The sequence below is a fragment of the Pipistrellus kuhlii genome, unplaced genomic scaffold (genome assembly GCF_014108245.1).
Source record: "Pipistrellus kuhlii isolate mPipKuh1 unplaced genomic scaffold, mPipKuh1.p scaffold_m20_p_19, whole genome shotgun sequence".
Classification (NCBI taxonomy): domain Eukaryota; kingdom Metazoa; phylum Chordata; class Mammalia; order Chiroptera; family Vespertilionidae; genus Pipistrellus; species Pipistrellus kuhlii.
Genome location: NW_023425504.1, coordinates 20,957,895 through 21,102,073, shown reverse-complemented (window position 1 = coordinate 21,102,073; position 144,179 = coordinate 20,957,895). Strand labels below are relative to the sequence as shown.

General features: G+C 41.7%; 3 protein-coding genes across 10 annotated transcripts; 1 reads left to right on the top strand and 2 right to left on the bottom strand.

Annotated features, from left to right (window-relative positions):
* Positions 1 to 17,230: 17,230 nt before the first annotated feature.
* Positions 17,231 to 19,319, bottom strand: LOC118721966 (dystrophia myotonica WD repeat-containing protein-like). Its single transcript, XM_036443222.2, is given in 4 exon segments — positions 17,231 to 17,847; positions 17,850 to 17,899; positions 17,901 to 19,170; positions 19,214 to 19,319. Coding segments are annotated over 4 exon segments (1,548 nt in total). The 3' UTR covers positions 17,231 to 17,725.
* A 44,974-nt stretch (positions 19,320 to 64,293) lies between these two features.
* ZBTB33 (zinc finger and BTB domain containing 33) lies at positions 64,294 to 72,860 on the top strand. 2 transcript variants are annotated; one of them, XM_036443548.2, is made up of 2 exons: positions 64,294 to 64,433; positions 68,003 to 72,860. In XM_036443548.2, the coding sequence occupies exon 2, from the start codon at positions 68,005 to 68,007 to the stop codon at positions 70,018 to 70,020; it is 2,016 nt and encodes a 671-aa protein (XP_036299441.1). In that variant the 5' UTR covers positions 64,294 to 64,433; positions 68,003 to 68,004; the 3' UTR covers positions 70,021 to 72,860. The 2 variants fall into 2 exon arrangements, with proteins under 2 accessions (XP_036299441.1, XP_036299442.1); XM_036443549.2 differs by lacking the exon at positions 64,294 to 64,433 and adding an exon at positions 66,481 to 66,505.
* Positions 70,749 to 129,399, bottom strand: TMEM255A (transmembrane protein 255A). 7 transcript variants are annotated; one of them, XM_036443557.2, is made up of 10 exons: positions 129,111 to 129,342; positions 122,575 to 122,717; positions 111,182 to 111,244; positions 108,967 to 109,056; positions 103,895 to 103,963; positions 102,404 to 102,475; positions 101,916 to 102,004; positions 92,284 to 92,446; positions 83,821 to 83,964; positions 70,749 to 74,631 (listed from the first exon to the last, which is right to left on the bottom strand). In XM_036443557.2, exons 1-10 carry the CDS (start codon positions 129,166 to 129,168, stop codon positions 74,500 to 74,502), a joined length of 1,023 nt encoding a protein of 340 aa, XP_036299450.1. In that variant the 5' UTR covers positions 129,169 to 129,342; the 3' UTR covers positions 70,749 to 74,499. The 7 variants fall into 7 exon arrangements, with proteins under 7 accessions (XP_036299450.1, XP_036299449.1, XP_036299448.1 ...); XM_036443556.2 differs by having other exon boundaries at positions 70,749 to 75,713; positions 92,284 to 92,443; positions 129,111 to 129,340; XM_036443555.2 differs by having other exon boundaries at positions 70,749 to 75,713; positions 129,111 to 129,339.
* Between the last annotated feature and the right edge of the window lie 14,780 nt (positions 129,400 to 144,179).

Sequence of the window (144,179 nt, the reverse complement as noted above, 5' to 3'; positions counted from 1 at the left end):
TACAGAGAGGAAGAGAGAGGGATAGACAGAAACATCGATGAGAGAATCATCGATCAGCTGCCTCCTGCACACCCTCTACTGGGGATGTGCCCGCAACCCAGGTACATGCCCCTGATCAGAATCGAACCCAGGACCTTCCAGTCCGCAGGCCGACGCTCTATCCACTGAGCCAAATCAGCTTCGGCTCACAGCACATCTTGAAGGGAGAAGCATAAAACACTCAGTCTGGCCTCAATTTACTTTTCTTGACAATAAATATAATTTATCTTTTCCTCAGCAAGCAGTCACGATATATTTCTAGATAAAGTGAGGAAAGTGGTAAGAACGAGGCAGCAGGGGGAACAGTTGGAAACACTTGTGGCTTCACAGCCAGAGCCCAGCCCAGGGAGCCCTGAACTGGCTTGGGGGACCTGCAACCAGAGACTTTGGAGCGGCAGGAAGAAGAGGGCTCCGACTCCACTGTGGTGTCCAGAGCCCCTGAAGTGACAGTGCTCTTGGATGCACTAAGCAATGGGCTGGGGGCTAGGCTTGCACTCGGCAAGGACTGGTGACTACAACCCTGGAGTCCTTGGACTTCCTCAAGGGAGAATCGGGTGTCCTGCAGAGGCCATCTGGCCCGGAATACCTTGCACACTCAGCCCCAGATCCACCTCCTGGTGTCCCAGCGACATAGCCTGCTCTGCCTTCAGGGTCCTCGCAGAAACCCAGGGCAGTAAGCCCCCTTGTTTGAACATTTCAGCTTAATGACTAGCTCGAGATCTGCAGGGGCCCAATGTCGGTTCCTGAGATATTCTCCCATCTTTTCTATAAGGGTCCAGTGAGGTCACACGTGGCATTATCCATCTCTCCGTGCCCCACACCCCACATCAGCTTGCACAACAAAGCACAGCCCCTTCCTCAGGGCAGACATTCTGTTGAAGCCCGGAGAAGTATGTGGGGTATACATTCCAATCCCGATTCCACACCCCCATGCCCACTACCAGCACCTTCTTTCCCATAGGGCCCCTGTGTTTGGCCACGCCCATGAGGCTTTCCCGCCTAAGCAAGTCCCACCCACTGAGACTGGCTTGGGAAGCAGACAGGGGACGCAGGGGACGGAAGAGCCAATAGGAATCATCTAAAACGGAAGGCAAGGCATTGAACTCGCTACAAACTGGTTTGAATCAGTACCAGGCGCCAAAAAGAGAAACATTGTCAGCCCCGGGAGAGCACAGTTCCAGGGTGCGTTCTACCTCGGCTGCATTGCAGCCATGGAGGCTCCGCCCGGGGACTACTATGACCTCGGTTTGTGGAGCCTCGACGAACTTTTCCCCGACGAGCAAATGAGATCTGATTCTGTGCAGAATGAGGGGCCAGAAGCCAATGGAGAAGCCCAGGCTGAGGAATCAGAGCTGTGCCTCTTGAATAATGTCCACCAAGAAGGCGACATCAGCTGCAAGGCCGACCAGGAAGATATCGGGTACGAAGGTGCCTTTGGGTACGAAGGAGCCCTTGGCAATGAAAGCGCCATCGGCCACGAAGGTGCCTTCGGGTACGAAGGAGCCCTTGGCTACGAAGGTGCCTTCGGGTACGAAGGAGCCCTTGGCAATGAAGGCGCCATCGGCCACGAAGGTGCCTTTGGGTACGAAGGAGCCCTTGGCAATGAAGGCGCCATCGGCCACGAAGGTGCCTTCGGGTACGAAGGAGAGCTTGGCTACGAAGGTGCCTTCGGGTACGAAGGAGCCCTTGGCAATGAAGGCGCCATCAGCCACGAAGGCGCCATCAGCCACGAAGGCGCCATCGGCCACGAAGGTGCCTTCGGGTACGAAGGAGCCCTTGGCTACGAAGGTGCCTTTGGGTACGAAGGAGCCCTTGGCAATGAAGGCGCCATCGGCCCCGAAGGTGCCTTCGGGTACGAAGGAGCCCTTGGCTACGAAGGTGCCTTTGGGTACGAAGGAGCCCTTGGCAATGAAGGCGCCATCGGCCCTGAAAGTGCCTTCGGGTACGAAGGAGCTGTTGGCTACAAAGGTGCCATTGGCCACGAAAGTGACCTTGGCAATGAAAGCGCCATCGGCCACGAAGACCACATCTGCCACGAAGGTGCCATTGGAAACGAAGGTTCCATCAGCCACGAAGCTGCCATCGGCCAGGAAGCTGCCATCGGCCAGGAAGCTGCCATCGGCGACGAAGCTGCCATCGGCGATGAAGCTGCCATCGGCGATGAAGCTGCCATGGGCGATGAAGCTGCCATCGGCGATGAAGCTGCCATCGGCCAGGAAGGCGGCGGAGGCGAGCAGGAGCCCGGGCAGCAGCTCGCGGCTGTGGCCCAGCGGGCGCCTGCTGCGCGTCTTCAGCACCAAAACCCCAAGCCACGAATCCACCGCCGTAAATTCACGCCGGGCCAAGTGGAGCAGCTGGAAAACATGTACAAGCAGACTCCATACCCGGACAGGATCGCACGGTAAGTGGCGCCATTTTCTCGGCACATTGGCCTCTGCCCCGCTCCCTCTCCTCCCTTTTTGAGCGCAAACAGCCACCTGTGCGCCAGGGCTGGGGGTGGGGGGTGACTGCGCATCAGGGAATATTTTCACTCAGGCCTCACGTGCATCGAGTCTGGTTTCTGGTCAGGGGGCGGTTTTAAAAATTGTGGTAATGTACACATAACGATAAGTTTCCTATCCCGACCATTTCTCGGTGTCCAGTTCAGTCGCGTTAAGCACATTCGTGCCGTGCCATCAAGCCCCAGAACACCTTTCCTTTTGTTAAACTAAAACTGCACACAGTGAACAACTCTGCTACCCAGAGGCCTCCTACAAGTGGCATCATACAGTCGTTTTATTTTTGTGACTGGACTAGTTCACTTAGTGGATTGCCCTCAATTTTCTTCCTGGATGTTGCATGTGATAGGATGTCCTTCCTCGTCAAGGCTGAATAATATTCCACTGGGTGGAAATACATATTTTGTTTATCTGTTTATTCATGGGCACTTGTGTTCTCCTACCTTTTGGTCGATAATGCTATGAACACAGGTGTGCAAAATCACTAGGGAGTCACTGTTTTCAAATGTTTTGTGTACACCCTCAAGTGGAATTGCTGGATCATATGGTGATCTGTTTTAATTTTTTTGAGAAGTGCTTTACTGTTTTCCACAGTAGCTGCACCGTTTTATGTTTGCTCTAGCAGTCACTAGGAGGGCAATTTCTCCACATTCTTCCCAACACTAGTTATTTTGATATTAGCCATCTCAGTGGATGTGAAGTGGCATCTTAGTTTTGATCTGCATTTCCCTATTGATATGTGATGTTTAGCATCTTTCAATGTACTTTCTTAAGCCCTTTGCCCATTTTATTTTTTATAAGAATAATTTATATTTCATAATATTTATTATGATAAAAGATTGATAATGTAAAATGTACCATCTTAACCATTTTAAGCGAGTAGTTCAGTGTTATATAGTACATTATTCTTACTGCGCAACCATCACTGCCATAAATCTCCAGAACTCTTCCTCCTGTAAAACTGAAACTCTATTATGTTATATCCATAGGAGTACCTTATGCAAGTGAAATCATGCATTCCCAGTAGCAGTGGACAAAGGTCAAATATCACCATGTCCTCCACAACATTTGTTAATTTCAGATTTAATTTTTTAATATATTTTATTGATTTTTTACAGAGAGGAAGGGAGAGAGATAGAGAGCTAGAAATGTCGATGAGAGAGAAACATCGACCAGCTGCCTCTTGCACACCCCCTACCGGGGATGTGCCCGCAACCAATGTACATGCCCTTGCCTGAAATCGAACCTGGGACCTATCAGTCCGCAGACCGACGCTCTACCACTGAGCCAAACAGGTTTAGGCAGATTTAATTTTTTATAGCTGCCATGCTAATGGGGTGAGGTGGTATCAGTGTGGTTTCAATTGCATTTATTTTTATGATTAGTTAGCAATATGGAGCACCTTTCCATGTGCTTAGTAACCATTTTTATATTATCTTTGGAGAAATATGTATTCAAGTCCATGCCCCCCTTTTTTTCATCTGGGTGTTTTCTTAGAGTTGTTTTATAGGGGTCTTGACATGTTCTGCATATACACTCCTTATCAGATATATGACTTGCAAATATTTTCTCCCATCCCATGTGTTGCCATTTCACTCCACTAGTTGTGCCTTTTTGGTGCGCAGAAGTTTTTAATTTTGATGTGGTTCAATTTATGTTTTCTTTTCTTTTATTGCCTGGCCTGGGTTTGTAAATAGGATTTTTAGAGTCAGCATAAGGAGAATGAGGTTCTCTCAAACAACTGCAATGCCGGATCCTTATTTTATTTCCAATTTTTATACTTGGTTCATCATAGATTTTTGCCTAAATTAAAATAAATATTTATATTTTTAAATAGCCCATTAAAATTGTTTATTATGACTGCTGAATGGTTGATGCCACCTTAAATTTGGCAGGGCAACCATCTATAAAGCAAACCTGGTGCAGGGAATGACAGAAAAATTTACCGGTGGAGTTCTTGAGAATTTTTAAATAAGCATGAAATGTATATGCATGCATTTTATTTTATTTACAATGCCAAATACTGAGCTCCTCTTATTTTCTCCCCTTAGAAGGGACCTTGCGAGACGCATTGGTGATACTGAAGCCAGAGTGAAGGTCAGTAAACCTGAAAATGCCATTTGGCAGAGAGCTATCCTAAAACCTGTTTCAGGACTTGAACAGGTTTTAGGAACGTTTTCTCTAAACATTCTCATGTTGGTCTGTTTTTATGTAGGCAAACAAGTTTTGCTCTTAGGAATCTTTGTGGAGGGAAATGGAAAATGTAAACTCCAACTTATAATTATTTCCTATTCCCAGACAGAAGATGATTTTTATTTTATTTATTTATTTATTTATTTATTTATTTATTTTCGTGTGTATCAAAATCATTTATTTTGAGAAATAATAATACTTTGGTAAATATTAAGTCTAAGAAGATTATTTTTATATAATGATATTTCAAAATATTTAAGATATAATTAAATTCTTATTTTAGTTTTAAAAGTAATCAATATAAGAAATATATAGCATATTTCTCCTTAAATGCTACACTTTATGTGGTACTGGTTTCTTGGGAATGAACATATTTTGTTCTTATACTTCTAGTATTTATACAGGTAGTTAGTTTTTATTCAATCCATTCATTGTTTTGTTTTTTTTTTAAATATATTTTATTGATTTTTTTTTGCCCCCCTCCCTCCCTCCCTCCCACACATCCCCTCCCTCCCCAGAGTTTTGTGTCCATTGGTTGTACTTAATGCATGTATAAAAGTCCTTCGGTTGATCTGTTATCACCCCCAGATCTTCCTCCCCTCCCTGCTGTAATTTGACAGTCTACTTGTTGATATACTGTCTCTATATCTATCTTTTGGTTCATCAGTTTATAATGCTCTTTGTTATCCACAAATGAGTGAGATCATGTGGTGTTTCTCTTTCATTGATTGGCTTATTTCACTCAGCATGATGTTCTCCAATTCCATCCAGGTTGCTGCAAATGATGAGAATTCCTTCTTTTTTATGGCAGCATAGTATTCCATTGTGTTGATGTACCATAGTTTTTGGATCCAATCATCTGCTGATGGGCACCTAGGCTGTTTCCAAATTCTGGCTATTGTAGATTGTGCTGCTATGAACATAGGGGTGCATATATCCTTTCTGATTGGTGTTTCTAGTTTCTTGGGATATAATCCTAGAAGTGGGATTACTGGGTCAAATGGGAGTTCCATTTTCAGTTTTTTGAGGAAACTCCACACTGTTCTCCACAGTGGTTGCACCAGTCTGCATTCCCACCAGCAGTGCACGAGGGTTCCTTTTTCTCCGCAACCTCGCCAACACTTGTCGTTTGTTGATTTGTTGATGTTGGCCATTCTGACAGGTGTGAGATGGTACCGCATTGTTGTTTTGATTTGCATCTCTCAGACAATTAGTGACTTTGAGCATGTTTTCATGTGCCTTTTGGCCTTCCTTCTGTCTTCTTTTGAAAATGTTCTATCCAATATTTAGGTCCATTGCCCATTTTTTAATTGGATTATTTATCTTCCTTTTATTTAGTTGTATAAGCTGTTTGTAGATGTTGGAGATTAAACCTTTATCAGTGGTATCATTTGCAAATATGTTCTCCCACACTGTGGGCTTTCTTGTTGTTTTGTTGATGGTTTCTTTTGCTGTAAAAAAGCTTTTTATTTTGATGTAGTCCCATTTGTTTATTTTCTCTTTAACTTCCATTGCCCTAGGGGTAGTATCAGTGAAGAAGTTCTTTTGGCATACGTCTGAGATTTTGCTGCCTGTGGATGCTTCTAGTATTTTTATGGTTTCCCGTCTGATGTTTAAGTCCTGTATCCATTTTGAGTTTATTTTTGTGAATGGTGTAAGTTGGTGATCTAGTTTCATTCTTTTGCATGTGTCTGTCCAATTTTCCCAACACCATTTATTGAAGAAACTGTCTTGACTCCATTGTATATTCGTGCCTCCTTTGTCAAATATTAATTGAGCATAGTGATTTGGGTTGATATCTGGGTTCTCAATTCTATTCCATTGATCTATATGTCTGTTCTTGTGCCAGTACCAGGCTGTTTTGAGAACAGTGGCTTTGTAATATAGTTTGAAGTCTGGTATTGAGATCCCTCCTACTTTACTCTTCTTTCTCAGGATTGCTGTGGCTATTCGGGGTCTTTTATTGTTCCAAATGAACTTTTGGAGAGTTCTTTCTAGGTCGGTGAAATATGTCGTTGGTATTTTAACAGGGAGTGCATTGAACCTATAGATTGCTTTAGGAAGTATGGACATTTTGATGATGTTGATCCTACCAATCCATGAACATGGTATGTTCTTCCATCTCCTTACATCTTCCTCTATCTCTTTTTTCAGTGTCATGTAGTTTTCCGCATATAGGTCCTTTACTTCCTTAGTTAAATTTATTCCTAGGTATCTTAATTTTTTTGGTGCGATGGTAAATGGAATTGCTTTTTTAGTCTCTGTTTCTGCAGTTTCTCTGTTGGTGTATAGAAAAGCCATGGATTTCTTGGCATTAATTTTGTATCCTGCTACATTGCCAAATTCATTTATTAAGTCAATTAGTTTTTTAATGGAGTCTTTTGGGTTTTTTATGTACAATATCATGTCATCTGCAAATAAGGATAACTTTACTTCTTCTTTTCCAATTTGGATGCTTTTATTTCCTCCTCTTGTCTAATTGCGATGGCTAGTACTTCCAGTACTATGTCAAACAGGAGTGGCGAGAGTGGGCATCCCTGTCTTGTTCCTGTTCTTGGAATGGTTTTAGTTTTTGCCCATTGAGTATAATGTTGGCTGTGGGTTTATCATATATAGCTTTTATTATGTTGAGGTATGATCCTTGTACTCCCACCTTGTTAAGAGTTTTTATCAGAAAAGGGTGTTGGATTTTATCACATGCTTTTTCTGCATCAATTGATATGACTATATGATTTTTATCTTTCAATTTGTTTATGTGATGTATCACGTTTATTGATTTGCGGATATTGTACCATCCTTGCATTCCTGGAATAAATCCTACTTGGTCGTGGTGTATGATCTTTGTGATGTTCTTCTGGAGTCGATTTGCTAGAATTTTGTTGAGGATTTTGGCATCTATGTTCATGAGGGATATTGGCCTGTAATTCTCTTTCATTGAGTTATCTTTATCTGGTTTTGGTATTAGGGTGATGCTGGCTTCATAGAAGGAATTTGGAAGTGTTCCTTCCTCTTGGATTTTTTGGAATAGTCTGAGGAGTATAGTTTTTAGTTCTTCCTTGAATGTGTGGTAAAACTCTCCTGTGAAGCCATCTGGCCCTGGGCTTTTGTTTGCTGGAAGCTTTTTGATGACTGTTTCAATTTCTTCCCAAGTCACTGGTTTATTGAGATTTTTAGATTCTTCCTGATTGAGTTTTGGAAGATTATATTTTTCTAGGAATATGTCCATTTCCTCCAGGTTGTTCAGTTTGTTGGAGTAGAGTTGTTCATAGTATTTTGTAACAATCCGTTGTATTTCGGTGGGGTCTGTTGTTATTTCACCTCTTTCATTTCTGATTTTGTTTATTTGGGTCCTCTCTCTTTGTTTCTTGGTTAGTCTGGCTAGAGGTCCATCTATCTTGTTTATCCTTTCAAAGAACCAGCTCTTGGTTTTGTTGATCTTATGTATTGTTTCTTTGGTCTCTATTTCGTTTATCTGTGCTCTGAGTTTTGTTATTTCCTTCCTTCTACTTACATTGGGCTTTTCTTGTTGATCTTTTTCTAACTCTTTGAGTTGTAGAGTTAGATCATTTGTTACACTTTTTTCTAGTTTTTTGCAATAGGCTTGTAAGGATATGAACTTCCCTCTCAAAACTGCTTTTGCTGTGTCCCATAGATTTTGGATTGTTGTGTTTTCATTGTCATTTGTTTCCAGGATGTTTTTAATTTCTTCCTTGATTTCTCTGGTAACCCAGTCCTTGTTTAATAGCATGCTGTTTAGTCTCCATGTGTTTGATTTCTTTGGATTATTTTTATTGTAGTTAATTTCCAGTTTTATGCCATTATGGTCTGAGAAGTTGCTTGATATGATTTCTTTCTTCTTGAATTTGAAGAGACTTTGCCTATGTCCCAAAATGTGGTCTATCTTTGAGAATGTCCCATCTGCACTTGAGAAGAATGTATATTCTGTGGCTTTGGGGTGGAATGTTCTGAAGATGTCAATTAATTCCATCTGGTCTAGTGAGTCATTTAGGATTGATATTTCTTTGCTGATTTTTTGTTTAGATGATTTGTCGAAGGGTGACAGTGGGGTATTAAAATCTCCTACTATGATTGTATTGCTGTTAATCTCTCCCTTAATGTCCTCCAGCAGTTTTTTATGTATTTGGGTGCTCCTGTATTGGGTGCATATATATTTACCAGGGTTATTTCTTCATGTTTGATTGCTCCCTTTAATATTATGAAGTGGCCTTCATTGTCTCTTGTTATGTCCTTCACTCTGAGATCTAATTTGTCAGATATAAGTATTGCTACCCCAGCTTTCTTTTCATTTCCATTTGCCTGGAAAACCTTTTTCCATCCCTTCACCCTCAGTCTGTGTGCATCTCTTTTTCTTAGGTGGGTTTCTTGTAGACAACAGATGTATGGGTCTTGTTTTCTTATCCAATCTGTTACCCTATGTTAGGGGTGTCGAACTCAATCAGAGAAGGGGCCAAAATCTAAAATCCAGCCTAAATCGCTGGCCGAATGGTTTATTGAACAGTCATAAACTGTCATTGTGATGGAAACGCAGTGGAGTGCAGTGATGACAGTGCGGTGCGGGCCACATTGCAAGGCCTGGAGGGACGGATTTGGCCCGCGGGCCTTGTGTTTGACACATGTGCTCTAGAGCCTCTCCAGCTTTTTTTTTTTTTTTTTTTTTTTTTCTGTCCTTTCTGAAGCTGGAACTACGGAGGGGGGGAGGGGGCAGGTCCGAGCTACTGGAATCTCCCGCAACTCTCCGATATCCCTCTGAGCTGGATCCAAATGTGTTGCTCTTTAGATATCTCCCCAGTTAAGAGCCTTGTCCTCTTTCAAGGGTGACAACAGCCCAACAGCAGGGGCTTCTACTTGTAATCACCGCCCTTGTCTTCCGAGCGTGCTCTGTGCGCGCAGGCTTTTTGTTTTCGCAGCGAGCGCTCTCCACCCTCTCCCCGCGAAATCTGACCTTTTCGCTGAGCAGTGGGGCAATCCTGTGGGGGCAGGTGTTCGCGCTGCCTGGGATCCGCGTTCTGGGGGTCACAGATGCTTGGTGGTCGCTGTGGCTGTGGATATTCAGGCCTCTGACACGATCCTATCTTCCTCTCAAAATGGCGAGGTTTCCCCGTCCAAGCCGGTAGGTAGCTCCGGGCAGGGACACAGCCCTCGTGGGTGCTTCCCTGTGAGGGGCACCTCTGTCAGCAGCCCCCCAGCAGTTTCTTCTGGTGTTCACTGTCTCCCAGCTTGCCGATAAACACTCACAGCACAAGACCCTCAGTTGCTCTCTCTTTCTGCTTCGGGAGAGGGCTCAGAATCCGCCCATCTATTCTTCCGCCATCTTACCTCCCCCCAGAAGATGATTTTTAAAAAATTTATCTTTATTGTTGAATTATAGATATCTCCTTTGATGTTTGGAACATACTTTTTTAAAGAAAAATATAAAGATGAATGGTTTCACCCAGACTGGGTACAAAATTAAACATATATTGTTTACAAACATATATATATATATATATATATATATATATATATATATATATATATATATATCTGTCTGTAAACGTGTGTGTGTGTGTGTGTGTGTGTCTGTGTGTGTCTGTGTGTGTACATGTAAGAGTATCATTGGGGAGAGTGAAAATGTCCCCCCTTCCCATCTTAATTCTTCTGGTTGGTCTAACAAGTGCAGTGATGTAAGAGAGATTAACAAGAGGAAAAAAAATTTTAGTGCAGTGTTCTCACAATACTGGGACCTAAAGAAGTGTCCCAAGAAGGCACTTTTGTACTTTTTAGATAAAGAAATGATATATTTATGAGGAATGGATAAGTCAAAGAGTCAGGCGTGGGTACTTAATCAGTGAAGATTCCAAGCAGAGTTTGGCTTAGGGGAGTAAATTAGTAAAAGAATTGAGACTTGTTCGTATAGGCCTCTGGGTCCTGAATTCCCTCTCTCTGGCAATGAGGATGTCTCCTGGTGCAGGGATGGTACCTTTCATATTGGAGATTTATTTTCTGCTTCAAGAGGGACAGAAAAAGTAGAGTCAGAGTGTTGTTCTTGCACCAGCTATTTCTGAAGTAACTTCATTAGAAATGGTATGGCCTAGCTGGCATGGCTCAATGGTTGAACATGGACTAGGCTGGGCATATTCTCAGGTTGCTGGCTCAATCCCTAGTGTGAAGCGTGCAGGAGGCAGCCGATCAATGAGTCTCCCTCATCATAGATGCTTCTATCTCTGTTTCCCTTTTCCTTCCTCTCTGAAATAAATAAAAACATATTTTAAAAAATCAGTGTGCTACATGAACATATTTTGGGGCAGCCTGTCTTGAGCCTCATCAGTACATTCAATAAAGTGCAACTCCTAGCGCTGGTATCTGTTAAGGTGCACTTCTGTGAGGAGTCATGTTGGGGCTCTGTCTGATTTTAGAAGAATTCAGGTTAATGTACAGAGGAGCAGCTTATAGGAGGGCCCAATTGCACTAAATTATTTAAAGCTAAGCTTAAGCTCTTAGCTAAATCAATATATTTATAAATATTGGGGTGATGGAATATCTTTCCAGAGAAAGTTCTATATCGGTGTACCACATTATTTTAGTAATTAGTTTATGTGTGCCATGATATGAAAAAGGTTGGAAATCACTGCTCTGTATAAACAACTTACATTTAATTAAGCTGGGACTGGTGGGGGAAGATCGCTTACATGTTTCATCACCTGTTTCTCCTTTTGTTTTTCACTTTTTGGTAAGGCTCTGTAAAGAGTGGCAGCCCCAAATTTTACTTTTCACAAACACTTTGCTGTATCAACCAAAATCATTGCTAGGATACTCTCATGGTGAGAATGGAGGAAATTGACTAGCTTTGGAAGTTCTCTATAGAATGAAACAAATGAGCTAAAAGTAATATGATTTGACCTAAGAAAGGCAAAAACGTTAGAGAACAGTTTCATACAGTCAAAATAGGCCTTCAGATCCTACACAAATTCAGTTATGAAGCTATGCAATGTAAAAGTGAATATTCTCATGAAGAATTTCTAACATCTAAGGATTTTCCCCATTTATTTTTATTTTAAATTTGTATTTTTTATATGCAATAATGATTTCAAGAAAATATTTCAAGAAAAAGTGATTTTAAATATAATAGTTACATGCAATGAACATGAATATTTCAAGAAAAATATATTAAATATAATATTACCAAAACTGTACTAGCTTAGTATAATATCACAAAAATGTGGAAATACATGATTATGTCTATTATATTCAATTTTTTTTTCTCTGGCTCTATTCTATTCTAGTTTATGTTGTTTATTATATTCCACAAATGAATGAGATCACGTGATATTTATCTTTCTTTGACTGGGTTATTTTGAGTAGCATAATGCTTTCCAGGTCCATCCATGCTATTGCGTATGTTAAGGGTTACTTCTTTTTTATAGCGACATAGTATTCCACTGTGTAGATGTACCACAGTTTTGTAATCCACTCATCTGTTGATGGGCACTTAGGCTATTTCCAAATCTTAGCTATGGTGAATTGTGCTGCTATGAACATAGGGGTGCATGCATCCCTTCTGTTGGTGTTTCTGGTTTCTCATGATATATTCCTAGAAGTGGAATCACTGAGTCAAATGGGAATTCCATTTTTAATTTTTTGAGGAAACTCCATCCTGTTTTCTACAGTGGTTGCACCAGTCTGCATTCCCACCAGCAGTGCACGAGGGTTCCTTTTTCTTCACATTTTCACCAGCACTTGTCGTTTGTTGATTTGTGGATGATACCCATTCTGACAGGTGTGAGATGGTACCTATTGTCATTTTGATTTGCATCTTTCGGATGATTAGTAACTTTGAGAATGTTTTCATATGTCTCTTGGCCTTCTGTAGGTCCTGTTTTGAAAAGTGTCTATTGAAATCCTTTGCTAATTTTTTTATTGGGTTGTTTATCTTCCATTTGTTAAGTTGTATGAGTTCCATGTAAATTTGGAGATTAAACCCTTATCAGAGATAACATTGGCAAATGTCATTCCATGCAATGGCTTTCTTGCTGGTGGTTTCTTTTACCATTCAGAAGCTTTTTATTTATTTTTTTCATTTTTTTAAATTAAGGTATTATAAGTGTACATATCTTACCATTGACCCCCCACCCCACTCCCATACATGCTCTCACTTCCCAGAGTTTTGCGTCCATTGGTTATGCTTATATGCATGCACACAAGTCTTTTGGTTGATCTCTTATCTCCCCCATATCTCCCTACCCTTCCCACTGTAATTTGACATTCTGTTTGATGTTTTACTGTCTCTGTATCTATCTTTTTGTTCAACAGTTTATAATTTTTTTTTATTATCCATAAATGAGTGAGATCATGTGGTATTTTTCTTTCATTGATTGGCTTATTTCACTTAGCATAATGTTCTCCAATTCCATCCAGTTTGCTGCAAATGGTAAGAATTCCTTTTTTATGACAGCATAGTATTCCATTGTGTAGATGTATCATAGTTTTCTGATCAAGTCATCTGCTGACAGGCACCTAGGCTGTTTCCAAATCTTAGCTTTGTAAATTGTGCTGCTATGAACATAGGGGTGCATATATCCTTTCTTATTGGTGTTTCCAGTTCTTAAGATATATTCCTAGGAGTGGGATTACTGGGTCAAATGGCAGTTCCATTTTCAGTTTTTTGAGGAAACTCCATTCTGTCCTCCACAGTGGCTGCACCAGTCTGCATTCCCACCAGCCCTGCACGAGTGTTCCTTTTTCTCTACATCCTTGCCAACACTTATCTTTTGTTGATTTGTTGATGTTAGCCATTCTGGCCAGTGTGAGATGGTACCACATCGTCGTTTTGATTTGCATCTCTTGGAAGATTAGTGACTTTGAGCATGTTTTCATGTGTCTCTTGGCCTTCCTTCTGTCTTCTTTTGAAAAGATTCTATTTAAGTCCATTGCCTATTTTTTTTATTGGATCATTTATCTTCTTTTTATTAAGTTGTATAAGTTGCCTGTAGATGTTGGAGATTAAACTTTTATCAGTGATAACATTTGCAAATATGTTCTCCCACACAGTGGGCTTTCTTGTTGTTTTGTTGATGGTTTCTTTTGCTGTAAAAAAGCTTTTTATTTTGATGTAGTCCCATTTGTTTATTTTCTCTTTAGCTTCCATTGCCTTAGAGGCAGTATCAGTGAAGAAGTTCTTTTGGCATATGTCTGAGATTTTGCTGCCTGTGGATTCCTCTAGTATTTTTATGGTTTCCTGTCTTATGTTTAAGTCTTGTATCCATTTTGAGTTTATTTTTGTGAATGGTGTAAGTTGGTGATCTAGTTTCATTTTTTTTGCATGTATCTGTCCAATTTTCCCAACACCATTTATTGAAGAGACTGTCTTGACTCCATTGTATGTTCATGATCCTTTGTCAAATATTAATTGAACATAGTGATTTGGGTCGATATCTGGATTCTCTATTCTATTCCATTGATTTATATGTCTGTTCTTGTGCCAGTACCAGGCTGTTTTGAGAACAGTGGCTTTGTAATACAGCTTGAAATCTGGCCCCTCCTACTTTATTCTTCTTTCTCAGGATTTCTGTGGCTATTCGAGGTCTTTTTTAAAATTTTTATTCCAGATGAATTTTTGGAGAGTTCTTTCTAGGTCTGTTAAATATGCTGTTGGTATTTTAATGGGGAGTACATTGAACCTATAGATTACTTTGGGTAGTATGGATATTTTAATGATGTTGATTCTACCAATTCACTAACATGGTATGTTTTTCCATCTGTTTACATATTTCTTTATCTCTTTTTTTCAGTGTCCTGTAGTTTTCTGCCTATAGGTCTTTTACCTCCTTGGTTAAGTTTATTCCTAGGTAACTTAATTTTTTTGGTGCGATGGTAAATAGCATTGCTGTTTTAGTCTTTGTTTCTGTAAGTTCTCTATTGGTGTATAGAAAGGCCATAGATTTTTTTGGAGTTAATTTTGTATGCTGCTACATTGCCAAATTAATTTATTAAATCTATTAATTATTTTATGGAGTCTTTTGGGTTTACTATGAACAATATCATGTCATCTGCAAATAAGGACAATTTTACTTCTTCTTTTCTTTTTTCTTTCTTTTTTTAAAATATATATTTTATTGATTTTTTACAGAGAGGAAGGGAGAGGAAGAGAGAGTTAGAAACGTCGATGAGAGAGAAACATCGACCAGCTGCCTCTTGCACACTCCCTACCGAGGATGTGCCCGCAACCAATGTACATGCCCTTGACCGGAATCGAACCTGGGACCTTTCAGTCCAAAGACCGATGCTCTACCACTGAGCCAAACCGGTTTCAGCTACTTCTTCTTTTCTAATTTGGATGCCTTTTATATCCTCTTCTTGTCTAATTGCAATGGGTAGTACTTCCAGTACTATGTCAAACAGGAGTGGTGAGAGTGGCATCCCTGTCTTGTTCCTGTTCTTAGAGGAAATGGTTTTAGTTTTTGCCCATTGAGTATGATGTTAGCTGTGGATATAACATATATAGCTTTTATTATGTTGAGGTATGATCCTTCTATTCCCACCTTGTTGAGAATTTTTATTCAGGAAAGGGTGTTGGATTTTGTAAAATGCTTTTTCTACATCAATTGATATGACCATGTGAGTTTTATCTCCCAATTTGTTTATGTGATTTGAGGATATTGTAGTGTGAAATTTTAACGGATAAAAAGAAGGAATAGGGAAAATCTAAAGCAGAAATTCAGTAAGAGAAACAGGGTAACAAAAGGGGAAAAGTGAGGAAGAGTGTGTTGGCATAAAGGTAAAGTTGAGATAGAGTAAAATGATGCTAAAGGAAAGATGAAAATACAATATAGAACACTAATTCCAAAGTAAAATAAAGAGAAAATAAAATACTTTTTTTAAAAAAAAGAAAAGGTAAAATAGTAGTAGCAATAATACTGATTGAAAATTAAAAAAAATGTAATAAGTAAAAAGGTAAAAATCAAGTGAGAAAAAAGAAAAAATATAGTTTCTTAAGTAAAAGATGAAAAAAATAAAAATAAAAGTGCAGTAGTGAAGGTCATTCACTTCCTCTACTGTTCTGTTTGGCACGCCTATTTCCTAGTCAGGACAGAATTGAAGTTCCCTGCATTCCACTGCTACTCAGTGTTGTAAGCCAGTCCTGTTTTTTAAGCAGGCAGTTTATTTGTGTTTACACAGAGTCAATTTGTGATTCAATCCCAGAGTGGCAGTGTTTCTGGATTGACCTCTGGGTCTATGGGTCCTCTCTAGCTAGTGTTTAGAATTTGTTTTCCCTGTGGCACTTAATACTGGTGTGTGGGAGTGGGTTGCCCCAGACCTGGTTCTCTGATGGTTATTCCCTGCTCTTATCCCCAGATTCCAGAAAAACAGCTTTCCCCTACAGTCTCTTAGGGTGTCCCCAATTGGGTGATCCTATGCTTTGGGCTTAGTAATCAGAAGCAAGGATTTAAAGAAGGGGAAAAAGAGCCAGAGTTAAGTGTGCGAACTCCTGGGCTGTGAGCAAGTCTGTGCAGCCTTTTTTCCCCTTGGGTCTAAGCAGCCGGCACACTTTAAAAATTTCTTAGGCTGTCCTTTACACCCATATAAAAATGGGTTGTTTTTTTAGAATTCCCTTCTGTCAGCTCTGTGGACCTCCTTCCACATTCATGGACCATGCCAGCCCAAATAGCCACGGATTTTTCTTGGTACAGACTTTCCCAGGTCTCCAGCTCCTGTGTGCGTGTTTCTCTCTCCTGCCGGGACCACAGACCTCACCTTATCCCAGGCAAAATCTGACCTTTCCATGATGGAGTATAGAGCTCCTCTGAATCTGTGTGCTTGCGCCACTTGGGAACCGGTGTTTTCAGGTTCTCAGCTGTTCCATGGGTGTTGTAGTTGTAGATTCCCTGGGCTTTTCAGGCTTCCGATAGCATCCAGTTTTCCTTCAAGATGGTGCGGTCTCTAGGTTCGAGCCAGTTGCTCCAGGAGGGAAGTCAGCAGCAGTGGGGGCTGCCCAGTCAGGGGAGCCCCATCCGACAGTCCCACATAGTCTCCTGGAGTATAGCTGTCCCTCAACTCACCAACATACACTCTCCGTGCGATCACATACTCTCCCTTTGTTTTCTCACTCACACACTATCTTGCAGTCTGCCTTCCCGTCTGCAGCCATCTTCCTGGATTCTGGCCTGTAGAGCTTCTGATGAGAAATCAAGTGTCAGCCTTATGGGAACTCCTTGTAGGTAACAGTTTTCTTTTCTCTTGCTGTCTTTAAGATTCTCTGTCTTTAATTTTTGGCATTTTAATTATGATGTGTCTAAGCATGGGTCTGTTTGTGTTCTTGTTTGAGGTTCTCTGCGCCTTCTGAACTTGTGTGACTTTTTCTTTACCAGGTTAGGGACGTTTTCTACCATTATTTCTTCAAACACTTTCTCTATTCCTTTCTTCCTTTCTGCCTCTTCTGACACACCCACTATTCTAATATTATTACAATTCACATTATCCCACAGCTCCCTTAAGTTGTCCTCTTGTTTTTTTTTGTTTTGTTTTTTTGAAAACAGGAACTTTAGTATAAATAAGAGGTGCTGGGGACAGGAAGGACCCCAAATGGCTTCCATAACTTAACACTTTCCAAAAGCACGAACACCAGCAGGGGAAATGGAGCTTGGGGTCGGGAGGGGCAGGCTGCCCTGCCCTGCCCGCAGACTGAGGGGCACACTGCAGAGCTGGGGTCTTGTGGGCGGGGAGCTTCTCCGTCCCCAACTACGACCAGACACATGCTGGGGACAGGGATGAGGCTAACACTGATGTTTCAGCGGAAGGGGTCGTTGTACTTGGCAGTGGGTGGGGACAAGGCTGAGGCCAGCCTGGGGGGGACACTCTGCCCCCCAAATTTGTGCAGGGTGGGGGGCCGGAGCAGCCCATCCGTCATATAATAGTCTTGTTAATAGGTTAATCCGTGAGGTCAGCGGAGGGTTATGGCTGGGCAGCGAGGTGGGGCAAGGAACCCAGCATCCAGGGCTTTACACCAAGGTGCCACTTGGGGAGTTGCCTGGTTGGGAGGAGATGCCTGCCTTGCCTGGCGGGGCCCAGATGTAGATGAGGCCCTCCTGGCAGACGGTGATGATGCAGTCCTCCAGGAACGGAGGACTTTCAGCTGCTTTTGGGCAATCATCTTGCACACCAGGGGCTGGCTGGGGCACCTCGTAGATGCGCGGGCACAATGCCATACCCAGCACCTTGGCTGGGTCCAGACGGCTGTGAGGACCAGTGCCATTGGGCTTGTCCCCGCTGCTGTCCCCCCATGGCCCCCCCTCTCCCCCCCGCCCCATGTTGCCCAGGCTGTAGTAGCGCTTGTGCTCCTCTGCCCCCCAGTCCCTCTGTTCCTGCAGCGTGAGCATGGCAAAGCGGCCGATGCTAAACGGAGTGCCCAGCTCCGTCACTGTGCCTGGGCCACCCACCTTGCCACTGCCCGCTGGGTGTGGGAGGCTGTTGGAGCGGGACAGTGAGCAGGGCAGGCACCCGAGGCTGGGCTTGCCACCCCGGGAGCTGCTGGCAGCGGGCGGTGTGGTGCTAGGAGTGCCAGGGAGCATGCGGTTGCGGGCCAGGGGCGGGTGTGGGGAGAGCACGTCTTCGGTGAGGTGCCACAGGCAAAACTGTGTGTCCTGGCCGGCCGAGCTGAAGCGGTAAGTGATGGAGCCGGCCTTGGGCATTGTGGAGAGCGGCTCTTCCCCCTTGGAGCCTGGGCCGGCCACCTCGGGCTCCTCCTCCACACTGCGTTCAGCATCGCCGCTGGCTGTCGTCGCCTCCTCGGCTCTTGTTGTGTAGGGGTCGAAGGCCACGGCATTGACCCAAGACTTGTGGCCGTGGCCGCAGGCCACCACGTGGCCCTCAGAGAAGGACCACACGGTGACCAGGTCATCCTCCCCTCCTGTCACCACATAGCGCCCGTCGGGGCTCCAGCACACGCAGAGCAGGCTCCCAAAGTAGCTCTTCATGAGCCCCCGCAGGAGCTTGGAGTCAAAGTGAAAGACGGTCAGGCAGCCGTCCTGGCTGACGCAGGCCAGGTGCCTGCCGTCCGGCGAGAAGGCAAACTCATTGAGGGGCCCCTCGCCCACCGCCCACTTGACCAGCGGGTTGGGGGGTGCCTTGTTCTTGGCGAGTACGGCGAAGCCCTCCCCCTGGTTCAGCAGGTTGTACTGGGTGAGGGTGGGGGGGGAGGTGGTTGCGGACGCGCACGGGTGGCTGACGTTGTATAGGTACAGGCGGCCGCTGGCGTGCGATGCCAGGAACAGGCTCTCCGATTCCAGCAGCCACTTCGGGTGTGTCGCCTTAGTCTTGTCAACCAGCTGCTCTTCGCTGAACAGCTTGCTGGTGTCCTTCTTGATGAGACCCAGGCACTGCACCTGGCCGGCGGAGAAGCCCACCAGCAGGGAGATGGTCTCTGTGGCAGGTGGTCTGGGCGCCCCTATAGATCCGCTTGTCGATTGGCTTGTTGAGACGAGAAGCGCCGTCTCTGGGGAGCAGCTTGTAGAAGCCCTGGCGGGTGCGGAGCTGGGACTTGATCTCCAGGCAGTCCCCCATGGAGGCGCCCCGGCCCGAGCCGCCCTCCGCCATCTTGGGAGCCCCTCGGCCCCGCCACTGGGTGACCGCCGCCCGCCGCTGGGCCCCCTGCCCTGTCCTTTTGTTTTTAATTATTTTTTCTTTTTAGTTTTATTATTGATTATTTTCAACTCTCTATTCTAATTCACCGATTCAATCCTCAACTTCCCCTAATCTGATGTGTATTCTTTCCAATGTGTTCTTTATTTGTGTTATGTCATTCTTTATCTCAGATTGTTCTTTTTTCATAGATACTACAAGTGGCCCAGTGGATGGATTTGTGCTCATTGAAAGGAAATTAATTAGAAGAAATATTCTTTTTTTTTAATCTTTATTGTTCATATTATTACAAATGTTCCTCATTTCCACTCCCGGTCCATTGCTCTCCTCCACCAAGTTCCCACCCCACCCTCTGCCCTTTCCCCACCCCCCATTGTCCTCATCCATAGGTGCACACTTTATGTTCAGTCTCTTCCCACACCTCCCCTCTCCCCTTTTCCCCAAGAATAGTCAGTTCACTCCCCTTCCATACCTCTGATTCTATTATATTCAACAGTTAATATTGTTCATCAGATTATTAAAATTCCCTTGGTTTTTAGATTCATTTGTTGATAGTTACATATTTGTTGTTCATAGTTTTTATCATTATTTACTTTCTCTTCCGAAAGAATCCCCTTCAGCAATTCATATAATTCTAGTTTGGTGGTGATGAACTCCTTTAGCTTTTTAAAAAATTATTATTAGTGAAGCTCCTTATCTGGCCTTCGATTCTGAGTGATAGCTTTGCTGGGTAGAGTATTTTAGCTGTAAGTTCTTGCTATTCACCACCTTGAATATTTCTTGCCATTCCCGTCTGGCCTGCATGGTTTCTGTTGAGAAATCAGCTGACAATCATATGGGTGCTCCTTTATAGGTAACTACCTGCTTTGCTCTTGCTGCTTTTAATATTCTCTCTTTGTCTTTTGCTCTTGGAATTTTAATTATGATGTGTCTTGGTGTGGTCCTCTTTGGATTCCTTTTGTTTGGAGTTCTGTGCGCTTCCTGGACTTGTAAGTCTAATTCTTTCACTAGGTGGGGGAAGTTTTCTGTCACTATTTCTTTCACTATCTTGCTCTCTCTCATGTTCTGGGACCCCCATAATTCTGATGTTGGTTCGCTTGAAGTTGTCCCAGAGGTTTCTTACATTATCTTCAACTTTCTGGATTCTCTTATCTTCTTGCTTCTGCAGAGGAGTGTCTTCTGGCTCTTTATGTTCCGAATCTTTGACTTGATTCTTGCGATCTTCCATTCTGTTTTTAGGACTCTGTATAATATTTTTTATTTCAGACAATGTATTCTTTATTTCTTGTTGATCCCTTATCATTTCTTGTTGATCCCTTTTCATCTCCTCATAAGTCTTATCCACATTTTCTAGGAAATTCTTGAAAAACTTTATAAGCGTGGTTTTGAACTCTATATCCAGTCTCTTCTTTTCCTCCATTTCTTTTGTTTGGGATCTATTTCCTTGTCTCGGCATTTTCACAGCTTCTATGAGTTGGTAGGGTGACTTTGTGTGCTAAAGTGTCCTATATGGTTCAGTGAGTCAGCCTCCCAGTTACCTGAGGTGGACAGTCTTGGTGTAGCCCTTTGTGGGCTGTGTGTGCAGGCTTGTTGTTAAGCCTTGCTTGTTGTTGGTATCACTGGGAAGCGTTCATCTCCAAGCCAATTGGCTACGAGTATCAGAAGTGTCTCAGGTAGGAGGGTTTCTGTATTACGCTTGAATGGGCAGAAGAAATATTCTTGTGGTAATTAAGTTACTGCAAAAAATTACATGTCAAAATAGTATATGTAATATAGTATTATAAAATTAAAATACAAAATATTTTAATAGAGCTATTCTCCCTTTCTCTATAATAGAAGTGAAAGAAAATTACTTATAGAGGTGAAAGAAAATTACTAAAATGTATATGAAAATACTGTAATATATAAATTGATTAATAAATAAACAATAACAACATGCTATAAAAACAACAAATACGCTGAAACCGGTTTGCCTCAGTGGATAGAACGTCGGCCTGTGGACTGAAAGGTCAAGGGCATGTACCTTGGTTGCGGGCACATCCCCAGTAGAGTGTGTGTAAGAGGCAGATGATTGATGATTCTCTCTCATTGACGTTTCTAACTCTCTATTCCTCTCTCTTTCTCTCTGTAAAAATCAATATAATATATATTAAAAAAACACAACAAAGACATATAAAAATAACAAAAATATGATATAAAAACAACATTGATAAAAGCAATAATTGATAAATTGATTAATTATCAATTACTTAATTGAAAAATTAAGTAAACAACAACATGATATAACAACAAAGACATATAAAAACAAAACATGATATTATACAATAAAAACATGATATAAAAACAACAAAAACATGATATAAAAACAACATTGATAAAAACAATGACTGATAAATTGATTAAACTTATTCTAATATCTCCCTGTACACCACATTCAGAGTAAAAACACTTTCAGAGTGCTTAACTAATTTCCATTAGGGTAATGCTGGCATTATAGAAAGATCTTGGAAGTGTTCCTTCCTCTTGATTTTTTTTTTTAGAAGAGTCTGAGAAAGATAGGTTTTATTTATTTTTTGAATGTTTGATAAAACTCCCCTGTAAAGCCATCTGGTCCAGGGCTTTTGTTGGAAGTTTTTGGATTGCTGCTTCAAATTCCTCCATAGTTATTGGCCTACTCAGATTTTTTATTCCTCGTGGTTGAGTTTTGGAAGGTCATATTTTTCTAGAAATATGTCCATTTCTTTTAGATTATTGACCAGTTTGTTGGAGTAGAGTTGCTCATAGTATTTTATTTTATGTTATTTTATTTTATGATTATTCATATTTCTGGGGGGTCAGTTATTACTTCACCTCTTTCATTTTTTTAAATACATTTTATTGATTTTTCACAGAGAGGAAGGGAGAGAGATAGAGAGCTAGAAACGTCGATGAGAGAGAAACATCGACCAGCTGCCTCTTGCACACCCCCTACAGGGGATGTGCCTGCAACCAACGTACATGCCCTTGACCAGAATCGAACCTGGGACCTTTCAGTCTGCAGACCAATGCTCTACTGCTGAGCCGAACCGGTTTCGGCCACCTCTTTCATTTCTGATTTTGTTTATCTGGGTCCTCTTTCTTTGTTTATTGGTGAACCTGGCTAGAGGTTCATCAATATTGTTTATCTTTTCAAAGGATATTCTCTTGGTTTCATCGATCTTTTGTATTTTTTTTTTGTCTCTATGTCATTTATTTCTGCTCTGATCTTTATTATTTCCGTCTTTCTGTTCACTCTGGATTTTTCTTGTTGCTCTCTTTCCAATTCTTCAAGTTGCAGAGTTAGATGGTTTATTACCAGTTTTTCTTTTCTGTCTTTCTTTTTTTTTATTTTTTATATATAGGCCTGCAATGCTATGAACTTCCCTCTCAGGACTGCTGTCACTGTGTCCCAAAGATTTTGGATTGTTGTGTTTTTATTGTTGTTTGTTTCTAAGATGTTTTTAATTTCTTCTTTGATCTCTTTGGTAACCCACTTATTGTTTAATAGCATGCTATTCAGCCTCCAAGTGTTTGTATTTTTGTGATTGTTTTTATTGTAGTTGATTTCTAATTTTATGCCATATGACCTGAGAAGATGCTTGATATGATTTCAATTCTTGAATTTGGGGAGACTTTGCCTGTGTCCCTATATGTGGTCTATCTTTGAAAACGTCCCATGTGTGCTTGAACAGAATGTGTATTCTGTATTTTTGGGGTGGAATGTTCTAAAGATGTCGATTAAATCCATCTGACCTAGTGAGTCATTTAGTATTGCTGTTTCTTTGATTATTATTATTATTTTTTGTCTAGAGGACTTATCCAGTGAACTTAATGGAGTATTAAAGTCCCCCACTATGATTGTATTGCTGTCAATCTCTCCCCTGATATCTTCCAGAAGTTTTTTTTATGTATTTGGGTGCTCCTACATTGGGTGCATATATGTTTACCAGAGTTATATCTTCTTGTTGTATAGATTGCTTTACAATTATTAAGTGGCCTTCTTTATCTCTTGTTATGTCTTCACTTTGAGGTCTATTTTGTCATATATAAGTATTGCTACCCCAGTTTTTTTTTTCATTTCCATTTGCCTAAAAGATATTTTTCTATGCCTTCATATTTAGTCTGTGTGAGTCCCTTGTTCTGAGATGGGTCTCTTCTAGACAGTATATATATATATATATATATATATATATATATATATATATATATATATATATATATATATATGGGTCATGTTTTCTTATCAATTCAGTCTCTGAATATCTTTTGATTGAAGCACTTAATCCACTTACATTTAATGTTATTATTGACTAGAGGCCTGGTGCATGAAATTCGTGTTGGGGGGCGTGCAGGGAGGAATCCCTCATCCTGGCTAGCACCCTTTCACAATCCAGGAACCTTGAGGGATGTCTGACTGCCAGTTTAGGCCCTATCCTGCAGAGATCCCTGTGGATTGGGCCTAAATTGGCATTAGGACATCCCTTTTCAATCTGGGACTGTTGGCTCCTAACTACTCACCTGCTGCCTAATCACCCTTAACGACCTGCTTGATTGCTCATAACCACTCACCTGCCTGCCTGATCACCCTTAAGCTCTCTGCCTGCCTGTCTGATTGCCCCTAACCACTTGCCTGCCTGCCTAATTTCCCCTAATGCCTCTGCCTGATTGCCTGATGGCCCTTAACCACTCACCTGCCTGCTTGATTGCTCCTAACCACTCACCTGCCTGCCTGATTGCCCCTAACCACTCACCTGCCTGCCTGATCACACCTAATGCTTCTGCCTGATCTCCCCAACCACTCACCTGCCTGCTTGATCACCCCTAACCACTCTGTACTTTATGCCTGTGTTCCTTCCTCCCTTTCTATTTCTTCTTTTTACAGCATCCCCTTCAGCATTTCTTGCATTGCTGGCTTGGTAATGATAAACTCCCTTAGCCTTTTTTGTCTGTGAAGCTCCTGATTGACCCTTCAATTTTGATTGATTCTCTTTCTGGATAGAGTATTTTTGGATTTAGTCCTTTGCTTTGCATCACTTTGTATACTTCATTCCATTCCCTTGTAGCCTGATGTGTTTCGGTTGAGAAATCATTTGATAATCTGATGGGAGATCCTTTGTAGGTAACTCTGTGTCTCTCTCATGCAGACTTTAAGATTCTCTCTTTGTCATTAATATTTGCCATTTAATTATGATATGTCTTGGTGTGGGTCTTTTGGGATTCATCTTGCTTGGGACTCTTTGTACTTGTGTGACTTTTTTCTTCCCCAAATCAGGGAAGTTTTCTGTATTTATTTATTTATTCAAATATATTCTCTAATCCTTGCTATTCTTCTTATCTTTCTGGCACCCCTATTATATGTATTTTACTTCATTTCATGTTGACCCCAAGCTCCCTTAGGCTCTCTTCCTGCTTTCAATTTTTTTTTCCTCCAGTTGCTGTTCAGATTGGGCTTGTTTCTCTACCTTATCTTCTAACTCACTTATTAGGTCTTCTGCTTTTTCTAGTCTACTGTTGAAACCTTCCATAGCATTTTTGAGTGTAGCTCTGTCACTTTTGACTTCTTCCTAATTTTTGCATAGGTTGTCAATTTTCTCATCTATCTGATTTATGAACTGTATGACCATTGCTCTGAATTATTTTTCTGTCATATTGCATGCCTCCATTTCACTTATTTCCTTTCTTGGTCATTCTTCCTTTTCTTTCCTTTGGGGATTGTTTTGTTTTCTCTCCATTCTAGCTATCACCAGAACATCCAAACACCGAGTTGTGGGGGCCTAAGCCATGTGCAGTGGGAGTGTCAAACCACCCAAGTGTCACTGAAGAGCTCCTGATACCTAGACGTGTGGCTCCTGTGGGTTGGTGGGAGCCACATACGCCAAGAATAAGTCACTGGCACTCAGCGCAGCCTTGTGCATGCACATAGAATCAGGGGCCCCACATGTGCTGCACTGAGCAAGAGTCCTCTCAGGCATGAGCTGAAAATCAGTGTCCTCTAGTGCGTGCCTGGAGTCAGAGTCCCCATGTGCATGCACTGAGAATTGAGTGTCAGTGTCTCTGTCACTCTGTGTGGCCTTGCACAGAGAATCAGGGTCCCTGTGTGCATGTGCACCAATAATTGGAGTCATTGGTGCTCAGTGTGCACATACTGAGAATCAGGGGTCCTATGTGTGCATGATGAGAAACAGAGTCCCCATGTGTGCTTGCCAAGAATCAAGGCACTGGTGCTCAGTGCAGTCTCTCGTGCAGAAAATCAGGGTCCTCATTCTGCTTTGGGGACCGGGTTTCACAGCTGCCCTGTGTCAGTAGGAGGCCCATTCCCATGCTGCAGGAAACAGAGTTTTGTTTGTGCATGCCCAGAGTCAAAGTCAGGTAGCACAGCCACCCTATGTCAGTAGGAGGCCTGGTCATGTGCAACACCCTGTGTCCACACACCCAGAGTCAAAGTCAGATAGCACAGCTGGGCAGCAGGGGAGGCCTGTACACAGGTTGCAGGAAATAGACTCCCAGTGTGTGCACATGCAAAGTCAAATTCAGGTAGGCGGGAGGCCCACGCCTGTGCCACAGGAAACAGACTCCTGTGTGCACACACCCAGAGTCAAGAGTCAGGTAGCACAGCCCGCACAGGGCAGGAGGCCTGGTCACAGGCTGCAGGAAACAGACTCCAGTGTGTGGGCATCCAGGGTCAAAGTCAGGTAGCACAGCCGCCCTGTGTCGGTGGGAGGCCTGATTGGGCACACCCTGTGGGAAACAGGCTTCCTGTGTCTGCACAGTCCCAAAGTTAAGTCGTACAGCCACCCTATTTCAGCAGGAGGTCTGCTTACATGGAGCAGGTCTAGCAGGTCCTATGTCAGTGCAGTGGGCAGACGGGGAGAGGGATAGCTCTGTGACTCACAGAAATCTGCAGCCAAGATGTCTGGAGTCTTGGTGTCTGTGGGTCTGCAGCTGTGATAGCAGGTCTTTGTCCTAAGTGGACGTAGGGTCTCAGTTTGCATCTGAGATCAAATTGGGTGATGGTGAGCCTAGGATCCTAGTCACAAGCAGTTCTGCTCTTCAAAATGGTATGTTTCATGTGCTAGCACTGCCCACCCAGGAGTGTTTGTGGTTCAGGGGGTTTCACAGTCTAAGACTGTCTGGTTTGGCAGCCCCCTGAAAGGATCTAACTGTTGCTACCTTGCACACACAAACACACCATACATGTCCACAAAACCCTCTATAACTCCCTTACTCTCTCACACAATCTACCTCCCTGCCTTCTCGTGGCCGTTATCTTCTACACCAATCCCTAAGAGTCATTTTTAATCTCTTAAGTGGCCTCAGGGCAAGGTCTTTTCCAATAGGACTGTTCCCGCGCCCCCCCCCCCCCCCCCCAGGCAAGGCAAATGTCTATGTGGAAAAGAAGTCTTCTGCTTTGTGAGGGAATGACTCAGAACAGGAAATTTGGGGTGTCTGCTTTCTGGGCTCTATCCCCAGATTCTCAAGTCTTGGCTTCTGCCCTCACAGCTCCAGTTCTTTTAACCCTCCCCCTGCCAGAGCACAAGGTGAATGGCACCACAGGGAATTTAATGTGTTGACCCTTTAAGAGAATGCCTGAATTTTCAGCTGTTACTCCCTGGCAGACAGCACCCCACTACTTTTCACAGCCAGATGATATGTGGGTACCTTCCTCAGTTTTGGTGCTCTCTGCTGGGGGACGCAGCTTGGGGATTAAATCCCAGAGTTCTCAGTGGCAAACCCGCACAGCTGAGATATCTCTCTGGGACTTCAGTTGCTGTCTGTGGGCATCCAGCCAGCCCTTTCAGGCCACTGCCTTTCTAGCAGTCTCTATGCAGTATCCACATTGGGTCCTCAAGTTATCAGGGTTCTCTCCTGCGAGGTTTCCATTGATTATTCCTGAAATTTTTCTGTATTTTAGATGTAATACCAGTTTGTTCCTGGGTGCATGTCCGTGCAGCGTCCACTATACTCTGCCACCATTTTAGATTTTTCACATTTTGATGGTACTCCTTTAAAAATACTAGTTTCACAGAATATGTTTGCTGATGGAGGGTGGCCCAAATTTCAGACAGATCCATAGCTGTGTGAATTTCAAATACTTTTTTCAGTCTTGTAGGCTGTGATGATTAACTGGTAGGTCCTGGGATCAAAAGTTGTATCAAAGTGATGTTTGCACAAAGCAAAGGGAAGAAAATCAGGATGGGTTCATGAGCTTTGCTACAGATGCACGTGGGAGTGCAGTGATGGCAATGGGCTGCAGCCCAACCAAGCAGACCACTGAGATCTGGCCTCCTGACGCCACAGACTGGGCTCCCAGGCCTGGCTCAGGTGGGAGAGTTCGGGAGGAGGTTGGGAGCACTTTCTCAGGCTGGCAGAGCACATGCAGAAGAAGAGGAAGAACTTCAAGTTCTGTGTCCTGCTTTCCCCCTTCCCTGGGCTAACATCATGCTCTCTCAATGGCATTGAGAAGGGAATAGGAAGGAGCCTCAAGGAACAAACAAGGGGAAAACATAGTGTTCTTATCCATTTCAAACCCTACAGATGAATTTCCAGGAGAACTTACTACAGGGCTTTCCTCCTTTTTTTGGCTAATGGAACGGCTTTGTGAAACAAGTACTGGGATACAGACCCACTATGAGCCCATAGCACAGCTGGCTGTGGGCTTTGTTAACGCTTATGGAGATGTGACCACTGGTGTATCTGGATGCCCCCAGAGATTGTTTACACTACGTATTCCTGCAGCACCAGACCACTAATCCTAAACTGGAGTCGGGGGTGGGAGGGTGGGGAATGAGGTCTCAGGCAGGAGAGATGGCCCATTGTGTCATTTAACATGTTGGAAACTGAAAAGGATTTATAAACAATGTAAAACCCATTAACTAGGACATAGAGAAGATACTCAAATGTTCCCAACAGTTTTGTTTGCGGGTAGAGTTAGCAGATATTCGGAGAAGAAAATGTTTATGAGAAAATGTTATAATCAAAATGTGGTTGTTGATTATCTTTGTGAAATGCCTGTTCCACCTCCTGCCTTGTGAATGAGGGATGGGATTGGGACTCCTGGTTGAATAGCAGCGCCGAGGATAGCTACCATAGTGGACACCAGTGGCTCCTGTACAGCGTCCTGACACTGTAGGCAGAGCAGAGTAAGCTGACCTGGTGCTGAGCCCAGGAGGTTTTGTAGGGTGGGGTAGGTGTTGTGTGAAGAATTAAGAATGATTTTGCTCCGGCTGGTGGCTCAGTTGGTGAGAGTGTCTTCTCTGCAAGAGTTGTGGTTTTCACTCACCGTCAGGCACATACCTTGGTTGTAGGTTCCATCATGGTCAAGGCAGGTAAAATCTCCCTCTCCCTCTCCCTCTCCCTCTCTCTCTCCCTCTTCCTCTCCCTCTCCCTCTCCCTCTCTCTCTCCCTCTCCCTCTCCCTCTCCCTCTCCTTCTCCCTTTCCTTTTCTTTCCTGTCCCTCTCTTCTCCCTCTCCCTCTTCCTCTTCCTCTCCCTTTCGTTGTCCTTCTCCCTCTTCCTCTCCCTCTCCCTCTCTCACCTGGCACATAGTAGTAAGGGGTGTGCACCAAGTGTCAGCTGAAGGGTGGTGGTGGTGGTGTTAACTTTGCTGAGGTGTTTTAGGAATACGCAAATAGCTTCTGATGCCGTTGAAGTCTCAATGGCATATAATGTTGCATGCGATTTTTTTTTTCTGTGATGACACTGACTATTCACTATACTAAACCCATCCATTTTCCCTCTCTTTGTAGGCTTGGTTTCAGAATAGGAGGGCCAAGTGTTCAAGGATCCAAAGATTATCAATGCCAAGGAATGCACCACCTGTTACTCTTCACCAGCTCGGCTTTCAGGTGCTGCAGAAGCACTAGAATGCCATCCTTGTCCAGAATCCTGAGTGGAGATCAGTTTGTCTGGTGCCACTGACCCTATGGCACCCATGCCTCCCTCACCTCCTCTGCAGTTGTGTTATTAATAAAGAGGCAAATTCTCAGCATGTGCTTGTTTGGGTGCCATATGGGACTAGTAGGGTATGTACGGAACTTGTGAGGAAGAGTCATTTTAACTCAGTGACAAGGAGCCTCCTTTCACAAGGTGACCTCCTGAATCATTTTCAGGAGGCCCTGCACATCACAGAAATGCCCCATGTGCCCAGGGTGAGTTCGCACTGGCCCATGCCTTATCCTCAGTTCCCACCGCCTTCCCATCCTCATCACCCCCCTGCCCCTTTGAGACCACAGATGTGTGTGTGCAAGATCGGATCCAGGGTGTTCCCAGTGAGGGAGCAGTGTGTTTCCAGACAGGGTGAGCTCCCTCATGCTGACAAGGTCAGGCTGAACACTGCACTCAGAGGCAATCAGCCTAGAAGGCTACTCCCAGGGCCTTATGGGAACGTGACTATCAAACCTCCATCCAGTGTGCTCCACAGCCCGTTCACCTCCTTCCCTTTTGTGCAGGACATTGGGAAATATTCTGGCCCACGGGTCCTGCTGGCTCAAAGAAAAGTGAGCAGATTCCACCGAGGTCACAGAGAGGCTCCTCTCCCTTTTCTCCCCTCCCCACACCAGCCCAGGAAAGCCCATTATCTCTCCTTCCTTCCTCAGCTCAGAAGCTGCCAATCACACCTTCGAAGGTACCTTGGCCCTGCACATCCGGGAGAGAATTCCAGATTCTGCTGCTGAGCACTAAAGATTTGGTGCTGCTCACCCCCAGTGTGAGGAGATGTCTCCTGGACGGTGTTGCAGAGACTCTCTCATTGGAAGGAAGCAGTTGTACCTTTGCTTTCTCCCACTGGCCTCCTTGTGTGGAACTGCCAAGGGAGGGGAATGGGGCTGGGGAGTGAAGAGGCCAGGCCCAGTTTTTAAGAGGCATTAAGTTCTTCCCAGATGAGCCTTTGTTTTGCAGTAATCTTTAGTGATGTGAGGCTCATTTAGTGGGGTTTTATGTTAAAACTGACCAATTGTGGACACCACAGTCACCCGGGGAGTGACTGCAATGACTGAAGAGAAGGTACAGTGGTGTCATCAGACTTTCCTCTCTGCTGGGAGCTAACCAAAGGTTAGTGTCTCGGTGCTTCTGCGTTCCCAGTGTGATGGGAAGGCATCCACTCTTTGCCATGGTGCTCACTAATTTTTATTCCTTTCTTCTTCCAACCTTCTCAATTGTGTGTGTGTGTGTGTGTGTGTGTGTGTCTGTGTGTGTGTGTGTGTGTGTTTGGGCTTCAGCAGACAGATGATATTACTCGTGAGAGGGCTCAGGCCATTGGGAGTGTGGGAAATTTGAGAACACCCCATGTATGCTCATTTCCATTTGATGGTTTTTAAGTCAAACCTTCTTACTTCCTAGAGCTGCCAACTTTCCTTCTCTTTTAAACATGAGGTTTCTGGATGCTTTAAGTCCCCACTGAACTGCAGGCCCCGTACAAATGTAAACTCTAGGACACGTCAGACCCAGTCCTGATTTCTTCTCTCTGGTCACAGCTGAAAGGACCACATTCGGCCTTCCCAACCTGGGACTGGAAGGTGGGAATAGTCAGCACAAATCCCTCCGTGAACCCTCACACCCAGTCTGACACACACTCACAAAGAACGCTCTTTGGTCATGCTCAGGCTGCCCCAAAGAGAAGAAAACGTGAATCTATTTCCTGTAAGTGGATGGTGTCTGTCACATACATACTTCTTAAACAAGACTCTACTTCTTTCCGGTGCCAGACGTATAAAGGTGGTATGGTAGCATGAGATGTAAACAATATGCAAAGCATTGCTACATATAATAATTTATCCCTTGCCCTGACTGGTTTGGCTCAGTGGATAGAGCATCAGCCTGCAGACTGAAGAATCCCAGGTTCGATTCAGTCAAGGGCATGTACCTTGGTTGCGGGCACATCCCTGGGGGTGGGTATGCATGAGGCAGCTGATTGATGTTTCTCTCCCATCAATGTTTCTAACTCTCTATGCCCCTCCCTTCTTCTCTGTAAAAAATCAATAATATATATATATATTTAAAATAAATTACCCTTGCCTAGGTTTGCAAAGAGAGTTGTCTTCTCAAATTAATTCCCAAAATTAACTAATGCCCCAAAGATAATTTATCTCAAAGTAAACTCCAAATATGGCAAAAGTGTATATTAGAAATTCACTATGCTAATAGGAGGAAGTAACTTTGACTTTAGAATCTGGCTTCCTAAAAGTACGTTGACCCTAGCCCTGTGTTCGGCGAACTGTGGCTCATGATCCACATGTGGCTCTTTGGCCCCTTGAATGTGGCTCTACCGCAAAATACCACGGCCTGGGCGAGTCTGTTTTGAAGAAGTTGTATTAGAAGAAGTTTAAGTTTTAAAAATTTGGCTCTCCAAAAAAATTCTAATTGTTGTACTGTTGATATTTGGCTCTGTAGACTAATGAGTTTACCAAGGAATGCACCATCTTGGACATGTTTATTGTGGCTGAGGAGTTATAAGCAGGATCTTGTAAGGAGTTCAGTAGGTTCAGCATGGAATAGTGTAATAGCTCTGGAGGCACTCTTGCTTTCACAACGAAGAACACCTGCCAGCGAACTTTCCAAATATTAAGGTGGGAGTTCAAATGCAGTGGGAAGAGGCTGTGAGCTATATGGGGCAAAATTTGTTTTGAAAACTACATTTATGTAAGCTGGATCCAAATTCAGACAAGTGTAATGTAATCAGAACCTTGGAGATCTGCCTTGGGAATGCCTGTCAATCAAAAGTCTAAGCAACCCTTTTATGTACAAGTGCATAGAGCAAAGGGGCAGGGGAAAGAAAGGGCCCAGAAACAATTCTCTATGGGGTGACACAGGAGTGTGGTCCTCCAAATAGATGTGAAAAGGGACTTTTAAAGGAAGGGAAGAGAAGAGGCCTGTGAATGTATGCCCAGCAGGGGAGTGAAGACCTGAGTTGTTTCAAACAGGACAGATATACATTTACCTGAATTCTCATCATGGGCTGTTGCGATGGCCACAGGGCTTGCTCTGAGCACACATGGAACTGCCACACTGTGTTACCATGCAGTCGTTTGGTGCTCATGGGGCACCTCTAGGACATGCTGGGGTTCTGGGAGAGAAATAATGGAGACAACACAGACCACTTCCCTGGACTTGCTTAGTGAGAAGTGCATCTGGGTCTCATTTGACTTCCCGTAGCCCGGGGCCTGGACTGGGGTTCTCCAAGGCTTGAGTGCACACCTCTGGGGTCAGTTGCTGTGATAACATAACCTTCATCCTAAGAATGCTGAATGCCATAGCTTTTACTTTTCATTGAAGACTTGCCTTATGCCCCTCCTCCCATTAAGCCAAGGCAGCAGGGTGTTCCCTCAGAAGGAATCCTTGCCTCAGCCACCTCCTCATACAGACCATACTTATTTTCTCTTGTGGAGCTCTCACACAACATCACCTTCAGGTGGCACATGAGACAAATGGTGAGGGGCCTGGCAGTGAAAGGGTGAATATGGTGGAGCAGTAGTGCCATCACTTTATGGGGCTCTCCCAAGCTAAGTACCTCTTTTCCTTTTGGGGGACACCCTGGCTAAAGGAAGAACCCACAATAGTCTATCTGCACTGTGGGGACATTTTTGGGTATGCAGTCCATTCCCTTCACAGGTCCACGTGAGGGTTCACAAGCCCAGGCAGTGGGATGGTCTGCAAGACAGAGCATGCAGGCTTCCGTCCTGGGAAGGCTAGCCTCTGCTGGCCATGCTCTACCCTCGCCCAGAGTCGTCTATGTATGAACTGTGCACTCCCAGGTGAAGCCCTTCAACACTTACCAGCTCCATCCTGCATAGAGCTTCTTCTCTCAAAGAAGCATTTAAAAAAGTTTTCTCCCTCAGCTTCAGCACTAAGTGTCCATGCCCCCCCCCCCCCCCCCCCCCGGGCACTCAGTGTCCCGGTGTTCCCTCTTGCACAGCAAACCGCAGAGCCTTGTACAGTGGTGCAGTTTGTACTCTTCCCACAAAAGGCTGCGTGTGACTCCACTACCACAGCCGTCATTCCTCCCATCTCCCTGCACAGCTAGGCCTGCCACCTGGCAGCGTGTCTAAGGAACAGCAGTCCGCTCTGCACACAGGATGGAATTGCTTTCCCGGGGAAGCAGGCTGATGGCTGGCAGCCTTCCTTATGCCAATAGGAATGCAAAGACTGTCTGCACGCACCTTCCTTTGTGTTTCACAAGCAAGGGGACACAGTGATTTAATGCTGGTATTCCACCCTGGGCAGCCTATTGGCACCTGGCTCTCTCCAAAGCTCAGCCACACACACAAAATAGCCCTGCATGAGAATTGCAGTGTTGGAACATGATAATCCATTTCAGGCCCAAGAACCTTGGTTTGGTTTGGGTTGTGTTGGAAGCAAGCAGAAACGAAGGAAGAGTCCCTGTTCCATTCCCTGTGAACACTGAAGATAAAAGAGTGAGGCAAAGGATGATTTGAAATCTGAAGTGGGAAAAATGACCTAATGGCAGAAAGAAATTCATGTCACTGGCTGTGCACAGCGCTTATGATGGGGGCATGTGCAGGGAATGGATGCTAACATGGCATATAAAAAGGAAAACTTCTGGTTCATATTCAAATGGGTCCTTCACATATTCCACAGATCCCATCATGAGGTCGTGCAACAAAACTGTCTTTTTCCCTCTAGCCCTCCCTCCTCTTACCTGAAATGCTCACTTTAAGACAAGCATGTCAAATTCAAAGGCTAACGTGGGCCAAATAAATAGGATTTAAATTTATGTGGGCCACAAAAAACCAAAAGCTTTAATTTTCATAGAAACATGGGTTTATTTCGATAGAGACATGCTGAATACAAAGGGCTGAAATAAATGAGTCATCTATATTTATAAAACCCTAATATGCAAATGAACTGAACAGCAGAACAACCGGTAGCTATGATGTGTGCTGACCACCAGTGGGTGTGTGCAGAATCTGGTGGGCATAGGCAACAGGCAGCATAGCAAGGAATATGGCGGGTGTCGGCTGCAGTAGGATGGTGGAGCAGATGAGCAGGGTTGCCAGACCAAGGCATGGTGCTGGTTGCTGTCATCGAGGCAAGTGTCTGGTGATTACTGAAAATTTTTTGCTCCTGTGTGCTGTGGTCCCACCCAATGTTTGCACCTGTTGCCAATTCCCAGCACTGGTCCCAATAGCACACAGTTGCTGGGCCCGATCCCCCTGAGGGCTTCTCCACCTCCTCCTACTCCGGAAGGGTGATCAGGGCAGCACCTTCCACTCACACCCACTGATGGCACTGGCCCCACTCATACCTGCTGCTGGTGCCAGCGCCAATTGCTCCAAGTCATCAGGGGACCAGGGGCTGTGGCAGGACCAGGGGCTGTGGCTTAGTGGGGGTGCAGAGGATGGGCTGAGATCCGTCCCTGTGCCTACTGCAGTCTCATGGCCCACAGTTCCTTTCAAGATGCATTAATTTGTGCACTGGGCCTCTAGTTGTTAACATAAAATAATATAACATTTTAATAAAAATTTATATTTTTCTTGAACATTAATTATCAGACACTAAATAACTGTACAAATTAATAAGTGTAACTCAAATGAACCTATTTTTTTTTATTCTCTGAAAACAAAATATTTCCTGTTGTGCACACCAAACAAGTCAGTCCAAGACTAATGGCGTGGCAATCGGCTGCTAAAATATTTGCTGCTAGTGTTAGTGGGGAGAAATGGTGTATCTCTGCATGTAAGCTGAGTAAGGGAAATGGATGCAACACCAGTATAATAATCAGTCATTAGCAAACATTGTAGTTCATTATTTATAATTATGAAAAACAGGATATTGTAAAAATTAAGTTATGAAATTTTTATTAAAACGTTTCTTAAATACTGTCACATTGGCTGGGCTGCAAAAATTTTCATTGTGGTTTTTAAAATTAATTAATTTTTATTGAGGTATAATTGATATATCAATACATATAAAAGCCTAAATGACTGAATGACCAAACAACTGAATGACTGGTCAACTGGTTGCTATGATGTGCACTGACCACAAAGGGGCAGACACTCAATGCAGGAACCCACAGCAGGTGCAGCAAGGCTGGGATGAGTGGGAGCGGCATGTAGGAGCAGCAGTGGCTTTTGGCTGTGGGTTTTGGCCCAATCCCACAGGCCACACCGAGGGACCCCACCAGTGCACAAATTGTTCACTGGGCCTCTAGTAACATCATATTAATTTCAACATTGATTTGATATTTGTATGTATTATAAAATGATCCACCACAGCAATTCATTAGTCACCATACAGTTCCAGAAGTTTTTCTTGTGATGAGAACTTTTAAAAACTTTCAAATATGCAATAATTTAATTAATTGTAGTTCCTATGCTATATATTACATCTCCATGACATTTATTTTATAACTGGAAGTTTGTATGTTTTGACCTTTGTCACCATTTCTCCCACTCCCAAGCCCCCACCTCTGGCAATCACCAACCTGTTCTCTATATCTATGAGCTTGGTTCCTTTGTTTTTTTAGATTCCACATAAGAGCATACAGTAATTATCTTTCTCTGACTTATTTCATTTAGCATAAAGTCCTCAAGGTTCATACATGTTGTTATGCCAAGATTTCATAATTTTTATGGCTGATTTATATCTATACTAGAGGCCCAGTGCATGAAATTTATGCATGGCGGGTGGGTCCCTCAGCCTAACATGCATCCTCTTCAATCTGGGAGCCCTCAGGGGAGCCCTCTCCAATCCAGGATCCCTGACGATTTAGGCTCACTCCCTGTGGTTCTCTGCTCTTTGTGGGGTCTGGCTGCTCCGTGCCCACTGCCTAGAGGCTCTCTGCGGATGGGGTGGGGCACTTGCCTCGTTGTGGGCTTGATCCCCAGTTGGGGGGCGGGCAGGAGGTAGCTGACCGGTGGTTCTCTCTCATAAATGATGTTTCTGTCTCTCCTGCTCCCTTCCTCTTGGAAATCAATGAACATATATTAAAATTTAAAAAAAGATTAATTAAAAAAAAGCGAAAAACAGCCATTCTCCGGATCATTGTCCCAAACTCTTGAGATTCTGTTTCCTGGCCAGTGTGGACAGTTTGGCTCATAAAATTTCTCTACAGGTTTGAATGTTTTCACATGAACACGATGTATACACCTACTGGGTTCTGAGGGCGGGCAACAGAATCAATTCATGAGATCTGCTGTGAAACTGCAGAGGAGTCTGTTTTTGCTGTCAACAGCTAGGTCACTCTTAGAAAGAGTGTAGAAAACCAGAAATGGGATTTACAAGGAGAAAACAGAAGTGAACAGAGCGATGCTCCTGCACTCTTTTCCACCCAGACAGGCTGGTTTCTCAAACATCCTCCCTCCCTGAAGTTGGTGCACTGCAGTCTAAGGATGGGGGAGTCAGAGTAGCCTGAGGCAAGGTCCCAGGTTCTGACTTTGCTAGAGACCTTTCTGCATTTGAATGAGGCCTTGGAGTGAGATCCATTGGAATGAATCGCCCTGACCTCCTCTCCTCCCGCTTGCTCCTTAGGCAACCCTCTACATCCAGAGCCCAGGATCTGTCTGCACCCAGCTGTGTCCCCTGAACATGCCTGGCACAGGTGGATCCCAGAGAGTGGGCATTGATCCCCACAGCAGTGCCCAGCTCTGGAGGGTGCCAGCGCCCTACAGCCTGTGGTGCTGCAGTCCCAGGGACAGCAACACCCAGCAATGGCAGGTCCTCAGCCTCCATCCAGACACAGAAGGAAAGACAACCTAAGCAGCAAGCCTGGGAGGGAATTGCTTGCCAAGCTTCCAAGTAAAAGGCCATGCATGCACACTGTCCATAGGTCTACCGGGGCCAGGGCGGGACACTTGCCTCGTGGCCGTGGTGACGAAGCAAGCATATAGCCCTAGTCACTCTGTGTCCGCAGCCCAGAGGACTGGGAGACTCCGGTGGGGCTGAGGTGACTGGGCACTGCTATCTTGTGGCTATGGGTGCCACCATCTTTGTGACGGAGTGATGGTTAATTTGCATATTACCCTTTTATTAGATAGGATGTATAAAAGCCTAAGCAACCATTACAAGGGAATAACCAGAACGACCAGAACGACTGGTTGCAATGAGGTGCATTGACCACCAGGGGGAAGACGCTCAAGGCAGGAGCTGTTCCCTGGTGGTCAGTGAGCTCCCACAGCCGGAAAGCTACTCAGCCAGAAGCTGAGCTCACAGCTGGCGAGCACAGCAGGAGCGGTGAGCACAGCTAGCGCAGCAGGAGTGGCAAGAGTGCCGTGAGAGAGTGGTGCTCGGGCTCCTCTCCAGCCATGTGCCACTTCACACACTGCTACATCCCTCGGCAGATGTCTGACTGCCAGGATCAGGCCTAAACCACCAAGGGTTCCTGCATTGCAAGAGGGTGCAGGCCAGGCTGAGGGACACCCTCCCCCCATATAGGAATCTGTGCATCGGGCCTCTAGTATATATAGGATGTGAATATTAACCTTGTTCTAAAATGCCTACAGTAGTTCCACTCCCTTGCCTTAGGAATTGGGATCTCCTAGTTGGGGAGTAAGGATGGCAGGGGCCTAGGGTACTCTTCCACCCCAGGCAACATCACCTTCCATCTGGAATCCTGAACCTGCAGCTAGACTCAGGTTAGCTGACTGTTCTGAATCCAGGGTAGGCACATGCAAAATTGACAATGGTATGCCACTTTCCCTCCTGGCTGGGCAGAAATGGAGTTTTAATAAATTTGAACCTAGTTTGGCTAAACTTTCCTTAGCATTAAAGGCTAAAATACCAAAGCAGTGTCCAGAGCTTCAGCTACTCTCATATCCCAGCAAGACAAGTGATAAACCTACTTGGCCCCCTTGCCAAACCACCATTTTAACTCCTAAAAACAAGCATGACAAACTCAAAGGCTAACACGGGTCAAATAACAAGGTCTAAGTTTATGTGGGCCACAAAAGCACACACAAAAGCTTCAATTTTCATAGAAACATATGTTTATTTCGATAGAGACATAAGGGTTGAGATAAATGAGTAATTATTAACATAAAATAATAGAACATTTAAATAAAAATTAATATTTTTCCTTGAACATTAACTTACCAGGCAATGAATAACTGCATAAATAAGCGTAACACACATAAACCTATTTTCTTTGTTCTCCGAAAGCGAAATATTTCCTATTGTCGGTTCTTAATGATTACACTAAAAGTGAACCTTTTAGTGCTGCTGGAAGCAAAAGGAAGGACATGGTCCCCTGATTAATATTCCAGCTTAATGGATCATTGAAAAGAAGCAGTCAAACCTGTTTTTCTTCATGTTGTCTTTATCATGTGAAACTGCCAGGCTAGAAAACAACAAAAATAAAAAAAAATGGAGTGAGATAAGAATTGAAGAATTACTGCTACATTTTTAAGGGACTGTAATAGTATTGTGGTTATGTTTTAAGAAGAAAGAATATCTTTTAAAGGAACATGCTGAATTGTTTTAAATGCAATGATATCTGAGATTTGTTTCAAAATTAATTGGGGGCCATGGCAACTTCCCACAAGTTGATAATTTTTCAAGCAGCGTGACGTGTACATGGGTGATTTTTACACTATGCTCTCTGTACATTTATATATATTTTATATTTCCCATTAAAATTAAAGATAAAATCCTGGCTATCTGTGTTTCTTCCTTTCCTTCTCAGCTCTTTAAAAATTTCCTTTAGGCCCTGGCTGGTTGGCTCTATGGGTAGAGCATTGGCCCGGGCATCAAAGGGTTCCAGGTTCAATCACCAATCAAATGCATGTGCCTGGGTTGCAGGTTCAATTCTCTAGTTCCGGTCAGGGCAGGTGCAAGAGGCAAGTGATCAATGTGTCTCTCTCACATTGATGTTTCTCTCTTTCTCCCCCTTCCCCTCTTCCCTCCCACTCTCTCTAAAAATCACTGGAAAAAATATCCTCGGGTGAGGATTAACAAAAAAAATTCCTTTTGTATCTTAATCTGCAAATTAAAACACGTTTATGATTTAAAAAAAAAACTTACCTCTAAACATAATACCTTTGAGCAGATAAATATACTTTTGCTGTACCATTTGTTGTTAAAAATAAATTCATTCATTCAAACACTTATGTCAGGAAACATGATAGGCACTGGGAATAAAGAACCTAAAGGCATACTAAGTAAAACAATCAGACTATTCCCAAAAATTCAAGAGGAGGGAAGACTCCCAAGCTCATTTTATGAGGCCAGCATTATCCTAATTCCAATACAAGATAGATACTACAAAGAAAGAAAATTATAGACTAATATCCCTGATGAACATAGATGCTAAAATCCTCAACAAAATATTAATATAACATAAAGATCATACACCATGACCATGTGGACCTTTTCAGGAGATGAAAGGTTTGTACAATATCTGCAGATTAATAAACATGATGCACCACATTTGAAAAAGGATAAAAGCCATATGATTGGTCACTACATCAAGAAGGCATAATACTTCTCAATATATATGTACCTAATCAGGAAGCACAAAAATATATAAAGTAACTACTTAACAGAAATAAAAGGTGAGATCAAAAGCTACATAGAGATAAACAAGAATGACAATATGACATATCATAACTTCTGGGATGCAACAAAAACAGTAATAAGAGGAAAGTTTATATAATTACAGGCTTATCTCAAGAAACACACACACACACAAAACAAGTAAACAACCTAACATTACATCTTAAAGAACTAGAGAAAGAAAGAAAAAAGAAAACCAAAGTCAGCAGAAGAAATGCAATAATAAAAATTAGAGCAGAATTAAATGCAATAGAGAACAACAACAACAAAAAACTATACAAAAATGAATACAACAAAGAGCTATTTCTTTGAAAAAAATAATAAAATAAACAAATCCCTGGGTAGACTCACTAGGGAAAAAAGGGAAGAGACCATATAAACAAAATTAGAGGCCTTAGGTGATAGAAAAGTCACCACAGATATCATCCATACTAATAAAAGTCTTAGGTGGTCCTTTCACTCTCATGTGATGCCCTCACATCATCACAAGATGGCTGCCACAAATTGGCCACCACAAGATGGCCAGCAGGGGAGGGTAGCTGGGGGTGACCAGGCCAGCAGGGGAGGGCAGTTGGGGGCGATTGGGCCAGCAGGGGAGCAGTTAGGTGTCAATCAGGCTGACAGGGGAGCAGTTAGGGGCAATCAGGCAGAGACAGGCAATCGAGCAGTTAGGAGTCAGCAGTCCTGGATTGTGAGAGGGATGTATGTTTGCTGGTTTAAACCAGCAGTTGGACATCCCCTGAGGGGTCCCAGATTGGAGAGGGTGGAGGCCAGGCTGAGGGACCCCTCCACATGCACAAATTTCATGCACTGAGCCTCTAGTTGATATATAAAGGATCATATTAGAATATTATAAAAGACTGTATGCCACCAAATTCAATAACCTAAAATAAATGGATCAGTTCCTAGAAATATATAACCTTCCTAGACTGAATCATGAAGAAGTGAAAAATCTAAATAGACCAATCAGCAGTGAGGAGATAGAAACAACCATCAAAAATCTCCCAAAAAGTAAAAGTCCAGGACCAGATGGCTTCATTCTACTAAACATTCAAAGAGTTGAAACCTATCCTTCTCAAACTCTTCCAAAAAACTGAAGAAGAGGCAATATTTCTTAACACATTTTATGAGGCCAAGATAACCCTGATACCAAAACCTGGTGGATAACACACACACACAAAAACTACACACCAATATCTCTAATGAATACAGATGTAAAATATGATAAACAAAATATTAGCAAATTGAATACAACAATACTTAAAAAATAATACATCACAATCAAGTGGGGTTCATTCCAGGGCCACAATGATGGTTCAACATATGTAAATCAATTAATGTATAAACATTAACAAAAGAAAGGATAAAAATCATGTGATTTTATCACTAGAAACAGAAAAAGCATTTCATAGGATACAACATCCATTTATGATTAAAACACCCAATAAAATAGGTATAGAAGGAAAGTACCTCAACATAATAAAGGTCATATATGACAACCCTTCAGCCAACATCACACTCAATGGTAAAAAACTGAAAGCTTTTTCTCTAAAATCAGGAACAAGACAAGGGTGCCCACTCTCACCACTCTTATTCAACATAGTTTTGGAAATCCTAGCCAGAGCAATAAGGCAAGAGAAAAAAATAAAAGGCATTGAAATTGGGAAGGAAGAAGTAAAAGTGTCATTTTTTGCAGATGATATGATTCTATGCATAGAAAGCCTAAAGACTCCACCAAAAATCTGTTAGAAGTAATAAACAAATCCAGTAAAGTTGCAGGTTACAAAATCAATGTACAAAAATCCACCACTTTCCTGTATACTAAGAAAGAAACTTCAGGAAAAAAAATGAAAAAAATTCCTTTCTCCATTGCAATCAAAGGAATAAAATACCTAGGAATAAACCTAACTCTTTCACAAAGAGTGAAAGAACTATATACTGAAAACTATAAAGCATTATTAAAAGAGGTTGAAAAATATGCATGAAATAGAAAGATATTCCATATTCAGGGACTGGAAGAATAAACATTTAAAATGGCCATATTACCCAAAGCGATATACAGATTTAATGCAATCCGCAACAAAATCCTAATGTCATTCTTTAAAGGAATAGAAAAAAATGATCAGATTTGTATGGAACCATAAGAGACCGCTAATAGCAAAGCAATCCTGAGGAAAAAAATGAACAAAGCCAGAGGTATCACACTACCTGACTTCAAATTATACTATAGAACTACAATAATCAAAACAGCATGGTAGCCGAAACCGGTTTGGCTCAGTGGTAGAGCGTCGGTCTGCGGACTGAAAGGTCCCGGGTTCGATTCCGGTTGAGGGCATGTGCCTTGGTTGAGGGCATATCCCCAGTAGGGGGTGTGCAGGAGGCAGCTGGTCGATGACTCTCTCTCATTGATGTTTCTAACTCTCTCTGTCCCTCTCCCTTCCTCTCTGTAAAAAATCAATAAAAAAAATATTAAAACAAAAACAAAAAAAACACCAGCATGGTATTGGCAGAAAACCAGGCACACAGATTAATGGAACAGAATTGAGAATCCAGAAATTAAACCACATGCACATGGGAAGATAATTTTCAACAAAGGAGCCAGAAACACATACTGGAGAAAAGAAAGCCTCTTCAATAAATGGTGCTTGGAAATTGTAAAGCTACCCACAAAAGAATAAAGCTAGATTACAGTTTGTCCCAAGTACAGAAGTTAACTCAAAATGGATTAAAGGCCTAAATATAAGATCTGAAACAATAAATTACATAGAAGAAAACATAGGTACTAAACTTATGTACCTTGGTTGTAGAGAACATTTTATGAAAAAGAAGTAAAGGTGAAAATAAATGAATGGGACTATATCAAACTGAAAAGATTTTGCATAGGAAGAGAAACTGACAACAAAACAAAAAATCAACAGACTCAATGGGAGATGGTATTTGCAAACAACACCTCCAGAAAAGGGTTAAAGACCTTATGAAAGAACCAAGGTGGCAGCATAGGTAAAAGCCTGTACTCGTGCCTCCCACAATCACATTAAAATTACAACTAAAATACAGAACAACTATCATTCAGAACTGCCTGCAAGCTGACTGAATGGAAGTTCTACAACTAGAGAATTAAAGAAGCACACTGAAACTGGTAGGAGGGGCGGGGGTTTGAAACGGTCTGGACCAGCACCCATGTGTGCCATTATTTAAATTGGGAGGGAGATAATTTCTGTGGAGGCTGCCCACGAGGAGCAAGGGGTCCCAGCCCCATATCAGATCCCCAGCCCAGAGTTCCAGAGCTGGGAAAATAAGTCCTTGTAACTTTGGCTGTAGAAACCAGCAGGGATTGGGACTCAGTGACATGGAGGCTGCTGGAGATGCAGGGGTTTCTTTTAAAGGAGTGGTGCATGAACTGAACTTACAAGGTCCTACTTCCTCTGAGCTCATGTGCCAGGGCAAGGCTCTGGGGGACTCAGACACATACAAGGAAGAATTGGGTTGTCTGGCATTGGGGCAGGAACTTGGGACAACTTTCTCCCAAACAGAGGTGGTCCCAGGGGTCATTGTTTCTGTGCAGTTATTTTCTCAGTCACAGGGCTGACTGGCAGCCATAGCTGTTTGCTCCACCATGGTCATTCCCTGAGACCCCACCCCATCCAATTTTCAGCCCCACACAACCTGTTTGTAGCTGCTTTTGCATATGAATGGTCTGTCCTTAGTTAGGCTCCAGCCTTTCTAAAATCTCTCAAACAAACTGAAGCTTGGTCAGGGAGCCCCGAAACTACTAATATCAATAAAAGGCCCAAGACCCTGCACTAGCATGAGCCTGCTTTGCTTCACAGCTGGGCCTCACCTGAGCACCTCCAAGTACAATACCAATAGCTCCTGCTAGGTGGCCCCAGGCAGTGGCTGACTTTGCACCTCCCTGGAAACCCTAGAGCCAGTGCACCTTGTGGACAGCTTCATACGATAGCAGATTACAGCTCTACACATCGATAAGTGATACAATCAAGGGTCAGCCTCAGTGAGCACCAAAGCCCCACTGAAGCAAGTTCTGCTCCATAGGGGTGTTTCCTGCACAGCAGCTCTCCCACTATACCAGCAACTGGTCCTCACAGCCAATTGACCTAGAGGTCAATTCTTCCCAATGATGCCAACAGCAATCAAGGCTCAACTAAAAGACTGTGCACACAGCCCACATAGAGACACAAATAGAGTGCCCAGCTCAGAATACTGGGAGGCTGAGTTACTGGGCTCTACAGGACACTTACTACACAAGGCCACTCTGCCAATTCCAGGAGGCATTTCAGCTCTACACAATACATTGAAACAAACACAAGGAAGAAGCCAAAATGTGGAGATAAACATGTCACAAATAAAAGAAATGGAAGCAAGCCAACTTCTAGATACAGAGTTCAAAACATGATTATAAGATTGCTCAAGGATCCTCATGAGACTTTCAAGGATCTTAGCAAGAATGTCAAAGACATGAAAAAGGACAGTCATAAATTAAGCATACACTAACTGAAATAAGGAATAATTTATAGGGATTCAACAGTTGGATAGAGGAGCCCAAGAATCAAATCAACTGTGTGGAATATGAGGAAGCAAAAAATACTTAATTAGAAGAGCAAAAAGAATCCAGAAGTATAAAGTTGGTATAAGTAGCCTCTGGAATAACTTCAAACATAGCAACATTTGCATTATGGGGATGCTAGAAGGAGAAGAGAGAGAGCAAATTATTGAAAACATATTTGAAGAAATAATGACAGAAAACTTCCCCTACTAGACTTATATGTCCACAAGAGCAATCCAAAAAGGCCCACACCAAGACACATCATAATTAAAATGCCAAGGACTAAAGACAAAGAGAGAATCTTAAAAGCGGCAAGAGAAAAACAGTTAGTTACCTATAAGGGAGCACCCATATGACTGTCAACTGATTTCTCAACAGAACCTTTGCAGGCCAGAAGGGAGTGGCAAGAAGTATTCAAAGTGATGAATATCAAGGACCTACAACCAAGAATATTTTACCCAGCAGAGCTCTCTTTTAGAACTGAGGGTCAGCAAAAGAGTTTAAACAAGAAAAAGCTAAAGGAGTTCACCACCACCAAACCAATATTACATGAATTGTTGAAAGGTATTCTTTAAGAAGAGGAAGAAATACAAAATGTGAACAATAAAATGGCAACAAATACACACACACACACACACACACACACACACACACACACACATATATATATATATATATATATATATATATATATATATATATATATATAATTGAATCTAAAAATCCAAAGAAATAAACAAGAAATCTAATGAACAAAATAAACTGGTGAATAAAATAAAATCAGAGTCATGGAAGCATGGAACAGACTAATGAATGTCTGAATGAAATAGGGGCAGGGGGAGGCAGGAAGAAATTAACCAAAGATCTTACCTATGGACACAGAAAATAGGGTGGTGAAGGCCTAGATCAGGTTGGGAATCAGGTGGAGAAGAGCAATGGGGGGGGGGAGAGAACATCTGTAATACTCTCAACAATAAATATTTTTTAAATCATAAAAAAATAAAGAACTTATAAAACTCAACACCAAACAAACATATAATCCAATAAAAAATGGGCAGAGTACCTGAACAGATACCTCTCCAAAGAAGACATACAAATGGCCAACAGATATAAGAGAAGATGTTCAAGCTCACTGGCAATTAGGGAAATGAAAATCAAAACCACAATAAGATACCACCTTATACCTATTAGAATGGTTATTATCAACAAGACAAGTAATAACAAGTATTAGAGAGGTTATGGAGAAAAGGGAACTCTTATTCACTACTGGTGGGAATGTAGATTGGTATAACCACTATAGAAAAAACAGTTTGGTGATTCCTCAGAAAATTAAGAAGAAAGTTACCATATGACCCAGCAATCCTCTCCTGGGTATCCTGAAAAATTAGAAAACATATATTAGCAAATATATGTGAACCCTGATGTTCAGTGCAGCAAGATGGCCAAGACATGGAGACCGGCAATAGAGGATTGAATAAAGAAGATGTGGCACATATACACAATGGAATACTCAGCCATAAGAAAAGTTGAACTACTGTAATTTGTGACAACATGGATAAACCTTGAGATCATTATGCTAAGTGAAATAAGTCAGTCAGAAAAAACTAAGACCATATGATTTCATTCATATGTGGGCTATACAACTGAAACTCATGGATACAGACGGCAGTGTGGTAGTTATCAGAAGGAAGGGGTTTGGGGGCGTTTGAGGGGGGAGGGGCTAAATATATGGTGATGGAAGATTATTTGACTTTGGATGGTGGACAAACAGTGCAATATACACATCATGTATCATGGAAATGTACACTTGAAACCTATACGATCCTATTAACCAATGGCACCCCAATAATTTTTTTAAAATAAAAAACTATAAAATCATATCAATAGATTCAGGAAAAGCATTTGATAAAATTCAATATCCAGTTGTGATAAAAAGTTCTCAGCAAAGTGAGAATAGAGGGGACATACCTCAACATAATAAAGGCCACATATGACAAACCCACAGTCAACACCTTACTCAATGTGCAAAAACTACAAGTATTTCCTTTAAGATCAGGAACAAGAGAGAGATGTCTGCTTTCACTACTCTTATTCAACATTGTACTGGAAGTCCTAGCCATAGCAATCAGACAAGAAAATGAAATAAAAGGTATCCAAATTGGAAAGGAAGAAATAAAATTGTCATCATTTGCAGATGACATGATAATATATATAAAAAATCCTAAAGATCCCACCAAAACATGACTAGAACTGATAAATGATTTCGGTAAAGTATCAGAATACATAAACATCCAGAAATTGGTGGCATTTTTTAATCCTTAACCAGGATATATTTTTATTGATTTTTTATTTTTTTACAGAGAGAGGAAGGAGAGAGAGAGAGAGAGAGAGAGAGAGAGAGATGTGCCCTGACTGGGGATCAAACCTGCAACCTAGGTATGCATTCTGATGAGAAAACAAACACACAACCTTTTGGTGTATTGGACGATGCTCCGACCAACTTAGCCACCTGGCCAAGGTGAAAGTGGTGGCATTTTTCTTTTAAAAAAAATATATTTTATTGATTTTTTTACAGAGAGGAAGAGAGAGAGGGATAGAGAGTTAGAAACATCAATGAGAGAGAATCATCAATTAGCTGCCTTTTGCACACCCCCTACTGGGGATGTGCCTGCAACCAAGGTACATGCCCCTGACCGGAATCGAACCTGGGACCCTTCAGTCCACAGGCTGAAGCTCTATCCACTGAGCCAAACCGGTTTCAGCAGTGGTGGCATTTTTCTACACTAATGATGAACTGTTGGAAAGGGAAACTAAAAAACAAACAAACAAACAAAAACGATCCCATTCACAATTGGTTAAAAAAATATCTAGGAATACATTTAATCAAGGATGTAAAAACAAAAAACAAACAAACAAAAACAACAACCTATAGTTGGAAAATTTTAAGACAGTGAAGAAAGAAATTGAAGAAGATACAAATAAATGGAAGCATATACCTTTAACATCATTAAAATGTCCATACTATCCAAAGCAATCTATGGACTCAACACAACTCCTATCAAGATACCAATGACCACCCAGCTAGTGTAGTTTACTGGTTGAGCATTGACCCAGGAACCAAGAGGTCATGGTATAATTCCCAATCTGGGCACATGCCTGGGTTGCAAATTTGATCCCTAGTAGGGGGCAAGCAGGAGGCAGCTGATCAATGATGTTTCTAAGTCATCAATGTTTCTATCTCTCTCCCTTCCCCCATCTCTTTTTAAAAAAAGAAAGTAACTAATGGTGTAATTTACACAAGTAAAATAAATATTCCAAAAATTTATATGTAACCACCAAAGACCTGGAATAGCCACAGCAATCTTAAGAAGAACTAGAGGAATCACTCTACCTAATATCAAACTATACTACAAAGCTATAGTAATCAAAACAACATGGTACTGGCATAAAAAACAGACACATAGATCAATGGAATGGAACAGAGAGCTCAGAAAAAACAACAACAACAACAACAACAACAACAACACATGCATTTATGGCCAATTTATATTTGACAAACAAGGCAAAAACGTACATTGGGTAAAGATAGTCTACTCAATAAATGATGCTTGAAAAATTGGATACATGCAAAAATATGAAACCTTCGTATACCAAACATAAGAAGAAACTAAAAATGGATTAAGGATTTATAGGTTGGATTTAAAACCATAAAAATCCAAGCAGAGAACATATGCAGTAAAATCTCAGACATTTCTCATAGCAATATTTTTTCTTATGTATTTCTTATATATTGCAAGGGAAACAAAAGAAAAAAAATAAACAAATGGCACTACATTGAACTTAAAAGTTTTTGTACAACAAATAAAACAGTCAAAAAACCAAAAAGACAACCCACTAAATGAGAGGTTAATGTCCAGAACTTATAAAGAAAAAAAATTATAAAGAAGTTATAAAACTCACCCTGGACAGTATGGCTCAGCTCAGTTATTTGAACAACATCCCATGCACAGAAGGGTCTCTGGTTTGATACCCAGTCAGGACACATGCCCAGGTTTTGGGCTCAATCCACAGTAGGGCGTGTGCAGGTAGGTGTTTCTCACATGGATCTCTCTCTCTCTCTCTCTCTCTCTCTCTCTCTCTCTCTCTCTCTCTCTCTCTCTCTCTCTCCCTCTCTCTCTCTCCCCCTCTCCCTCTCATTAAAAAGCAAAGGTCCTGAATAGGCACTTCTCTAAAGAGGATCCACAGATGGCCAATAGACATATGAAAAGATGCTCAACATCACTAATCATCAGAGAAATACAAATTAAAATCTCAATGAGATATTACCCCATACCTATCAAAATGGCTATCAGCAAGAAATCAACAAATAACAAGTGTTGGTGAGGACATGGAGGAAAGGGAATCCTTGTGCACTGTGAGTGGGAATGTACATTGGTGCAGCCAATGTGGAAAGCAGTATGGAGTTACCTCAAAAAAATTAAAAATGAATTTCTTAATGACCCTGTGATTCCACTTCTGGGAATGTATCTGAAGAAACTCAAAACTGATTCAAAAGAATATATGCACCCCTATGTTCATTGCAGCATTATTTACAATAGCCAAGATTTGGAAGCAACCTAAATGCCCATCAGTAGATGGGTAGATAAAGTCTGTGGTACATTTATCCTTTGCGACCGCATGGATGGACCTGGAGAGTATTATGCTAAGTGAAATAAGCCAGTCAGAGAAAGACAAGTATCAGATGATTTCACTCCTATGTGGGATCTAATAAACAAAATTACCTAACAAACAAAATATACTCATTGAGTGAGAACAGAGTGACAGCTGTCAGATGGGAAGGGGATTGTGAGGCTTGGTGAAAAAGGTGAAGGGATTAAGAAAATAAAACCATAGACATAGAAAACAGCATGGTGATTACAAGAGGGAGGTAGAAGAGGGTATGGGGGCATAAATGGTGATGGAAGGAAATTGGACCTGGGGTGGTGATGGCACAATACAATATACAGTTGATGTACACCTGACTTGTACACCTGAAACCTATATAATTTTATTAAGCAATGTCACACCAATAAATTCAATAAAATAAAAAGTATTTTAAAAAGTCACACTAGGCATTTTTTTTTTAAAGAATTGCTTATGGAAATATTTAGCATCGACATTTATAACTTACTTTCAATATCTCAGCAAAAAAAAAGCCCATATTTGAAAAAAATATCAAAATACTGTACTAACAATTGTTAAAATCTAGGTGATATGTATATGGTTTTATGCTATTCTCTTTACTTTTCTGAATGTCTGGGTATCTTCATGATGGAAAGAGAAAACCCTAGTATGTTTGGGGGATGCTTTTCAGGAGCTCAGTCTAATGGAGGAGACAGAGGTGCAGAGAAAAATAGAATCTGGAGTGATGGGGGAAGCCTGGGGCACTCTGGGCCTACAGGAGTCTCAGAATCAGGCTGACATGGAGAGGGTAGTTGAGGAATTGTTGGCCAGGCAAAGGTGACTCTAAAGCTACTTCTTTTTTTTTTAATATATTTTTATTGATTTTTTACAGAGAGGAGGAGAGAGGGATAGAGAGCTAGAAACGTTGATGAGAGAGAAACATCGACCAGCTGCCTCTTGCACACCCCCTACCGGGGATGTGCCTGCAACCAACGTACATGCCCTTGACCAGAATCAAACCTGGAACCTTTCAGTCTGCAGACCGATGCTCTACCACTGAGCCAAACAGGTTTTGGCTAAAGCTACTTCTTTTTAAAATCAGTTTCTAAAGAAAAAAATCCAATAAAATCAGTTTTATTACAAAAGTAATGCATGCCCATTATTGAAATGAGTTAAGCCAAGCCGCATTCAGGGAGAGATTGGCATTGCAGGTACACAGACTATCTTTATCAGTAACAAAATCAAGAGAAAGAACATGGGATATTGAGGAGACAGAAAGCAGTTCTCAGGCTACAGAGGATGCTACAAAAGAAAGTGAGAGGGTAGCCGAAACCGGTTTGGCTCAGTGGTAGAGCATTGGTCTGCGGACTGAAAGGTCACAGGTTCGATTCTGGTCAGGGGCATGTACCTTGGTTGCAGGCACATCCCCGGTAGGGAGTATGCAAGAGGCAATTGGTCGATGTTTCTCTCTCATCGACGTTTCTATCTCTCTATCTCTCTCCCTTCCTCTCTGTAAAAAAATCAATAAAATATATATTTAAAAAAAAAGAAAAGAAAGTGAGAGGGTATATGTGGCCCAGCCAGTGTGGCTCTGTGGGAACCAGGAGGTCACAGTTCAATTCCCAGTCAGGGCACATGCACAGGTTGCAGGCGTGGTCCTCAATGTGGGGTGTGTGGGAGGTAGCCAACCAAAGATTCTCTCTCATCATTGATGTTTCTATCTCTATCTCCCTCTCCCTTCCTCTCTGAAATCATTAAAAATATATTAAAAGAAAATTTAAAAATTAAAAAGAAAAGGTAATGTAATTAGAGCAGATCAGTCAAGGTCTGTACTTTACCTTGAAGGCCATGAAGAGCTATTGAATGAAGCATTCAGTAGGGGACTAACATCTTAGATTTGTGCTTTAAGGAAGTCTAGTCTTCCAATAATGAGAAAGAAAAGGCACAATGGGCACAAGGAAACCCAGGTAACATGAGAGGAAGGGGCACCTTTGTGTAATGTGTCCCCAGAGGATGTATCCTCTGTCAATCATCAGCCAGGAAGAGGCACAAAAAAGGTGGCTTTTTGATGTGTCGCCCACAGGAGTGTCTTCCTTCCTTAAATCAGCTGCCAGCCTGAAGGGGAACCTTTATGTGAAACCTTTTGAAAATTGCACAAAGGTTCCCACTGAGTGTGAGAATTACACAAAAGAGCTGCTCAGCCCTGTATGGCTTGGTTTGGCACCACACGCCCTGCAGCCCAATCAATCTAGAGTCACACTGCTTAGGTTTGAATCCAAAATGTGACCTTTTAGGTGGTACTTTAAGCTGCTCTGTGCCTCCCTTTCCATCTCTAAGATGTACCCTACAGTTACTGTGTGGATTAACTAGCAAGGACTTAGCAGGGTGCCGGGCACAAAGTAAGTGTTAAAAGACTCTTGACTATTATCATTGTTTTTAAGAAACTACTTCTGAAATAAACTTTAAGAAGTAAAAGTAGTTTTGAAGTGAGGCTTGCAGAATGATGTTGACTTTCTTACCACTGGAGTCTGTTTCAGAATCAGAGTCACTGTCGCTATCGTCAGAATACTTCTTGTGTTTTCTTTTAGATGATTTTTTCTTTCTCCGTTTCTTGGACCTTTCTTTTGAATGGCTAGACTACTTCTTTTCTTCTACATAAAATACAAATAAAAACTGACTTCTAAAAAAGTATTTCTGAGTCTCAATTTTAGTATATTTGAAATACTGTCAAAACAAAGATGATGGGTAAATTGAGTAAAACCAAAGTTTAATGTTCAATTATTTATAAACTTATTTTAACTTCCCAATAGAAAAAGCTCTGATCTGGCCAGGTGGCTCATTTGGCTGGAGCCTCACCCTTACACATTCCCGGTCAGGGCACATACCTAAGTTTCGTGATGGATCGCAGTTTGGGGCACGTACAGGTGGCAATGGATTGATGTTTCTCATATCGATGTTTCTCTTAGCCTACCACTTTCATAATAATATAATAATTTACACTTGCATAATGCTTTAGAGTTTACAAAGTGCTATTCAAACTGACAGCAGCATGTAAGATTAATATTTTCAGAAGAAGTCTCAGAGCAAATGTAGGGAATCATAGGAAGGATGAAAGAAGGTAGAGATAAGTGTAATAAAAACCTCACACACAACAGTATAAGCACATTGTGTTCTGTTGTAGAAAGTTCTGAAAGTAAGCTATTAAAATTCTATAACAGTTTTAAAAAATTAAATTTTCATATCTTATAATCTTTTCCTCTGGAGATAAAATTTGGAATAACTTAGGCATCACCTGGAAAATTATTGTTTAAAATATATTTTTATTGATTTCAGAGAGGAAGGGAAAGGGAGAGAGAGATAGAGCCCAAAACCAGGGCATATGTTCTGCCTAGGAATTGAATCATGGCCTCCTGGTTCATAGGTTGATGCTCAACCACTGAGACACACAGGCTAGGCTGAAAAATTATTTTTAGGGTTCCTTCTAACTTGAATTCCATTTCAGGTTGTTATAAGGATATCTATAAGAACAAGTTTCTGATAATAATGCTTTATAACCCTGTCACAAATTACAAAGTTTACCTGTGAAGTACATTGTCTCAACTCAACCTAAAGTAGACACAGCAGCTTATGAATAGCACCAAAGAGAAAAGAAATAAGTAAAAAAAAAAACCAAAAAAAACCACTAAGATTTCAGATAATATTAGATATAGGAAAGTTAAGTAAACAAAACCATACTGGTACATTCATTGTTAAAATCCCTTTGTAATGCTAAAATCTGGCATGCAATCTGCCATTGGGTTAGTTGAGGAAAAATAATATAAATGTATTTTTGTGGTTAACCCTCACCTGAGGATATTTTCCCATTGATTTTTAGAGAGAGTGGAAGGGAGGGAAAGAGACACACAGAGAGAAACACTGATGTAGAGAGACACATCGATTGGTTGCCTCCAGCAAGTGCCCCGACCTAGGTACATGCCCTTGACTGGAACTGAACCGGGGACTTGGCCCTTCAGTCCATGGGCCGATGTCCTATTCACTGAGCCAAACCCACCAGGGCTAAATGTATTATTTGCTTTAACACTGAACCCTTTTATGAATAAGAAATTAGCACTCTGTTGATTATAATTTAAAGAGAACAATTAGCATATCCACTAGCAGCATGTTTTAATTCTTAGGTATGTTTCATGTTTTTAAAACTTAAGGGATATAAGAGGATAAGGCACAGGGAAGAAGAAAAATGTGAGATGTACTTAAAGTTCTTTACTTAATACAAAATTTAACAATAGATTCTGGACTTAACAAGTGTTATAAAATGTTAAAAATATTTTTAAAGAAATTACTCTGATTCAGGATTGTATTAGTCAGCTAGGGTTGCCATAACAAAATACCACAGACTGGGTGGTTAAACAACAGAAATTATTTGCTCATGGTTCTGGAGGTTAGTAGTTGAAGATTAAAGTACCATCAAATCAAGGTTGGTTTCTAGTGAGACCTCTCTTCTGGCTTATAGACTCTTGCTTTCTCCCTGTGTCCTTCTGTGGTCTTTCCTCTGTGCACTTCTCTTGGGCATGGGGGTGGGGAGGAGAGATATCTCTGGTCTTTTCCTTTCAAATCAGGGACTATCCTTATGCCTCAGTTAGCCTAATTACCTCCTTAAAGGCCCTTTGATCAAATAGTCACTTTGAGGGCTAGACTTCAACATATGAATTTGGGGTTGGGGGTTCATATTCAGTCTATAACAAGATTCTTTTGGAGAAAATCCTCATACTTCAGGAACTCCCAATTCTTCAATCCTCTCTCACCTAATCTTTCAGTATATATAGACATGTCAATAATTCAATGGCTGAATTCTATTTTATTCCTGTGTGTGTGTGTGTGTGTGTGTGTGTGTGTGCACACGCGCGCGTGCTCATGAGATACAATAGAACCGGTTAGATCCAAGTATCCCTTGTCATTTTAAACTTTAATAAAACTTGGTATAGATGTAAACTCAACATTTAGGATTTGATGTTCTGATATCAAATGGCACAGACTACAGGCATGGCATAGCTCCCAACTGCTCATGTGACAGAAAGTTTTCATTGGGAAATACTAACTGCATTTGTTTACACACATTTATAAAAGCAAAAAAAGGTCTGTTTCAGTTTGGTTAAAACTTTAGTTATCAGAAACCCATGAATTTGTAAAAAATGAAGCACTAGAAGTAGTAGAAAATAAACGGAGCTCTGAAAAAGTTCCACGTAACAAAAATTAAATTCTATGAAATTCATTCAGGGTGTCTTTCCTCTTTTTTCCTTTATGTTTATCATTTTATGTTTTAATTTTTGCAGTTACTAATAAAGTGAAAACAACTAATAGGATCTCAATTTCCCCAAGTTTAACTGTGTCTCTATTTGTGTTTTTAAAATCTTTGCCAAATAAATATATGTGGTTTCATTGTTTGAATAGATTTATTTTTTACTTCTTTATTCAGGGGAAAAGATATAATTATGCAAGGGTGAAAGCAGTGTCTCCACTTCAAGAAGCAGGCAATCTCCTCCCCCAAGTCTCTATCCGCCTTGGCTCCCGCAGTCTGCTCTGCAAATGGGCTCCTTAGTCTAGTGCTCTAGTTCCTGTCACCTATGATTACACATTGCCTGATCCCTAAGGAAGCATCCTGGTGGCCAGCTCACCAAAGCCAGCGCAGGGGCCCCCCATTCTTAGTGGCCACTACGAGGCACCAGATTTCCAGAGGCACCAGGCTCTTTTGAGGACCCTCATCCCTCCTCATTTACCCCCTCCTCCCCTCCCCAGCTCACCCCACAGACTAGCTAGGCTTCAGCAAGTGGAAACAATTGGGTTCTTTTTTTGTCAAAACAGCAAAACACCTAAAAGGAGTTGAGAGAGACCTGCTCTTTACTATCCAAGCCACAGGGGAGCTTTCCTGACACCCTGTAACCACAACCTCTTGCTTTTCACCAAGTGGAAAATAAACAAAAAGCAGCAAAAAAAGAAAAGGAAGAAAAAGAAAAGCAGGCAACCTAAAAGTAAACATAAGTAGGCATGCAAATAATAGTTCTTCTAATATATGAGTGTAGGGGCCAATGGAGCCTGCCAGACTGTAAAGGCACACAGTCCTTAAAGTGTAAAGCATAAAATTAAGGCCCACTATTATGTACTACCTAGACATCTGAGGAAACCAGAAGGGCATCCAATGACCTAATGACAAATTACCCTCCCTACTTTGCTCCTGCCTATAGGTCCCCTAGCCAAGCAACCTTCTTTATCAAAAGGTACAGTTCCAGCCGAAGCCGGTTTGGCTCTACGGATAGAGCGTCAGCCTGCAGACTGAAGGGTCCTGGGTTCGATTCCGGTCAAGAAAATGTACCCTGATTGTGGGCACATCCCCAGTGGTGGGTGTGCAAGAGGCAGCTAATCGATGTTTCTCTCTCATCAATGTTCCTGGCTCTCTGTCCTCTCTCTTCCTCTGTGTAAAAAAATCAATAAAATATATATTTTTTTAAAAAGGTACAGTTCCAGACATGCCTGGGTAGTGAGTCTGAGTACCCTGCTAGTCTGTGGATCTCATTTGTCCAGTGTCAAGTAACCTGTGTTTAGCCTCCCCATAACTCTGGGGAGGACATCCCTTCCTCTCCCACCAACAGGGTGAGTAGGAGACCATTAAAATGGACCCTGCTGCTAACTGGTTTCATCTGTACCTTAAGATGAATTATCTTCTACATGCACAAATGCAAATTTCATCCAAGCTGTTCTTACATCTTTTGGTTAAGATTCTAAAATAGGAAGCTGTTTCGCCCTGGCTGGCACTGTGGCTCAGTGGGTTGCAGTGTCGTACTGTACACTGAAAAATGTCGAGTTCAATTCCTGGTCACATTGATGTTTCTTTCTCCCTTTTCCTCTCTAAAAAAATAAAAATAAATCAATAAACTTATCCTCATGTGCGGATTTAAAGAAAAATAAGCTATTTTGGTTTGGATTGACAGACTGGGAGCACCTTTTTGAAACATTTAACTTGGAGAGGTAGGTCTCCACTATAACTCAGAGGGTTGTTTTTACCATTTCCGCTCACAGGCATGAAACCATAATAGCTAACACGGAATGTGTATTATGTTCCAGGTATTAAATCATCACAACACTAAAAATGTCAGTATTATTTTTATCCCCTTTTTATAGGTGAAGAAATGAAGTTTATAGAGTTTAAGGAACTACCCAAGGTTTTGACTTTGTTAAATTAACATTTGTTAAGTGGATGGTGAGCCAAAGTTCAACAACAGACCACAAGAGTAATTGAAATAGAGTAGTTTATTACTCACAGGTCTGGAAGGACTTGCACAGCATGCCTGGGGGGTCCACATAGGGAGGTCAAGACAGAATACAGATAAAGATGACAGGACCTGGAGCGCATACCTCTATTAAGGCCTGTGGGTGGAGTGCTTTGGGGTTCCCCAGCTAGGTCCAGATCAGTCCATTTAGAACAAAGGAGTGATGCCAAAACCGGTTTGGCTCAGTGGATAGAGCATCGGCCTGCGGACTGAAGGGTCCCGGGTTCGATTCCAGTCAAGGGCATGTACCTTGGTTGTGGGAAAATCCCCAGTGGGGTGTGTGTTCAAGAGGCAGCTGATCAATGATTCTAACTCTCTATCCCTCTCTCTTCCTCTCTGTAAAAACTCAATAATATAAGAGCAGTGTTTTATCTAAGGGGCCATATAGCACACAGGTGCTAGGAGGCAGGGGAGACTATTGATCACAAGGGCTGCTGCGTAAGTCATATCAGGAATGTACATTTGCTTGTGCCTCTGTGTGCTGCTATGTCGGGCATGTGCTAGCACGAGGGGGATAGTGCCAATTTAAGGTCCCTGCAAGCCGCTTGGCTGAACAAAATGGATGCTGAGGCTGTAATATCATGGGCTAGCTTAGCTAAACTCTTCCGGCACAGGCATTAAGTGGCAAAACAGGGCTTCAAACTCAGGCAGTCATAATCCTTCAACTATACTCCTTCTCACTGTGCTTTATTACCTCTCACTGCTGGAAGAAAACACATACCATCAAGACATGTCTTAGCTGTTGTAATTTCAACCCACCCCTCAATGCCTGGAGTGTTTTTAAATTTCTCATTTTTTGCAACACATCCAAAGGCACTTAGTATGCTACCTGAAGTGAATACTTACACAGCAATATTAGTAACTCTTTCCTTCTCCTTCTTAAGCTAATTTTCCACTCCAATACTCAGCGTCAATAGAAGAAAACTGATCTCACCCTCCCCCCATTCTTTGAGGTCAAGATAGAGACCACTTTACAAGACCTTTCTTAAAGGAGACTCCTCTGAAGTTTAGCACATCACTTTCCCCATATTGAGCTAATCATGGCTTAGACTCGGAAGGTTTTTCTACTTTCCAATTTCAACTCTTAATTTCAATCTTTCCCAACACCCTACAAAGATTTTCCACTTACACATCCTGTTATCATCTCCAACCAATCAATAGATATTGGACAAGCAATTGTTGAGCTCTTATTAAGTGACAAGTAAAGCGAATTCTGTGATGAATAACTCACAAAACTCCTCCTTCCACTCAGTATGATGGAAAATAAAAACTTGTTCAAATAACACAAAGCATATAAATGCTATACATAGGTCTGCGAGCCTTGGCCATATCCGTTACAAGACCAGAGGTGGAAGGGGTGTGTGTGTGTGTGTGTGTGTGTGTGTGTGTGTGTGAAGGGAGCCCATGGCACTGTCTGAAGGGGCCTGAGGGTGAGCGAGAATTAAGGAAGAAAAAAGCCGAAAAGGGGATTACCATGGATACAGTGAAGAAAAAAAATGAAAATAGACGCAAGGAAGGTAGAAGGAAGCAAAATGCAAACGGTCAAAAGCGGGGTGAAAGATGAAGGGACTCGGAAAGCAGCTGTGCGCTCCTCAGGATCAAAGACCCGTGGTCCCTACCCACTCCTCCTTGTCCGTGTTCAGCAGCCTAAGCCAGGGCTTGTTGCCTGCGATAGGCAGCCAAGGAGGCAAAAGTGACCTGGCACCTAGCTCAGCTCTCGAACCAACCGTACCTTGAACTGCAGCAGTGGGGTGGGTTTCCGGGACCTTGGCAGAGGCCACCTGGCTGATGCCCAAGGCTACTTGGTCCCCTGACCAAGAGCTGGGGGCCCCAAAGGGAACGCGCAGCCTCGCTGCGCTTCAGGCTCTGGGGAGAACTGCGAGGCTTCCTCTCAGAGCCCAAGGTCTGCAGGAGCGCAAGCACCAGCGCCACCCTTGTTGCAAAATAGGTACCACTTTCCAGAACCTGGGAACCCGCCTGACTCCCAGACAGCGCTACTGCGCAACCTCCCAAAGCTGGGAGACCATGGAAACCTTCCGGGTACATCCGCAAAACCCTTCCCCAAGCCTACGTGGCCAGCGGCAGATGTGAAAGGAATGTGGGTAATCGTGTAAACAGGCCTCCGTTACAATCGGTTCCGGGCATCCTTGTGGTTCCTCATAGGGCACACCAGGTTCAGATTGGACCAGAGACTATGTCTTTCTCAGCCTTGTACTGGAAGTAACTGAAAGGAAGAATGACAGGCCACATGATTTATTTCAGAGTGGTTCTATCAACAATAGAGTCAATTCTGCTTGTGTTACATATTCTATACTATTGGGTACTTACTGTGTTTCATATATGCATATATGTGTATGTATATATGTATTTACAAATAATAAATGAATAAATAATATAATATGTGTAAATAAAGTGTGTGTACATATATACATATAGAAAGAATAGGGGTGGGACAAAATAGGTTTACAATTTGTATAGAAAATAACATAATTAATGATAATATAAGAATAAACTTTCACATACTCACAACTGTAAACTTACTTTTGCCTCTCTCTCTCTCTCTCTCTCTCTCTCTCTCTCTCTCTATATATATATATATATATATATATATATATATATGAATGGTTCAAATATAATTAGGTAGTTATAGGCAGATTTTCAACTGCCTGGAAGGTTGGTGCCCCTAACCACCCTCTCCCACATTGTTCAAGGGTCAACTGAGCATATTTTTAAGTCTATCTTGAATTAAAAGAAAAATCTAAATGGGATAAGAAGAAAACACGCAAAGTATTGAAACTATTTCCTAAGCAGCTGACAGTGTGTTTTAGTGTCAGATTTAGCAAAAGGAAATAATGCAATAGGTCCACTTACATTTGAATTTCAGATACACAACAAATAATGTTTTAGCACAAGTATGTCCCATAAATAATAATACAACATGGTATTTGCATGGCTCTTTCCTTTAGTTTATTACAGTCCCTGCTCACACATCATCTTTTCAGAGTCAGTCCCTGACCACACTATTTGCAATGGCACCCTCATCATTCTCTGTCCCTTTACACTTATTTTCTTCAAAATACTCATTCATATCTGATTATATATATATATATATATATATATATATATATAATATATTTTATTGTTTTTTTTTACAGAGAGGAAGGGAGAGAGATAGTTAGAAACATCTATGTGACAGCATCGATCAGCTGCTTCCTGCACACCTCTCCACTGGGGATGTGCCCGCAACCAAGGTACATGCCCTTGACCTGAATCGACCGGAATCGAACTCAGGACCCTCCAGTCCGCAAGCTGACACTCTATCCACTGAGCCAAACCGGTTCCGGCTGATGTTATATATTTAGGTAATATATACACATATGGTTATTGTATGTCTCTCCCGTTTTTAAAAATATATTTTATTGATTTCAGAGAGGAAGGGAAAGGAGAGAGACACACAGAAATATCAATGATGTGAGAGAATCATTGACTGGCTATCTCCCTTCAGAATTTGAGTTTCATGGCCTGAGACTTTATTTTGATGATGATTGTATCCACAGTGCCTATGACATTGCCTGGCACAAAGTAGATACAAAATTATATGTATTTAATGAACAAATGAATGGATTTTTATGTCAGTGTTAATAGTAATCTCATTCTGTAACATATTCATAATTAACCTTGCTGTTTGGTCTTAGTCCTCCACTTAAATAGATTGGCTCACTGCAAAATGTCCATTTTTAATTCTCTATTTTGATTCATTTCTTACTTGATTTTATATTGTCAAATAATTTTTATAAAGAACTCATGGGTATTATAGTCCCTCATTTTCTCCATATTTGAAATATGAAACTGTTACAGAATAGTAAGAAGCTAGGAAAATTCCATGATACGTGGAACAGGGAAACTGAGACATAAACAGCAGTTTGCAACCACCTAATAAATCCTATCTTCCCTAAGTAGTCTGCTCTGCTTTTCTACAAAAATTCATTTCCTAATCATTGGATCCTCTTTAATTGTAAGTAATTTATTTTATTTTATTTTAGCTTTTGCTGAGATAGGGGGTGAGTGACATGGACAGAAGGGAAGAGAAGCTTCCTGGGCTTTGATTAACAGATTTTCATCATATCTCATTTGAGGTTCCACACTTTTAAGGCTCTTTCGTGAAAGAAACCAAAAGGCAAGACAATCCTGGGGGCAGCCGTGGTGCTGATCATATTGATGTAAAATAAGTTGTATTGGAGTGTGTCCTCCCATTTACTGAGTGGTAACAAAAAAACATTTGATAACAAGTGTGGTAGTTACTGCCATTGCAATCTGTATTTCAAAGTTAAGTCATTTCAGTTTTAGTCAACTTAGCTACTGAAAGCTAAATAGATCCTAAACTTTCAAGATGTATTTTGTTCTAATACCATATGATTTTATTTATATGTGGTATCTAAAGAACAAAATAAACGAACAAACAAAATATAAACAGACTTATAGACAGAGGATGGACTGATGGTTGCCAGAGTGAAGGGGGGTTGGAGGACTGGGTGAAAGAGGTGAAGGGTTTGAGAAGTACAAATTGGCAGTTACAAATTAGTCATGAAAACATAATGTACAGCATAGGGAATATAGTCAATAATATTGCCATAACTATGCATGGTGCCATGTGGGTACTAAAAATATCAAGGGGTGCCAAAACCAGTTTGGCTCAGTGGATAGAACGTCGGCTTGTGGACTGAAAGGTCCTGGGTTCGATTCTGGTCAAGGGCATGTACCTTGGTTGAGGGCACATCCCCAGTGGGGGGTGTGCAGGAGGCAGCTGATTGATGTTTCTCTCTCATCCATGTTTCTAACTCTCTATCCCTTACTTCCTCTCTGTAAAGAATCAATATAATATATATTAAAAAATAAAAATATCAGGGGGAACACTTTGTAAAGTATATGATTGTCTAACCACTATGCTGTACACATGAAACCAATACAAAATAATATTGAATATAAATTTTAATTGAAAAAATAAAACTTAAAGTTCTTAAAAAATATGTACTTAAAAAAAGATGTACTTTGTCCTATTTTCTAATATTTTTTGCTGCTAAATTTTGAGGGAGAATGACTCAAAAATGGTCATTAATCTGCTAACTAATTTTGTTAAGCACTCAGTTGCCAGGCAAATACTACTATCTATTTTACTTTCTTTTATAACAACACATTACTACTTCCCATGAAATGTATTTATTAAACAATGTATTTATATTAAACAATGAAACATATAATTTTAAGTCCTAGTTTAACAAAACCAGTCTATATAAATAAAAGGTTAATATGCTAAGTGTCTGACCATTTGACTGTTTGACCATTCTCTATGATGCACACTGACCACCCGGGGTCAGATGCTCAATGTATAAGCATGGAAACATGGAACAGACTAATGAATCTCAGAGGGGAGGGGGGAGAGTGGAGGGAGGGAAGATATTAATCAAAGATCTTACATGTATACTAGAGGCCCAGTGCACAGATTTGTGCATCAGTGGGGTCCCTCAGCCTGGCCTGCACCTTCTCACAATCTAGGACCCCCTGGGGGATGTCGGACTGCTGGTTTCAGCCTGATCTCCACAGGCCAACCAGTGCCCGAATCTGTGCACCAGGCCTCTAGTGATGTAATAAGTCCCACATAGTTTGTTTTCCCACAATATAAAATCTTGGTGAAGTAACCAAGTAATTTCATGTGACTTTCTTATTTCCATGTGAAAATACAACTGTATTACACCACTTTGATGCTTTGCTATGTGGCTTTACTTTACTGATGAGAATGTATAATAGATTGGGGATGGATAGATGGAGATATGCTTGTCTGATTTCATGTTGAAGAAAATTAGATATAGTTAGATCTGTTTTAGCCTGATGGATATTTTCAGTAAGGTTTTTGTAGGAAAGAAGCACAGAGATTCTGACTGAAAGGTAAATAGGTGCAAATTAAAGTTTTTGGAAGCAGATGCAATACTATCCTATACATATTTTTTAAAAGAAAATTATACCCTTGAGTCCTTTCATTGTCAAAGAAAAAACAAACAAACAAACTACTATTTTGGTTCCTTAGTTGAATATGATCGTTAACCAACCTAAAGGGAAATATTTTATTCTCCAAACACCAATCCTGTTGCTTCCTTCATCATGGTACTCAGTTGGAAGTGTATTATGAGAGGATTTAAAAAAAAAAATTACCACAACTATCCGTAGCTGGTTTGGCTCAGTGGATAGAGCATCAGCCTGTGGACTGAAGCGTCCCCCTGGTTTCAATTCCAGTCAAGGACATGGATCTTGGTTGCAGGCTCCTCTCTGGCCCAGGGCCCTGAGTGAGGAGTGTGTAGGAGGCAACCAATTGATGTATCTCTCTCACATCAATGTTTTTCTCTGCCTCTCCCCCTCCCACTCTCTCTAAAAACCAATGAAAAAACATCCTTGGGTGAGGATTAAAAATATTTACCACAACTCATTTATTCATTCATTAAACAATTACTGAACACCTACTATGCAACTGACACTAAAGCCCTCTGAGGAGGAAATGCTATGTAAATAAAAATAATAAATTAATAATGCAAGTGTTATTATTATTTATCATTCAAGGTACAGCTCAAATGTTAGCATTCAATATGCTATTCCCTTCTCTGTGTTCTATACCTTGTACAAACACTTTGGTCCATGTTCAGTGTCTATTACTGAGCTCTTTCAAAAGATAGAGATTTGGCTTATTCATGTTTGTATTCCACAGAACCTAGCGTAAGATTTGGTACAGATAAAACAAAGTAAATGACAGCTGAAATAAAGGAATTACAAGTACTGCATCATTTAGTAGTCAATTAAGAAGCTAGTACTTTTAAAAAATATATTTTTTATTGATTTTTTTACAGAGAGGAAGAGAGAGGGATAGAGAGATAGAAACATCCATGAGAGAGAAACATTGATCAGCTGCCTCCTGCATACCCCCTACTGGGGATGTGCGCACAACCAATATACATGCCCTTGACCTGAATCGAACCTGGGACCTTTCAGTCTGCAGGCAGATGCTCTATCCACTGAGCCAAACAATCGGCTTGTCCAGACACTAGGTTTACTTAAGAATAGTTACTGTAGCCAAAACCGGTTTGGCTCAGTGGATAGAGCATCGGTCTGCGGACTGAAAGTTCCCAGGTTTGATTCAGGTCAAGGGCATGCACATTGGCTGTGAGCACATCCCCGGTGGGGGGGTGTGCAGGAGGCAGCTGGTTGATGTTTCTCTCTCATCGATGTTTCTGGCTCTCTATCCCTCCCCTTTCCTCTCTGTAAAAAATCAATAAAATATATATATTTTTAAAAAGAATAGTTACTGTAATGTAGTTATTATCCTACAACTTGAATTATCATAAGTTGATGAAATCTATTTGATTTCATTTATTCAGATTATATTTCACGGTGGTTTATTATCTAAGAAACAGGCTAATAGCGCCGTTCCAAACTTGCTGAAGAAATGAAACCCGGATAGCCTCTCAAAGTTTTTACGCCCTAGATGCTTAAACTGAATTTAGATGAAAGCGTCTAGCTTCCCTTGCATCCTCAAGGCTCCTCAAGACTACAATTACCCTAACTTTCTTTCCCTTTCCTTTTTCCCACCCTTTTGCCCTCCGGAAAGGGCCGAACCTTGCGAGGACTTCCCAGGCTTCCGCTGCTCGCTGACGGAAGGAGCCGAAGACAGGGAGAGGAACCCGAGCTACCCGCTTCGAGCCGGGGCCCTTCCGGAAAGACCCGAGTGCGTTCGGAGGTGGAACGCGCCTTCGGCTCCGCGCGGGGCCCTCTGTCGGCCGACGTGGGGCGGCGGTTGCTGCGGTGGCGGCGGGAGGCGGCAGCCGCGTCGACGTCGCCCAAGACTGGAGCGACGTTTAAAGAAGGAGCGGAATCGCCGCGGAGTCCGGCCTCTTGTTGTCGGAGGCCTCCCACCGTTCGGCGCGGCCTGAGGAGGAGAAGCGGCGACGCGGAAAAGCAGGTAAAGAGCCGGCCCGGCCCGGGAGCGGCTGGGGCCGCGCTGCTGCCTCCGTCCCGGCCGCGCCTGCGTCTGCTTCCTCCCCACTGGAACCAGGAAGCGGCCGAGTTGGAGGCTTCGCTCCCCCGGCCCTTTCTTTGTGTGGGCCCCGGAGTGAAGGAGGGGGCGACCGGAAAGGCCGCGGTGCGGTCCTCTTCGCCGTCAGGGGCCCGAGGGCTGCGGGTGCCGCGGGTAGGCCCGGGGCGTGGGAAGCCTTCCCCAGAGGCCCACTTGGCGTTTTCCTGGCCCCACCGCCTGCCTTTTTGTGCCTCTCTTTCTGCTCCTTGTCCGGACTTTGTTTCAGAGCCTTTCTGCCAGGCCATCCTTCCCTTCGGTCCCCTTCCCAGGGCAACAATGCTGTCGGCTCGGCCTTATCCCCTCCCAGCGCCCCCACCCTCCTCTTCGCCACCTTCTACTTTCCCCAGCTGGCCTTATGCCCCCCGCTTTCACTGCTGATCCTATCTCTGTCTGTATTTGTGAGACGCTGCCCTTTTGCGTGGAAGGGGGTTAAAAACCTTGGTTGCAGCCAGCTGGGTGCAAATGGAGAAGGGGGGGGGGGAGGTGGAGGAAGGAAGATGGGGTTCAGCTGCTGTTGGGAGCCGCGTGTCAGTTTGTTTCACTCCCTTGCGGCAGATGTCGTTTCTCGCTTTTCCACCATCACTTGCCCTCCCCTCTCCCCCCACACCCCCGTTCCTAGGCCCACCCTAATGGGGTGGAGAGGAAACCTAAACAAAATGAAACCAAGTCCCAGTGTCATTGGGACATGCCCACTTCACGCATTCCTCCATTGGAAAAAAAATTTTGTAAATGACAAAAATTGTGGGACCCTATTTAGAAAACCCATCTATCCAGTGAAAAGTGACTTTTTCCCCCCCGAAATCCCCATATTTCTGCAGCCCTTGTTGCTGGCTGGCGTTGTCCAAAGGTCACCCTTTCTGATGAATGCCTAACCTGGAATTCCTTGGTACTGTTAACAAGCAATGCCTTGTTACTGATGATGATTTAAGTCCTTGATCTCTAGACTCTTCACTGTTTTAAAGCTATAATTTTGAAATATTGAGAAGATATTTGAGATGTCTCTGTCTTCCATGTGTCCAGGGTGTCCCAAAAAATGTATACACATTTTAACAGCTGCTAGCTATTTTGGTAATTCTAAAGGGAAAAAATATTAGAAATCAAAGTATTTCTTTACCAAAAGTACTTATCAGCTAATCTATACTAATAAAAGGATAATATGCTAATTAGACCGGGAGACCTTCTGGATGTCCTTCCAATCAAAGCTATTTTCGTGGGGCCAAGGCAGAGGTGGTTAGGGGCAATCAAGCCAGGAGGGGAGGGCAGTTGGGGTGATCAGGCTGGCAGGGGGATGGGGGGGAGTAATTGGGGGTGAGCAGGCCAGCAAGGTGGGCAGTTGGAGGTGATCAGCCTGGCAAGGGGGGGAAGTTGGGAGCAAGCAGGCTGGCAGGCAAAGTGATTAGGGGCGATCAGGCTGGCAGGCAAGTGAGTGGTTAGGAGCCAGCGGTCCTGGATTGCAAGAGATGTCCGACGGCCAGATGGACATTCTTGGAGGGGTCCCAGATTGGAGAGGGTGCAGGCTGGACTGAGGGACACCCCCATGCACGAATTTCGTGCAACGGGCCTCTAGTTTATATGTATTTATACTAAAGGCCCCATGCATGAAATTCATATAAGAGTAGGCCTTCCTTCCCTCCAGCTGCCCTCTGGCACTCGGGTCCTAGGCTTCCCTCATAGCCCTGGCTTCATCCGGAAGGTTGTTTGGAAGGACATCCAATCTAATTAACATATTATGCTTTTATAGTTATAGTTACTTGAGGCCCAATTCATGAGATTGGGTGAGGGGAGCCCCTCAGCCCTGCCTGCATCCTCTTTTAGTCCAGGAGCCCTTGAGGGATGTCTGACTGACGCGGAGGTGGGAGAGGCTCCTGCCACCACTGCTTTGCTTGCCAGCCTTGAGTCCGCTTCTGGCTGAGCGGCGCTCCCCCTGTGGGAGTGTATTGAGCATCTTCCCTCTGGTGGTCAGTGCGCGTCATAGCGACTGGTCATTCCCCTGTTCGGTCAGTTTGCATATTAGCCTTTTATTATAGGATTCGGGTTGGTGGGGAGGAGGGGGCAGGGCTTCAGGAGGTTGGCCAGCCCAGCCCCCAATCATGGGGGGGCGATTGGGGGTGGGGTTGGCTTTGGGGAGGGGCCACAGAGGTTGGCGGTCTGGAGGTTTGAGCTGGTTGGCCAGCCACAGTCTACATCATAGCGACCGGTCATTCTGGTCATTCTGGCTTTTATATATATATATATATATATAAATTTTATTATATAGGATAGGATAGGGTGTCCCCGAAATATGTATATATAATTTAACAGCTGATAGCTCAATTTTGAAAATGAAATGTATTTTAATAAACATTGCCTTTATAATAATTCAAATTGTGCAAATACATTTTGGGGGGACATCCTATGTATTTTAACAACTCATGATCTTCGTGACTGAGAATATCTATTAAGATCTGCAAAAATATTTTTCACTGATGCGATTTACTGACATCCCCCCATATTTTCTTGAGCAGTATCTGCACTGTTCCAATAAGCTTATTTTCATTTTCACTGACTCATTTGATGTGAGAATGCTCTCATACCAATGCACATAGTTCTTTACTAACAAAATGTTTTTGTGCAAATAGGCATTAAGAAATGGTAAACTTTTCCTTTATCTTACTTTTTATAGTAGCATCTGTTGATTTCATTTGGCACTCTTTAACATTCCACCTCTGGAGATTGTAAGAGAGGTGAAGAGGAGGAAAAGAAAGGGAATGAAAGAAAGGATAAGAAAGGTATTTACTGGTTTATCCTGATGAGGCATCACAACTTAAATAAGAATAGAAGAATAATGGGATGTTTAGAGGTAATAGTTGTCAGTGCTTGTAAATGCTGATTTAGTCATTGGCTGCAGAGAGTAGTTTTTGAATATGTTCTTAAAGATAAGTTAAAATTTAGGAAGAGTATATATTGCAGACTCAGTTTTGTATACACCAAGTGTATCAAATTTGTGGCCTGCAGGCCGCAGGCTTTTCTGACATTTAAATCATTCATTTACAGGTGAAATAATTTTTATGTGTTTATAATGAAGATTTTTCTTTAAAAAGTTTTAAGACAGCTAAATATTAATTCTTAACTCTTCTTGAGAAAACAAAATTGGAACTAAGAAAATTAATTCTAATATTTAAAAATTGCCTAGTGGTCTTGCATGTATTTGAGATGCAAAGGAAGATTACTATTCACATCTGTAGATCAGTTTAAAACTTGCTTGTCTCTTCTCAGGGGGAAGTCATGAGATTTGACACACGGTCCAAAACCCAACCCATATGAACAATTTATATAAAAGCCATAAAGTTATGCCAAACTTCGGTTAAAACTTGAGCAAATTATTTAACGATGCTGTAGCTAAAATTCTGAATGGTAAAATACTTCTGCTTTTCTTTCCTAATCTTTCATCCCTTCCTTCTCCCTTTCTCTAATAGGCATGGAGAGTAGAAAACTGATTTCTGCTACAGACATTCAATACTCTGGCAGCCTGCTGAACTCCTTGAATGAGCAACGTGGCCATGGACTCTTCTGTGATGTCACCGTTATTGTGGAAGACCGAAAATTCCGGGCCCACAGGAATATTCTTTCAGCTTCTAGTACTTACTTCCATCAGCTCTTCTCAGTTGCTGGGCAAGTTGTTGAACTAAGCTTTATAAGAGCAGAGATCTTTGCAGAAATTCTCAACTATATCTATAGTTCTAAAATTGTTCGCGTTAGATCAGATTTACTTGATGAGCTAATTAAATCAGGGCAGTTGTTAGGAGTTAAGTTTATAGCAGAGCTTGGTGTCCCATTGTCACAGGTGAAAAGCATCTCACGTACAGCTCAGGATGGTAATTCAGAAACCTTACCTCCTGGTTCTGGTGACAAGAACCTTGAAGCACAAAAATCAAAAGACGAAACCCAAGATAATGGGGCAACCATAATGCCTATTATAACAGAGTCTTTTTCCTTATCTGCTGAAGATTATGAGACAAAAAAGATTATTGTTACTGATTCAGATGATGATGATGACGACGTTATTTTCTGCTCTGAGATTCTGCCTGCAAAGGAGACTTTGCCAAGTACCAGTGCAGTGGCACAGGCCCAGCCTAATCCAGGCCCTGTTGCTATTTCAGATGTTGCACCTTGTGCTAGCAGTAACTCCCCCCCTATAACAGAAAACACACCTCCTCAGAAACTTCCTACTCCTGTGAATCAGGCAACTCTGAGCCAAACACAAGGAAGTGAAAAAGTGCTGGTATCTTCCGCCCAGACACATCTGACTCCTAACATCATTTTGTTAAATCAGGCACCACATACTACGCCACCAAATGTCAGTCCTTCACTTCCAAATCATATGTCTCCTTCAATCAATGTACTTGTGCCGAATCAGCAGACAAACAGTACTGCTTTGAAAGGAAACAAGGCCAATGACGAGGAGGAGGAGGAAATTATAGATGATGATGACGACACTATTAGCTCCAGTCCAGATTCAGCTGTCAGTAATACATCTTTGGTCCCACAGGCTGATACTCCCAAAAATACCACTTTTGACGGATCACTGGTACAGAAGATGCAGATCCCTACACTTCTGCAAGAGCCACTTTCCAATTCTTTAAAAGTTTCAGATATAATTACTAGAAGCACTAATGATCCAGTTTTAGAATCAAAACATCTAATGGAGGGTCAGAAGATCATTACTTTAGACACAGCTACTGAAATTGAAGGCTTGTCAACTGGTTGCAAGGTTTATGCAAATATTGGTGAAGATACTTATGACATAGTGATCCCTGTCAAAGATGACCCCGATGAAGGGGAGGCCAGACTTGAGAATGAGATACCAAAAACAATTAGCAGTGAGCCAGCAAACAAACGTATGAAAGTAAAACATGATGATCACTATGAGTTAATAGTAGATGGAAGGGTCTATTATATCTGTATTGTGTGCAAAAGGTCATATGTCTGTCTGACAAGCTTGCGGAGACATTTTAACATTCATTCTTGGGAAAAGAAGTATCCTTGCCATTACTGTGAGAAGGTATTTCCTCTTGCAGAATATCGCACAAAGCATGAAATTCATCACACCGGGGAGCGAAGATATCAGTGCTTGGCTTGTGGTAAATCTTTCATCAACTATCAATTTATGTCTTCACACATAAAGTCAGTTCATAGTCAAGATCCTTCTGGAGACTCAAAGCTTTATCGTTTACATCCATGCAGGTCTTTACAGATCAGACAATATGCATACCTCTCGGATAGGTCAGGCGCTGTGCCTGTAATGAAGGATGATGGAATTGGGTATAAGGTTGATGCTGGGAAAGAACCTCCAGTAGGGACCACATCCGCTCCTCAGACCAAGCCAATGACCTGGGAAGATATTTTTATTCAGCAGGAAAATGATTCAATTTTTAAACAGAATGTAACGGATGGCAGTACTGAGTTTGAATTTATAATACCAGAATCTTATTGAACTCCTTTGAAATATCAAAGTTTTGGTTTGGCTTTCAGAAGACCTATAAAACAAATTAAGAAATTTTATGTGACATGTCATCTGAAGGTAGTTTAGTTGAATTATCTGTTGGTAATTTCTAGAAGCAAATTATTCTGAAGGTTTGTAGAGATTGAGAACTCCCAACCCCCAAGTATCTGTTTATATAGTTAGCTATCAGCTCACTTAAAGGGGGCAAAAAAAGCTTGGAGAGATAGTTTCCAGAATAGAATTTGATGCAGTCTGAATGTTTTTTTAAGATAACTGGAGTTATTAGCATACCCTAGTATATCTTAAACTTTCCCCTTCTATGTTAGCACTTTACTGCTCAATTCTCAATTTTCTTAATATTGAGACTATAAATGTGTGTTGTGTTTTGTATATGGCATAAAAAGTAAACAAGAACTTCTGAAGTTGTTCTGGAAATTTTTTAAACAATGTTCCGCGTGGTTGTGTGTTCTGCTAGTCCAAATGGATAGCAACCTCCTGCCTCCTTCCATGAAAATGGCCATGCAGTCAAGTCTCATCTGAAGAATTAATTTTAGCCAATTAGATTTAAATCTTACTTTTATTGTCATAGTGTGGAAAAGACTTTGGTGGCTGGGACTATTGTATATATACCTTTGCTATGTGGTCTCTGTGGTTAAAAAAAAAATACTGATCTCTAATGCAGACAGGAGGCGATGAAAAGTTCTGTTGCATTATTTTTGAATATTTACTCTTTCGTGTTAGAGGCAGAGTAGAAGTGATTGGAGATTGCCTTTTTGCTCATTATGGTTAAAAATAGTCCCATGAAAAATTTTCAAATTTTGAATATGTAAGCCACCAAAATAAATCTTTAATTCTATATAAATCTTTATACATGATAGGTTCCAGAAATGAGACTCCTACATATTTTGGGTAGGAGGCTACTGGCATATATTTTTCAATGTTCATATTTCTTAGAATCTCTAATAGGAATTTTTCATTTGAAATAACTGAATCAGTGATCTAGTACTTTCTTATCAGCAGGACCTTTTAGGTTTTTACCCTTTCGCAAATAAGTTCCATTCCATCTGCAAATTGCTGCAATGTTATAGCAATCAAACTATATATGGAATGTAAAATAAGCTTGTTGATCCCCCTTTATCTTGAGACCAGTAAATACCACCTTTCTTCCTTTTTAAATGACACATATTTAAACATTTAGAAAATAAAGTAAAAACTTATTGAAGTGCTAGAACTAAAAGGAAGCAGGTTGGAAAATATAGCCTAGCATTTATAACAAGATTAACTTGTTGAACTTCTTCTGTAAATGACTTTGCAAAGAAAAAAATTTAATAGATACTGAAAAAGATTGTTGTGCATAGTTATTAGTCATGTGTAACTTTGCTTAAGTATTTCTTAATTCAACATATTTTCTTTCTCCTTAATGTATTTTTTAAAATAGTCTATTTCTTGACTTCAAACTTAAAGCTTTAATTGTAATTTCTCATGTATACATCATTCTTCTGATGGTAAACTAGATTTAAAGATAATGGTTTCAGTGTTTCTAAAGTTGGTAGCTGAGGGTATCAGGCATCAGTATTTGCAATAATACAAGGAGAAAGAAAAAGTAATCTGTTGCTTACTGAGGCTTAGAATCACGTACATCTGTTTTCCGTTCTTTGAGTCTATACTGTCAAAAACCATTTTGTAAACTAATCCTTGGAAAATTTTAAATTACCTTATAACTCAAGACTCGGCAATCTCCGGATTCACAATATCTACTTCCTTTCTGTGTAGATGTTGATAGCATTGCTCTTTGGCTATAGGTGCATTCTGAAATATTTCACCAGTTAGACATAATTACTCTACAAGTATGAGTGATACTGATGCCAGCAGGGCTTCCAGACTTTTTAGACTTAAGTGCTAGATAAATTAGTTTGTCATCGTAACACTTGGTATTTTCTACAGGCTATTATGTCAGACCAAGAATTCTATAATGGAACACTATCCATTCTGAGTTATATGGATATTATTTTTTGCTTCTGCTGTGCTTTATGTAAATTCTTTGTCTGAGATTTAAACTGTGCCTACTGAAGGTAACTTCCAGAGTTTGGGGGGGAGGAGGAAAACCGGAAAATTAAATTGTATTTTTGCCAGAAGACTCTTTCTTGCATGTATATCAGAGTCTTCAGTTTTTCTAGAAATTTATTTGAAGTTTGGAATTCATGTGGAATATTCTAGTAAAGGGTTTACACCCTTTACTCCCAGTATTTATTAGGTTGGAAATCTGCAGCAAGACATTATATAATACTTCCTGTGGGTTTTCTTATTTTATACTTAGTTTTCTGGCTATTGAACTTCACTTTTTCTTTCAAGTTGGCCTCAAATTTGGTTATGGGATAAATTACCCATAAATATTCTAGAGAGGAACTATTCGAAATATCAATTTGTTAAGATGGCAGAAAGTGAAACTGTTCAAACTAAGCAAAGATGTTTAAATGATCATTATAATTTTGGTGGTAATTATTCCCCACATGCAACTACTATGAGGAATTAATGCTGCATTGTTTCCTATTATACAAAAAAAGATAAAGCAAATGGTAAAAATGTCACAAGGTATTTTGTATGGTCAAGGCATGCATATTCTAAAAAGTTAATTGCTATTCTACAGGATTGGCTTCCTCACCTCTGTCAATCATGTGAAAACTTGTCCATTTTCACCTAATGCTGTAATATTCATACTTGTACAATCTTCCCTTTCATGACTTTTAAGTTCTACATTTCAACTGTTACCTGATATTAGTTCGTAGAGATTCATATGGCAAAAATAAAATGTTTTGTGATTTTTGAGTGCATTTTTTTACAAGACTATCTTTCAGAAGTTATATAGACCTTTATATTCTGTTGTTCTCAATTTTTGTGTGTGTGTCAGGAGATTGGAGCTATATATCTAATGACAGCAAGACAGAATTCTTCATTAGGTTTTATATGTTGGTTATTTGCATGCCCATTGTATCTTGAACTCTAGTCAAAAGTGAGTCAGCTGCTGTCACTTTAGAGCAACAATTTGCAACCTTTTTCATCTCATGCCACACATAAACTAATTATTAAAATTCTGTGCCAATCTGACAAAAAATAGGTATATTTTGGCTCATTCACACTGGACAGGAAGTGTGTTAGCTGTTGTCAGTTTTTTTTATTTGACAATCTAAGGGAAAAGAGGTCAGTGTCCCTGACTAAATAGGTACTACGTGTTTTAAAAATTCTTGTGGCACATGGGTTGAAAATCACTTCTTTAGAACATTTGTGACACCCTTTGTAGATTCCATGAAGACATATGTAAGTGGATGAGGAGGAGGATAATTTTATTAATTTGAAACATCACAAAAGCAGTCAGGATTTCCAACATGGCAGTGATAAAGATTTTAAGCAGCATCCAGTTTATAGGTGCTGGGTTAATATTTTAATATTTCATGCCCAGTTCAATACTTTAAAGCAGAATTAGGAATAAAGCAGTAAAGATTACAAAATACAGTTAAGGTACATATTGGAAATACAAATTCCTTCATTACAGCAAATGTTTTGCAAAAGAGTAAAGCAGCAAATATTAATTTTTACGGTAACATGCACTTCATGTAATTTGATGTAATAAAAAAGAAACTGCTCAAATTAAGTGTTACAAAATCTGTTTTCAAGTTATTTTGTAAAGTAAGAAAAATACATAGAAATGAGTCATAGAATCTTAACACTTTAAGAAATGTGATAAATGTAGGATATAGTGTGTAATGATGCCTTTAAAAAATTAAATACTAAAGCAAAAGGTAAAGTGTAAATAGCAAAATATTTCATTGAATTACAAGTTGATACTTGTAAGTCAATTGGTTATTAGTTCCTTTTTGAAATCCAATAGAATTTTAACATGCTCAGAACTATGGAAAATAATAGTAATTTTATATAACAAAAGATTATAGTTTTTCAGATTTCAAATCTGGATGAGACTTCATGGTGCTGAAAATTAAACTGAATGTCTTGCAAACATTTACTGTGAACAGTGAGTGCACTTGTTGTGCCTTGATAATTCTTGATGGCTGGGTGTCTGCAAGGTAGATGGGAGCACCAGCGTTTGCCTGCTACCTGTAGTCCATCAAGTCAGGAGGTAGCTAAATTGGCTGGAAAAATTTCCAGTATGTGTTCTGTTTGCAGAACTGTCTAATTAGGTACCCTCCTATAGCCCTGGTGTTTTTACATGATACAAGTCTAGGGTTATCAATCTTTTTAAAAATCAATCCTCAGGTTAACATAAGATTGCAATGAAAGTGTTCGCTTTGAAGTGAAGGCATGAGTGCCAAAGTGTTAAATCCATCAGGTTGGTGGTTTAAAGCTATGCCTAATTAAAAGAACTGTACAAATACCTACCACAATGTGCCAGATGGATTTTTAATCTACAATAACACAATAATTTGTCAAATTGGCTACATTTGAGGTTTTGCAGATTTAAAGCGGCATTGTAAAACTTTCATAATCTTTAACACTGTCATAATTGGTCTCAACAGAAACGGGACCAATAAGAGCAATAGCATTAAAACATGATCTTTTTGGGGTAGGGTGCAGGATACGTGCGGTTTGCTAGGGTTGAAGCACAATATTTGAAGATTAAATAGTCACAAAGATTAGTAACAATTCATGTTGCGACCCAAGAACCTAATCTAGCATTTTAATTCTGAATTTAACCATAAGATTTATATCTGTAGCAAATGTATTTTGTGATACTACAACACGTAGTAGAACCACTGTCTCCTAAATTATCAGATATATAACATATCTCCTTAAAATATCTCACGTTGCTCTCTGTGTATTTCAGTGCTTCTAGAACAATCAACCCTGTATCCCACTACTTGAATGGATATTGCACTTTTCCCTTTGGGAGGTACCAAGAACAAAAGCTGAGCTGAATGATCACGACAGCCATTTTTACAATACTCATAGAGAAGGAAAAGATATGGGCAGCTTTTTACAACATCCAGACACAAGTAAACTAAATCCTGGTCAGAACTCTCCGTAAAGGAACTACTGTGTAGCCCCATCATCTGGGAAATTTTCCTTAGGAACTGACTTTAGTAGTAGGGAAAGATAGGGTCTATAAGCCAGGTACTTCAACCGAGGTACTAGGGTAGCAATCTACCAAGGGCTTGAGGACAAAACTCCATTTACACAAAATGAAACAGATGACAACCACACTTTAGCTGAACACAGGAAGAGCCATAGGGTATTACAGGTCCAAACATGACAAGCTTCTTGCTGGGCTGGCTTCCCAGCCTTGCTTAGAGCATGTGCACTGTTCTTCACGGAAGTCCTGGGTTCAGCCTAGCCACTCCTGTTCGGCACTGATAACAAATAAGCTTCATTCCTATCTTTCCCTAGCCTGGTAGGCTGTTTGTAAAACTTGAAACTATGCATAAGAATCACACTTGAAATTGTGTACCCTATACACTTCCACTAAAGCAGAAATACAAAAGCCACAATAATCCCAATGGCCAGCAGACATTCCTCTAGGGGCTGTAAGGTGGTGGCTTTTCAAAGGGCGGGTAGTAGGGTGGAGAGTAACGGGGTGGTGCACTGGAGGACCACATGTAGCTGGGTGAAGGAGAGGCAGACTGGGGCTCATCAGAAAGTCCAGAGGGAGGCGAGGGTGGAAAGATGCCAGAATGCTGTGTAATGAAAATAAAACACCATCAGTTTGGGCAGTTTGCTTTAAGTCCCCATTGTCAGTTATTTTAAAATGAAATATAGACCAAATTTGTTTCTGTTTGGGACAACAAAGAGCTAAAACCACAAAGTTAATGAGAGGCATGAAGCTGGGCTGGTCTCACTTTCTCTTGGTCACTCAAGCTGTGAAGCTCCTGCAGAGATATCTTGGACTGCTCCTATCCCTCCCGTTGAACCACTTTTCCATGTTTATAACTCAAGCCTTCAATATCTCTCTCTGAGCTATGGCAATAGCCTCCCAACTAGTCTTTAAAAAGGTAGTTTGGGCCTTAAGAACATTTGATGTTAAGTCACATACATGGGGAAATCTTTGCTACAAGAATATATCACAAAGCCCATCTCATAAAACAGCAAAAAGTAAGGCCAGAGAGGTTAAATGGCTTCCTTGGATCTGTAGTCTTTTTTTTTTTTTTTTAATCCTCACCCACGGATATGTTTTATTGATTTTCAGAGAAAAAAGAAGGGAGAGCGAGAAACTCTGATATGAGAGAAACATCATCAGTTGCCTCCCATATGCACCCTGACCAAGGATCAAACCCGCAACTCAAGTATGTGCCCTGACTGGGAATTGAACCCATAACCTTTTGGTGTATGGGATAATGCTTAAACCAACTGAGCCACCTGGCCAGGGCTGGATCTGGAGTCCTAAGCTAAGTCCAATAATTTCAGTTTCATCTTAACTGTGCCTCCCTGCACGCCCCCAATAACAGGGTAGGTGGGAGAGAAAAGAACAGAGGCATGAATAAGAGGATGGAGCAATATGTCAAGTTGCAGAGACACTGAGGATTCCATTTTACTTTGTGTTGTCTGACTGGTGGTCTTTGAAAAAGGAGATTTGGATTTAAGAAATACCAAATGTATTGGCATGGTAGGCATCATTTGCCCCTTCTCTTTCCCTGGATCCTAATGATTTTCCTGCTCTAAAAGAGTTGGCCTGTTTTGTTCATTGCTATATCCCCCAGAGCTGGGCAAGTAGTAGGTACTCAATAAATATTGAATGGGTGACTATAATGTCAGGAGTATATAAGATGAACTTGGTATTTTTTTTTTAAAAAAGTGATATCTATTGCCGAAATCGGTTTGGCTCAGTGAATAGAGCGTCGGTCTGCGGACTGAAAGGTCCCAGGTTCGATTCTGGTCAGGGGCATGTACATTGGTTGTGGGCACATCCCCGGTAGGGGGTGTGCAAGAGGCAGCTGGTCGGTGTTTCTCTCTCATCAACGTTTCTAGCTCTCTATCTCTCTCCCTTCCTCTCTGTAAAAAATCAATAAAAATATATTTTAAAAAAAGAATTAAAAAATAAGTAAATAAAAATGATATCTATTTTCAAAGAATGCAGTCACATCTCATGGGGATCATTGCCTTGCTCCAATGGTGGAGCATGGCTGAGACCTAAAGGCTAGAGGAGGCTAGAGGGATGACAAGAGACAAGAAGTTAGTTTTAGGCTCTCCAGAAGAGCAAACATAAGCCAACAAACAGGGCTGGAGAATGGTCTCCACTCTAGGAGGACTCATTATGCTTAAAAAACAAAACAAAAAATACTTAGACCAAAATTTCTTAAGAGTTCAAGTACTGTTTGAAGAGGTCACACCTCTACTTTGTTCTGCTGGTCAGACTCTGAGTAGATCATGTCTTTTTTCCAGGCCTGGAACAATCTAGAGTCAGCCTAAGACCAGTTGGCTGATTCTCCTCATCCCCAGTCCTGACCACTGCCCAGGTTTCTAGGCTTTACTTGAGACACTGAAATATCTGTCCCTTACACTTGTTAGGATTGAGAAGAGACTATAGCTGCAATCTTCCCCCTTCCTCTCCCACCCCACCCATTACCAGTATTTCATCTTGAATGAAGGAATGACAGGTTCATACAACCTGCAAAGCTATTCAAAGCAAAACAACTTGAGGCAGTGGACTCAAGTCAGATTCCTTTCTAAAATCTCCATTTTTTCCTACCTCCAAAAGAATGTGTGTCAGTATGGTAAATTACCTAGTCTTCTACTCTGTGTCCCAGAACTCTTTCTCCTTCTCTCCCTCCTTCCTCTTCTGCTGCTTTCTTCAACTGATAACACTGTCCTCTTAACCAGAGAGGAGAGCAAAACCCCACCAGGGACCAAATTTCTGCTGGGGCTGTGGTACTACTCTGCCCTTTGGATTCAGCTCTAGGATGGGTAGAGTCAGGAGGCCATTTCCATGTGTTCCCAGCCACAAAAGGGAAGGACACATTTCTGACAGTGGAGCTAAAGGCAGTTCTGTCCTGAGAGGCATTTAAAAGCTTCTGTGGGCAGCAACTACTGTGGGTGGCAGTTGTACACTTTGATAATAAAAGGGGGTGGTACAACAGTCTTTGGTTTTCACTTCCGAGTTTCATGTTTGGGAAGTATTGGGTGGGTGAGAGGTGGAATGATTCTCACTTCCTTTGAGGATGCTGGGAATCTTAAGGATAAAAGTGAAGGGCTCTTGGCAGAGCTACAGGGCTCATTGGCTGCAGTCCACACACCCTTGGGGTTTGAGTTGTTGGGTGTGGGGAGGAAGGGCCCACGGTACCAGTGCATAGTTTCCTAGCAACAGGCAGGCACCTTGGGAAAGATTTGGCTTTGTTGCAGCTGAAGAGCTGGCCTGGTGCATTTTGGTTCCTGCCTAAGAGTCGACTTTACTAGTGGGACAGGCAACTCAGAAGAACAGAGCTTTGAATCCTTGTACACCACAAAGCATGAAAACCATCTAAAAAACCTACTGCTAGGCCTAGTTGGCTAAAACTTCCTGAGCTGCTTCTTAGAGGCTGGGGTGGCTACAGGCTGATGACACTATAAGAGGACCACCATCTTTTCAGGACACACACAGCTGTCTTGCATCTTTGCCTGGCCCCTCTGCAGGATGGATGACCCATACTCTGCAAGACCAACCTGCATTTCTGTCACAGTTGGCTTATCTCTTCAGAAGTACTAGGAGGTAGTAACTCAGAAAATAGCCCTGGCACTGACCAGGTGATAAAGATTACCAGCAAGAGATGCTGTGTTCCCAGGGGAAAACCCAGAGTCTCCTGGTCTTTGCATTCTCCCTCTATTTCTGCCCCAGAAAGAAAAGCCAGGGGAGATTGAGAGAAGAGTAGCTAAAAGGAAGAGGATGGAAAAGAAGGAAGATGTCAGAAACCAGAGAAAAGAGGAGAATAAAGGAAAACCTTGGCAGGAGGAGGGAAATAAAGAGAAAAAGTTGAGTGGTGGCAGCAGCAACACCTTCTAAGGCTCTCAGCAACCTGTGCTATACACCGCCTCCCCCAGGAAAGTTAACCTTTCATTAAATGGGTCCAATTTATAATGGGTCATTTTTCACACCTAAGAGGAAATCTAGTGTGTACCCTCATGTGGTTAAAAAAAAAAGCATAAACAGAGGTGCTTACAGGTTTCATATGCTTAGACTTTTGTTTTAAGCTAAACTTGGCAATTCACCAAATGGACAGGAAACAGATCAGTCCATGGTTAGAATAAAGCAGGGGGACTTGCCCAGCAGCTAGCCTGGGAAGTATGGCTGGAATCCTTAAGTGGTTTACATAAAGCTACACTGGGTTGACTTTCCCGGGAGAGGTAGAAACTGATGCTTTTGACCTGACAGACTTTGGACTACTTGGCTGGAGCTGAAGGACAGGTAATGGGGAAACGAGGACAGGCAAAGGGCAAGAAAATTGAGTATAGGGGTGATGAGCAGGGAGGCAAAGGTAGTCTCAGTTTATCTCCTTCCTGCCTTGAGGGATGGGTATTTCATTAGAAACAAGGACACCTTGGAGCCCAATGTTTGAAAGAGTCCTGTTTCTCCAAGCTCAGCTCTCACAGAATCCTCAGGGTCAGCTGACCAGACCCAAGTGCCTGTTCATGTCTGTCCACAAGAAATGTTTCTCAAGCTTCCTAATTTGACAGATACCTAGTAAGGGCATGACTTAGAGGGGTTCAATCAAAACCCTATAAATCTCTTTTCTCTTCCTTCTATCAGCTTTGGGGTAAAAAGGAAGCAGAAGTCTTCAAACTTTAAGTCACCAGAATAGTCCTATTTGGAAATGAGCACAATGGAAAAGTCATCCAGAAGAAAGTCTAGAAAGATCAGTTTTCTTGATATGACTTGGGCCCTTTTATAATCCAAGAAGAGCACAGGGAGCTCTGGCTTTTTTGGGGGGTGGGGAGGTGAGGTCTGTGCTTCTGGTGGTTTTATTATAAGAGCTAGTGTACGTTTTGCTGACTGCTTTCTGTTTAATTTTTAAAAAATATATTTTATTGATTTTGTACAGAGAGGAAGGGAGAGAGAGAGTTAGAAACTCGATAAGAGAGAGTCATCGATCAGCTGTCTCTTGCACACCCCCTACTGGGGATATGCTCGCAACCAAGGTACATGCCCTTGACCGGAATTGAACCCGGGACCTTTCAGTCCCCAAGCCGACGCTCTATCCATTGAGCCAAACCGGTTTTGGTTAAAAATTTTTTTTTTTTTTTTTTAGAATTTATTAATTAGATGAGAAAGGGAGAGAGAGGGGGGGGGGCACTTGTGTGCTCTGACCTGGGATTGAACCCACAGCCTTGGCATATTGGGACGATGCTCTAACCAACTGAGCTACCATATCAGGGCCTGACTGATTTCTATTCATCTGAGAACATAAGCAGATGTTCCCCCATCCTTTCGGCTTTCTTGAGTGAAGACTGGTATTTCCTCCTATGAAACTATAAGGGAATGGAATTTAGTGAACACAAAAAAAGCTCAGCTCAAACACTAGAACAAAATACAATTTAAGTTCTAAAGGGAAGCAAATCACGTAACATACCCCTCATATCACCATCATACAACTATAAAGTCTCCAAAAAGGGAAATACAGAAGATAGCTGGAACCTAGGGAAAGAACTAGGAGAGGTGTGTGTCCCAGTAGCCCTACAGTGTTGAGCAATTGAATAATGTAATAAGGGACCCTTTATAAGAGTCATGATTAGGAAGCCCATAATTTAAACCAGTAGAAATATAAATATCCTAAAATTAACTGGGGGAAAGATCTGTGCTGTGTTCAAACGTATAGCTTTTCCAAAGAACCTCAAGCCAATCTCTCAAGTCAGACCTGGATACAAATCCTTGCTCTTTCACTTAGCATCTCTGTGAGGTAGTTACTTTCTCCAGGACTTAGTCATCTCATCTTTAAAATGGCAGTGACAATTGTATTTTCATCAAAGGACTAAGCAAGATGATATACCGTATTTTTCGGACCATAAGACGCACTTTTTCCCCCCCAGAAGTGGGGGGAAAAAGTCCCTGCGTCTTATGGTCCAAATATAGCCTACACATATACTTTAAAAAAAAAGTTTTTTTACTTGTCCGGCTCTGTGTGGTCTCTGTGTGCTTGCCCGGCTCTAAAATGGTTCTAAATGCTGCTGTTTACTTTACAGGGTTGATTACATGTGTTTATGACTGTGATGTTGGGTTTTAATGCACATAAAATATTTTAGGACACTATTTGTTTCAGAATCTTTTTTTCTTCATTTCCCTTCTCTAAAAACTGGTGCGTCTTATGGTCCGGAGCGTCTTATGGTCCGAAAAATACAGTATATAAAACACTTCTTAGCATAGTGCTTGATACATAGTAAGTGCTCGATGTACAGCAGCTGCTATTAAAAAGTAGAGTCCTCCTTAAATCCCTGGAGGCCCTGCTATGAGCCCATAGTGTAGGTCTGGGTGAGGTGGCTAGATTTGGATCCCTGCCCAGGCAGTGTTGCTCAGCGGATTGAGCATCATCCCATGGACCAAGAGGTCTCCAGGTGGATTCTCTGTCAGGGCACATGCCCAGGTTGTAGACACCATCCCCAGTAGGGGGCATGCAGGAGGCAATCTATCAATGTTCCTCTCTCATCAATGTTTCTATCTCTCCTCCCTCTCTATCTAAAAATCAATAAAAATATATTTAATAGATTTGAATCCCTTTGCTGTGTTAGATACCCTGTTTTTGGGTTTCCATAGCACTCTTGGTAATTGTCTATTTACTCTTTTGTCCCCACTGATGCCCCCTATCACTCTCTCAAGTCTAGAGACTGTCGCATTCATAATCAGTTTCTCTATCCACAGCTCTTAGCGCAGTGCCTGGCACAAGGGAACACAAAGTAAACATTAGCTGAACTGAAAACCAATAGCTTGAGTCACCACTGGCATTGTCAATCTTGCTTTCCCCCTGGAGTAGTATTTGAATAAGGAATGATAGAGAGAAAGATGGCTCCATACTCTAAGATAGTGCAGCAACCATCACTAGGGAGATCATTGTTCCTACTTAAGGGGCTCATTATAAAGTGAATATTCCTATAATCAATATGTTTTACTTTGATATAAAAAAGTGGAGATGGCCTCTTCATTGAATTCATGTGTTTCCCCTCTATCTCAGGATGGCTTTTTGTTACAGGGGCCGAAGAGAGTGATGACCCTCCTCGTGTTAGCTTCAACATCCTTGCATTCTCTTAAATTATTCATTTTTTTTGCCTGCATTACAACTGAAATTATCTATGCATTTTTAACATACCTGTGTTTTCCGGTTTACATAATCTATTTAGGTAATAAGTTCCCTGAATCACCTGTGAATATGTAGGTTTTAAAACAATTTCTAACGTTATGTTTTCCAAGTTTTAATGGACACCTCCTGATTCTAATATTGTATTTTATAACAGTGAACAAGTCCATGTTCACACTGTATGTACAGTTGTCCCATGATATCCATGGAGAATGGTCCCAAGACCCCCCCACAAATACCAAAATACCTGGATGCTCAAACCCTTATATAAAATGGCATAGGGCAATTTAGACATATCCGCAGATTCCTAATCGCAGATGGAAAATACTGTTCTCCAGCTGTGGTTGCTTGAATCTACAGATTCAAAAGCCTGAGATACAAGGGGCTGTGTCTTTATTGAAAAAATCCATGTATAAGTGGATCCGTGAAGTTCAAACCTGTGTTGTTCAAGGGTCAACAGTGTTACTATTGCAATGTGGAATCCTAGACCTCCCCAAACAGTATCTAAACCAAGCAAATATATGATTTATTCAACTATATGGGGTTTTCTAGTTTTAATTATTTTGTTAATCTAAACCTAAAATTAGGTTTCCCAAGGGTTTTGCATTTCTAAACTAGCTGTTTAACTGGAAGCACCCCAAACACTCTTGCTTTTATGTCCCCTTGGAGCATTTATGGGCTCTTAATCAACAGCAGTAAATTCATTATGAGCCTCCCTTCCTTCAAAGATATTGCCTTTGGTTCCCAAATTTTGAATTAACCAGATTTTAGTGCAATTCTACTTTTCTGTGGCCAAGTTTACCACCACTGAAAATGCCTAAAGGATCGTTTCATTTGTTTTTTCAAAGTACTCTGCACACAATGGATCCCTTTTAATTAAAAGCCTTTTTTGGTTCCATTTTTTTTCTGTGCTTAGTCTCAGCTCAAAAGGAAATAGGGAAAGTGCAAATTTGGTAACATTATTCCTGACCTATTTGATAATAGGACAACAAAGGAGAGGGGGGAGTTATAAAAATATTTTCTCTGTGTAGTTCTAATTATGAAGTCTGGAGAAAAAAGAAGGGATTATTACAGATTTGATTCAAACCCTTATGTGGCTCAGAATGTCTCTCTGACCCTTACGCTAAGGATCAGGATGAGGCCTCTTCCTGTAGCAGAGAAATAAAAAATGCCACTGGTGGACAGGGGTTCATGGTGAGGTACTAATGAGTATCATCTTCTCCTTGGGGTAGATCAAGGCAATTTGAGATACCTTGATCTTTCTCTCCTCTATTATTCCATCTCTGTTTCTTCTCCTCTTATGTCTTTCTCGCCCTTCCCATCTATCCTATCTTTGCATGTCTACATAGCCCTTATGGTAATCACTGGTATCCAAAGGCTGCTAAAAGCCATCAGGGACAGAGAGCCTGACTACCTCATATATATTAGGGAGGTTCTATGATTAAGGAGAGAACAAGAGAACATAAATGAGAGCAAAGGTAATGGAGAGGGTTTTTTTGTTTTTTTTTTGTTTTGTTTTCTCAAAACATACCTGAAAGTCATAAGCAGAATATGGTGGCAGGTGAGGAGGACTATGGTAGTAGGTATTGTAGGATGCCACTTGAGGACGAGCATAATAAGAAACAGTCGGATGGGCATTTTCAACAGAACAGTTCAATGCCGGGAGAGTTGGATTCTGTAGAAAACAACACATTAGAAACAGCATTAAAGTTCATCACTAGGAAAATGGTTAAATAAACAGTGGTACATCTATACTACAGAATACCATGCAGATATAACCATTATTGATAAACAGTTTAGTGACAGAAAACGTTGTCCAGGATATATTGTTAAATTAAAAAAAAAAATAAGCCACTGGCAAAACTATAGAGACAAAGATTAGTGGTTGCCAAGGGTTGAGGTTGGGGGGAGGGATTAGTAGGTGGAGCATAGAGGATTTTATGGGAGTAAAAATACTCTATATGATGTTACACTGATGAATATGTCATTATGCATTTATCTAACCCCTAGAATGTACAATACCAAGAGTGAATATATGGTAAACTATGGACTTTGGGTGATTATGATGAGTCGATATAGGTTCATCCTTGGTAACAATGTACCTTTCTGGTGGGGGATGTTGATAATAGGCTATGTATGTATGGGGGCATGGGGTATGTGGGAAATCTCTATCTTCCTCTCAGTTTTGTTGTAAGCCTAAAAGTGCTCAAAAAACAAGTCTTTAAAAAGGAAGCCACCACATCTAACAAATCACTACATGGAAATATGAAAATATCTGGGAGATACACAATGGACTGAGTCAGAATAAATTCTTTCCAAATAAATAAATAAATAAATAAATAAATAAATAAATAAGGAAGCCACCATGTTATATTAATATAGCATGATCCCACTTTATGTAAAAATAAAGACCTAAACAATTATATATGAATATATGTTGTAAATGAAATTACGTAATCTGGAAAGATTCACAACAAACTGTTAACTGTGGTTATATCTGGAAAGGGGAGTAGTAGTAGGTGTTAAATGAGGACTCTTCACTTTCTGTTATATAGCCAGAGTTTTTACAACTAATAAGAATATTTGTGTCATTTCTCTCAGCTTATTTTGAAAAATTCAAACCTATAGAAAAGTTAAAATTATTTATTTGTGATATTTTAAAAGAAAAAAAAATAAGACCCATAATACACAATGTCAAATATCTTGCTATGATAAAAATGTGATGGATCACAAAGGGATTTTAAGAGTTGTGAGGATTCTGGTAGATTCTAATCCTTCGAAGGAGCTCCCACATAGACATGAAGTGTATTTATTTCTCATCAGCTCTGCAGGCTGGAGGCAAAACCCTAGCAGTGAACAGAAACCAGGAATGACCAAGCAGAGTATACTGATTATTTTTTGCAAACAAAACAATGCAGAAAAAATTAAATACCATTTTAATATGGTGATATGTATAGGCCTTTAAATGTTAAGGCTAATCTTGTCCCGGATGGAAGTCCTGCTTCCAACAGGGCCAAAGCATTGATAAAGGAAGTCACCACTATTCATTAATTCCTAAAGAGGATTGTGATTTGTATCTTTTGAGTGCCATATGGGTAAAGGTGTGAGGCAAATATTTTTTCCATTTTCTATGTCATTGAAACCTCCATTTGTATGGATAATCAAGAGCTGTTTTCAAAATCAACGTGTCTTATTTCTGGTACACATGCTACATAATAAAAGGGTAATATGCAAATTGACCCAAAAGGTGGAATGACTGGTCGCTATGATGCACACTGACCACCAGGGGGCAGATGCTCAATGCAGGAGCTGCCCCTGGTGGTCAGTGTGCTCCCACAGCAGGAGCTCTGCTCAGCCACAAGCTGGACTGACCTCTCCTAGGTCCTCAGTAGCACTAAGATGTCCGACTATGGCTTAGGCCCACTTCCCCCATGGAGAGCGAGGTATTGGGCCTAAGCTGGCAGTCAGATATCCCCTGAGGGGTCTCGATCTGCAAGTGGGTGCAGGCTGGGCTGAGGTGACCCCCCCTCCCGAGTGCACAAATTTTTGTGCACTGGGCCTCTAGTATACTCTATATTAATAGAAAACAGAAGCTTACTCTCAAGTGATAAAAATGTGTGGGCAGGCTTTGGCAGTGGCACAGGCAACCATATTGAGGTGTTGGCAGGGGGAAACTCCCTCATAGCAAGTTTCAACACAGTTCTGCTGCTCTCTTCCTTGGTGTGGGTTACTGTTTACATTTCTAGGAGGCTTAAAGAGCTATAAACCTGTCATTATGATGCAGCTCACAGATAACCAGAGAAATGTTTGTTAGCCTCTCTCATTTGTGGGAGAGAGCTGAGATCTTGGATCCCAAGGGTTTGTTCACTTTACAGAACAAGAGTGCTCAGAAATGCCCCTACCTCTCCACCAGAAATGTAAGAAGAAATTTCATCCCTGAGGAAATCCCAGAAATCATATTCCCTAGGCATTCTGTCAATTAAAAAAACCACTCTCTATAATCAAAAGAGATATGACTAACCAAGGTGAATTAGGTAGTCATTATCCATCTTTATCAGAATACTTGGGTGCTAATGCTTTGGGTACAATAGCATGGTTTATCTAATATATCATAATAGATCAATGATTCATTGTGTACTTTCTCAGAACAACAAAATACTTCCAAATATCTTTGCCAACTATATAGCTAACATATGGCCAATTTTGATTCTTGATGTAGTAATTAATTAAACAAGTAATGCATTAATTATTTGTATTGAGTTAAAGAGGTTAGAAGATAAATAGTATTTTTATAACTTGGCATCCAATTAGAGTATTTCTACATTCAATGCTTTATCATTGTCATTACTTTGTTTTCATAGATTTCTTTTCCTAAAAATGAAAGGTCACCAATGACATCTCAATAATATCCACCAATAAACAAACAAACAAACAAACAAACACACCCTCTAGCTCTTGCAAAGTGAAACCAGTTCTTCTTTGCAAATAAATTAAGCCTAACCAGAGAGAAACAATCATGCAATATAAACTCTATAAGTTTTTTTGTGTGTGTGTTTACCAAGTCCAGGGGGCCAGGATAATCTTTGAAAAGAAGTTAACTATTATAGAGAAAGAAACACAAAAATATAAAAGGAAGATAGAATGAGCACTGAAACGCTATAGAGAGAAGAAAGTTAGGAGTAGAGGACAGATAGAGAAAATGGGCAGGGCAACAAGATAAGGTAAGGGGTTGAAGGAAGGTGGAGTGAAGAGTTGGGCAGGGAAGAAGCAAAAGAGATGGCCCCAAATAAATGGTTTGGTTATGTTTTAAAGCAATAATTCTGATTTTACAATAAATTTAAATATTTTTACAATAAATTTAAATATTTTTTCCATTTTCCATGTCATCAAAACCTTCTCCATTTGTATGGATAATCAAGAGCTGGGCACTGTCTCTGTGTGTGTATACAGGAGTGTGTGTATTTCTATTAAAATTTCTAGAGTTTGCTGAAACCAGTTTGGCTCAGTGGTAGAGCGTCGGTCTGCGGACTGAAAGGTCCCAGGTTCGATTCCGGTCAAGGGCATGTACCTTGGTTGCAGGCACATCCCCGGTAGGGGGTGTGCAAGAGGCAGCTGGTTGATGTTTCTCTCTCATCGACGTTTCTAGCTCTCTATCACTCTCTCCTACTCTCTGTAAAAAATCAATAAAATATATATTTTAAAAATTTCTAGAGTTTAAGCTATGAGACTCCCATTACTGATCAGTAGCTTTTTAAACTCCAGTGCAATAAAGGCTCCTAGGTAGCACAGAAAACATTGAAAGGAATCTAGTCTGGATAAAGCAGAGTCTGTTCTGAGACAATAATTGCAGACTTTGGAAAGATTGCCACTTTTATTCCTCCCCACTTTACTCCAAACCAGAGACAACCATTAGGAGAAAATGATAAGATATCACTTTTGAAAGATTCATTTCTAATCCTTATAGCTTTGGTCAGCAAATATTTTATCAAACATTTCTTTAAGATCCTTTTAACCAAATACCTCTGGTCAGGGAATGAAGTCCTCCTTTTTCCTTTCAAAATCCCACAATTCTGGAAATGGTGGCTCTTAGCTGATCCTGTTGAAGACTGCCAGCTCACAGCCCTTGGCTTCTATCCTTACTCCCTAGGGAATGGCTTTCATCAGCCAGCACCCCTGAGTCTCTGTGCGGACCTCAGGGCATTCCACTCAGAGGGAAGGTACATCATAAGTCTCTAGCCACATTTGGATGTAGGCTGTGGATTTTAGTTAGGTTTATTTGGTTGATGTTCCAGGATTTTATACATCATGTATAATTTTAATACAACGAGCTAAGTAATTCTTCCATGGTGGCCCCATCTCACTCTCCTATTAGTATTCTATCACCTTAGGAATCAAATATCTTGCCCCCTGATCTTTGCTTTCATCTTTTGTTTTCCTCACTGGTCCTTGCCTGAGTTCTTGGGCTTGATTGGCATTTGATATTGAACAAAATTTCCCTTGCTCTCCTCCTTTACTATTGAAGGAGCTCCCAACAGTTGTAAACAACTTGCTTTAATTTTTTTGAAATTAAAGCATCAAAACAAAGGAGGTAATTTCTGTTAAAACATTTGTAGAATTAGAAAAGGCTATCCACATGCTAGTTAAGAGAATCTGGGATGGAATAGAAAGGCTCTGGCATTTGAGAAACCTGGGCTTCAGTCCCAGCTCTGCTGTTTAACTCTGGGCAAATCACTTGATCTCTGTTGGCCCCTTATCTGTGAAATTGGGGCAGTAATACTTACTTACTTCACAAGTTACTAGTAGATCGGAGAAAGTAACTGTGTAAAAGTACTTCATAGAAAGTAAAGGGCCATTGCTGCCACCTATGAGGACAGACCATCAACAAACCCCTTTTCCCCCCTAGGGTAAGGTGACCAGACGTCCCGCTTTTGGAAAAAATCGGGACTTTTTAAAAACGCTGCAGGACGTGGGACAAATTGTTAAAAATCGGGTCTGTCCCACCAAAAGCGGGACGTCGGTCACCTTACCATAGAGAGCAAAGGTCACAGTGAAGTTATGAATCAGAAATAAACCTAGACATCAATGGTCCACTGAGTCTTGACAGGGGTCCTTGCCGGGAACCTCATTGAAACTACCAAGTAGCCATCACCCACTCCATTTGTGCCCATGTCTGAATGCTCTAGGAATGATTCAGAGTACTTTTCACACTGGTCCTCATGACCCATCTCCTCAACTTACCAACCTAGGAGCTTCTACACCAGCCGGCCTATTTTAGATTCAGCTTTCACCTATACCCTGGGGAAATTCTTCAAGAACAAAGGAAGTTCTTTTCTCCAAAAAAAAGCCCCAACCCAGAAACAGTTTTTCTCACACCCAAAGTTCCCTCAGGCCCAAACCGGAAATCCTTCTCCCTCCTCCTTCTTCCTGCTCCTTCTACTACTGAGGGCCCCACCTTGTTGATGCTTCCTCCACTCCTCTGTGCTTGGGCTTTCCTGAATGGGAGAAGGGGCATGGGAATGAAAAGTGCACATACAAAAGAGAGAGAGAAACAGACAGACAGACTGGGCATGAGCAGGAAAAGATTTCACTTAAGAGTCACCAGCAGGAACACTCAATGCTTCCAGTCAGCCTGATTCTGCCAGGGATTTGCTGCCCAAAACTGCAGAGTTTTTCTTTAGTCCACCTTTCATTTTCCATTACGCAGCCTTTTGACAGTACAGAGTTAAATTACAAACTGCCTTTCAGGTTCTTGTTCCTCAGGGACCCCAAAATGGGACAGAAATAGCCAAGGGCCTAGAGGCTATCGGTCTCATTTCTGGGGTCAAAGAAAAACCCCTTTTAGGTACAAAATAATTCCCTAAACACATGAGGGACATTCCTTTGCAGTATTTCCCAAATGCTCACATGATGAGAATCACCTGGTGGAGTTGTTAAAATACAGATTCCTGAATCCCAACTAAGAAGTGCTAAACTAGAATTTTTGGTAACATATAGGTAAAATTGTATTCTTAACTAGTGCTCCACCAGGTGATTCTCATCATGAGAAAAGTTTGGGAAACACTGAAGCAATGGTATGCAGTCCTGACTGCAGATCAGAATCACCTGGGCTTCAATTTAGACCATTTATTTTTATTTTTTATTTTATTTTATTTTATTTATTTTTTATTTTACTTTTTATTTTTATTTTTTACAGAGAGGAAGGGAGAGAGATAGAGAGCTAGAAACGTCGATGAGAGAGAAACATTGACCAGCTGCCTCCTGCACACCCCCTACCGGGGATGTGCCCGCAACCAATGTACATGCCCTTGACCGGAATCGAACCTGGGACCTTTTAGTCTGAAGACGGACACTCTACCATTGAGCCAAACCAGTTTCGGCTATTTTTATTTTTTAAAAAATATATATATTTTATTGATTTTTTTTACAGAGAGGAAGAGAGAGAGGGAATAGAGAGTTAGAAACATCGATGAGAGCCGAGACCGGTTTGGCTCAATGGATAGAGCGTCAGCTTGGGGACTGAAGGGTCCCGGGTTCGATTCCGGTCAAGGGCATGTACTTTGGTTGTGGGCATATCCCCAGTAGGGGGTGTGCAAGAGGCAGCTGATCGATGACTCTCTCTCATGGATGTTTCTGACTCTTCTATCTCTCTCCCTTCTTCTCTGTACAAAATCAATAAAATATATTAAAAAAAAAAACAAAAAATAATCGACGAGAGAGAATCATCAACCAGCTGCCTCGTGCACACCCCCTACTGGGGATGTGCACATAACCAAGGTACATGCCCTTGACCAGAATCGAACCTGGGACCCTTCAGTCCCCAAGCTGATGCTCTATCCCAATGTTTCCCAACTTTCTCTCATGATGAGCATCACCTGGTGGAGTTGTTAAACCACAGATTCCTGAATCCCATCTAAGAAGGGCTAAACTAGAATTTTTGGGGACATATAGGTAAAATTGCTCTAGCACTAGTTAAGTATACAATCTTACCTATATGTTCCCAAAAATCCTAGTTTAGCCCTTCTTAGTTGGGATTCAGGAATCTGTGGTTTAACAACTCCACCAGGTGATGCTCATCATGAGAGAAGGTTGGGAAACACTGCTCTATCCATTGAGCCAAACCTGTTTTGGCCAATTTAGACCATTTAAATAAGAATCTCTGGAGGAGGGGCCCAGGAATCTGGGGTTTTTAAGCACCTCAATTGATTATATTCTCATAGGAAGCCAGGAGGATAATCAGTTCTAAAGCTATCTACACTAATAAAAGAGAAACATGCAAATTGACCATCACTCCATGATTCCCACCAGCCAATCAGGAGTGAGTATGCAAATTAACCAGACAAAGATGGTGGCAGCCCCGCCCTCCAGCTGCTCCAGGTCTTTGGGCAGCATGCATGCAGGTGCGGAGCAGAGGGAGCTACAGAAGTGGTGCTCCAGCTGGAGCGACGACTGAAGGCTTCTGCCAGAGTGAAGGTGTGGGTCCCAGGTGCTGGAGGAAAACCGGTGCTGGCAGCCAGGGGAAGGAAGGCCTATTGCACAAATCTTTGTGCAACGGGCCTCCAGTTATCTCTATAATTTGAGATCAAGGTTTATTAAATAAGCAAAGAAAAGCTTAGAAATGCTTTAAAAACAAAAGAAAAAAAGGAGCCCACTATTATGAAGCACCTACTGGGTGCTGAGTCCTGGCATGCCTTTGCAGATACTCATACACAAAAAGATGAAAAAAGAGTTGAAAGAGACGTTAGAGAATGTGGGGAGGCTATGATTGAGGTTGAGGTTGAGGATAAGACCTGGCAAGCAGTTTAGCCCACAGCTGGCTCTTCAAATGCAGGGGGTTGGGGGGGAGTAAAAAGGGGAGTCCAGATGCTCTTTCTGGAGAAACTCCATGATGAAATTACTGAGAGGGGAAAACTATCATTACTCTTACCTGTAGCTAAAAAAAAAAAAAAACACCACAGGAATCAGATATAGAGGGGCAATGGGGGAGAAATGAGGTGGGCATCTGTAATACTCTCAACAATAATGATTTTGAAAAACCAACTCTTTCCTTCCATCTCTCCCCAAGTCTGTTGGGGAAAAACTACCCTAAAATATTTATGTTAAAAGTGCGTTTAGGGTAGGGAAGAGTTTGAAAAGGTTATCTATATAAAAGCATAATATGATAATTAGACTGGACAGCCAAATGATCTTCCAGATGTCCTTCCAGACGAAGCTAGGGCTGCGAGAGCCGAGCCCCTTGCACAAATTTCACTCGTTGGGCCTCTAGTATTTACATAACCAGCATGAACCAGAAAATTGATAACACCTTCCTCTCCCTCTACCCCAGAATGTGCCATAAGAACACAAGCAACTCATGTTAACAAGAAATATTTGCAGATGTTTGAAGGCAGTTACATTTTTTAAGTAATTGCTTCTGATTCCTTCCTTCAAAATATGCCCATTGTTCCTTACCCCAGCCTGGCTCTCACCTCTGTGGAAAGGGAAAACCCTTCCTTACCATGTCCTTAAATCCTCCAAGAACAGCGGCAGTGATGATGCCCAAGAACAGGCCAACGATGTTGAGGATGGTGGCAGACCAGAGCAGGTGGTAGAGGTGGATGATGTCCTGGCAACTGCTGACATCGATGTATTCATAGTACCCACCAGTAATTTCCACCCGGCTGGACAGGGAGAAGCACACTTCAGTCAGTCCCCAGGGAGCAGGTTGGGCCCCTAAGGCTTTGGCTACCACCCAGCTCAATGAAAAACAGGTTAACTATCATAAGGGACATCATAGGTATGAATGCACTTGGGGAGCAAGAAACTATGATAAATCCAAGTGTAATTGCTGTTTATTAGAAATCAACAAAAAACTACTACCTGCCCAGAGAAACACTTGTTATCATTAACACTAATCCTAGATGGCATTATTGACACCTGGCAATATGCCAGGCACAGTGTTAAGAATTTTACATATGTAAATTCATTAAAACTGTGCTAATATGGCAGTTACTAGTCACATGTGGCTATATAAGTTTAAATTCATTAATATAAAGTAAAATTTTAAAAATTCAGTTCTTTAGTCTCATCAGCCACGTGTTACATGCTCAATAGCCACACTAGTGGCTGGTTACTGTGCTGGACAGAGCAGATTACAGAACATTTCCATCATCGCATAAAGTTCTAACAGACAGTACGGTAAATCCTTAAAATACTCTGTGAGGTAGGTACTATCACTATTCCCTTTTTATCGATGAATAAACTAAAGCACATAGAGGTTAGGAACTTGCTCAAGTCATAAGAGGTAGTGCTGGGATCTGAATTCAGACTTCAAAAATATCAGTATTTCCTTTCTCAAGATAAAACAAAACATCAACAGCCCTAGCTGGTTTGACTCAGTGTATAGAGTGTCAGCCTGTGGACTGAAGGGTCCAGGGTTCGATTCTGGTCAAGGGCACATGCCCAGGTTTTGGGCTCAACTCCCAGTAGAGGGCATGCAGAAGGCAGCTAGCTGATCAATGATTCTCTCTCGTCATTGATGTTTCCATCTCTCTCCCCCTTTCCCTTCCTCTCTGAAATTAATAATATATTAAAAAACAAAACAATTTCCCAATAAAGAACTACAGCCGAGTTGCTGAACAAAACCTACCATCTCCTTGGAGAGGTCTTCCCTGACCATTCTGTCTAAAGACAACCCCCACCCCCAAAGCTCAGTCATTCTCTATCACATTACTTGCTATGGACTGCATGTGACCAAAATTCGTATGTTGGGGCCCTAACTCCCATTGAGACTGTACTTGCAGAAGGGCTTGTAGGAGGTAATTAAGGTTAGATTAGTTATAAGAGTGGGACCCTAATCCAATAGGATTGGGGGCTTTACAAATTTCAAAAGAGAAAGAGAGAGAGAGAGAGAGAGAGAGAGAGAGAGAGAGAGAGAGAGAGATATCTCCGTACACAGACCCCGAGAAGACACAGTGAAAAGGCTGCCATCTGCAAGCTAGGAGAAAGCTCTCATGGGAACCCGAGCATGCTGTCGCCCTGATCTCAGACTTCCAGCCTCCAGAATTGTGAGAAAATACGTTGTTGAAGCTATCCAGTCTCTGGTATTTTGTTATGGCAGCCCCTGTGCCTAACGTAGTTGATGCTACATAAATACCTGGTGAACGAATAAATGAAGTTCCTGTCCTCCTGGATGTGGCAAACTAATTTACAACTTGACCACTGGAAGCAATAGTGATTCTTGCCCTAGCCAGTTTGGCTCAGTGGGTAGAGCCTTGGCCTGCGAACTGAAAGGTCCCAGGTTCGATTCTGGTCAAGGGCTCATGCTCACAAGGGCTCCATCCCCAGTAGAGGGGCTTGCAGGAGGCAGCTGATCACAATGATTTTCTCTCATCATTGATGTTTCTATCTCTCCTTTCTTCCTCTCTGAAATCAATAAAAATATATACATTATTTGTGTGTGCCTATGGGTGTCTTTGTGTATGATCATATGTCTTTGAGAAAGAGCTAGTTAACACTCAGATTCTTAGGCCCAGCCTCAGTCCTACTGAATGTGGCAGAATTGGGGGGTGGAGGGTGAGGCTCAGGAATCTGTGTTAACATGGTCATTGTTGTTAGAGAACCACTGTTGTACATAGTAAGCTGCCGTAGTGGAATTTTAAAGGTATTTCAATTCATCAGAATTTTAATTGGATTTAAGTATTTTCTAGAACATAATTGAAGAGACCATCCATAAGCATACATTGAGTGTCTTTTGTTAGTTGGCACTGTACTCAGTCCTGGGAATGGGGTAGGGAGGACACACAGATTACTTAAACTCAAAAAGGCACAGTGGACAGGGACTATCCCCTGGAAAGGATAGGTATGGGTGTAAGGGAAAGTGGGCTTGTAGAGACCCAGGAGAGGCTTCTGACTGCCACCAAGTTATCTATGCCTACCTTCTAAAACACTGAGGGCAGGCTGGCAGTACATATAGATACAGTATAGCAAACTCTGGAGTACGACTGCATTTGAACCCTGGCTCTGTCACTTATTTGTGGCCTGACCCTGAACAACTTTCTTAACCCTTCTGGGCCTACGGGATTTAATTAGAGAATGTATGAAAGCAGCACTCCAGCGCATAATAAGAGCCCCCACCAAAACATGCAGCTATATATTTTTTTCCCTTCTAAGAGCCAGCCGCTGGCAACAAGATTCAACTTGGAATCTTGTTTTTAAAGGCATTAATACTTTAAAGGCACAGGCTACCACATGATAGATCAGCAGTTTGTTTTAAAATATTCAGTAATTCTAGCCATAACCCGTTTGGCTCAGTGGATAGAGCATCGGCCTGCAGACTGAAGGGTCCTGGGTTCGATTCCGGTCAAGGGCATGTACCTTGGTTGCGGGCACATCCCCAGTGGGGGGTGTGCAGGAGGCAGCTGATTGATATTTCTCTCTCATCGATGTTTCTGACTATTACTTTCTCTTCCTCTCTGTAAAAAATAAATAAATAAATATATTTTTAAAAATAAAATAAAATATTCAGTGATTGTAGAGAATATATATTTGGTTTCTGTTTGAGTGGGTTCAGTAGCTATTGAAATATTTTTTATTGAACTATGAAGCAAAAGACTGTTAATACTTAGATCTGGCTCAGGATTTAGCAAAATAGTGTGGTTTGTTTCTGTTTGAGATTTATGGTTCCATTTGGGTTAGTCTCTGGAATTGCAGAACTTCCTCTGGAATTTCATCTTTTGCATTCTCAGCACTCCTACCCTCAAGCCTCCATGGCTGCAGGGATCCCCTGCCAGACCCTACCACTGCCTGATTTAGCTTCCTAAAACATTTAAAAAACTAAGTCATTCATTTAATCAAAACCCTTCCATGGCTTCCCATTATCTTCAGGAAAATGTGTCCAAATTCCTCAGTCTGCCATAATCTGACTCTAAAATGGAGTTCACACTCCGGCTAGGCTGGAGTCCCCAATTGGCCTTGCTGGGCACTTATTCCAAAATTTGCTCAGATTTCTCCCCCTGTGTGCAAGATGCTGCCTTCTATTCTCTGCCTATCCTAATCTCTTCTACTGCTCAAAACTTCAATAGTCAACCTCACTAGGGCTTTCTTCAAGGACTCCAGTGCCAATTCATTAGCCTTTTACCTGGACTCCCATAGCCTCAGAAGAGTCTGTTTTTCTTTTTCTTTTTTTTGAATCCTCACCTGAGAATATTTTCCAATTGATTTTTAGAGAGAGTAGAAGAAAGAGGGAAAGACAGAGAGGAATATCGATGTGAGAGAAACACATTGATTGGTTGCTTCCTCCTGCATGAGGCCCAACCAGGGTTCAGGCTGGGGAGGAGCCTGAAACCGAGGTAAGTGCCCTTGACTGGCATCGAACCGGGATCCTTTGGTCTGCATGCTGTTGTGCTACCCATTGAGCCACACTGGCTAGAGAGAGCCTGTTTTTCTTAGTTTGTACTTTACATATGTCAATAATTCAGTTATTCATTTAATCCAATGTCTATTGTGAGCCTACTCAGTATTGAGTACTGTGCTGGGTACCGAAGCTACAACCAAGCCAAAGTAGACATTATGTCTCTGTCTAAATTGCGATCTCTTGAGGGCAAGGATGGTCTTTTACCTACATTTCTTTCTCCCTCACTGCCTTGCACAGTTGTAGAAATGTTATAGGTCATCAATAGGTACTTGGTGAATGAATAACAGTTCAAAGACTGATCATTGCATTGATCATGAGATTATCACTCAATAATGGGCTCTCGTCCCCTTGCTGGGTGTACCTGTGTTTTGGATCCCATTTATTCAAATAGGAGGCAACAGATCCTGGATAAAGCAGAAGGGCATGCTTCTGCTCTTAAATAAGAGCCTGGAACCACATGCCAACTCTTGATTAGCAGGCAATGACAAGGGCAGCCTCTGTGCATTCTGTCTAATCTCCCACCCCTTCCCACAATCTCCCTGGGAAATTGAGTTCCTTAAGAGTAAAATTATATTTTATTGAAAGGTATTCTTCTAGAATAGTCTCGGGCACATAGTAGGAGCTTGATAAAACTTTGTCAAAGGAAGAAATGAGTGAAACTAAGCTATCATCTTTCATTTTATTACCAGCTGAAGCAGTTCACAAACCACCAGAGTTTCATTTCACTTCCTTTAAGTTATACAGTGAAAACCAGTGATATCGACTTGGCCTCTCCAAAGCTGAGTAAAGTGCTTTGAAAGGCTGCTACTGAGGAGCTGTATCCTAGAGAAAGCCACCTTCCTGCACCAGGCAAAATGAAATAATCTATGTTTGCTATTAAAACCTCACTGCCCCTGACGTCAGAGAAGTCTGTGGCTTAGAGGGGACAGTAGCAACTCTGTTTCCGTAGCACTGAACAAATGACTGCCTGATGTGTTTGTTGCCACTTTTTTTTTTTCTTGGCCTCCTTTCCAGGAAACGGACTGAAGAATCTCGCAATTGATTAAAAATAGGCTTCATGTGAGGAAAACAAATACGTATTCGGCAAAATTAAAGACACTGAGCCCCAGAATGCTTGCAGCTAGCTATATTTAGGCCAGGAGTTTAGGTCTCTTCGGGCGCTGGCTGGACAAAGCCTTGGGTCAAGGTAAACTTTCTCCTCTATTGGAGGATCATCACCTCTTAAGTCTCATGGTCTTGATTTATGACCTAGTGTGACGGTTTCCTGATGAAGAGCTTAGTAAGTGCTTTTCTAGTGGCCTTGCTCTTGGAATCTTAGCATGAAATACTTTGGAAAGGGCCTTGACTGCTGCCTGAGGCTGGTCACCAGGCACCAGGTAGGTGAAAACCATTTCCAGGTTGAAGATCTTTAAGAGCAATGTCCCCATGACCCTCTTAGTTGCCTAGTCCCATATTTTATTTTCCTGGTGAAAAGGATGTTCCTCTTTTTGTTCCTTTTCAACAAATGTTCACTCCCTTTTCATTAGGCTTTTACTCATGCCTGGGCTGGTGTTGGGTGGAGCCTGGGATATAGATGACATGAAGTTATGTTTACTGCCTTTAGTGAGCCTAGAGTTTAGCACAGCTCCTCATAAAATTCCTTTAGAATAGGGGTGTCGAACTCAATCAGAGAAGGGGCCAAAATCTAAAATCCAGCCTAAATCGCGGGCCGAATGGTTTACTGAACAGTCATAAACTGTCATTGTGATGGAAACGCAGCGGAGTGCAGTGATGACAGCGCGGTGCGGGCCACATTGCAAGGCCTGGCGGGACGGATTTGGCCCGCGGGCCTTGTGTTTGACACATGTGCTTTCTCAAATCTCGCTCTCGCTCGTGTCTTTCTCAAATCTCGCTCTCGCTCTTACTCTCGCTCGTGTCTTTCTCAAATCTCGCTCTCGCTCTTACTCTCGCTCGTGTCTTTCTCAAATCTCGCTCTCGCTCTTACTCTCGCTCGTGTCTTTCTCAAATCTCGCTCGTGTCTTTCTCAAATCTCGCTCTCGCTCTTACTCTCGCTCGTGTCTTTCTCAAATCTCGCTCTCGCTCTTACTCTCGCTCGTGTCTTTCTCAAATCTCGCTCGTGTCTTTCTCAAATCTCGCTCTCGCTCTTACTCTCGCTCGTGTCTTTCTTAAATCTCGCTCGTCTTTCTCAAATCTCGCTCTCGCTCTTACTCTCGCTCGTGCCTTTCTCAAATCTCGCTCTCGCTCTTACTCTCGCTCGTGTCTTTCTCAAATCTCGCTTGTGTCTTTCTCAAATCTCGCTCTCGCTCTTACTCTCGCTCGTGTCTTTCTCAAATCTCGCTCTCGCTCTTACTCTCGCTCGTGTCTTTCTCAAATCTCGCTTGTGTCTTTCTCAAATCTCGCTCTCGCTCTTACTCTCGTTTGTGTCTTTCTCAAATCTCGCTCGTGTCTTTCTCAAATCTCGCTCTCGCTCTTACTCTCGCTCGTGTCTGTCTCAAATCTCGCTTGTGTCTTTCTCAAATCTCGCTCTCGCTCTTACTCTCGTTTGTCTTTCTCAAATCTCGCTCGTGTCTTTCTCAAATCTCGCTTGTGTCTTTCTCAAATCTCGCTCTCGCTCTTACTCTCGTTTGTCTTTCTCAAATCTCGCTCGTGTCTTTCTCAAACCTCGCTCTCGGTTGTGTCTTTCTCAAATCGCGCTCTCGCTCTTGCTCTCGCTCTCGTTCGTGTCTTTCTCAAATCTCGCTCGTCTTTCTCAAATCGCTCTCACTCTCTTAACCTCTTCTTCGCTCTCGCTTTCTCTCATTCTCCCTCTTTCCCTTCCACTCTTTCTAAAAATCTATGGAAAAAATATCCTCTGGTGAGAATTAAAGAAAAAAATGAGAAAGTCACTTATTATGAAGATTAGATTTGACAGAAAGATAAACTGGGCTTGAGTCTCCACTTTAAAAAGAAATCTAAGGGCTCAGCTAAATGGAATTTAAAGTAGGATTTAGTTTACTCAAACCTTCATCAGAAATACACTTAATTGCAAAGAGAAAGGTGTGTCTGTAAGGAATCTATTCTCAGCCTCCTCAGTGAGCCTTTTGTTTAATTCTCATATCTCAGGCCCTATTCTGGCCAACTTCCAGCTGCCCCCTCCCCTTTCCCGCCCCAGGAGGCCTTGAATCCGGAAAGGAAAGGGGAGCAAGGAGTAGGAAAGAGGCTGTTAAGAGGAGGGAGGAGGAAAAAAGAGAGGAAATGGCAGAGCAGGGGAGGGAGGGATAAAGAGAGGCTAAAGGAAAGATAGCAACAGAGCCCCAATTCCCCTGGGACCCATTTTACATTGCTTTGATCATGTTTTGAAGGATGGACTCAGGAAGTACAATTATAGCCAGCTCTCAATCACTGCTGCCAGGAGGGAAGTCCTTTACTTAGTTATTATAACATGAATAATTAAACCTCCCAAATAATCCCCAAACCTCATTTAAGTTTCCTTTCCTCCACCAAACCTTTTAACGAAATGAGACTGATGCTAGCAAAGAAGGTAAAGGACTGGTGTGTGTTCATCCCTTCTCTTCCCTGCCTCCAGTCTGTCCATCTGTCTGGTTTTAATCCTCAATTTAGAGAAACTACCCCGCCCCATACAGGAAGCGAGTGAGGAGGGGGCCTGCATCCATCTGACCCCTCTGGATCTAGCTCCATTCAGACTTCTGCCAACACCTCCTTCCTACCTCCCTCTCCTGGACCTCAGCATTCCTGCACTGAGAGTCTAGAGAAAATATGTGCATGGGCAGGAATTGGCTGACACACCCCACAGGCAGTGCTATTCACTTATACTCTATCTTTTGCTCATGCATTCCTGTCAATTTTACTTTCTAAATTGCTCTTGAGTGTTGTCTATTATCTCCAAAGCAACTTAATCCAGGATCCTTTCTCTTTCGTCTGAACTCTTGCAGTGACCCCCTAGTTCCTTTCTAAACACTCAAATCAATTTTCCATGCTATATCCTCCAATGGATCCCAATTGTTTACAGAGTCAAGTCCAAAGGCATTTCTATGGCCAAGGAGCCCTCCATAATTTGACTTGCGACTACAACTCTGTTCTTACCACCTACCCCCTTGTATAACTGTAGAACCCCACCCCCACAATGCTTGGGAATATTTCCCAACTTCCACCCACTTTTAGTTTGTTTCCTAACTTCCTATTTATCTTTTAATTCTCAGCTCCCACACCAACTCCCCCTGACACTGCACCCCCCAGCAACTCTGACTTTCAATCATTTGTGTTTCCAGTGTCCCCAGTACATCCACTGATTCCCCACCACACTTATCATACTACATTGCAATAAATTGTTCAGGTATCTGTCTTCCCTACTAGCTTGTGAACTCCACAGCAGTAGTCTCTATATTCTTAGCTCTTTTTGTTTTGAAAGAAAGAATAAATGATATTTTCACAATTGGAGGGCAGAGAACCAGAATGGTTATAGCAGAAATAGCACCAATTCTGCTCCTGGCTCAGGACCTTTGCACTTGCTGTTCTCTCTGCTTGAAAAACTTTTCCCCCCAGGTATCTACCCATGTTTCCCCGAAAATAAGACATCCTCTGAAAATAAGACCTAGCGCATGGAAAGACTAAGACATCCCCTGAAAATAAGACCTAGCGCAACTTTGGGAGGAAAAATTAATATAAGAAAGTGTCTTATTTTCAGGGAAACAGGGTACTTGGGTTTCCCTCTCACATTACTCAGGTCTCTACACAAATGTCTCCTCCTCAAAGAGGCCTTCCCTGGATATTCCATCTAGCACAGCACACACATTCCCCCTCCTGTTACTATCTATCTGCCTTTCATGCTTCTTTTTTTTTTCAATGCTCTGATTAATACTTGGCATGTTATACAGGGTGATGTAATAGTAGGTTTATAGTTGTGAGTACTCAAAACACGAAGTTTATTCTTCTATAAATATTTTTAAATTATTGTATTATTTTCCATACGAACAACTGTAAACCTACTTTTGCCCAACCCTATATATTCATCTTTATTGACTGATTTCCCTAATAAAATAGAAGCTCCAATAGGGCAAGGATATTTGTTTTGTTTGCTGTTGAATATCCAGAGTCTACAATAGGCCCACGCACAGAGAAAGTATTCAATAATGACTTGTTAATCCTCACCCAAGGATATTTTCCCATTGATTATTAGAGAGAGGAAAAGACAGAGAAACATCAATGTGAGAGAAACACATCAATTGGTTGCTTCCTGCACGAGCCTCAACCAGGACCCGGGCCAGGGAGGACCCTGCAGCCAAGGTGCCTGCCCTTGACCTGAATCAAACCCGGGATTCTTTGGTCTGTAGGCTGGCACTCTATCCACTGAACCAAACTGGCTAGGGCAACTTGTTCAGTGTTATTCAATTTTTTGACTTAGAACTCTGTTTGACCCTATCTCTATCATTTTCAACTTCTGTGTGACCTTGGGCTAGTTGTCTGTGTCATCTGAGCCTCACTCTAATCATCTGTAAAATGGGGATAACAATTCTACAGACATCATAGACAAGAATGAAATTAGATCAAATATTTAAAAGCACTTGATATGCTTCCTGGCACAGAGAAGGCAGGTAACAGATCTGGGCTGAAATCTGGTAACTGATCAGTGTCTTCTACTTCTTTGATCCCTATGGCATGCCCTTCCCCCATCTTAGCCCTTCCATTATCCATTGTGATCAAACCAATATTCCCATGCCTGGAGGCTCCACTCTTACTTGCCACAGTTGTAGAGGTCACAGCAGAAGCAGGTGTTTCCCCGGATGCGAGGCGTGCAGAATCCACGGCTGAGGTGAGGGCAGTTCACCTGAGGGCACAGAACAGTGAGGAAATGAGCTGGCATTGCATGGGAGGCAGGACCCTCTGGTATTTAAAGTATGAGTTAGTGACTGATGGAGATGGTAAAGATGGCTGTGAGATGAACACACCAATGCACAGGAAGTCTGGGCAGGGGACTGGCTGAACTGTGTATGAAGCAAATCACCGTGTAGCTGGGCTCAAATCCAGCCTCAGCCACGCCCTCAGTGCCCCATCCCTGAAAGGTGGAGATGGAGAGGAGAAGGATGGATGGAAGAACAGACAGAAGAACAAATAGACAGTAGGAAATGAGGATATGAAAGGGAAGGCAAGTCATGGTGTAGAAAAGGGGACCAGATGGGGAGGAAAACAGAGGGACTGTCACATGCACTCTGAAGTACAATGGTACCTCTCTAGCTGCCTGGGTAAGGTTCCTCATAACCCTCGTGGAAGGAGAATTTTTGGTTGAGGAACTTATGACCTTATATAGGAAAAATAGGGTTAGGGGGACCAGGATTATCAGTGAACCTATGGAAGTTATTAATTAACATTTTTACAGTCACCAAATTAACACAAGAAAGCAATGACAACAAAGACAAGAACAAGAGCAATGACATTTTACCCATCTTGATTGGCAAATAATTTTAAAGATTGATTTCCATTTACTCTTGTTGGTAAGAAATTTTTCAGACTCTCTCCCACATATGGATAGATATATAGATGTAATAAAGTGCTTGTAAATTTGTTCTGTTGTGTTACAGAGAATATTCATAGTAAATGAGGATTCATTTTCATCCAAATGCTCACGGCCTTTCTGATAAGCATACATATTTCTATTCCTCCCTGCTAACCTGGGGACAGTTAGAAAAATGGCAAATTTGTAATTGGGGAAAGAAAAAGAAGGCAAGTGGATTGCATGGCCATAAAAAAAAGTATTTGCCCTGATGCCTTGAGAGCAGGGCTATCACTTTGCCTAACTCCATAAAATATATAACTTCACATTATATTTTATGTAGAATGGTTTCCCCTGAAGTTGTGCAATGCAGTGGTCATTTTATATCCACTTGTCTCTCTTTTCTCCCAATCACACGTTTAAATTTGTTCTAACTATTGGGGGGGGGGGAGAGGCAGGAGGGAGAACGACGTTCAATTTGGGTATTAACAGAGAACCAAAGTGTCAAGGTTCCTAGAAGCACACAGTAGGGTTTCCTATGAAAGTGATCTCTGGGTTTGGGAAGGGCTATTATGTACTGAAATGGAAGCTCTCCAAAAATGACATGGAGTTGTGTTTCACCTTACTGTCCACCAACTCTAGTTCTGCATGAAAGGACGTGAAATACAAGGAGAGCTGTATGGGTCAGTGGAGAGAGACTCTCATGTACCCAATTCAAACATTATCAGACTGGCCTCATGAAAGGGGTCAGGCTAACAGTCTGGCCCTCCCCAGAGCCTGCAAGGGAACTAGGCCTCTCAATTACCCTCATTTGACTTCCTGACTCCTCATGTGTGGGGGGATGCAGGATCTGTCCCCTAGTCTAGGCCTACTGCCTTGGTGGAGCTCCTGATTTTCTTCCAGCTTGGGTACCTGAACCACAGGCAACTGAACCATTATCCACAGAGATGGGGAAGGACCCTGCACTGTGGCCTCGGTACTCTTATATGTTTCTCTAGGGATCAAAGCCACAAACTGAGAGGCTGCCTGCAGGGGCAGAGGAACAGCCTGTGTCCATAGAACAAAGTAAATCTTATTAGGCCTCATGAGGCTCCAACCTATGAGCATAACCTTATTAGCACTGTGCTCTGATCCGAAGAGCAAATCAAATATAGATACCAAGCAGCCAGCCTTAGGCCCCTGGAAAGGAGTACCGTAAAAGAAAAAAGTTTAGTCATTCTGGCTCACCTCCTCAGCTTCTTTCTGGGATGTCTTGGGAACATAGTGGCACCGGTTAGCGTAGAGTGGTTTCAGATCCTATAAATGGAAACACCAAACCAAAGAGATTTTGGCTTTGGAAAATAAAGCAGCAAGTGGTCTGATGGGTAATAAAAGATTTGAAAGCCTGCGCACGCGCGCGCGCACACACACACACACACACACACACACACACACACCTGAGAGAGTAGGCAGGGGGTTGAGTTAATTAATCAAAGAAGTCTGAGAATGTGAAGATCAGATAAAAAATGTTCTAACAACTGCTTTCAATTGGACCACTTGGTTAATGGGAAATTAGGAAATTGATTGAGAAATGGGTTTCCTCAAATTTCCTCTCTCATTTTATTCCTACTCTTTTTCTCTTGCACAAACTTCACAGGGACTGAGCTTCAAAGCTCCAGGTTATTGCAATATCACACTCCTAAATGATGGGGAGGGGCTGAGGTTGGACAGTATAGCTCCAACAATGAGATCTCATTATTGCCTGAGGACAGGACCAGGGCTGGCTGACATGTACTCCCTGCTGTCAGAGCCACAGCTTTTCCAGAAGGAAGAGCTCAGGAAGCAAGCCCCAGGGGGATGGGCAGCTACTGAGATTTTAACTTACCTGAACTATGAGACATTTTCACAAATTAGATAAGACAGAGAACTCCAAAAATATTGCAAAATCCCAGAAAACTAAAATGAGTTTTAAGAACAGTTGATTTACCCACTGGCTTGGCCAACTTCCTAGTTTGGAAGCTCTCAGGCACGGGATACAGGGGGTGGGGGTTCGCATAGAACAGATAGACACAATGCTGCCAGGAAGCTTGCAGGCAGGGAATGTTGTTCACTTTCAGAGTAACATTAAACATCCTCTGAGTGGTAGGGGGCTTGGGCCAAAAACAGGTCGGGACAGGACAATAAGTTTATGCAAACTGACCTTAAGGGTTTGGCCAAAGCACCCTGGCAATGGGAGTTTACCAACTGTTTCCCACCCTGCCCCCAGTTCTGTTAGCATTTCTGATGATCCTGGTGGCTGCTTTTTCCCACATATGTAATTTAGCATCTCCTGTTCCTGGCACCCAAGTGCCTCCTGTCTCCTAGCCTCCATACCAACAAGGACCTAGGACTTTCCATCAGCTGCTTTTACATAAACCTGGCTTCCCAATGTTCTAAAAGTACATTGTCCTATTACCTTAGCCTGGAGTTGGGCTGGAAAGGAATGAGAATTCTCATGTTCAAACCCAGCAGGGTTTATTTTCCATGTTTGGGTGATAGCAGAACTCATTATTATCCTGTGGAATGGGAGACTTGATGTGCTTATTGGTCACAGCACTCCTGACCTCCTGGTTCGGCAAAAAGCATTCAGCCACCAAATGCCCTAAATGAAAATTCATATATGCGATGGCTGTCCATTTGGTGTTTCTGGTTGTTATTCTACGTTGAGATCCCAGAGGAAGAACAAGCCTATACAATTGAGAGGTAAGGGAAGGTCACTCAGCCAGGGCTCAGCAACCTTTTTAATCTAAAGGATCACCATCTCTGGAGTGAAGAAATGGAAACAGATATTGCTTTGTGATGAGTATCTGCTCTTTGCCAAGTCCTCTTAGGGCATGTTCACACCCATGGCTTCATATTGTCCTCATACTTACCCTGACAGGTAAGTTGTTATTATATCCATTTGGAGAAGGAGAAACTGTGGCACAGAAATGTGATATGACTTTCCCATCTAGTTAATGGCTATATTTGGGGGAGGGAAACGGGAAGAATTAGGAGATGAGAGAGAAAAGGAATAAGAAACATTTATAGGGGTGTGTAGGAAAGTAGCTCTTGAGAAATTCATATGCTCCAAGCCAAAAGACAGGGCAAGATGACATTAAGGGGCTTCAAAAACAGGAAAAGCTGGCTTTAACCCATCCAAGCGATACTAGGGTCAAAATGTACCTTTAATTTAAACTGGCCAACAGATATCACTATAGATGAATAGTGATATCATTCCTCAAAAGTCTCTGGGTGTCAATGAGGACTGGTAGATGTCTTAGGACAGGTACGGTGGAAACAAAGGTTTTCGTAAGGATCCATCCAGCCTTACCCAACCCCCTGAGTCAAATGTGCTACTTCAGGCCACTCTCTGTGGGAGGTACACAGAGCCTGGAGTCAAAGGCAGATAGGGATCATTGGAGGAAACTTCTGGTAAATATAATTTGGATTTTTACCCACTGCTTTTGACTGAAGCCAGTAATAAAACATTAAATGTTTCTGGCAAATGCACATCAAACCCACAATCAGATACCACTTCAAACCCACTAGGATGGCTATAATTAAAAAGTCAGATGAAAACAAAAGTTGACAAGGGTGTGGGGAAACTGGAACACTCATACACTTGCAAGGGGGAATGTAAAATGGCACAGCCACTTTGCGAAACTGTCTGGTCGTTTCTCAAAAGGTTAAATATAATTACATGACTCAACAATTCCATTCATAGATATATAGCCAAGGGAAATGAAAACATATGTTCATACAGAAACTTGTAAATAAATGCTTATAGCAGCATTATTCATAATAGCCAAAAGGTAGAAACAACCTAAATGTCCATCAGCTGCACAAACTTTAGTATATCCACACAATGAAATATTATTAGGCCATAAAAGGAAATGAATCACTGATACATGTTATAGCATGGATGAATCTCGAAAATATTATACTAAGTCAAATAAATCAGGTCACAAAATACCACATATTGTATGGTTACATTACTGTGAGATGCTAATTAATATAGGGAAATCTGTAGCGAAAGAGATTAGTGGTTGCATAGGACTGGGAAGTAGGGGGATGGGGAAGTGACAGATAAAAGATATGGGTTTTCTTTTAGGGATGATGAAAATCTTTTAAAATTTATAGTTTTCACTAACTGTGAAGATATAAAAGTCACTGAATTGTATACTTTAAATGGGTGAATTATATGAGATGTGAACTACATCTCAATAAAGATGTTTTAAAAAACTTAGGAGTGAGAAGAGGGAAATGGAAGAAGCCATTTTAGCTCATGATACCATCAAAATCTACTGCAGGCTTCTTAGCCACAAGGCCTTGTTACCATGGAGACCGCCATAGAGTGAATACTGTTTGTCAAGTGGGGATAATAATGCCTGCCCTACATACCCCACAGGATTGTTGTGGATCTCAAATGAAATAATAGATGTGAAGGCACAATGAAAAGCTATATGCACTACACAAAAATAAAGCATTATTGTTATCAAGATGGTTCCTATTGAATACACAATAGCATGCATATTATGACTGAGTGCAACCACGCTACAAAACAGGTATGTACTCTGAAGGTATGCAAAAATGATAATAATGTGTATATGAGAGTGATAGGATGGTGGATAAGTTCCTGATGTGTCATTTGCCTTTTTAAGAAGAAAATGATAAAGAACAAGATGGCTGCTCTCAGCTCAAATCAGAAGGGATGGGTCTGATCTAAGTGCCTACATTTATATCCTGGCCCTGAAAGAAAACTGGGCAAAGGGCCTCTCTCTTCCACCTTTTCCTTTTACTCCTTTCCAGAAATTATTTCCAGAGATGCCATTTCAGAGACTGCTTGGGTGGAAGCACTGACCATACAAATTCCTCTAATCTTGGCAAAGAAGAAATTAACTGTTATGTCTAGGAGGAGGGCCCAAGAACAAGTTGAAATTGAAATAATAATGTTTCAAATAATAATTTTCCATATCCAACCATACCCATGACACTCCCTCAGGATGACCTGCACTATTATCCCATGACTGAAATGAACTTTAAATATCATAGATCCATAGAAGATCCCAATAAAACAATTTTACTCCAATTCAATTGTTTTAGAAAAACAAAACAAACAAAAAAAGTCATGAGATGTTTTCATTTTTTATGTTGGTTCAGTTGGAATCAAATGACTATTTGAGTTTGTTGTGAAGGCTCAGTAATTTGTTGTGGCTTGACTTTTGTTTGTGGGCCAGATCAGAACTACACTATGACTTCTCTGGGACTTAGATACTTTTGCCTTTGTGGGCCCCTTCCTTCTTCAAAAAATATTGAAAACTATATTTTATTTATTTTAATGATATCTTATTTAATTGCTGTATATTCATATTATATGAAAACTTTCTTTTGACCTAAATGTACATCATTTTCTTCTGATTTGAAAATAAATAATATTTTTATGGGCCCCTGAAAATAGTGTGGATCATAGGCACTTGTGCCTACCTCTTGTGCCTAATGGAGAAGTTGGCCCTAGGCCAGATGTCTAGAATAGTATGAAATAGAAATTGCTGAAAAAGGGAAATGGAGAAAGCCATTTTAGCTCATGATGCCATAGGAATACTCTGAATCCTAGGCTTCCCCAGAGAATAAGCACAGATTTGGGTTTCAGGAGTAAAATGGCTTTTTTTCAAGGCACAGATTATCCAGAGTAGGAATCATTTGGCATCTTAACACCAGCACTGGGCTCTGAATTGAGGCTTCTAGTTCCGGGACTTTCCCTAGATCCTAATCACATCTCTACTCTCCAATAACTGCTGCAGTTGACAGCAAAGTTCAGGCATCCAAGAAAAAGTGGTCTTCTCTTGTTGCTATTGAAGGAGAGAGAGGACATCTATTGAAAACTTCAAGTCTCTCAGGAAGTTATGGGGCTTCCTGCTCTTCTCTGCCTACCTCGTCTTTACTAACATTAGTTCCAAGCCATTCCCCTAGTCCACTGCCCTGTCTTTGCCTTTACAAATCTCACCCACATGCCAAAGGCTTAACTCCAGCCCCAACACCGCTGGGAAGACTACCCTGACCTCTGAAGTCCAAGATAAACCACTCTGGCACTTAGAGTGTATATCCTCAGCCTAAACTCAGTTCTCTAGATGCCTGTGTATTCATGGGTATCCTTATCTTGATTGTCAGCTCTTTGATGCAGGGATCCTATCTTCTCTCCTTTCTGTTCCCCTCAGGGCACTCAACACACATCCAGTACAGATTCAGTGAAGCCTCGCTGTAGAGCACACTTACTTTAAACCAGGGCTAAAACTACTCACAATGTGTCTGGCAGCAAAGACCCCATCGACTATGGCACAACAGAAGGCTGCAATCACACCAAAGCTGATAAAGACGATAGAAGCCACCAACTGTGAAGAGAACAAAAGTGTCCGTTAGTTTTCCACTCTTGCTGATTCTGGAGAATAGATGATCCCCAAGAGACTGCCAGACAAAGCAGAACTCTGGCTTGCCACTCCATGAGGATGCTCTTTGCAGCCATGCAGGATTAGTGGGAGCTGAGGCAGGGCAAGGCAGAGAAGGGGCCAATGAAGCACCATTTACATTTTCAGGGCAAATAAAGAAATTCACTCTGTGAGCACCAAAGAAGAGGCTTGCTGGTATCCAACATGCTGTCCATGGCAGAATTTGACTCAGATTCAGAAAAATTGATGTTGGGCCTTTGACATCATGTAGTCCAACTCTCTAATTTATTGTGAAATTAGAGGCTCAAAGAGGGGAAGTGGTGTGTGTGCCCAGGATCACCATCTAGTCCACACAAGAGTCTGGTGCCCACCAACTCTTAGTCCAATGTTCTTCCCAACCCCTCATAATAGGCACTGATGAATACAGAGATGATTCTGAGGCCTTGCATAACCCTACATGGTCTTTTGCATCATTGAATAAAAAGAACATTCAACTTAATACTTAAATGTCAAAGACATTTTACAAAGGTTGAAGCCTCTGACACAGAAGCCTCCCTGTGGTGCATACGAAAATTTTAAGTAAGAAAAATGTTTGCTTGAATTAGATTGCCCTATTCTCTGACCTAGTTAGACAACAGAAATATTCCTAATAATTTGTCTTCCATTACAAAGGTGGTAGGGAGTAGGTGTTTCCAGGGGCATGGATAGGTGCAGCCTGAGTCCACCATCTACTCCTGTTGACCCTCAGAACTAGATAGATTCAGCGGTTTTCTTCCTTGAGGTGTTTGGGGGATGGAGGGGAACATAGCATGGCATTAAACAACTCTCTAGGGAGGAGGAGGAATCAGAGCCAAGGCCACCCTAAATTTCTCCCACCTCAACAGGCTAGGGGGAAATGCTTATCTCCTTTGCGAGTTGTTGAGAAACCTCTCCCCATAAATCTCACTTCACAGCACTAAGGAGAATTGGTAAATAATGGATGAACAATGTCATGAAATTGGCATTATTAGCTATGCTATATCAACTCTACAACTAAAACTCCCCTATTATTTTGAATAATTTAGGTCCAAAGTGCAAACACAACTGGGAGGGGGGAGTCTAGATGAAATGGAAAACAAGAACTATTAGAAACTCCCCAGAGGGCAATTCCCCATATTGCTGGGGAAGAGATATGGTTAGAGTTTTCTGTCCCTAGAGCTATTACATTATCTGATTAAACTTGCTGTTAAATAGACCCCATTATCAAAGTCAGGATGCACAGAGACTTATACTGGGGGAGCTAATCAATCTACCATCTGACCACTCACCAGGCATCTTGATTTACAAGTCCCATAAAACTACAATATGTGATTGCAATTCAGTCTATTCCTTCTTCTCCTGCCCTCTAGGAAGCTTTCTCAGACTGAACCAGAAAAATACAACAGCTTGTCCTTGTGGGCCCCCATCAGGACATAGAACTTTTTAAATTTTAACTCCTGTTATATATGCTCATCCTCCCTTTCAAATTTACAACATACTTGTTTTGAACTACAGATAATGGAGCTGCATACTTTAGGGCTCCATAATTTTATTTTGTCTTTTATGTGCTTCAAGTATATTTGTTCTCTTAATCAAAGTACCCTAGATTATAACTTCCTAAAAGTGGGAACCCTCTACAAAAACTTCTTCAAAAGATTATACATCAGAGAGAAAGATGTGACAGTCCAATAACCCAGGGCTGTGGCAATAAAAATCACAGAAGCAAAGGCATTTTAGGCAAGGATAGTTGCCTGACTGGATAGGCTGGGGAAGTCCTCTGGGAGTGAGGAGGAAAGCTAATGGCAAGGTCCAAAATATTGTATCCCTATGATTTGAGGAAACTAGCTAGGCCCTGAGGGAGCATCAGACAAGATGAGAACAAGTCCAAACCACGGGGTCATTGAAAAACAAGTTCCCTGGAGGCTTAGGCGAAAAGGCAAAGTAGTAGGTTTTTTTTTGTTTGTTTGTTTTGTTTTGTTTTGTTTTGTTTTTTCCCCAATTTGGGCAATCTTAAGAAATGTGTTACTTTCAAATGAAGAACTTGAACACTTACCATCTGCCGTTTGTTCTCAATGAGGTTGGATCCAATGATTCCAAGGAATGATCCGAAGCCGAGCTGTAAAACAACAAGGCACACATAGGATGTGGGGAAATGGTCAGCCTGACCGCACAATCATTCAGCTTCTGGATATGATTCAGGTTAATGGAAAGTGACTGGGGTATAGATGCTAAAACCATATGCAGTCATTACTTACACAAAAAAAAGTATGTGCAATAAAAGTATTTCTCCTACCAGTTGCCAATTTTTCCTTGTACATAGGAATCACGCCTAAAATGAAACATATCTCCCCAAAACTAAAAGTCAACCATAGCTTTTCAGAGCCTGCTAATTTCAATTTCAATATCCATTACCTAGCATATAACTGGTGAATCAGTAAGACACATATTATGGGAAAAGCATTCATTATATTCTGATCTTTATCCTTTTCTTTTTAAAGCAACCTTCTGATCTGATGTATGAATTACAAAGTAAAGGTTTGAAATAGCAATTTTTGATGCATCTGGCACAGTAATAAAACCCAGGAAGTACTTTAGAAAATAGCAAGCACCTTAACCTAAACTTAAAAAAAAGAACAATTTTTTTTAGAAGCCTGTATTTGTGGTTGACCCACTGCAATTTATGTTAGCACTTATTCACCCCTCCTTCCATCTCTGCTTCATTTACGGACAGAAAGATTCATTAAAGGATGTACAGAAATGGCAGCATAAAACCCTGAAAAACAATTTCCCTATCTAAGTGGCTAGGATGATGGTTCGGTGTAGCAGATCCCACCTTCGTCTCAGCTCTGCCATTAGTGGACTGAATCTGCCAGTCTCAGCTGAAAATGATCACTAACTGATAGTTGTTGATGGGGATGAAAATGAAAGGAGTAAAAAGTGGTGAGAATGGACCAATAAACCTTAACACAAGTTCAGCGATGTAGTTACATATTTCTTTAGCCTCACTAATGGTCTGAGTTTCCATCTGCAGCCTTTCCTTAACTCACAGGGGCATCTATTTCAGTCCAAGGCCCTAAACTTTACATCTAGGCTTAGAAATCAAATGGACGCATGGATTGGGCAGGAATTTGGTGGGGGAGTGTAGGGGTACTAGGTGGTTGTCTCAGAAACCCAAGAGTGAAAGAAAGGAATAAATACAAATGTACAAAGACACACTCTGCAGGGCTTCAGCCAGCAAACCCTCTTGGGAAATACATAGAAGCTGAAGGTCATAAGGTTGTACAGATCCCATGCCATCCAAGACTCTACTAAAAACATCCTCACTCAACAGCTAAACTATACCTATCTCCCACCTGGTCTTATTTTACAGGTAATTAAAAAGAGTTGTCCTAAAATATAGTGATTAAAACCTGGTTATTTAAAAAATATAAAAAACCTGGTTATCAGACTAACTTGGCTTCTAACCCCAGCTTGTGTTCCATTTATATTTGTGCAATCTTGAACAAGCTGAATAACCTCTCTAAACCTCAGCTTCCTTATTTGGAAAACAGTGATTTTATGGTAGTAGTGGTCCTGTTATAGGACTTAAGGATTGACCAGGATGATACAGTCAAAGAATTTTGCACAGTGCCTGGTACATAGTAAGTACTCAGTAAACATTACTCTTCTAGTAATTATTATTACTGTTTTCAAAAAATTAACTTTTGAACAGTTCTAGCCTGATCTGAGCTAGAAAATTCTACCATTATTTGCTGTGTTCCATAGTAGACTTGTGTTCTATCTCATTCGCCCTTCCAATATGCTTCACAGCTTTCATTTTTTAGGAAGAACTCCATGAATAGTATGTGCTTATTGAACTATGGGCGACTTGTGGACATTGAGAGAAAGTTGGAGGCATCTTCTTACATGGAAAATTAATGCCTTTCCTGAGTAATTCTGTTTCCTCAGATATTCACTGAATGTCTCCTGAACGCCAACAGCAGTCTGCTTTAAGATGGGAAGCAAAGACACTAGCTATTTCTGCACTCTCATATGGCTCTCTAATGGCAGTGACCAGAGTGGGCTCAAGTGTCAGGGAATTGACTGGCAAGACAAGGCACTCTGGGACTGGAAATCCCAGGCAAGCCACTTACTTCATTCAGTTCCCTTATGTATCCTTCCATTCCATTCTGTTCTACTCCAACTCATCCAATTTTCTAACATTCACTGAGTATTTTGTCAGATAAAATAAGTTATGGCCCTGACATCCAGGATCTCATAATCTAGTGAAGGAGATACAGACTTTGGTTTAAGGACTACAAGTATAAACATACTGTGATAGGAGCAGAGAATAATTCATTTTTTATTATATCCCTGGCTCGGTTACTTATAAATTGTGTGACCTTGGGCTAGTCTCTTCATTTTCCTCATCTAAAAAATGGGACTCATGACTTGGCCAGTTTTGCTCAGTGGGTAGTGTTGGCCTGCAGACTGAAGGGTTCCAGGTTCGATTCTGGTCAAGGGCATGTACCATGGTTGCGGGCACATCCCCAGTGGGCTGGGGGAGGGGAGGAAGGCGGTACAAGAGGCAGCTCATCGATGTTTCTCTCTCGTTGATGTTTCGAACTCTCTATCCCTCTCCCTTCCTCTCTGTAAAAAATCAATAAAATATATTTTTTTAATAAAATAAAATAAAAAATAAATTAAAAATGGGACTCATGCCTAGCCAGCGTGGCTCAGTGGTTGAGCATCGACCTATGAACCAAAAGGTCACGGTTCTATTCCCTGTCAAGACACATGCCCAGATTTCGTGCTCAATCCCCAGTGTGGGGCATGCCGATCAATGATTCTATCTCATAATTGATGTTTCTGTCTTTCCCACTCCCTTATTCTCTGAAATCATAAAAATATATTTAAATTTTAAAAATGGGACTCACAATGTTATCTATAATGCATGGCCACTATGAGGATTAAATGTATAAGGTACAGGTATACTTTGGAGATAACAACTACAATAAAGCTGATATTGCAATAAAGTGAGTTGTAATATATTTGTTGGTGGAGGTTCTTGCCTTCAATTTGTAAAACACGCAACATCTGTGAAGCATAATAAAGCAAAGTGCCATAAAATGAGATATGCCTGTGTGTAGTGTGACTTGCATAAAGGAGTCTGCTAAATACATGGTAGATCTAAGATTTCACAGAGGAGGCGGCATTTTAACATGAGCTCAAAGGATAGGTAGATTCACTAGGCAGGAAAATAATATCCTTTGAGTTCTGGCTGGAAGAATTCACTCACCTGGATGACAGGTTGATGAACTCAGCAGTGTCGCTAAACTACCATACCTTTGAAAAGTATTTTAATTTTGATGAGCACTTGCCCTCCATTTTGGTCAGAGTAATGTTATGGAGTTTGGTAGTGCTCATATCATTCCCATTTGACAGAAAGGAAAATAGAGGTCTAGAGCATTGTATGGACACGTTCCCTCTTGTAGCAAGTTATTAGAAGGGCCAAGACTAGCCCACAGGTCCCATGAGAGTTGGGGTACTTTCAACCATGCTTTGCTGCATTTGTGTCCAGTGTTTGTAAGTATAGTGACCTTTATAGCTGCCCCCTACCCCACCCTGGGAAGAAATTCTCTCTAAGGATGGAGTGAGAAGTCCTATTTGAGGAAGAGCTGAGGGGTTGAAAGTAAAGAAGGGAAAAAAATCAAAAGAATTTCCTGAAAATGGGCAGCTGCTTCTAAATCAACTGTTTGCTCTCCTGGAGCCTCAGAAAAAAATCTCTAAAGAGAACCCTCATGCATTGTTGGTGGGAATGCAGGTTGGTGCAGCCACTGTGGAAAACATTTGGAGGGGCCTCAAAAAATTAAAAATGAAACTGCCTTATGACCCAGTGATTCCACTTCTGTGAATATATCTGAAGAAACAAACCCAAAACACTAACTTGAAAGAACCTATGCACTCCTATGTTTATTGCAGTATTATTTACAATAGCCAAGATTTGGAAGTAGGCCAAACACCCATCGGTAAATGAGTAGATAAAAAAAACTGTGGTATATTTACACAATGGAATGCTACTCAGCTGTAAAAAAAAAAAAAAAAAAAAAAGAGGAGGAGGAGGAGGAGGAAGAGGAGGAGGGAAATAAGCCAGTACGAGAAAGACAAATACTACATGATTTCATTTATATGTGGAATCTAAAGAATAAAATAAACTAAGACAAAATAGAAACAGACTCACAGATACAGAGAACAGACTGACAGCTGTCAGAGGGGAGGATGAGTGGAGGGCTGGGTGAAAAAGGTGAAGGGATTAAGCAAAAACAAAAAAACAAATACCTCAGAGTCAGACAATAGTATGGTGATTACCAGAGGGAAAGGACAGTAGGGGTAGTAGAAGAGGGTAAGGTAAAGGGGGATAAATGGTGATGGAAGGAGACTTGACTTTGGGTGGTGAACACAATACAATATACAAATGATATATTATAGAACTGTGCCCTTGAAACCTATATAATATTATTAACCATTGTAACCCCAATAAATTCAATAAAAATTAACTATTTTTTAAAAGAAAAGTAATCTTTGTAGTCACCCCCTGAGAACTACATGGATTCATGGAACATTCAGACCTTTGAACCTCCAGCTTGATTCCCTGTTACATGAACAAATAACCAGTTTGCTTTATTTTGGCTACCCTCTACTTGTAGAAGAAAAAAGATAAATCTTTAGAAATCAAATTCAGAGTGTCAAGTGCTCTTTTGGGGCTAGACCCTATGACCTATGCCTATTTCCATCTATTGCTCCAGAGATCCAGTGCTGAAGCTCAGAGGATTAGTTATCCAATACACAGATATCAATTGGACACCTACTCTGTGGCAGGCACTGTGATTTGGAGTCCAAGAGGCGGAGAGGAGTATGACACCAAGACCAAAAAGATTCAGCTTCAGGAACTGTAATTAGGTAAACTGGTCCACAATTCCTTTCCATTATCTTGAAACCCACAAAGCTCTTAAAACCAAAAGGTTTTTCATAACTAACTTGGTAGCAAAACCAGACTTTAAACTGATATGAGGGTGTGTGTGTTTTTTAATCATCTTTATTGGCTTAGTGTAAAAATTCAGTTTATTGTAGAAATATAAAGGTGCTTGATTACGGGGTGTTTCTTATGACCCCACGGGGATGTTAGATAACATATGATATATGCACTATATTGCTTTCTAAAATAAAAAAGTCTAAAGTCTAAACACATCCAGCCTTCAAACCAAGGGTTCAGATAAGGGATTGTGGACCTGTATAAACAAAGCTAAATGAGAATATAGTGCAATATCCCACAAAGCAGGATGCAAGAATTTTCTAGGAATCATTAGTAGTTGGAATCTATGGAAAGTTCAAAGACAGTAGACATCACTGTGGACCCTACTAGCTGAGAAAGGTCCCTACTGTGTCGTTAAGTTGGGATAGGACAGAGCATTAAGAAATACTACAGAAAGAGAAAGCAGAGTGAATGTTCTGGGCCGGGGGTAACCAGGAAAATGACAGTATTAAGGCAGAAAAGCCCAAGTTATGTTCAGGGGACTGCAGATTAACAATTTTGGCAGAAGAGAGGTCATGGGAAACTAGGCCAAAGGCATCTTGCAAGAGCTTTGAATAAGAACACTCAAGAAGCAACAAGGAACCAATGAAGCTTAGAACCTTCTGGCATTATGAGTCTTATCTAGCAATCAAGTTTTTTTGTTTCATCTTTAAATGTACTTACTAAAGTAGCAACTTCAATTTAGAATTATCTTATATTTTAGAAACATTTCCAACAAGAGGTGGACAAAAATTCTGCCTAATTCATAATAAACCACCAAATCCCATTATACAGAGCTCCTTGTATTTCCAGAGCATTCAAGTTAGTCAAAACTTGGTTGGCTTTATCAAGAGTCTTTACCTGTGAAGCTCAAGTCACACTGACCTAATGAATGTTTCTGGGCTATTGTTTCTGAATGATCCTTGTTGTCCCTATCTCCTGATGTAATTTTCAATTAACTGACCCCACAGCCCCCAAAGGAAATGTGGTAAAAACTCCTGTGTTTTTTTTTCTTGCCTGAAAGAAAATCCAGGCTGGTGTGGGCCCTATCAGTACAACAGCTGGGGAGAGGGTTCAAGAATGAAAGGCTTTCTGCACTGATCCAGTGGCCAACTCCATCTTGTGGGTTGCTTGGGAAACAAATGTAAAGGCCTCCTCTTCTGGACATAAAATTACAGAATTATAGGGAAGGATCAGGTTCTCTCCCCTGCCTTTTTCAGTTTCATGCAACCCAGGCTCTTATTTTTTTAGGCTCCCAGAGTAGAAAGTTCACAAAAAAATCTTTTGGAAGAGAATGTCTGAAATATCTGAAGACAGTAAAAATACTAAATTGATGTCTTTGGGGGGGGGATTTTAATTTTTGTAAATTGTATAATTCAGTCTATATAGATGAGTATAATTTTAAAGATGAATGTGTACATGTGTGTCTTAGGGTGATGATACCACATTCTAGCTCAGGCGAGTAGCTAACACTCTATCACAATGCACCTTGTTGTACAAGGGCATCTCTTTTGGCAAAATAAGTATGCCCCAGAAAAGTTTCACATGACTTAGAGTTATGCAAATGCTATTATATTTTAAAATGCTCAAGATCTCAATATTTAAATGAATTGTATGTTAAGTCTTCTTTCTTTTAAAAAAAATATATTTTATTGATTTTTTACAGAGAGGAAAGGAGAGGGATAGAGAGTTAGAAACATCAATGAGAGAGAATCATTGATCAGCTGCCTCTTGTACACCTCCTACTGGGGACGTGCCCACGACCCAGGTACATGCCCTTTACCGAAATCGATCCCGGGACCTTTCAGTCCACAGGCCGACGCTCTATCCATTGAGCCAAACCAGTTTCGGTGAGTCTTCTTTCTTTTAATCTAATAATTGCTTCATAATTTATCTGTTTTTAAATTTAACTTCTCATATATTGTTAACACATTTAACGGGGATTCCAAAACAGCTAGGTTCCAAATAACCTGAAAATTTTTCCCAGTCCTATCAATAGCATTTTATATTCAAAGCAACCAATTTGAGAGTATAAATCTTTAAATGCCATCTTATGCTCATTCTGGTTTTAATGCTAAGCACACTGTATTTATTGTTTTAGTTGCTTGTCCACCTGAATTAGACTCCTCTGAGGTGTTCATTAAAATGCATATTTAGCATGTTTTACTATTTCAATCAAAGGTTATTGCAAGAAAAGAAAGCTCAGGGCCTAGGGTCCCACCCAGACAAACTAAATCAGCATCTCTGGGGGTAGGGAGCAGAGCTCTGTATTTTCCACATTTGCCAGGTCCTTTCTATGCATGCCAAGGTGGGAAAACTACTGGCTTGGAGTTTATATTGCCAAACTATTCAATTAGTGAAAGTGTCCCATTCCTGGACAAATCTTGATTCTCAGGCACTTACTGTTTCACAGATATGAATCCTAATTGTATTTGTTACAACATGATCTGACCTGTAGACTCAAATGGATTTTTCTGCTTTTCTAACTGTGATCTTCCTCCTTCGCTTTCTATAATTAAAACCCTTTAAAAATCAACAGGAACTATAAGAACAAAATTTTAAAGGTTAAACCATGGGGCACACTGTCTGTTAAAGATGGCTCTCCTATTAATATTTCCAGATTAGCTTTTAGTGAAGAGCACACACAGAGACACACGCCCCCACTGCTTCAACTTGCAGCTCTAGCTGAACATTAGGTACTCAAGTAACAACAATCATGCACCCTCCTTCCTTTGTTAATGTATTCCCACCTAACCACCCACAGCCAGAGCTTCTACAGAGAAAGTTCATAGCCACCCTTCGTGAACAGGAGTTCCTATTCTCAAATCTCTTGGAAAATGCTTTTCTTCACCCATGGAGAATCTGAATCTTGGCTTAAGCATTATTAGCTAATCAGTAAGAAATATTTCACTAAATGCAGCTACCTGAAACACACAAAGTCACACAGACCCTAATATTGCTTTTCTAAGCCACCAAAATGCAATCTCCACTCCCTTTCCTACCCCCACCCCACCTTGCTTGTGTTTAAAAGTAAAATCCAATTCTGCTGACGACTGGTTTTCTGATCTCACCACAGGAAATGGACTGGGTGAGTTCTCACATCATATGTTTAACAGAGGGCACCAAACTGTGTCTGTGGGACACCTGCTCTTTTAGGGGAGCCCTGCTGGCCCTAAAACTGTAAAGCCACGCCCCCAGGCCACCTTCAGCTCCTGGGAGTCCATCCCACGTGATGCCCTAGCTTTGCTAGTGCTCTTGAGAAGGCTGACTATGGAATTACTGACCTAGGCAACAGGCGACAGGCTTGTTCACTGCTGGCTTGTCAAAGGCATCCATCTTTTACCCCTTTCCCTCTCTTTGCTTCTCTCTCTCTTCCCCACCTCTCAGAGAGAGAGAGAGAGAGAGAAAGAGAGAAAGAGAGAGAGAGAGAGAGAGAGAGAGAGAGAGAGAGAGAGAGAGAGGGAGAGAGAGGGAGAGAGAGAAGAAAATGAAAACAAATACATCTGACCTATTTGCTATTCTAAAAAATATATATTAAAAGAATGAACCATCCTAAAATACCTTCCTATTTTCCCAGTTACAATTTAGAATTCATTTGATATTGAAAATATGATCCAAATTCTAGAGTTAGGTTTTGGGGTTTAACAGCAGTGTGTGTAGATCCAAATGAGATTTTGTTTGTTTTTCTTTCCTTCCCCCTACCCAGCTTTATTGAGGCATAACTGATAAATAAAATTGTATATATTTAAAGTGTACAATGTGATGGTTTTATATAAAATGAGGTTTTATGTGCCCTGGCCAGTTGCTCAGTGGTTAGTGTCAGCCTTCAGACTGAAGGGCTGCAGATTTGTCAAGGGCACGTATCAAGGTTGTATCAAGGTTGCCAGTTCTCTAGCCCAGTAAGGGCCAGTAGGGGAGGCAACCAATCCAGGTGTCTCTCCCATGTAGATGTTTCTCTCTCTTCCCTCCTTCCCAGCCTCCCTCCCTCCTCTCTCCTCTCTCCCTCCTTTCTCTAGAAATCAATGGAAAAACATATCCTTGAGTGAGGATTACAATAAATAAGGTTTTGTATGTAAAGAGTGCAGCAGTTTCCAAAGTGAGGATTGCATGCACCCTGGGAGTGGGTAAAACAATCCACTGAGGTATGGAAAGAAACTATTTGGACTCTTGTTTCCTATTTATTTATTTAAAATAAGAAAGGAATTAAGTGTTACAAGTATTCAATAAACAGGCTGTCATTGGCACCTCTCTCAGTGTGAATATCAGACAACAAGGTGAGCTACCCTGAGGGAGGAGGGAAAGTTCCAAGCAGCAAAAGGTTGATGGTGGAGCATTTTATGTAACCAGACTGTCTTATCTAGTTTTACTAGTAACTAAATTAGCCCAAACAAAATAGACAAGTAGTTCAGAAAGACTACTGCTGAGAACCACAAATTGAAGATGATCCTAATAATGTAAGCACAAGTCAGCAATAAGAAAACAATAGAGTTGACACTTGTAACTCTTAGGATGCACTTTTTGTCAGCCACATGGCGAGAGCAACATTAAAAAACAATGATGTTCACTGGTTGGGCTTCAGCCCATGAACCAAGAGGTCACTGGTTATATTCTCAGTCAGGGCACATGCCCAGGTTGTGAGCTTCATCCCCAGGAGGCAGCTGATCAGTGATTCTCTCTCTCTGTCCCTCTCCCATCCTCTCTTCCTAAAACAAATACACACACACACACACACACACACACACACACACATCCTATATAATAAAAGCTTAATATGCTAAGTGTTTGGTTGTCTGTTCAACCAATCAAAGCATAATATGCTAATGATATGCTAAGGTTGCTCAACCGCTCACTATGATGTGACTACCAGGGGACAGATAGTCAACCAGTCAACCAGTTGCTATGATGTGCACTGACCACCAGGGGCAGATGGTCCAACAGGTAGGTTAGCTTGCTGCTGGGGTCTGGCCAATTGGAACTGAGCAAGACAGGCCAGGCATGCCCTGGAGCCCTCCTGCGGTCCCTCCCCTGCTGGCCAACCTCCCACATCCCTCCCAGGGCCTGATCATGCACCCATGGGTCCCTCGGCCTAGCCTGTGCCTTCTTGCAATCTGGGCTAAGGAGCCCTTCCTCCCCCCCAGTGCACAATTTTCACACACTGGGCCTTTAGTATGTATATAAAAGGCTAATATGCTAAGTGTCTAATCATCTGACTGGTCACTATGATGTGCACTGACCACCAGGGGGCAGATGCTCAATGCAGGAACTGCCAAGTTGTAGTGACTTGGCAGCAGAGGTTCTCAGGTGATGCTCCCCAAAACCAGAGAGGAGGGAGCCTGATTCCTTGAGGGGCTGGGCAATTCCATCTTCTGCTGTGGGTTATGTTGTTGCTGGGGCACTGTCAACCTCAAATCTGGTTTACTGCACACTTGCGTTTGCGTTCTACACCCTGTATGACAGCAACTTTGCAGAATACCTTCTCGTTCTCTGGGACCCCTTGGGGGATGTCAGAGAGCCAGTTTTGGCCCAGTCCCCCAGGCCAGGCCGAGGGACCCCACCTGCCTGAGGGACCCTACTCACTCTGCAGATGCTGGGGAGGGACTGCAGGCATTTGGCTCCAGGGTGTGTCCGACTCCACCCAGTTCCACCCTACTGGCCACCTTTTAATTAATTTCCTTTCTATGTGCATGAATCTGAGCACCAGGTCAATGATGCAATGGCAATCTAATCATCTGGGAATAAGTCATCCAAAAATATTCAAAATTATCTAGTGGATTATCTGAATTAGGATTTATAGCCACTATTTTAAATGACAGACTTCATATGACATGCATATCATTCTTTGCAATTTAATTAGTATTAATATAAAGATGTTAAAATTACTGTTGATTTCACTGTATCTAAATTTTGAATGTCCACTTTGCATATTTTATAAGCAGGTACATAATTTATAAAAGAACAAATATACGTATTTTAGGAATAAATATTCTACACATTTTTCCTGATAGGAGTGCAGGATCACTTTTGATATCAGAGTGTAAAGCTGCCAGGGTCCTTAGATTTCAGGTAAGATCAGGAGACTCTATTGTATATTGGAAAGCAGATGCCCACAGAGGAATGCTCCAAATCACACTGCTAGTTAGGGATGGAGATGCTTAGTCCAGTGTTCTTCTTAATGAGCTAAGAGTTGTCTTTGTATTATTTATATATGTGTGTGTGTATATATATATATATATATATATATATATATATATATATATATATATATATATATATATTTAAAGGAGGAAAACTGCGCAAACACTAGAAACTCAAACCAAATTGAAAACTATTGAAGTAGAACCCAAATGTCTGTAGCCAGCAAGCTACTGAGACCCACCTATGTCTTTTATACTTACAATAACTCCTGGGTAATAACCTCCAACAGTCACATTCTGGGTCCTGGTGGTTGCAGCAAGGCCCACCGTGAGAATTAACACGGACACTATCAGCAAAGTCACGGTGACATAGATGGAGTTTCGTTTCCTCCGATTGAAGGCTCCTGAAAGTACACAGAGGAAATGAAATTGCTCATTTTGACTGAGGAAGAGATGGACACAAAGAAAAAATCACTAGGAAAGTGTTCCTTTCCTATCCCAACTGGTAACTGGGGTTATCTCTGGGGCGTGGAATTGTGGGGAAGAAATGGAGCTTTAGGTTTTTTGGCTGTCATCAGGTGCCACATTCACAATAAAAAATATATTTCCTCTTTGAAAATAAACAACAGAAGAAATATTACCAGTTACATAAGAACAGCAAATTTTTGTGCTTTCAGCACTCTATAAAAGATGTGTCAAACCCACTTAGTAGAGTGTTTTTTAGTCTAAATTATAAGGCATATGATAAATGGGAAGTGTGCGTGTGGAAGTATTAAATGAAAATATTTTAAAGCCAGTGTGTAACTAAGAAGGGCTTTTTTCATAAGCTGGAGATATGAAATTTCATTTTCAGTGTAAATATCAGAACCAAGCTAGGAACTGGGATTTTTTTTTTTCATTTATTTCTGACATTTGCCACCTCATGTATAAACTTTAAAATGATGTGTTAGCAAGATTTGTCACATAACAAATGTGTGTAATAAAGTAAGTGTTTAGAGGCCATTAGTCCGCAAAGATATGTATCAGGGGAGGTAGATGGGGAGGATTATAACTTATACACTTATAAGCTTATGTGAGGATGACATAAATATAAATGATGATAAACCCGTTCTCCTACTCAGTGCTTATCAGACATGATCGTGCAAACCAATATTTTTTTTCTAAAACAGGCTTATTAAATCAGAAAAAAAATGGTATCTAGACTAGCTTTTCAATTTAATTTTTTTTTAAAGAAATCAAACACTGGAGCACTGCTCCATACTCTGCATGCATTTCTCTGACCTGGGAGGGGCTCCCAACAGGAAATAACAGGCACGGGTTATCCTATGAGAATCTAGCTCTCTAGTGAGGATGAAGCAGAGGGGAGCCTTCTGATGGGGTCGCCCACCCAGTGGCTTGACTGTTATTTATGGGCCTAAAGAGGCCGCTTGGGCCTGTTCATTGGATCCCGTCATTGGGGAGGCCTCACTGCAGCCTTAGGAAGCTGCTGCCAAATGAAGCTGCCTAGACTGCACCATTAGGAAGGAGGGGAGAGAGGGGTTGAGGAAAGAGGGAAGGAGGGAGAAACTGTTGAGATTCAAGAGGCCTGGTGGTGGTGATAGGGAGGGGTGGTTGCTGACCCTTCAGCCCCCAGCAGACATCCCCTTCTATAGGAAGAAAATCGTCAAGAGTGCCATTCTGGATTAGCCCCACCATCCATCTTGTCTTCCCTAGTGCAGTCCCTGCAAGGCTCCAAGGGATGTGGGAGGGGCTGGCGGTCTCCCCTGACGTCAGCCTTGAAAGTGAGGGGCATGACTCATCCAGTCATTTCTAATAGGATATTAGTCTAAGACTACTTTACATTGAAATGTAGAAATGGCATGAGCATTTATAGGTACCCACTCTGCACCCTATTGCACCCGGGGTGGAGGGGAGGGAAATAAGGCTCCCTTCCAGTGGTGCCTAAGTCCAGCCTACACAGGAAAACAGAAAGGACTGCTAGAGACATCTGTGACATCAGGGCCCGTTGTGTGAAAGGGGTCTTTGGGATGCAAACGGCAAGCAGACTGATGGTAAACATGATGAGCAAGCCTGGGAGAAGCCAGACTACAAGTGGTTCAAATAGAGGAGCAGGACTTATTTCATCTGTTTACCTTGAAGATTAGTTATCCTTCCTCTGGGTTTTGAGGGGATCGAAATGATTCTCTAAACAAGGGCCCCGGCATCTATTCAATAAGAGATACTTCTCAGTGAATCTTCCAGTTGGTTTCACAGAGGGGCTTTGAGCTAACCTTACCAACATCACCTCCCATTCCTGTCTGTCTTTCTCCTTTGTCACTCATACCATCTCTGCCCCAAACTGGCAAAAGAGAGTAAGGGAAACATCTAGATATACCAAGATTATCTTTGTGACACATGAAAGTGTTTCAACACCTCATATGTAACCTTAGAGACTTAATTGGGAGAGTGTATGTGTGCATGGTCTTTCTGATTTTTTTTTTTTTTTTTTTTGTATTACTCACCTGCTCCTTCCCCAAATGGCTTTTGATCCTATTCACAGCCTTTGGGTCTCCTTTGCAAATATCACTCTAACTCTTAAAAGCACAGGAACCAGGTCAGAAAAGTGACTCAGCAAACCACAGTGTCATTTGAAAATCTATTTTTTCCCCCTGCTTAGAACCTGAATTGAAAATCCAGCCAGCTGAGAAACCCAGGCACAGATCCTAGAGCTCCACCGGGGCCTTGCCTCTAGTTAGGATTTGCTTTGGGTAAAATTCCCAAGAAAACTCTCCCATCACTAGGTTGAATATCTATTCTCTGTCCCCTCCTCCTCCCACACGTCACCCCTTATTTTACACTCTACGAACCGAACCGTCTAGTTGCACTTGGGGAATGGACCATTTTAAGAAAGCTGGGGGTGAATCCTTTTGAAAAGTGTGACGAATCAACCCTCTATTTATCTTTAATGTTAATTTGACTCAAAAGTCACATCTACTTAGAGCAAGACACACCTTTTCTCTGAAGCTATGGCCAGGCTCCTAAAAGGCAATTCATGTGTCTGCTTAGGACGTTTTCCTGGTGGTTGTTTTATTTTGTAAAGTAGAGTCCTATTCTTATTATAGTACTATTTGGGACCTGTTTTAGATGTTCTTGTAAACAGAGGATCATCTGATTCCGAAAGTGTCTAGTAAATGAACAAATCAAAAAACCTCAAATACCACAAAGTACTTAAATAAAGCAGCAGGTACTTGAAAATAGTGCTTATCACAATGTTTGATACCTAGTGAGCAGTCAATACTTGTTGAATAAATAAGAGGCAACATCTCAGAATTGCTTCCTTTCTAATAAAAAAGGCCGTGTGTGTGTGTGTGTGTGTGTGTGTGTGTGTGTGTGTGTGTGTGTTAAATATGGAATTGATTTTTTAAAATAGGGTACACCTGATGGCTCTCCAGAACTAAAAGCTTTCTTGCCAACTAGTGTCACATCCCCAATGTCTCTCACTAGCCTGTCTACTTGGTGCCCAGCATATTCCAGTTTGAATAACAATAACCTCCCCTGTGACTGACAGCAATGGGAGAGTCTGAAATCCCCGTCATAGGCATTGCCTGCCCCCCCCCCCCCCAGGTCTGGGCAGCTTCCCTGCAGAACTACTGCAGCCCTCCTTCTCCGCAGTGCCCCCCCCCTCCAGATTAGCGAGGACCCGGATGCTCAGCTCTACAAGCACCCAATTATTTGCTGTCTCCACCCTTTCAAATACAGTCCCTGGTCAGAGTCCCCCCCCACTCCATCCCCACACTGCAGTTTCTGATCTTGATCTTTCCCTTCCTCTGAAACCTGTTCAAAGTCACCTCCCCCAAGTTTTTCTTGGCCAAGCTCACTCCACTGGAATCACTCATTACTTCATGTCCCTATGTACCTTACTCAATAAGTATATCAATTATAACTGCTACAATTATAATTGTAATTGTGAGTATGGTCCACAACTCATCTAATGCCCACCAGTTTCAGGATTATGTATCTGACAGGAACCAAGGTGTGGGTTGTCAGTAGGTAAGGTGATTGTCTCTGCTCACTTGTGTTTTACCTTGTACATGTTTTTTATTATAAATTATGTAATCCCAGTGCAGGGAGGATGAGGGGGGCAGTATCCTGTCTTGTGCACTAATTTGTTGTTGTTGATGATGGGCTAATTTTTTAGGTTGATCTTTTGAATTGATTAGGATTTGCTTACCTTAGCTTTGCCACACGGGGTGGGGGTGGGGGTCATAGGAAGTCCCAGCCTTGAGTATCCATGGAAACAGGTGGCTGCCCACAGAAGAGCCTCAAGACTCTGCCAGTCTCCCAAACATTTCCTTAAAGGCACTGAAATCCCCCCATCCTCATGGGCAAATCTTTGACCAGAGACACCCACCAGTGAGTTACCAAAGTGTTATTTGGGAGGGAAGGAGTGCCCTGCTGTAGTAGAGATGCCTTAGCTGCTGGGGGTGGTGTTGCTAAAAGGGAAAAAGGGGTGCTGAGAAGGGATAAAGGGATAAAGGGACGCTGGAGTCAGATTACCATCTTTCTATTGCCAAGTGTCTGCTCAGCTCCAAGCTATGGACTAACCATCCATCCCCAGGCAGCGAGTAAACAAGTAGCTCAGCATATAGTGCAGGCACCTCAGTTCAGTGTATCTGTGTGTTTTAAATTTTACTGTTTTGTTTGTGGTTGTGTCTTGCCCGTAGGGAGAATCCCCTCAGAAATGTTGCCCTTGAAGACTGACCCCTGCACTTCCCTTCTGCTCCATGCAAGGGAAGGTGGTGTTGCCAGAGCTAAGTGGGAGTAGCTCCTAAGTAGTCTAGACACCCTTGCCCACAGTGTGAAAATTCATGGTTACCACTCCACTCGGGTTTGCTTGCGCCCTGGATCTGCGGACTTTCCAAAGAGGGATGCATAGAGCATACTCCTACTCCAGAAGGGATCCATGATTCTTCTCCCGCAGTATCTGGAGGAAGCCCACTCGGCTTCCTGTTGCGCAGACCTTTCAGGAAATGCGAGGGCCCCTGGGAGCCCAAGAATCTCTTCATTTTGTTCCCCAAGCCCACAGAGCAGTGTGCCAAGTAGCAACATTTTTAAGCCCTGGGTTACTAACCTGTGTACTCCTCCACAAGCGGATGGCCGGGCGCGCGAGAGAGGTTGGACTGCTTGGCAGGTGGTTGTGGTGGCTGCAGGCAGTGTACTGCGGACCCCCACCCCCCTACACTGCATTCCCCTGCCCCCTCCCTCCAGCCCTCCTGCGCAGCTGCCTAGAGTCTGGGAGCCAGGGCAGCTTTGGCGCCACAGCTGGCCAAGGCGAGGAGTGCATTGTGTGTGCTTGTGTGTGCGTGTTAGGGAGAGAGATGGGGGAGTCTGGTACTGCTGGGTCCTGGTTCTGACCCAAGTCCTTGGCCTCATTTGTACCACGTTGCAAATAACTATGCCCTTAAAAAAGGCAAATTATTATTCTGAACATGCAAAACCAATAAAAATATGGAAACTATATTTTATGAGAGGTCCCTCCAGTGAACTAATTCTGCTGAGACCTAGTCTTTTGGCAGCAATAGGGAGCTCACAGACTGGATGCAATCCTCTCCCGCCCTTTCTCGCCAGGTGTTCCCGCAAATTCTGCGGAGAAGACCTGAGCAGACTGGATTGCAAGAATTCAAGACGGAGGGATTTTGCAGAATGCAAAGTATGTTGGAACGAGAGAATTCTATTTGGTTAAAGTGTATTTGAGGCTATTTTTAAGATTAGGTGGGATCAGGGTTTAACAATCCCCTCCCGCTCTCCTGGGCTCCAAATTAATTTCTACGCCCAATGAAATCATAGGGCTTGGGAAGGTGCCTAACAGCTGAGAAGAACTGGGTTTGTGTTTTGTTTGTAACTGAAAAAGCAGCTTTGAGGGGCAGCCAATTTAGTGCCTGGAGGTAGCCATCCCCCAGTTTTGATGAGGAAAGGTGTTGAACCAAATCAGGCTAGTGGATTTCCGCTGCACCTCTATTCCATCCAGAGAGGGAAACTGCGATTTCAGAAGATGCGCGGGCTCAAGCTCGATCTTTCTTTCTCGTGCTCTCGCCCGCCCCCCTCCCAACACACACACACACACACACACACACACACACACACACTCCATATCTTGTATTTGGAGCAGAACAGGAATCAAATTCAAGAAATGTTGATGCTGCCACTGCAGACGGCTGGGCTGGACTGTCTTGAGTGATTCTTCAGGAATTCCCCTCCCTCCAGCCCCACCTCTTTTCTTCCCCCACCCGCCCATCCCCCAGGGTTGCGCAAACCTCCCCGTCAGAGAGGTGCAAGTCAGTCTCCCTCCCACTACAGCTCTGAATTTCGGGGCAGCTTCCATGGAGTTGGGAGGGGGCGCGGACCCCGCTTCTTGTAATTATTGTTATTATAGAGCTCTTAGAAGTGACGCCGACTTTGCAAAGAGAGACCGTCGAATGGAAAACGAAGTCGCAGGTTGCAGGGAAGTGTTTTGATACCCAGACAGCTGGGATTTACCACGGGCTGCAAGTCTGTTGACACACTCACACAAACACACTCACACCCACACTCCGGGCCAGGAGATTCCCAAGCTAGCTGGGGCTCCAACCTCATCACTTTGCCCCCTCCCCTGCTGGGCCGCTCCCCTGGGGCTCTGGTCCTAGACTCAGAGGCTGGGGCATGCGGACCCCCTCCTTAACCCAGCTCCCTGCCTCTCTAGGCAGTCAGGGCACTCCCTGTCCAGAAGGCAGTGTACTCACCCCTTGCTGCCGCCGCCTAGGAAGAGCGTCTGGACTTACCCATAGAATCGGGCAGAGACATATCGCTGGACCGCTGCTGAGTCAGGGACTGATGCATGGTGAAAGCTGCCCTGTTGCCCTGGCCAACGAGGCTGCTTCAGGCGTCCCTGGCTCAGGGCGCCTCCAAGAGCATCCTACACCTCGGCAGCCGCTCCCCCTCTCTCTCAGAGAGAAGACTGCCTGGGTTTGCGAGCTGCAGCTCAAGTGCCGCCTCCTCCTCCCCTCTCCTCTCCTCCCTCCCTTCCTCCCTCCTCTTCTGCCTCCCTCTGGCAAGGGAGGCAGCAGCATTGGCGGTCCAGCATTGGTGTGCGCTTGCGCAAGACCCCCTTCCCTCCCCCTCAACCCCCCCCCCCCTCATCCTAGTTATCCACCTCCCAGCCTCCCAAGCCAGACAGGGAGCCGTTTTTTGCCCCTTGGGGCCAAGGCTGCGCAGAGAAAGAGGGGGAGGCTACAGCCTGGGACCAAATGGCCTTCTCTGTAGTTTGGAGAAGGGTCTTGGGCAAGCATCGTGTTCTAGGATTTATAATTGGGGGGTGGGCAGAGTCTGAGGTTCAGAGCTGAGTAACACACACACACACATACACACACACACACACACACACACACACACACACACACATTTGTGCAGGTTTGGTTTTAGTGCTTCCAGAATGACATAATGGAGCTGGACATGATCCAGAGAAGGGCCACTCTATAATCAAGGGGATGGAGGCGGGTGGAGGGGACTGCCATATGAAGATAGATTAAACAAACGCAGACTCTTTAGTCTAGAAAGATGAAGGCTAGGAAGGGATGTGACCAGAGTGTATAAAATTATGCAGAGATGGAAAGAGGGAACACAGCCTTATTCACATCTGAGAATTCTAGAACCAACAGTATCCAACAGCTAGAAGGAGATCCAGCTAAAATAAATCTGAATCTGTATCAGTTCCTCAGTTTGTGCTTTTGTTGAAGGAGCTTTTAAGTCAAACACATAATTTTCTCATCTTAGCAGCCATGCAAGGCAGAAAGAGGAGTTATGAAGAACCCCATTTTACAGATGAAAAACCTGACTCTCAGAAAGGAATGAAAATTTCCTGTAGTCACTCAGCTAGCAGGTGGAAGAGGTGGGATTTGAACCCAGTTCTGTTGGACTCCCAGACCAGTGATCTTCCCACCATGGCAGCTGAAAATAAATATTAATCTATGTGCCATATAAAAAAACCAAGGAATTCATTAGCCCCAACAAGTGAAATAGGATGAAAACATAAGTAGCTTTGGAAAGAGTGATAAAGTCGAGGCTAGGAGATCCACTGTGGATTAAGGAAAACTGGGGATGAGGTGGGAATGTCCTTAATCTTGGAGGACAGCCAAGTTTTCTCCAACACGTCCTTTCGGACCCCATTAGAATATTGGGCTGGGAGCACTATGTTGTCAGCCCAGAAGCGTGGTTCTGATGCCCTCACACAGTCACAGAACAGGATGAGGCTTCCTTGAAGTGCCCCAAGGCATCTGCCTGGACATGGAAGGCAAGGGAGGGGATAACAGTGGGTGCCAGCTCCTTCTGAAACTCAGCTCTGTGCATAACAGGGAATTGACCTTTTTGAAGGCATCCATCTGTCCCAGTGAGAGCTCCCAGGTTCCACTTGCCAGGCTTCCTTCCAACCACCTTCTCCATGATGATTGCTTGCAGCCTTTTCTCCGTGACCGCTCCCCCCACCCCCCCCCCCACACAAAACACACACACACACACACACACACACACACACAAAAAAAAAACATCTTAGAACTGAGCATAAAACTTCTCAGAGTTGATGAAGAAGAGTAGTAGTTTTTTCCCAGCTCTGGTTTGCTAATCTACTCTGAGACTTTGTTTCCTTTTGCAGGAAATGGAACCAAGGGCCCTGGCCCTTTCTCATCTTCCAAAGGAAGAAAAGATGCTTCCTGAAGGTTAAAAAGGAAACCCTTTGTAAGGAACTTGGGCACACACTCCAGGGGCCAGGCTGAATGCTGTGTCAGGTATTATTAGCAACCCTACACAATAGATGTGGTTTAGAAATCTGTGATATATGTCCTAGATAGAGATGAGATGTTGTAGAAATGTATGTCTTAAGCATGCTTGGCCTATGTGTCCATCTCCATGAGCTGCACAAAGGCAGAGAGAAATCCCATATTTGCACTCTTGCCATGTCTGTCTTCAGGTCTGTTTACTTATCTCTTCCTCCCCCATTCTAAATATCTCATATATTTAATGTAAAAAACAAAAAACAAAACAAACAAACAAACAAAACAAAAAACACTGACAATCAGCACTGAATTCTCAGGAGTACTTCATAATTAACTGATTTTTGTTTCTGTGGACGTAGCCTGGAAGAAACGATGGTTTTATACAGGCTGGAAAAGACTGTTTTATACCTTCTTTAGAGATTTTTGGCTTCCCTAAAGCAACCATATAGGTAGAGATCCCTAAAGAAGACAAATAGAAACTTGTTACCATGCTGATTTCAAGGGAGAGAATGAGGTCTTTTCATTTTAGAGAGAAGCACATTACTCATCAATTGACACAGAGGGCATATGTAATTTGACCTTTATAATCAAAGACATATACTAGTGAGGTGCCCTTAATGGGGATGAGCCTTGCTTTATGCAACATCTGTATTACTGAATCCTGTGTGAAGATTAAAAGCTATTTTAGAAATTGCTTCAGGATCTGGCTATTTAAAATAACTATTTATTTCCTTTAGACTCTCTCTTAAGGTACCTTATGGAACTTGGAACACAGCAGGCTCTTAGTCAAGTTAAAAATGACTTTGAGTCCAGTAGTAGTGACAATAGCAGCAGCTGTGGCAGCTCAGAAAGTAGTAGCAGTCTTCTCTCCCCAGGGATTGTATGCTTGTTTGAACAGAGGAGGAACCGAGATAAGCGGGAGGACTAGCATGGGAACTGGGGTTGTGGGGGGAGACTCACATTTCAACCAAGCCTGGCAAAAAGACCCCCAAAAGAAAGTTTATTTTAATTCAGAATGAGCTGGGCAATTAAAAAGCAAAGGCAACTTTTCATGAGCTCCATTCTGATTTTATTCAAAACACATGTGGATTTGATACATTAATAAAGTCATAGCATCATAGCAAAACTGATCAATAGGCAAGCCACCTAGATGCAAGAACAAGAAAACAAGTGTTTCATGCCAGTGAGGGCTACTATAACACACACACACACACACACATATCCCAGCCATTGTTTCTCTAGCCTGATTATCACCACCCACCTCTCAGCTCCTAGAATTGAGTTGACCAAGGATATAAAGGAAGATTCAGAATAATGGGAACCTCAAAGGGTCTAAACAGCCAAATTGAGGTTGGAGTTATGCCTACTGGACTACTTTAGGTTATTACCTGGCACCCAGTGATCATACCACAAGCAGCTAAGGAGAGCTGAGGAGAACTATGGTTGATGGTGCAATTTCAACCACGAAGCTTGACTGGTTCCCATCGTCAGCTGGTCATTTTCTGTGGGTACCAGAAAAATCGCCACTGCATCAGGGAGCAAAACTGCTATTTGTCTTTGTTATTGTTTCCTTCCTATTCTGCAACCTACTTCAGTTACCAAACACTATATAGTAAGTGTTTTCCAATATCAGTAAGACATTTTTGATTACATGATTTTAAATGGATGGAGCATCATTTATTTACCATTCCATATTATTGAATATTTTAAAGGTTTTTAATTTTTCAACATTATAAATAACACAATGAGCTAAATCTTTGCATCTTTATTACCATAGGATACCATATTATGGTGGAATTATTGGTTCAAAAATTCCAAATATATTTTTCTGATGAAAAAAATTTTTCAACATGTACAAACTGAAATATCTTAAGTGTACATAGTTGTAGAGGGCCAAATGGGAAGACACCTGGACGTTGTTTAAATTGCTGCTGACTGGGCCCTGGATATTGGCGGAGTCATGTCAGTTGCACTCCCGCCCTGGGAGTGCGGAGATGTTCTTAGTTCCTGGCTTGTTTGTCCAGGAGGAAGGAGTGGGTGGGACCTGGGCCCTCCCAGGCTTCTTGTTTGCCTTTGAAACCCCTTTGTGGATTGGAGAATAAATAGATGTGCTGCGTGGCTTAGGAGGTCATCAGTCTGCCTCTCCAGCAGAGGAGGTCGGCAGCCCTCCCAGCTCCCAGCTTAAAATCTATCTCTGTGTCTTCTCTCTTTATTTCTAATATTTCTCAATCCCTGGCCGCTTCCACTTAGAACCGGTTCGTTCATCTCTCTTTCCATGCGGGAGTCAGAAAAGGAAGATCCCCGCCAGATCAAGCCCCTGCACAATAGTGATGCTTTATATATATATATATATATATATATATATATATATATATATATACCCCCTTTAACCATCCAGATCAAGATACTGAACCTTTCCAACATCCCAGATGGCTTTTGTGAACCACCTTCCCAGGCAATAACCCTCTTAGAGATAAACGATATTCTGATTTTTATCATCAAATACCAATAATTTTAAGTTTTTAATACATATTGCCAAATTGTCCTCCAAAATGTTTGTATCAAAATACATTCCTCCCAGGACCAGTTTGGCTCAGTGGATAGAGCGTCAGCCTGCGGACTGAAAGGTCCAGGGTTCGATTCCGGTTAAGGGCATGTACCTTGGTTGTGGGCACATCCCCAGTAGGGGGTGTGCAAGAGGCAGCTGATCGATGATTCTCTCTCATCGATGTTTCTAACTCTCTATCCCTCTCTCTTCCTCTCTGTGAAAAATCAATAAAATATATTAAAAAAAATACATTCCTACCATCAGCAAGTGAAAGTGCCTGGGTCCTCACACCCTCTTGGCTTTACCTGCCAAAGGAGATGTGTTAGTACTTAAGACACACCTAGTTACAAGTTAGAAACAGGCAGGGCCAGTCAAGAAGCCAACCAGGAATTCAGCTGGGCACTAGGCAGCCAGTAGGAAGCACAGTTCTAAGAGCCAGAGGTTGAGTGCAGTCCCAGAAGGCAGGCGACACTATGTCATAATCCACAAGTCCCTTAGCGACCTGCAACTTAGAGATCTCAGCTGTTTTCATTGTCCTATTCATTATTGGTCTCTGTTGCACATACCCAAAGTCTTCTTTTTATATAGCTATCAAATTTTTTTTAATGATCACTTAGTTATGCTTGGTACATAGTAGGCACTTAAAATACTTGGTGAATATATGGCACTTTTAAACTTGCTTTATTCTGCTTACTAGAATAAAACATGACGTTGTAAAAATTCCCCAAACTGCAGAGGTGCACAGTGCAGCAAGTTTATCCTCTCCTCCACAATGCTTCTCCCCAGAGATAGCAACAATTTTCCAGTTTAGAATGCATTTTACCCGAATTTTTCTCCACATGTACTCTTATTTATTGTGAAAGTTAAATACTCCCTTTAAACCATAAACCTTTTCAATAATAAAATGTATTTTTGTTAAGCATTGTAGGTTGAATTTAATAGCTTTCAAATGCACCATATCAAAGTCCACCTTAAATCAATCAAACTGAACAGTAGTTCATTCTTGTACAATAACACTCCCTTCAACTTATATTAGAATACCTACCTTGCTCTTATGGACGGGATGAAAATTGCATCTTGTTTCTGATAATTAAAGCATGATGAAAAACATCAGGAGAACTATAGGAAAGTGAATATAAATTATTCTGATTTTAAAATACATTGTTGGAAACATTAACAAAAACATCAAAATTGCCGAAACCAGTTTGGCTCAGTGGTAGAGCGTCGGTCTGCGGACTGAAGGGTCCCGGGTTCGATTCCGGTCAGGGGCAAGAACCTTGGTTGCGGGCACATCCCCAGTAGGGGGTGTGCAAGAGGCAGCTGGTCGATGTTTCTCTCTCATTGATGTTTCTAGCTCTCTATCTCTCTCCCTTCCTCTCTGTAAAAAATCAATAAAATATATTTAACAAAAACATCAAAATGATACAGGTATACATCTAGTAAATTCTTGATAGGCAAGTTCAGAAGAACAATCTTTTTCTTACTACACAAAGGAGGTAGTTTCTTTTTAAGATCAAAGTTTGTTTTTTCCCCCACAGAATTTCATATTTTCCTAATTTGAAGGCACAAAATAGCAACAGAGAACAATATTTTAAAAGGCTAGATAATGGTTTGGGGAATTTTAGAATGAATGCAACAGAGGTTAATAATTATAAATGTTAGGTATAGAGCGAGGTCAATCAATGAATAAGCAACATATTTTATACAATAAATTATGCATTGAAGCAAAAATCTAAACAGAAAAATCACCACATGTTGTAGAGGGCCAAATGGGAAGACACCAGGATATTCTTTAGATTGTTGCTGACTGGACCCAGGATATTAGCAGAATCATGTCAGTTGCACTCCCGCCCTGGGAGTGTGGAGATGTTCTTAGTTCCTGGCTTCTGTTTGTCCAGGAGGAAGAAGTGGGTGGAACCTGGGCCCTCATAGGCTTCTTGCTTTCCTGTGAAACCCCTTGTTGGATTGGAGAATAAATAGATGTGCTGTGTGGCTTAGGAGGTTGTCCATCAGTCTCTCCAGCAGAGGAGGTCTGTGGCCCTCCCAGCTCCCAGCTTAAAATCTATCTCTGTGTCTTCTCTCTTTATTTCTAATATTTCTCAGTCCCTAGCCACCTCCACTTAGAACCGGTTCATTCATCTCTCTTTCCGTGCTGGACTCGGAAAAGGGAGATCCCCACCATCAGGCTCCTGCAACATGTATTACTTTTTAATTAATATAAAAGGGCAAGAGATGAGGATGAGTGGCTTTAAGCCCACAGAGATGGGTTGGGAGATATCTAAAGGAGTCTCACAGTTTAGAGAGATAGGTTTACCTGCCAGAGATGGCAGTTGGTGATGATAGGATTCAGTTAAGCTGTAACTACCCTGTTTCCTTCCTCTAATTAATTACAGAGCTCAATACATCCTTTTCTTTATCACCATAAAAAAAACGCTCATTAAACACCTAATTAGATGTGGCATTGTTACAGGCAGGTTGTGTGTGTGTGTGTGTGTGTGTGTGTGTGTGTGTGTGTGGTGGTGGTGGTGGTGGTGGTGTGTGTGTGTGTGTGTGTGTGGTGGTGGTGGTGGTGTGTGTGTGTGTGTGTGTGTGTACAATTGCTTGGTTCAGGTTCGGACTAGAGATGATTTCTGAGTTCAGTGGTTTCTGGGAAATCAGTAGATTTGCTCCCAGTTCAAACTGCTCCGCAAAGCCTGTAAAAATGTTTACACTCTGTGACCCAGTAATTTCACTTCTGGGAATCTGTACTAAGGAAAGAGAAATCTGGACTACAATTTGTGTGCAAGGATGTCCATGGCAACATTATTTAAAATAAGGATGAAAATTGGAAAAATACCGTGAAGTGCCCCAAATTAGGGACACCACAGCCATAAGATGCATATATTATATACAGATATTACAATCACGTTTTCAAGTGGTAAGGACATAGAAATAGCCATAATAAGGAAGTAAAATAGCAGGCTAAGGACTGCATGTATAGTTTAGTCCCAATTTTTGTTTAAAATTGCATATACATGCAGAGAAAAATGAATTGAGGAAAGTCCTGAAAATATTTACTTTATCTCTGGGAGGTGGAATTACAGGTGACTACATTCTTCTTCATATTTTCCTGTATTTTTAAAATATATTCAGTGAGCATGTATTATTATTAAAATTAGGAAAAAACTACAAATTCCATTTTATAAGTAAACAAGTGAATGTTTCATTAATTGCACTCTGTTGTGCCTGAGGGCTGCTCAGGACCCACCTCTCACCTGTCTCAAGTTTCAGGCGGTATGTCACCTCTCAAAGGAATTTGTATTACTCTTTCATTGTGTGATTAAAGCTTATTGACACTGGCAGGTGGGCAAGTATTTTTTCTGGTCCAGCTCTTCCTATGCCCTTGGAATTACACCGATAGGGGGCTGTCTACTCTGTGGATTGCAGGGAGGGAATAGCTTTCTGGGAAACTAACTTGTCTGGGAAGATAAAGGAAGTCTGTCTGGGGTGGGATGATGGGAATTTGAGGGACAGATAGAATAGAGAAAAGGATAAAATGAGCAACTTTATTAGAGAGGATTTTTTGTGAGATTGTATTTTAGTGTTTTGCTGTTTAAATTAAATTAAATACTTGCATTGCAGTCCAATTGAACATGTAAGAAGTTCTATTGAAGGTGACATGCATCTAACTTCATGTCTGCCCCTCAGCTCAGCTCAGGAGCCCAGAATCCTGCTCTAACGAGGAGGGGGCTGTTCAATAAAGGCAGCTGTTTTTTAACAAACAGCCAATAATTACAAAAATAAAATATGCATCTAAATTTTGAAGAATTACAGACATATGTAAATTAAAAAGTGGAAGTCTTTCCCTCCCCAATCTCACTCCTCAGAGATAACCTTTATTAAAAGTCTGGTGTATATTTCCCCAGACTTTTCCACTTTTCTTATGCCCATACAACAAATATGTGCATACACACAGAGTTACACACGTATGTATTTAAAAAAATGGAACAAAACTATAAATATTATCCTGTAACTTACCTTTTTAAAAACCCAACACAATCATTGTAATGGGCACATTTCCATGTCACATATATAGATTTACCTCATTTTTTAGCAGCTACATAACATTTCATCTTGCAGATGTTTCAGACTCATTTAACCAAGCCCTGGTGGTTGGACATTTGATTCCGTTTTTTGTTTTTTGTGGGTTTTTTTCTTTTCATAACTACAAGCAATACTGCAATAAGCATTCCTGTACATATACCATGGAATCAATTTAAGGGGAAATATTTCCATCAGCTGTGCATTACCTAACCATTTGCAATTAGTTTCTTGGGCTCTTGAGAACAGATCTTAATGGCTATGCCAAATGTTCTGTAACATCCCGAATGGTCAAAAGCATCCTTTCCAATTAAGTTGTAGTCTACGACACACTGCATTTTAAATGACATTATGCTTTAAGGACAAGACACTGTCTTACATTACTGATACAGTGTTAGAATGCTCTTTATTCTAATTACCTGGGCTTGAATGGTTACTGCCTAAAAAGAGTGGGTGGCCAGAGGCTTTTGGTGCACATCAAGGGCAGCTCAACCCAAGGGAACACAAACGTGATCTTTCTGCCTCCATTTACATCCAGCATCTCTCCACTATTTCTGGCAAGAAGACTCAGCTAGACATAAGGCACTTTATTTGCCACCTACTGGCTTGGGGGAAAGTAATAAAGGAGCACTAATACTAACATCAGTATTGAAGACCAGGCTGCTTTCCACTCTTCTCTCCTCCCCATCTTCCCCCCCCCCTCCGCCCCCTTTACTCAAGTGTTCATTGTCTCCACAAAGCCTCCTGGCTGTTTGCTGACCTTACCTCTGACACCCTACTTAGAGGTGACCTCTGCCTTTGCCTGCACTCCCATCAAAACATGTCTCTTTTTAGAATTCTCAGTTGCCAATATTAAATTGTGTATAACAGAGAGTGCTTAAGGCTTGACATCAAGAGACCAATTTCTAGCCCAAGGCCTTTGAGAAAATCAATTAATATCTCCGATTCTCCATTTTGACATCTGTAAAATGGGGATGGTAATAATAAGTTCTTCACGGTGTTGATGTAAAATGAAATGAGATAGCATCTGGAAAAGTATATTAAACACAAGGAAAAATGCTCTGATTATCAAGTTCTATTATTATTTATGGATTCTCTCTTCCAGATAAATGTTTTATTTGATTTTTAAAAAAACAGAGGATTTCTGGAGACTACAGTGTTTCAACTGAAACTGGGAGGAGCGCTTATTCCAGTAAAAATGGCAGGTGGTGGAGCAGGCCAGCGGGGAAGCTATTCTAAGACATGGAAACCCTCTGGACCTTCAGATTCACAGATGTAGGGGGTTACTGGCACCACCAAGACAGAAGTCAGGCCAGAGTCCCCCAAGCAAGAATGTCAGAAAGCTCTCTAGAGAAGAAGATCAGTTAGAGGGGGTGAGGACAATATAGATTTCCGTGGGCTGGCCCAAGGACCTGTCCTCTCTAAGGAGATGTGTTCTAGCAACTGTTTGGTGTATTTTTAAAGGTCAGAGAGGCTTTGGCTCTATAGGATGGAGTGGCTGTGACACCTGATTAATGTCTGTGCAGTACTTTCCAGAATGAAATTTAATCAGCAGAATGATTGCAGCAAGCAGCTGCCTGAAGGAAAACGATCCTGTTCTAATGGTGGCTTGTTTGATGTGTTGACATTGTAGTAGGGCACGTACATTATTAGTCCAGCCCAGGGGGCCCCAACTGGGACGCTGGATCAACTATAATAGTAAGGAAATGCAGCAAACACCAGCAAACCTTCTATGGCCTCATGTAGGATAATCACTATCACTTCAAGGACCTTTACTGTCAATATCCCTCCCACCATCAGAGTCTTCCCTGTCAGATCCTTTGACCTCCTCCTATCATTATTATCTATTCCCTGAGCCCCCTCAGATCCATCCCTCTTAAGGCACTCCAGCTTCAAGACCTTCACTCACAGCTTCCTCCAATGCACTGACACATACAGCTCCCCTTTTCCCACAGGTGTTCTCAAGGTTTTAGTAAAATGAAAAATGGCCTTTCCTCACAAAATGACGGGAGTCTCCTGGTCTAATTAACTCTTCTTTCCCATCAAAAACACCGGGATTTTTACACTGACTTGCAGAAATTCTGTAGTTGGAATAATACTCCCTAACAGGCAGAACATACAGCAGAGACCTACGTGACTGCTATGTCCCATCACTCAATGACATGGTGTCCTTTATATTCAAGTTGACTATGCCTTCCTCACCAGGTGTTTTTTTTTTTTTTAAATAAATCTTTATTGTTCAGATTATTACAGTTGTTCCTCTTTTTTTTCCCCCATAGCCCCACTCCACCCGGTTCCCACCCCACCCTCTGACCTTACTCCCCCCATCCCACTGTCCTCATCCATAGTTGTACGATTTGATTTTTGTCTAGTCTCTTCTCGCACCCCCACGTCCCCTTCCCCCTGAGAATTGTCAGTCCACTCCCTTTCTATGCCCCTGATTCTATTATATTCACCAGTTTATTCTTAATAACACTAGAGGCCCGATGCATGAAATTCATGCAAGGGGCTTGACCTTCACAGCTGCAGCTGCTGGCCCTTGCAGCCCCAGCTTCATCTGGAAGTTTGTCTAGGTGGTCATTCTGCTGTTTGGTCTAATTAGCATATTAGTTCTTTATTATATAGGATTTTCTTTTATCTAGCTTACTTTATTATAAAAATACAGTATATAATATATGTAACATACAAAGTATGTGTTAATCAACTGTTTGTTATTGGTAAGGCTTCTGGTCAATAGGCTCTTAGTAGTCAAGTTTTGGGGGAGAAAAAGTTAAATGTGGATTTTCAACTGCATGAGGGATTTGCACCCCTAACCCCTACATCATTCAAGGGTCAACTGTACATTCTTTAACTTTCAACTCAATTGTGTCTTTGAATCCAAAGCATATCTCATAAGCATATAATTGGGTCATACCTTTTAATCCACTCTTCCAATTTCTGTCTTTGGAGTATAGTGTTTAAGCTGTTTGACTTTAATATAATTACCAAAAATATAGGATTTATGTCTACTATTTTTTTTTCCTGAAAATCCAGTTTATTTCCATGTTGTGGACAGATGCAGTTAGTGTGATCAGTTTTTCTGCACATGTAATAATTTATCAAAATGCTTTTGTTTTTCCCAATGCTGGTTTGGCTCAGTGGATAGAGCATCAGTCTTCAGACCAAAGAGTCCTCGGTTTAGTTCCGGTCAAGGGCATGTACCTTGTTTGCAGGCTCCTCCCTGGCCCAGGCACTGGTGCAGGAGGCAACCAATCAATGTGTTTCTCTCACATCAGTGTTTATCTCTATCTTTCCCTATCTCTTCTACGCTCCCTGAAAATCAATGAAAAAAATCTCCTCATGTGAGAATTAACAAGAACAAAATGCTTTTATTTTTTATATTTCATGTCTTTTTTTGTTCGTCAATTCCTTCATTACTACCTTCTTTTGTGTTAAATTGCTTTCTAGTTTATAATTTTATTTGCCTTGTTGTTTCTTTCTTTCTTTCTTTCTTTCTTTCTTTCTTTCTTTCTTTCTTTTTTTACTATATTTTCAGTTATTTTCTTTCTTTATTGTTGAAAGTATTACGTGTGACCCCTTTTCTCCACCATTGACCCCCTCCAGACCGTCCCACCCCAGGTCTTTAGTACCCTATTATCTGTGTCTATGGGTTATGCATATATGCATACAAGGTATTTGTTTGATTACCTCCCACCCACTCACCCTCCTCCACCTTCCCTCTGAGATTTCGCACTCTCTTCCATGCTTCCGTGTCACTGGATTCAATCTGTTCATCAATTAATTTTGTTACTTAGATTCCACATATGAGTGAGATCATGTTATACTTATCTTTTTTCTGACTGACTTATTTAACTTAGTATGATACTCTCCAGGTCTCTCCGGGCCATCTCAAAGGATAAGAAATTCGTCTTTTTTACTGCTGTATAAATGTACCACAGCTTTTTTATCCACTCATCTACTGATGAGCACTTGGAATGTTTCTAGATCTTAGCTACTCTAAATTTTGCTGCTATGAACATAGGGGTGCATACATTCTTTCTGATTGGTGTTTTGGGATTCTTAGAATATGTTCCTAGAAATGGCATTGCTGGGTCAAATGGCAGTTTCATATTTAATTTTTTGAGGAAACTCCATATTGTTTTCCCTAATGGCTGCACCAGTCTGCATTCCCACCAGCAGTGTAGTAGGGTTCTCTTTTCTCTACATCCTTGCCAACACGTGGCATTTGTTGTTTTGTTGATGGCAGCCATTCTGACAGGTGTGAGGTGATACCTCATTTTCATTTTAATTTGCATCTCTATGATGATCTGTTACTTTGAGCATTTTCATATGTCTCTTGGCCATCTGTATCTCCTCTTTGGAGAAGTGTCTATTTAGGTTCTTTGCCCATTTTTTAATTGGATTGTTTGCCTTCCTTTTGTTAAGTCATAAGAATTCTTTATATATTTTGGATAGCAATCCTTTATCTGATGTATCATTGACAAATATGTTCTCCAAGTTTCGTTTTGTTAATTTTTTTTTTTTTTGGTTGGGCAGAAGCTTTTTCTTTTTATTATTTATTTATTTTTTAAATATATTTTTATTTATTTCAGAAAGAAAGGGACAAGGACAAAGAGATAGAAATATCAATGAGGAGAGAGAGGGTCATTGATCTGTTGCCTCCTGCATGCCCCATACTGGGGACCAAGGCCACAACCCAGGCATATAACCTGACTGGGAATCAAGTCATGACCTCCTGGTTCATAGGTTGATGCTCAATTACTGAGCCATGCCAGCCAGGCTCTGCAGAAGCTTTTTATATCACAATACTAAATTTCAAGTTATACTACAAAGCTACCGTAATCAACAAAGCCTGGTACTGGCACAAGAACAGGCATATAGACCAATGGGACAGAACAGAGACCCCAGAAATCCACCCAAGCCATTATGCTCAGTTAATATTCGACAAAGGAGGCAAGAGCACACAATGGGGTCAAGGCAGTCTCTTCAATAAATGGTGTTAGGAAAATTGGACAGATACATGCAAAAAAAAATGAAACTAGACCACTGCTTTATTCTTATACACAGTAACAAACTCAAAATGGATAAAAGACTTAAATGTAATCCATGAAGCCAGAAAAATCCTAGAAGAAGCCATAGGCAGCAAAATCTCAGACATAGCAATATGTTTAGGGATACATCGCCTAGGGCAAAGGAAACTAAGGAGAAAATAAACAAATGGGACTACATCAGTTATTTTCTTTAGTGGCTTCCCTGGGGGTTGCAATTAACATATTAACTTATGAAAACCTAGTTAAAATTAATGCCATATTAATTTCAGTATTATTCAAGAACTCTGTTCCAACATACTTCTCTCCTGTACTGCGGCTTCCCTTGTTGCTGTCATGTATGCTTTCCTGACCCCCAAAGATATTAATGTGCACATCCTCAGTGGCTCATGGCCCAGGTACTGATGATTTAAAAGAAATTGGAAGGAGTATTTCATAATTATTCTCTTAATGCATAACCCCTGGCCAATGCATCTAGGCGTAGCCTAGAGCTGTTGCTTATCAGTTCACCAAAGGGCTAATCTTGTGATCATGGGGCTTGATAGATCCCTATCCATGTCCTACATAGATGAAATGATTTTACTGGATGTGAACTTCGAGCTTGGGAAAATTGACTGGCATTTCCTGGAGGAGGAGGCAGCTGCCTGTGAACTGCTGAACCTTTTCCAATAACCATCAGAAGGTTCACATCATAGGAAATTGGGCAATGACAAAAATTGAAAGCAATAGCTTTCTGTGACTAGAAATCTAAATTATTATGAGGGAATTTGTAGAGAGAGGAAAGAGAAACCCCTGTTGGGAAAAGACTGGGGCCGTAGAATTGTGGATCCAATGCTCTGCTTTGCCACTCTGCTTCTTATGTTTCCATGGCAACAAAAAGCTTGATCCTCAAGGTTGCAGGAAAAAAGATTAAATTGAAACAAAAGTCCACACTGAGACAATTGGAAATACAAAATTTACTAAAATAATTTTGCAGCAAAAAGAGTAAAGGGCACTTTTGCATCTCTACAACATAGGTTCTGAATGAATTTCAACATTTGTTGAAATGCACCAGTTGGCAAATATTCATGATCTTAATCAATATTGAGGCTCAAATTACAGTTATACCTGGGGACACATTAAATTTAAACAAGGTACCCTCTATAATCTTAAGGGACTCACTGAATATAAAATAGAAGACAAATAGATATGCCTCACCTTCACCTTCAGAATTATTATTTTGTCTAAATTTCCCATGGTTATAGCAACCATTACTGTAAAATATCTTGTAGTGGGCATGAACACTCTGACCCAATGAGTAATAAATTAAAGTTAAACAAAGTATTTAGCACTTACAAACTGACTAGGCTAAATGAGATGCCATGGATCCCTATATTAAGGTTTTAATATGGTCTAATGTAACTTAAA

Coding starts and splice junctions, on each gene's coding strand:
- TMEM255A (XM_036443555.2), bottom strand. CDS start 129,168: ATGCATCAGTCCCTGACTCAGCAGCGGTCCAGCGATATGTCTCTGCCC. Junction 102,476..103,894: donor CCCAGAAAGAAGCTGAGGAG/GTGAGCCAGAAT, acceptor TTCCTATATAAG/GTCATAAGTTCCTCAACCAA. Junction 83,965..92,283: donor TTGGAGGATTTAAGGACATG/GTAAGGAAGGGT, acceptor TGTTTTCTACAG/AATCCAACTCTCCCGGCATT.
- ZBTB33 (XM_036443548.2), top strand. CDS start 68,005: ATGGAGAGTAGAAAACTGATTTCTGCTACAGACATTCAATACTCTGGC.